The sequence below is a fragment of the Pongo abelii genome, chromosome 1 (assembly GCF_028885655.2).
Source record: "Pongo abelii isolate AG06213 chromosome 1, NHGRI_mPonAbe1-v2.0_pri, whole genome shotgun sequence".
Lineage (NCBI taxonomy): Eukaryota > Metazoa > Chordata > Mammalia > Primates > Hominidae > Pongo > Pongo abelii.
The window spans coordinates 137,904,137-138,048,315 of NC_071985.2; the positions used below are offsets into that span (position 1 = coordinate 137,904,137).

General features: G+C 40.8%; 1 protein-coding gene across 1 annotated transcript; it reads left to right on the forward strand.

Moving 5' to 3' along the window:
• The first annotated feature begins 580 nt into the window (after positions 1-580).
• ALG14 (ALG14 UDP-N-acetylglucosaminyltransferase subunit) lies at positions 581-96,325 on the forward strand. The gene is made up of 4 exons (XM_002810613.6): positions 581-1,054; positions 9,090-9,241; positions 50,695-50,826; positions 95,120-96,325. The coding sequence occupies exons 1-4, from the start codon at positions 919-921 to the stop codon at positions 95,348-95,350; spliced, it is 651 nt and encodes a 216-aa protein (XP_002810659.4). The 5' UTR covers positions 581-918; the 3' UTR covers positions 95,351-96,325.
• The last annotated feature ends 47,854 nt before the right edge of the window (positions 96,326-144,179 follow it).

Below are 144,179 nucleotides of genomic sequence, written 5' to 3' on the forward strand. Positions count from 1 at the left end.
ATAAGCAAAATTGGGATTGAAGGGGGTGTTGGCAGATCATCATTTTGGCTGAGGACATGAGAAACACACTGGAAATGCTTTGTGATAAAATTAACTGAATATTAATTGTAGGACTGTGCCTTGTCTATCCTGCTACCTAGAGCCACGGAGCTTTGCAATCCTCTTAGGAGTGTGGCTTACCTTTAGGTGGTCACCCTCAACTACTCTGGTCACACTGAGAGCTGTGAAAACCTCGAGAAAAGTTAAAAACATACCTGTTGGGAGACAGGGGGTTTGGATGAGGGCCCTAAATTCGATGTTTAAGCCTAGGGTCCTTACTGGCGAACACTTTCAGTAATGTCTGTGTGCAACAGAAACATTTCTCTTGGCATTAAAAAAAAAAAAAGAAAGAAAGAAAGGATGTATTCCCTTAGCTTCAGGTGGCATTCACGAAGTTGATAGAGCCAGAACATCTCCTAACTGGGGAGTTTCGGGACCTTTAGAGCGCAGAGACTGCCTGACCTCGTCGTGGGCGTAAATCAAGCTTCCCCAGCGCTTAACTTTACGATTTTCAGCTTATGCTTGGCTGCAGCTGCGCAGAATCCGCGCAGAAGCAAGGGTTCCGCTGACAAACGTGAACGTAGAGAACGTAGAAGCCTTTTAACGCTAATATGCAGTTTCCCTGTATGGCTGTTGTGCATTATTAATCTAGGTATTGCGTATTTAGTTTAGGAGACACGAATGCTACATGATAAATGAGGTAAAATAGATTGTCAGCGGGACCCCAGCTTCTCCCTCCGCCCTCCACTCCTCCCAGCTCAGGAAAGCCCAACCCACCAGGAGGTGCGTCCTCCGCGTTTGAGTCGCTTCGGCACCCGTAGTTGTGAACTTTGACAGCGGCTGGTCCCCGGAAGTTGGACGCATGCGCCGTTTCTCTGCATGGTGTGTGTTCTTATTCTAGCTGCGGCAGCAGGAGCTGTGGCGGTTTTCCTAATCCTGCGAGTATGGGTAGTGCTTCGTTCCAGGGACGTTACGCCCCGGGAGTCTCTCAGTATCTTGGTAGTGGCTGGGTCCGGTAAGTATCGAGGAGGCGACTGTCGGACTTGGGTTGGTCACTACAAACCCCAGAGTGCACCGCGACGCTCTTCCCTGGTACCCTTAGCGCTTCTTGGAGTGTTGCATGCAGAGATTTGTAGTTTCTCTGCCTTGCCGGAACCGGGCAGTCCAGCCAGGGTAAGGGCTGGTTTGATGACGCGGCCCAGAGGTTTTTTTATGACAAGTAATTTACACTTGTCTGTAATTAAGACTCTCTGTAGCGTATATTTTTCAAACAATTAGTGACCAGAGAACGTAGAAGCCATTTGATGCAAACATGCAGTTTCCCCGTATGGCTGTTGTGCATTATTTATCTAGGTATTGCGTATTTAGTTTAGGAAACACGAATGCTACATGACAAATGAGGCAAAATGAATTGTCACATTTATAAATATACAAAGTCCAAGAGGATAAAAACAATGATCTACGGGCTGTAGAACAATACACACGGGGTGGCAGAGTGTGAGCAACACACTGACCTGTCAGGTAATACAATCTAAATCCACCAACTGTGTAGGTGCTTACAATTTTAAATAGACATATTTGACAGGGACAGACAGACACACACACACACACACACACAATGTAAACATTTGGATATGGCAAGAGATTGCATCCAGATAGAACATATATAGTATGAGTAAATGTACTAAGTTTATGTTCAAGTATAACGCATTACTTTATTCACTTAATCTGTTTTGAGCTGTTAGAAAGACCAAACACTAAACTAACCTCTGGAAATAACAAAACTGACTAACATTACTTGCTACGGAGTGCTGACTCCGTGCTAAGTCCTGTGAGAGATGCAAAGATACAGCAGTGAATGAAATAGAAAATACAAAAAAACTAACAGAAAATAAATCAAAATGAGTATTTGCCACAATGCGATAAATGCTATAATCTTGTAATAATTGTGTAAGAAGTACAAATTGCTATGGCAGTCTTCAGGAAGGGCACTACTTTATCAGGTCTTAAAAAACAGGCAGCTTCGTGGAAGAAATGATGCTAAACTGAAACTTGAAAGATGACCCAGAATTAGTCAGTTGAGGGACAGCTAGGGTTTTGAGGGCTGGGAGGATGTGAAAAGAAGGTGATAGCACTTGGAATGGCCGGAGTTGAGAGAACACTACCATGTAGAGTTCAATGTAGAGAGGTAAACTGAGTCTAGATTGTAAAGAGTATTTAAAATCTTGATTTTTTTCTTTTTTATACAGAATCTCACGCTGTTGTCCAGGCTGGAGGGCAGTGGCGCAATCTCAGCTCACTGCAACTCCGCCTCCCAGGTTCAAGCCATTCTCCTACCTCAGCCTCCTGAGTAGCTAGGATTACAGGCGCACCACCACACTCAGCTAATTTTTGTATTTTTAGTAGAGACAGTGTTTCACCATGTTGATCAGGCTGGTCTTGAACTTCTGACCTCAAGTGATCCTCCTGCCTCAGCCTCCCAAAGTGCTGGGGTTGCAGACGTGAGCCACCACCCCTGGCCTAAAATCCTGCTTTATAAAGCAATTGCTGCTACTCCACTGTTGATATCATGTAGGGGTTAAGACCACGGGCCTCTAGGTTGTCATAACACCACACATGAATCACATCTCTGCCACTTACTCCTTGGGGATCTTAGGCAATTAGTTAACCTCACTGAACCTTCTGTTTCTACATGGGTTGAGAGAGGACAGGAGAGGTTAAATATGATCATATTTAAAGTGTTTAGGCCGGGCATGGTGGTTCACACCTGTAATCTCAGCAATTTGGGAGGCCAATACAGGCGGATTGCTTGACCTCAGGAGTTGGAGACCAGCCTGGGCAACATAGTGAAACCCTGTCTCTACATTAAAATAAATAAATAAATTAGGTGGATGTGGTGGCATGCACCTATAGTCCCAGCTATTTGGGAGGCTGAGGTAGGAGGATCACTTGAGCCTGGGAGGTGGAGGTTGCAGTGAGCTGAGATTGCGCCACTGCACTCCAGCCTGGTTGACAGAGTGAGACCCTGTCTCAAAATGAAATAAAATAAAATGATATAATCAAAAGCTTAAATTAAAAAATAAAGTGTTTAGTAAAGTGCTTGACATATAGTGTCAACCTAAAATAATCAAAGGGCTCAATATCCAGTTAGAAGAGTTTATTCAAGCACAAAGCGTGAGAGTGGGTGTCTGGGGAGCAAACCTATACCAAAGAATGGTAATCAGTGCTCCCCATGTGGGGAAGAATGAGGATAGTTTGTATAAGCAAGAACAGAGGTGCTGAACAAAATTACAACATTTTCCATACAAAGGCTAACATACAGATATAAGATTTGGTTGGCTACTGTAAGGGCCAAGGGGAAACTTCCCTTTTGCCCTCTGAAGTTTCACTGAAAATCACTGACGAGGCAGAAATAATAGGAGAAAAGGCATACAAATTTATGAAGCATATATGAAAGCGTTCTGAATGAAGACCCAAAGATACAAGGGAAATGGTCTGTTTTTATGCTTAGGTTCAACAAAGTACGGACAGCCATGTAGAATTATGCTGGACAAAATGGTATAATTTAATGCTAATAGACAGTAGGGAAGCCCAGCAAGGCCTGTCTGTCTAGATTTTTCTTGTTCTCTCTGAGCATGCATTCCTTTCCTTCTGGATATGGGGTAGGACCCTCTCTGGAATGGGTGTCTTATGACCTACCGTCAAACAAGGTAGATCAGATAATTTTTTAAAATTTAATTAATTAATTTTTAAAATAGAGATGGTGTCTTGCTATGTGTGCCAGACTGGTCTTGAACTCCTGGCCTCAAGCAATTCTCCTGCCTTCCAAAGTGCTGGGATTAAAGGTGTGAGCCACCTTGCCCAGCTCCCCAGCTCAGATAATTTCTTTATGGCCAGTTTTTACACAGAAAGGTGGAGTAAAATTAGAGTAGTATTTTTAGGTTTAATGACCAGCTTTTGGGAGAAGGAGTTCTTGGTTTCTGTGACCCGCCCTGGGGAAGAGAGATTCTAGTTTCTATGGCAAGCCTCAGGGGAATATGGGACTGAGAGACAGAGGACAAGAGAAGACCAGAGAAAAATTTTTACTTCTAAGGCCTTCATTTTGGGATATTATTTTCTAAGTCCCAACACTACTATTGATTACACACTAAGGGATTTGTTTAACATTCTGGTATAAGGAGGTAACAATCACAAAGGCCTTTATCTCCAATGTCATTTAGTCTAGGTTTGAATAAAGACTAGGGAGTCTGGTTAATGTATAACATCTCAACACAAAGGTCAGGAAGCAACAGACATATACCAAAGAGAAAAAGCCATGTTACATGAGTCAGTTTCCAGGGTTAGCTTTTCCCCTTGGCGTAATAAATTTGGAAGGTCTTGACATTTTCTTTTCTTTTTACATAAGCATTTAATAAATGGTTACTATTATTAGTCTTGGTGGCAAAAGGAGCTTTTGAAGTTTTGTTTTGGTTTTTGTTTTTAAGACAGACTCTTGTTATGTACCCAGGCTTGCCTCTAAATCCTGGGATCAAGCGGTTCTGAGACAGCCTCCCGAGTAGCTGGCACCACAGGCACGTGCCGCCGCACATGGCTTATCTTTTTCAGTGGAGAGTCACCCACTTCAGTCTGAGCGTTCACAAAGATTATTCAGCCTGCATTGTCAAAAGAATGTCTTGACAAAGACTGAAGTAGAGAAACAAATAGGAGCCTTTTGAATATTTCAGATAACAGATAAAAATGGCCTGACTGGAGGGATAGATGTGGGGCTGGAGAAAAGCAATCGCATTCAGATGAAATTGGAAGATTTTAGGAGTTAAATCCACAACTGTGGATTGAAAGTAGAGGATGTGGGAGGGAAAGACTGAAGGGTGATTTCCAGGTTTCTGACTTGAACAAATGGATGGATGTTAGAACCATTCACTTGATAGTGTTACATTTGGTGGACTAGAAACCAAAATTAAGGTTGATAATTCATCTGACAAATGGTGCCTTCATTCAAATTATTGAGGGTAGGAAGGTATCAAGGTCCTGAAAGAACCATGCCAATTAAAGGAAGACTTGTAATCAAATAAGCAGTTTAATAGTTCATGCCCAAAATTTTGGAGGAGGAAGAAGACATTTTCAATGTTTACCTTGAAGACCAAGCAACATTTACTCTTTAGATATCATAAAATATTATTAGTAGGCCAGGCACTGTGGCTCACGCTTGTAATCCCAGCAATTTGGGAGGCTGAGGTAGGTGGATCACCTGAGGTCAGGAGTTCAAGACCAGCCTGGCCAACATGGCAAAACCCCATCTCTACTAAGAAATACAAAAAAATTAGCGAGGCGTGGTGGCGGGTGCCTGTAATCCCAGCTACTCAGGAGGCTGAGGCAGGAGAATCGCTTGAACCCAGGAGGCAGAGGTTGCAGTGAGCCGAGATCGCGCCACTGCCCTCCAGCCTGGGCAACAGAGCAAGACTCCACCTCAAAAAAATAAAAAATTATTAGTAGATCACTTCTGTTCAGAGAACATTTGCCAAAACTACTTTTCTTTGAAACACAATACAGCCTTCTTAGGCAAATGTTAGGTTTAATATCAAACTTTCATTCATTCTTTCATTCAATAGGATGGCCTGCTGTTTCTAGGAATAGGAGATACAGCAGTAACAAACACAAATCCCTGCCTTCATAGTATGGTGCTTGCCTTCTAGTGAGGCATGGATAGAGGGAGATAAAAAGCAAAACAAATAAATAGACTACATAGTAAGTTATGCAGTGATAAACACTATGATTTGGGGAAGGGGCATTGCTTTTTATGAAGTTTGTCAGGGAAAGCCTTCTTAGGGAGATGACAGCCAACAGCAAGGAGGCTAGAGTGATTAGAGTAGGCTGAGTAAGCAGGGAGGAACAGGAGATGAACTCCAAGAGGGAACATAGTTGAGGTCAGAGTATAAGAAGCCTTTTATTCCATATGAGACATGAAGCCACTGGAGGATTTTGAGCAGAAGTAAATAATTTGATCAACTCGAACAGGGTCACTTGGGATGTTATGTTGCGATAGACTGAAGGGGAAGTGGGTCAGGGAACATATCAGGAAACTGTTCATAATCCATGTAAGAGGTGATAGTGGCCTGGAGAAGGGGGGTAGCAAAAGAAATGGTGAGAAATGATTGGATGCTGGATATATTTTAAGGTAGAACTTAGAGAATCTTATTCTCAAAAAAATGTATCTTAATAAAAGAATAAAATGGAAGCCAGGTGCGGTGGCTAATGCCTGTAATCCCAGCACTTTGGGAGGCTGAGGTGGGTGGATCACCTGAGGTCGGGAGTTTGAGACCAGCCCGACCAACATGGAGAAACCCTGTCTCTACTAAAAATAGAAAAAATTAGCTGGGCGTGGTGGGGCATGCCTGTAATCCCAGCTACTTGGGAGGCTGAGGCAGGAGAATTGCTTGAACCTGGTAGGCGGAGGTTGCAGTGAGCCGAGATCACGCCATCGCACTCCAGCCTGGGCGACAAGAGAGAAACTCCATCTCAAAAAAAAAAGAGTAAAATGGAAGACAAAATCCATCATTTTAATGACTTTATTCAGTAACAAGTTTAAATTTTCAGTTAATATACTGTCAAGCTAAATAAGAGAGAGAGATTCCCCAAAGATAATAAGTGTATTCAAGAGTAAGCACTGTAGTGTGGAACACACATGCCGAGTAAACTATGGGCACATTCAAAGAGGCAAGGGAAGACAGCGATTTTTAAAGCTAAAATGGGGAGGGTTACATAAGTTGTTTTGAAACAATTATCCTTGCTTACAGGGATCAATAATAAGGGTGGCATCAGTCCAAGGTTAGACAGGCAGCTGCTGGGCAGATGTCCTTGCAGAAGTATTTTTTTTGCATAAGGTTGCAGTGGCCTTTATACAAGGTTGTGGTTTTGGTATAGTCTTTTGTAACGGTTCTTGTTTTCAGGCGATTGAGCATTAAGAACCCTTCCTTCATGGCCTTTCCCAGCTCCATTTTGTCACAAGTGACTCTATTTTTATCCTGACAACTTTCACAGTATTCATTGAGGGTTTCCTTAAAAAAAAAGAGGAAAAAAAAGACTATTAAGGCAGGTATAATGAAGTTTTAATTGTAGTGGAAGATGTTGTGGATATTAGGTTTTATCCTTAATTATTCCAGCTGTGAAAACAAATACCTACTTGTAGTACCACCACTTGTTTTTTTTTTTCTTTTTTGAGACAGAGTATCGCTCTGTTGCCCAGGCTGGAGTGCAGTCTCAAGTGATTCTCCTGCCTCAGCCTCCTGAGTAGCTGGGATTACAGGCGTGAGCCACCACACCTGGCCTAACTTTTTTGTTTTTTTTTCGAGACTAAACCAAAGATACTAAAATGAGTATAAACCAGATGTGTAAATTATATGCCTCAGTCAAGAAGATGGGTGACAGGTTATAAAGCTAATGTATGATTTTAATTCCTGAAATTCACACTAAATCTATGCCAAATTTGTTTCTATATATAATTCCTTCTGGAATCCAGAACGAAATCCTTTCCTTTCTACTATTAAAAAAAAAAAATGTGGGCCTGGCATGGTGGCTCACGCCTGTAATCCCAGTACTTTGAGAGGCCGGGTGGGTGGATCACCTGAGGTCAGGAGTTCAAGACCAGTCTGACTAACATGGTGAAACTCTGTCTCTACTAAAAATACAAAAATTAGCCAGGCGTGCTAGCGCACGCATGTAATTGCAACTACTCGGGAGGCTGAGGCAGGAAAGTTGCCTGAACCTGGGAGGTGGAGGTTGCAGTGAGCCAGGATCACACCATTGTATTCCAGCCTGGGCAACAAGCGTGAAACTCCACCTAGGGGGAGGTGAGGGGGTGGAGGGAATTTGTGTTGGGGGGAAACTCATGTTTAATTTATCTTTGTTTGTGTTCTTGTATCACTATATACTCTTTTTTACAGCAATAAGGGAGGTGGGGTGGAGGACGCCTTGTAGGTAGGGGGAGCAGCATGACCAGAGGCAAGGAGTGAGTAACAATCAGATGAATGCAGAGAATGTTAAAGACATCAACCTGACTGAGGCACAGAGCTTGTGAAACGAGACTGAAATAGGTGTGATAGGGCTCCTTGATAAGGAGTTTGACTGTTTTGCTTAAATGGTTTATGGATAGGTAGATATTCTATTGTTGTTTTCATGAACAATGTTTTCATTGTCTCAATGAACATAGTTGATTTTTAAATTTATGCTTTCGAAATTAATGTATCAAAATTTTGGAGATTATATGACTTCAGAAACTGAACATTACTCATTTGGTGAAGCTGATAAATATTTGAGGACCTGCAGTGTGCTGAGACCTCTGATAGGAGCTGGGGTTACAGTGGTGAACAAAAAATGTTTCTTAGGAAGGCCCAAGCTCTGCTGGTCAGCGCTTATGCCCCCTTCACCTTACTTCTCTACATAGAACCTTCAGTGACTGGCTTCCCTTTTCCCATCCTGCTTTCGTGACCTTATTTCACCTGTACTCTTCTTCCCAGTATTCCTACCACTCTTTGAACACATGTTTCAGATCTTGTCATCTCATGCCCTAACAATCCCCATCTCCACCCAGTGGCCTCCCTACTCCTATCTCTCCATGATCTTCACCTTTCGCGTCATCTCAGCCTTTTCCGGGGTTCTTCCTTATTCTTAAGACATTGATTTTTCATAACCGTTTGCTTACCCTTCACATTTTAGTTTTTCTTGCTGTCTTGCATCTTCTTTGTCTTCATATATGTGTCTTGCCCCTTTCTCACCAGTCTTATAAGAGCTATGTCTTATACTGTTTTGTGCCTTCCTTAGTACCTACTGCTAGTGCTGATTTTATTTTTATACGTGTATTATCTGCTTTTGATATAAAAGTTGTATTTATACAAGGGCATAGATTTATTGTTTTCAAATGTTCCTTGTGTCTTCTGAGAAATATGCAATTACAGTGCCCCCCCAACCTGAAACCGTAATATTGGTATAACATGGTCAAATGGATGTGTCCATTGCGGGTTTCTTAATCTTAGGACTTCTGATATTTTTTCCAGGTGGGCATACCACCGAGATCCTGAGGCTGCTTGGGAGCTTGTCCAATGCCTACTCACCTAGACATTATGTCATTGCTGACACTGATGAAATGAGTGCCAATAAAATAAATTCTTTTGAGCTAGATCGAGCTGATAAAGACCCTAGTAACATGGTAAGTGACAATTTCTATTTCTAAGAAAATTACAAGTTGTACATTAATTGTCTCCAGAAATAATCTCATGGCACTTCAGTGCCCTACCCACAATGGCAGTCAAATGTTTGCTGGTGATGAAATACATTTCCTTTGCTACCAAAAGATATGAATTTCTATAAAATAAATCTTCAAATTAAAAAATGGTTGCTTAGCACATCAAAAAGTTTATCCACCATGATCAAGTTGGCTTCATACCCGGGATGCAAGGTTGATTCAACATATGCAAATCAATAAATGTAATTCATCACATAAACAGAACTAAAGACAAAAACCACATAATTATCTCAATAGACACAGAAAAGGCCTTTGATAAAATTCAACATCCTTTCATGTTAAAAACTGTCAATAAACTAGGTATTGAAGGAACGTACCTCAAAATAATAAGAGCCATATATGACAAACCCAGAGCCAATATCATACTGAATGGACAAAAGCTGGAAGCATTCCCCTTGAAAACCGGCATGAGACAAAGATGCCCTCTCTCACCACTCCTATTCAACATAGTATTGGAAGTTCTGGCCAGGGCAATCAGGAAAGAGAAAGAAATGAAGTGTATTCAGATAGGGAGAGAGGAAGTCAAATTATCCTTGTTTGCAGGTGACATGATCCTATATCTAGAAAATCCCATTGTCTCAGCCCAAAAACTTCTTAAGCTGATAAGCAACTTTAGCCAAGTCTCAGGAAACAAAATCAATGTGCAGAATCACTAGCATTCCTATACACCAACAATAGGCAAGCCGAAACCCAAATCATGAATGAACTCCTATTCACAATCACTACAAAAAGAATAAAATACCTAGGAATATAGCTAACAAGGGAAGTGAAGGACCTCTTCAAGGAGAGCTACAAACCACTGCTCAGTGAAATCAGAGAGGACACAAACAAATGGAAATACATTCCATGCTCATGGATAGGAAGAATCAATATTGTGAAAATGGCTATACTGCCCAAAGTAATTTATAGATTCAATGCTATTCCCATTAAACCACCATTTACATTCTTCACAGAATTATAAGAAACTATTTTAAAATTCATATGGAACCAAAAAGGAGCCCAAATAGCCAAGACAATCCTAAGCAAAAAGAACAAAGCTTGAGGCATCATGCTACCTGACTTCAAACTATACTACAAGGCTACAGTAACCAAAACAGCGTGATACTTATACAAAAACAGATACAGACCAATGGAACAGAATAGAGAACTCAGAAATAAGACCACACATTTACAACCATCTGATCTACAAACCTGATAAAAACGAGCAATGGGGAAAGAATTTTCTATTTTGCAAGGAGTTGAACTGGCTAGTCATATGCAGAAAATTGAAACTGGATTCCTTCCTTACACTTTATACAGAAACTAACTCAAGGTGGATTAAAGACATAAATGTAAAACCCAAAATTATAAAAACCCTAGAAGAAAATCTAAGCAGTAGTATTCAGGACACAGGCATGGGCAAAGATTTTATGATGAAAATGCCAAAAGCAATTGCAACAAAAGTAAAAATTGAAAAATGGGATCTAATTAAACTAAAGAGCTTGTGCACAGCAAAAGAAGCTCATCAGAGTGAACAGACAACCTACAGGATTGGAGAAAATTTTTGCAATATGTCCATCTGACAAAGGTCTAATATACAGAGTCTACAAGGAACTTAAATTTACAAGAAAAAAACTGTTATTAAAAAGTGGGCAAAGGACATGAACAGACACTTCTCAAAAGAAGACATTCATGCAGCCAACAAACATATGAAAGAAAGCTCAACATCACTGATGATTAGAGAAATGCAAATCAAAACCACAATGAGATACCATCTCACACCACTCAGAATGGTGATTATTAAAAAGTCCAGAAACAACAGATGTTGGTGAGGTTGTGGAGAAAAAGGAATGCTTTTACACTATTGGTGTGAATGTAAATTAGTTCAACCATTGTGGAAGATAGTGTGGCGATTCCTCAGAAATCTAGAGGCAGAAATACCACTTGACCTAGCAATCCCATTACTGGGTATACACCCAAAGGAATGTAAATCATTCTGTTGTAAAGATACATGCACACATATGTTCACTGCAGCACTATTCACGATAGCAAAGACATGGAATCAACCCAAATGCCCATCAATGATAGAATGGATAAAGAAAATGTGGTACATATACACTATGGAATACTATGCAGCAATAAAAAGGAACAAGATCATATCCTTTGCAGGGGCATGGATGGAGCCAGAAGCCGTTATCCTCAGCAAACTAATACAGGAACAGAAAACTAAATACCGCATGTTTTCACTTGTAAGTAGGAGCTGAATGATGAGACTACATGGATACATATGGGGGAACAACACACACTGGGGCCTGTTGAAGGGAGGGGTTGGGGGAGGTAGAGCATCAGGAAGAATAGTTAATGGATGCTGGGCTTAATACCTAGGTAATGGATTAATTTGTGCAGCAAACCACCATGGCACATGTTTACCTATGTAATAAACCTGCACATCCTGCGCACGTACCCTGGAACTTAAAAGTTGAAGGAAAAAAAATGGTTGCTTAATTTTTTGCATATTTTTATTCTTTTAAATAGAGAAAGCGGTTTTTCATTGAATTCCAGTAGTGAAAATTATTTTATTTATACTTACATACACAAAGTATCCAGTTCATGTGCTTATTGGCTCTTCATTAAAGCTCTCTATCAATGTGTTACGTTTATTGATAATTTATCTGTCACTGCTGTTTCTTCTCCAAATCATATTTGTGTCTGCCTTTGAAATTATTAGTACTTCTTTACCCCTGGTTGCTCACTTCATTTTAGCGTTTTAGTCACTGTTTAGAGATTTTTTTTTTTTTAAGTGAAACTACTTCTTTATTAAGGAAGGAAACTGTTCCTTGTGTAGAGTGAGTGCCTTTATCCATCCCTCTCTCTGGGAACGGCCCAGCTGCAGGGCTGCTTTGGATAGTTCAGGGGTGGACAGCTGGCCTAATTCAGACCAATCGAAGTCTTTCTCTGAGCTTTTTGAGCTTGGAGACCTAGAGAATGGAATCAGTCTGTCTTCAGGCAAGCTCTGTAAATGATAAAGCTTGAAAGCTGCTGACAGTCATGTTTTCACTTAGAAGATAAAGGTAGTCTATAGATAGAAGAATGAAGATAATGTACAGGAAGAGAGGAGAAGCCAGTATCTGGAGCTGCCTTCAGTGAGTCAAGAGGTCCTGCTATAGCTGTGTTGGTCCTGGGTTGGTGGTTCTTTTCTTGGGAAATCAGGATCCACTCCTAGAACCCTACCCCACTCCCTTTGTTCCCACCTTTGTCACACACACACACACACACACACTCTTAAGCCTGTTTGAATTAACTTTTGGTCATTTGTAAACATTATCCCCAACTAACATACTACTAAAATATATTCTCAAAAATCCACGTCAAACAAGATCGGGATATAAATCTGCTGGCTATCATTCAGCTATAGCAAAATGTGTGGTACTTTTTTTCCTCTGTGGAAATAAGCCAAAATGATTTCGTTTTTGTTTTAGGAATCAGTACTGTATTAGTTTCTTAGGGTTGCTGTAACAAAACTGGGTTTTTGCCACCCGTAAACTGGGTGGCTTAAAACAATAGAAATGTATTTTCTCATAGTTCTGCAGGGTAGAAGTCTGAAATCAAGGTGTCATGGGGCCATACTCCCTCTGGAGGTTCTGAAGAAGAATCCTTCCTTGCTTCCTCCTGGCTTCTAGTGGTTGCCAGCAATGTTTGGCCTTCCTTAGCTTGCAGCTACGTCACTCTAATCTTGGCTTCCACCATCATATGACCTTTTCTGTATCTCTGTCTTCACATGCCTTTTTTATGAGGATACCGGTTGGATTTAGGACCAACTCTAATTCAGAAGGACCTCTTCTTAACTTGATCATACTGCAGTGATCTTATTTCTAAATAAGGTCACATTCGTAGATTCCAGGTGGACATGCATTTTAGGGGGACAGTAGTTCACTGAATGTAAATATTTACATTGAACTATTTTAGGAAAGTCTCTCTCTTTTCTTTTTTTTTTTTTGAGATAGAATCTTGGAATCTAGCTCTGTTACCCAGGCTGGAGTGCATTCTCACAATCTCGGCTCACTGCAACCTCCGTCTCCCAGGTTCAAGTGATTCTCCTGCCTCAGCCTCCTGAGAGTAGCTGGGACTACAGGCATGTGCCACCACGCCTGGCTAATTTTTGTATTTTAGTAGAGCCAGGGTTTCACCATGTTGGCCAGGCTGGTCTCGAAATCCTGATCTCAAGTGATCTTCCCACCTTGGCCTCCCAAGTGCTGGGATTACAGGCATGAGCCACCGCACCCGGCCAGGAAAGTCTCTTTGACATATAATGCAAAACAACAACCTTTCCCTTTTAGAAAGTGTGAAAGTCTAGAAATAGCAGGTGATTTTTTTAAGTGTAAAAGGAGAAAATAGAGACTATTGAGTATACTAGTAAGTGTTCCTTTCGTTATTGTGAGACAGATAATAGTATCCTCATTTTACAAATGAGAAAAATTGAGCCTCAAAGGTGTAAATAACTCAACCAGAGTCCTGCCAAATATGTGTCACATACCTAGACGTCTCCTCCAATGCCTTTGCTTCTCCTACATAACTACCCTGCTGCTTTTGTGTATTATTTTCCAATTCAAAAGACTTAGTAGGAGAATAGTGCCCTGGAAATTCTCATCTAAGACATCGGAGACTAAAAATGTCATTTAATCTCTTATCTTAGGGTGTATTTGAGAAATGGTAGAGAATTTGGAGAAAATGATGATGACTTTTCACATAAGAATAATCTGAAAAGTCTAGTTTACCAGTGGTATAGAGCACTTAAAAATGCACAAAGAGCAAAATAATCACAAATTGTTACTGTGTTTTTCAGCATAAGGAGCAGGTATCTTTGGTTTGACCCAACTACTAGTGTGCAGGTTGTTTCTGAAGTTGCATCTAATTTGGAGGCTCTATTTTTAATTTAGCATATGTATTAAATATTTCCCTCTTGGTCTGTCACCATATGTATTGTTTATTTACTGAATGATTTCATGGTTTAGTGAAACATTTGGAAGATTGTTATATACCATGCATCACAACACTTAGAACCAAGTAAGTTGGGTTTGCTTCACATTAATAAGAAAGCCAAATATTTTGGATTTTTATTTTTATTTATTTATTTGTTTTTTTTTTTTTTTAAACGGAGTCTCACTTTGTCATCCAGGCTGGAGTGCAGTGGTGTGATCTCGGCTCACTGTAGCCTCCGCCTCCCAGGTTCAAGCGATTCTCCTGCCTCAGCCTCCTGAGTAGCTGGGAGAACAGGCGCCTGCTATCATGCCTGGCTAATTTTTTTTTTTTTTAGTAGATACAGGGTTTCGCCATGTTACCCAGGATGGTCTCGATCTCCTGACCTTGTGATCTGCCCGCCTCAGCCTCCCAAAGTGCTGGGATTACAGGCGTGAGCCACTGTGCCCAGCCAGATTTTGTATTTTTATAGTGCCATTATTTTGTATTTTCGAAGTGCAATGTAGGACTGAGCATCTCTGTTCAACTTCGTTTTACTAACACTTGCCTACTGGGGAAATGCAGCCACTGTTAGAGAGAAAATTCTACTCCATTCCTAAAAGAGCCTCTACTCATGAATCTGAAGCTGGGAAGAGCTCTGCAGAGATGCAGATGAGCTGTTGAGGAAGATAGCGTGAACATTTTGCAGATGAGCTGTTGAGGAAGATAGCGTGAACATTTCTGCTGGCCACCACTGGGTACCACAGTGTGTGTGTGTGTGTGTGTGTGTGTGTGTGTGTGTGTGTGAACATTTTGCAGATGAGCTGTTGAGGAAGATAGCGTGAACATTTCTGCTGGCCACCACTGGGTACCACAGTGTGTGTGTGTGTGTGTGTGCGTGTGTGCGTGTGCGTGTGTGCGCGTGCGTGTGTGCGCGTGCGCGCGCGCTGGCCACCACTGGGTACCACCCTGTGTGTGTGTGTGTGTGTGTGTGTATAGGAGGGTGGTGAGGGACAGAAAGAGATCGAGATAGACACCAAAGAGGCAGAGATAGACACCTTCCTGCCAAGCCTTACTAAGGTTGGGGGGTTTCCCTACTGGTCTTTTTCTACACTTCAGCTCAGCCATCTTTTGTACCTTCCATGGAGCTCACCAGACTAGGAAAAGGTGGGGTCTTGCTGAAGAAATCAATAGTGATCAATACATTTGCTGGAAGAGCCCATATTAGCCAAGTATAATTAACAATCTAGACCTGCACTGTCCAGTATAGTAGCCACTAGCCATATGTGGCTACCTGTATTTCAATTTAAATTAATTAAAACTAAGTAAAATTTAAAATTTGGTCCCTCGGTTGCACTAGCCTCATTTCTAATGCTCAGTAGCCACATGTGGCTAGTAGCTACCATTTTGGATCATATAGAATAGAACATTTTTATCATTGCAGAAAGTTCTATCAGATGACACTAATCTAGACTTTCATTTATAATAAGCTGAAAACAAAATATGATTAGATATTGTGAAGATAATTAACAGATTCAAAACAAAGGGCCCCTCCCAAAAGTTAACATAGAAACAAAATAACTTTTTAGCTCCTGGGTGATCACAAGAAACTTAAAAAGAGGAAGAAAAAAAGAAAATAACTTTTAAAATTTCATATTGTCACTGAAATTCAAGGAGATATTCCAAATAAACAAGAATAATCTGTTTTTTTATTTTTCTTTTTTTTTTTCGAGACAGAGTCTCGCCCTGTCACCCAGGTTAGAGTGCAATGATATGATCTCAGCTCACTGCAACCTCCACTGCCCGGGTTCAAACGATTCTCCTGCCTCAGTCACCCTAGTAGCTTGGACTACAGGTGCCTGCCACCACGCCGAACTAATTTTTGTATTTTTAGTAGAGACGGGGTTTCACCATGTTGGCCAGGCTGGTCTCGAACTCCTGACCTTGTGATCCACTCACCTCAGCCTCTCAAAGTGCTGGGATTACAGGCATGAGCCACTGCGCCCGGCCAAGAATAATCTTTTTTATAAGGGAAGCAATGTTAAAACAAGAAAGATTCCTTGGAAATTAAAACAAAGTGCTTATCAAAATTAAAAGTTCTGAGTCAGTAATTATCAGGTTAAATATAGCCAAAAACCTTATTCGTAAATTGAAAGTCAGGCTAAAGGAATTCTCCAGGCAATAAGGCAAATATGAGGAAAAAGAATCATGAAATGTCGAGAATGAGAGGAAAGAAAATAAAATTTAAAAAACTCTAGAATAGATTTTCATTAGCTTTCTCCTAGCTCAAGTATCACTTTTTAATTAAATATCATCATAACATCAACAGTTATATAGTCTTAACTTACCACTGTTGCTTATATACCATGTCTTCTGATTTCATTTTGTTTTCTATTTGGCTCAAGTGTTTCCTTCAGTATTTTTTTTTTTTTAAGAAAGGTTATATGGACAGTATATTTCCAGAGTCTTTTCAGCTCTGAAAGTATCTATCTTTTTTTTTTTTAAGAATGAATCTCACTCTGTTGTCCAGGCTGGAGTGCAGTGGCACTATCTCGGCTCACCACAACCTCCACTTCCTGGGTTCAGGTGATTCTCCTGACTCAGACTCCCGAGTAGTCAGGATTACAGACATGTGCCATGATGCCCAGCTAATTTTTTTGGTATTATTAGTAAAGATGGGATTTTGCCATGTTGGCCACGCTGGTCTCAAACTTCTGACCTCAAGTGATCTGACCGCCTCGGCCTCCCAAAATGCTGGGATTACAGGCATGAGCCACTACGCCGGCTATCATCTCTGAAAATATCTTTTTTTTTTTTTTTTTTCGGATGAAGCCTCACTTTTTTGCCAGGCAGGAGTGCAGTGGCGTGATCTTGGCTCATGGCAACTTCCAGTTCCCTGGTTCAAGTGATTCTCCTGCCTCAGCCTCCCAAATGGCTGGGATTACAGGCATGCGTCACCATGCCCAGCTAATTTTTGTATTTTTAGTAGAGACGGTGTTTCACCATGTTGGCCAGGATGGTCTCCATGTCCTGACCTAATGATCTGCCCACCTTGGCCTCCCAAAGTGCTGGGATTACAGGGGTGATCCCACCGTGCCTGGCCTGAAGATATCTTTGTTGTGACATAATATCCTTACAGTTGTTTGGCTTGATGTATAATACTAATTGTAATTCCACAATTTTTTCCTCTCAGAGTGTGTAAATACTATTCCATTCTCTTCCAGCAGTCAGAGTTCCAGAAAAGATGTTTGATCCTAGTTTGATTCTTTTTCCTTAGAATTCTGAATTTTAATCAGGCCATGTCTACATGTCTGTTTTCTTATTAATTCTTTCTTGAATTCAGTGGACTGTTATGATCTTTCTTCAATTTAGGACCATTTTCTTCTCTTTTTTCTACTTGTCTATTCTGTAAACTAATCCTTTTTCATATTATATATAGGTCATATGTATATATCTACACACACACACACACACACACAGATGGTCATCTAAGGAGAAATGACCATCTGTGTGTGCATGTGTGTGCATGTATTTTCATGACCTTGCACGGATGCCAAAATCCACAGATGCTCAAGTCCCTTTTATAAGATGATGTAGTATTTGCACATTGCTCATCCTCCCATATACTTTAAATAACCTTCAGATTATTTATAATACATAATACAGTGTAAATACTATGTAAATAGTTGTTATACTGTATTATTTAGGAAATAATGACAAGGGGAAAAAGGCCTGTACATGTCCAGTACAGATACAGTTATCCATTTTTTTCCCCAAATATTTTCGATCCATGGTTGATTGAATCCATGGATGCAGAACCCATAGATCTGGAGGACTAACTGTGTGTGCATGTGCATATATATATTTCTTGGAAGGTTACATGGACAATATATTTCCATATCCATACAACAGAGTTGTGTGCGTGTGTATGTGTATGTATATATATATTTATTTATATTTATATATTTATTTATATATATATAAAACTGTATCCATTTTCTTCCTGCTTATTCTTTCACTGTTTTATATGAAGAGAAGTTTTAGATTTTTTTTTTTTTTTTTGAGCCAGAGTCTTGCTCTGTTGCCCAGGCTGGAGTGTAGTGACCTGATCTCGGCTCACTGCAACCTCCATCTCCTGGGTTCAAGCAATCCTCCAGCCTTAGCCTCCTAGTAGCTGGGACTACAGGTGCGCGCCACCATGCCCAGCTAATTTTTGTATTTTTAGTAGAGTTGGGGTTTCACTATGTTGGCCAGGCTGGTCTCGAACTCCTGACCTCGTGATCTGCCCGCCTTGGCTTCCCAAAGTGCTGGGATTACAGGCGTGAACCACCACGCTCGGCCAGAAGTTTTAGATTTTAATGTTTATATTTTCCTTTAGGAATCCAAATTTATATTTTCCCTTAGAACTTAAAGGTCATAGAGTTATACTCAAGTGTTATTTTCTAGAAGTTTTAATATTTTTCTTTTCTTTTTTTGAGACAATTTCTCACTCTGTCACCCAGGCTGGAGTGCAGTGGCGTGATCACAGCTCACTGCAGCCTCTATCTTCCCAGCTGAGGCAATCCTCCCACCTCAGCCTTCCAAGTTGCTGGGACTATGGGAGCGCACCACCACACCTGGCTAATTTTTGTATTTTTTGTAGAGACAGAATTTCTCCACATTGCCCAAGCTGGTCTTGAACTCCTGGACTCAAGCAATCTGCCCACCTTGGCCTCCCAAAGTGCTAGGATTACAAACATGAGCCACCGTGCCTGGCCACATTTTGCTTTTCACACTTGTCTTTGATTCATCTGGAATTGATTTTTTTCTGTATAATGTTTGAAAGAGATCTAATTTCCATGTGGCAAAACAGGGGCCCAGCCCAGCACCATTTATTCAACAGTCCATTTCTGCAGTGCCACCACTGATACGTGAAGTTTTTGTGTATGTATAGTCTGTATCTTAGCTCTCTATTGTTTTTTTTCCTGCTTCTAATATATAGCTGTTCAGCCTAGCTCTCTATTCTGTTAACTGGTTTGTTTGTCTATCCCTCACCCAGTACCAAATTCCCTTAGCTTTATCCTTCAGAAGTGTTTTTTTGTTTTTTTTTTTTTTGAGACAGAGTCTCACTCTGTAGCCCAGGCTGGAGTGCAGTGGCGCATCTCCGCTCACTGCAACTCCGCCTCCCGGGTTCACGCCATTCTCCTGCCTCAGCCTCCCGAGTAGCTGGGACTATAGGCTCTGGCCACCACGCCAGGCTAATTTTATTTTTATTTTTATTTTTTATTTTTAGTAGAGACGGGGTTTCACCATGTTAACCAGGATGGTCTCGATCTGCTGACCTCGTGATCCACCCACCTGGGCCTCCCACAGGTGTGAGCCACTGCACCCGGCCGAAGTGTTTTAATTTTTCTTCTTTCTTACATAGGGTTTTAAATTAGTTTTGACAAGTTCACAAAAGAATCTTTTTGATATCTTTATTTGCATTAAATTGAATATATCAGTTTGGGGAGAACTTATATCTATATGATGATGTCTTCCTATCCAGAAACTTCATCTCTCTCTCTCTCTTCATTGTTTAGATCTCCTTAATGCTTTTCAGTAACATTTCTAATTGTCTTTATAAGAGTCTTGCATATCTTTGGTGTGTTTATTTCTAAGTATCTTGTATTGTTTTGTTACTTTTGGAAGTAATGTATCTAAAAAAGTAATGTATCTAAAAGTGACATTTTCCGTGTTGGTGGTATGTAGAAATACACTTGATTTTTGTATAGTAATCTTAGAAGAACTACTTGCTACATTCTAATTAAAGCTGATAATTTGCTATGAATCTTTGTTATCAGTGAAGATAATCTAATCATCTGCAAATAGTGATAGTTCTAATTCTTTCTAATCCTTACACCTTTTGTTTTTCTCATTTTATTTTGTCAGAATTTCCCGAACAGTAACAAATAGAGAATAATGTAGTGGACATCCTTGTATTCTTTCTGATTTTAAAAATGTGCCAAGAGTTTTACCTTAAATCATACTTGGTTGTTGATTTTTATCAAATGTCTTTTCTGCATGTGAGATAATATGGTTGTTCCCATTTTATTTGTTTATATGGCCAAGTACGTGGTATGAACTATTCTTGAATTCCTGGAATAAACTCAGTTTGTTTATGGTGTGCTGTATTTTAATACATTGCTAGATTTGGTTTGCAAACATATTGTTTTGGATTTTTAAATGTATGTTCGTGTGTGAGATTGTACTTTTCCTTTCTCCTGCTTTTCTTTGGTATTGGTATCAAGGTTACAGTACTCTCATCAAATGAGCTGTGGAGTATAGACAACTTTTTATTCTCAGGAGGAATTTGTGTAAGCATGGAATTGATTATTTTTAAGTTTTGCAGAACTTGTCTAAGACAAAACCACCTGGGCCTGATGTGTTCTTTTTGTAATGGTTATAGGACTCTTCAAGCTTTGTGTTTCTTTTTAAATCAGTGTTGTTAAGACATTTTTCTAGGAATGTGTCCATTTTATGTAAATTTGCGAATGTATTGACATAAATATTTTCATAATTGTATTAGTCTTTCTTGCATTGCTATAAAGAAATACCCAAGACTGGGTAATTTAAAAAGAAGAGAGGTTTAATTGGCTCACAGTTCTGCAAGCTATACAAGAAGCATAGCAGCTTTTGCTTCTTGGGAGGCCTCAGGAAGCTTACAATCATGGCAGAAGGCAAAGGAGAAGCCAGCACTTCACATGGGCAGAGCAGGAGGAAGGGGTGGAGCGAAGTGCTACATACTTTTAAACAAACAGATCCTCTGAGAACTCACTCACTATGCTGTACCAAGGAGATCATGACCAACCATTCATGAGAACTCTACCCCCATGATCCAGTCATCTCCCACCAGGCCCCTCCTTCAACACTGAGGATTACAATTCGACATGAGATTTGGTGGGGACACAGATCTAAACCCTAGCAATAATATTCTCTTATTTTGTAATTTGTGCTGTAGCTGTAGTTGTGCCCTTTTCCATTCCTAGTTTTGCTTGTTTGAAGCCAGACATTTGTCAGTTTTAATATTCTTTTTTTTGTTGTTTGAGACAAGGTCTCGCTCTGTCACCCAGGCTGGAGTGCCATGGTGCGATCACAGCTCACTGCAGCCTTGACTTGCGGGGCTCCAGTGATCTTACCCCCTCAGCCTCCCAAGTATCTGGGACCACAGGCACATGCCCCATGCCTGGTTAACTTGTATTTTTGGAAGAGATGGGGTTTCACCATATTGCCCAGGCTGGAATTTTAATATTCTTTTCTATGTTGAGCTTTTTGATTTCTCTGTTGTATCTTATTTTCTATTTAATTTCTCCTTCTATTTTTATAACCTTATTGCTTCTGATTTTATGTTTATACTGTTGTTCTCTTTCCAATGTTTTAAGTTGTATCTTTGTCTCATTAATTTTCAGCCCTTATTCAAATACAAGTATGACTATGAATTGCTCATTAGGTAACATTTTACAGCATCTCAAAAATTTTGATATGTAACACTTTTATTATTGTTAATTTCTAGGTACCACAAAATTCTCATTATGAATTTTTCTTTGACCCTTTAATTATTTCAAATTTTAAAAAACTCTAAATACAATTTTTTAAACTGATTTATTATTTTGTTCCAGGATAGTCAGAAAATTGGCCTGTATAGGGCCCAGTTTTTTTTAATTATTGAGATTTTTTTCATGGCCTTGAAATTTACTTAATGTTGTTGCACGTGGTCAGTTGTTACATGTGTCAGTGAGAAAAATGTGTATTCTCTAACGGTCTGTTACATACGACAGTTGAATGAAGCTTTTTAATTGTATTGTTCAAATCTACTGTGACCTTGACAACACTTTTGTATGTTTGACTTAGCTGTTACTGAAAGAGATATGATGAAATTTCCCTTTGTGATGGTAGGTTTAATTTCTTCTTGTAGTTGTGTCAATTTTGTTTAGTGTATCTTGAGACTATTTTATTACATGCATTTAAGTTTAAAATTGTTACATGCTACTGGTCAGTTGAACTTTTTGTGATTACAGTATTTAATGACTTATTTTATCCTTAAAATGCTTTTTCTTAAAGTATATATTTTTTCTGATGTCAGTATATCTAACTTTCTGTTCTTATACTAGATACCTTTATGTGCTTTTGTTTTTTGGATGTGTTGTCTGTAAGTAACATGTAGCTGGACTTTTTGTAAAACTCTAATCTGACATTGTGGGCAGAGAATGTGTTCTTGTAAAAGAAGTTCCTTGGTATTTGTTGAGACTTACTTTGTAGCCTAGTATGTTTGAGTTTGAGTACATTTTCTGTGCTTAAAGAGAAATTATATTCCCCATTGTTTGTTGTAGAGTTCTGTGTATGTCCATAATGTTTACTGCATTGTTCAAGTCATCTTCTATATCTTTATAAATTGTTTTGACTTCTTGATCTATTCAGTAAGAGAGAGGCATGGGCTGAGTGCTGTGGCTCATACCTGTAATCCTAACACTGTGGGAGGCCAAGGCAGGAGGATTGCTTGAACCCAGGAGTTTGAGGTTACAGTGAGCTATGATCATGCCACTGCACCCAAGCCTGGGTGACAGAGTGAGACTCCATCTCTAAAAACAAACAAACAAACAAACAAAAATCCCAAAAAACAGAGACAGGTATGTAAAAATTGTGATTGTGAATTGGTCTTTTTTCTTTGTATTTGTTGGCTTTCTGTACATATTTTTGCGTTCTAGTTCAAATTTGATTCTACATAGTGAATTATTTTTAATCATTATGAAGCTCAAATTTGATTCTACATAGTGAATTATTTTTAATCATTATGAAGTGACCCATTTTATCCCTAATAATGCTTTTTTTTAAAAAAAATTCTATTTTATCTAATGTTAACATAGAAATACCAGCTTCCTTTTTGTTAGTGTTTGCATGGTATATATTTTCCCACCTCTTTATTTTCACTTTTTCGTGTGTGTTATTGCATTTTTTATGTGTCTTTTATAAATGACATATAGCAGAATTTTAAAAATTCAAAACTGAGAATTGTCTTCTAACTAGCATGTTTGGTACATATACATTTGTTGTGATTACTAATGCATTAGATTTCTTTCTCCTATTTTATTTTGTCCTTTTTACTTAGACCTTTTTCTTGGAATCTTTTTGGTTTTCCTCCTTGGGCTGCTTTCTGTTTGTGTTAATGAAAATGTCTTTATTCCCCCCTTTTCCTTTCATTTGGAAATGGAAAATATTCTATTCTCTTAGACATTACTCTTTTTTTTTTTTTTTTTGACATGCAGTCTTGCTCTGGTGCCCAAGCAGGAGTGCAGTGGTGCTATCTTGGCTCAGTACAACCTGTGTCTCCCGGGTTCAGCCGATTCTCCTGCTTCAGCCTCTGAGTAGCTGAGATTACAGACATGTGCCACCACACCTGAGTCATTTTTGTATATTTAGTAGAGACAGGTCTCATCATGTTGCCCAGGCTGGTCTCGAACTCCTGACCTCAAATGATCCACCTGCCTCAGCCTCCCAAAGTGGTAGGATTACAGGTGTGAGCCACTGCGCCCGGCCCGTTACACATTATTCTTAAATTGTTAACATGAGTAACTAGTTAAAGGAAAAAACATAATATCTCCATCCTCCTCCTGAAAAACAAAGCTTTTATTTTTATTTTATTTTTTTCTTATTCTTGCTGTCATCTTAAACAAGGCGTTTAGAATGTTTTAACTGTGAGCACTCCTTCTCCTCTTACATATTATTGTGTAGTATTTTGGTTCTAATTTGTGTTTATACCACCTAAATTAGTTATCATTATTATTGCTTTATGCAGTTGTGCTTATTTAGATGTATATTTATATAGCATTTTCTTTCTTACCCTTGCTTCTTGTATCCTACTTGTTTTTTGGGATTCAATGTCTTTCTTTCAGAAGTATGTATTTCATTAGTTCCTTCATGGAAGTTCTGCACATGATGACTTTTCATGTTTTTGTTTGTTTACCTGAAAACGTGTCTTGATTTTGTCCTTCCTTTGATTAGAATTCTAGTTTTCCTTCATGACAAAGTTTAGCATTCACAAACTTATTTAACAAATATTTATCGAATACCTACTAAGTGTTAGGAATACAGTAGTGAATAAAACAGAAAAATCTCTGCCCTTATGGAGCCTACATTCTAGTGGCGGGATAATAAACCAGATAATTAGGTAAAATTTATAATGTGTTAGTGAAAACTTTTAAGAGGAATAAAGCAAGGCAAGGGAATAGGAAGATTCAGAGGGTTAAAGGGAGGTTGTAATTTTTTCCTGGTAGTGACCAGGAAAGGTGGTGTTCAGACGAAGACCTGAAGGAGGTAAGATGTTAAGCCATCTGGGGAAAGAGAATTCTGGAAGAGGAAGCAGTAACTGCAAAGAAGGCCCCGAGGTGGGGCCGTGCCTGGCATGTTTGTAAAATAGCGAGAGGGTCCGTGTAGCCAAAGTGAAGGAAGCAGGTGAGTAGGATCTGAGGTCACAGAGGTTAAGGTAAGGATGTTAGGCTTGGGTCTTTTAAGACCTTGTTGTTCATTTTTTGGCTTGGATGGCTTTTTCCAGTGAGTGAAATGGGGAGGCATTGGGAGGCTTTAGGTAGAGGAGGGACATGATCTGACAGGATCACTTTAGTCGCTGACTAAACTGAAGGGGAGAAGGGCAAAAGCAGGGAGAGGGGTTTAGAGGCTATTGCAGTGCTCCAAATGAGAGATCAGCATGGCTTAGACTGGGAGTGGATGTGGGAGAAGGAAGTCAGATTCTCAATATATTTTGAAGTCAGAGCTGATAGGATTTGCTGGCAGATAAGATGTAGGGTGTGAGAGAATGAGGAGGAGTGGAAGATGGCACCCAGGTTTTTGGCCTGAGCCACTGAAAGAATGGAGTTGCCACTTACACAGGGAAGGTTAGAGGGGTCATCAGGAGGGGTAATTGTGGGTTATCTGTAAACATATAAGAGAAGATGTAGATAATACAATGGGATCTGTGAGTCTGAGGTTCAGAAGGGAAGTCTGGTCTATAATATAGATTTTGGAGTCTTCTGTGTATAGGTGATGGTATGTAAAACAAGAAACTAGGTAAGATTACCCAGGGAGTAGGCCGGGCACAGTGGCTGATGCCTGTAATCCCAACTACTAAGGAGGCTGAGGCAGGAGAATTGCTTGAACCCGGGAGGCGGAGGTTGCAGGAAGTGGAGATCATGCCACTGCACTTCAGCCTGGGTGACAGAGCGAGACCCCGTCTCAAAAAAAAAAAAAAAAAAAGAAAAAAAAATTACCCAGGGATTGATTGATAGAAAATAGAAGAAGACTAAGAACTGGGCCTTAGGGCCTTCTATTAATAAATTTCAGATATAGGGGAGCTGTTATTGTCTTGGAAATATCAGCTATCAATTTGTTTCTTTGTAGGCTTTTCTCCTCCCCATCCTTTAGAGGCCCTGAAATACCAGCCCTTAGGTGTCTGGAATAATTATGTCATCCTCCTCAAACCTTCATGTCACGGGCTGTCTGTTCCCTTTTCATTTTCTTCTTGTTTGTGGCAATTAGGGACTTCCGTTTCCTTCTCTCTGGTTCAGATAAAATTGTATTTTTGTTATATTTCTGACAGCATTTAAAACTGTTTATAGAAGGAGGGTTATAAAGCTAGTTTATATTGCTATTCTATCAGAACCAAAGTCAATTCATTTTCTAATGAAAGTCAGAGTTTTGAGGTACCCTTGGTGTGGATGCCTATTCTGCACCATTTGTGTAAATAGCACCCCTCCCTCCCCCAATTTTCCTCACTTTTTAAATAATGTATTATAATTGTGGAAGTTGCAATTTCCTGGCTATAGAAAACACTCCTGTGGTTACAGGCCTTCAACTATCTCTCTATAATTTAATTTTTTTCGGACTTCTTAAGTGAACCAGAAAATCTGGATCATTTTAAAGCATTAATAGTAACTGCACTTTGTGCTTTGGCAGATCTCATCCATATCGCTTGGAACGCTTCAGGAATAAAAGGGCATCGATTCACACTTGGTTCTGTTGAGAAGCCAAAATCCACATTTTCAACACAGGCTTGCTCTTCCAAAAACACAAAGAGCCTCCCAGAAATCAGAAGATGCAAATTAGAAATGTTAATCACTTATAGTTATATAAGTAACAGGAAATTTCTGTCATTTGGTTAATAACTTATTCTGATATGGAATTATCCAATAAATTTCTAAATGTTTTTGCTAGTTTGTAGAAAAAAATTTTATTTTTATTTTATTTTATTTTTTTGGGACAGGATCTCTCTTTGTCACCCAGGCTGGAGTGCAGTGGCTCAATCATGGCTCACTGCAGCCTCCACCTCCTGGGTTCAAGTGACCCTCCTGCCTCAGCCCCCCAAGTAGCTGGGACTATAGACATGCACCACCACACTGGGCTAATTTTTGATATTTTGTAGTAACAGGGTCTCATTATGTTGCCCAGGCTGGTCTCAAGCTCTTGAGCTCAAATGATCTGCCTGCTTCAGCCTCCCAGAAGTGCTGGAATTACAGGCATGAGCCAGCCACAGTGCCTGGCCCTAATTTTTTATTTTCTAATAATTTTTTTTTGAGGCAGGGTCTCACTCTGTCACCCAGATTGGAGTGCAGTGGGGCGATCTCGACTCACTGCAACCTCTGGCTCCTAAGCTCAAGCAATCCTCCCACCTCAGCCTCCTGAGTAGCTGGGACTACAGGCGCACACCACCCACACCAGGGTAATTTCTTGTATTTTTGGTAGAGACGGGGTTTTGCTATGTGGCCCAGACTGGTCACGAACTCCTGAACTCAAGCAATCTGCCCATTTTCACCTCCCAACGTGCTGGGATTACAGGTGTGAGCCACTGTGCTTGCCCCCATATTTTTAAAATGTTTATTTATTTATCTTTTTGTAATTATAAGCTTTCGTAGCCCTCACGCAAGAAAAAAATTAATGTTGGTATTTACCTATTTATGCTAGATATTAATATACAGCAGATTTTAAGCTAAATTTTAAATTAGTATAATTTTATTAATTGAATGTTAGAGGTGGCCTACATTTCTTGCACAAATTCTTCGTTCAAATTTCTTCTGATTCTTCTGCATCAGTGTATTTTTTAGTGGTATATAATATTTTAGGTGCATAATTCACCTTATTTATAATTACACAAGAGTAAAGGTAAATAATACTCCTGGTTTAATAACTTTTTAACTCTACTCTTCAGCCTGTCTTTCTCTGAGTAGTTTAAGTAGCTTTTTAATAAGAATCAGGCTTCCCTTGACTAACAACTGAAATTAGAAAGGCAAAGAGTAGAGAGCTAAGAAAAAAAAAAAGGATATTTGACTGTGAAATTACTTATATGAAAAAAAAAATACCTTGAAAAGCCTACTAAAGAAAAAGTAATTTCCACTGGGATTAGTTCTAAAGTAAAGAGTAGTAAAGTAATATCTTCCAGCAAAAATTGGAGAGTAACCTTTCCAAATAGAGCCAATTACCAGAGCCCTATGAAGGTAAATGAAAACTCAAAACCAGAGCGTTCTTCCTGGAGAGCAATAGGTCATGTTTCAGCAGGGACATCCACCCCTCCAAGGCGTGGAAGGAAATGAGGCTCAGGGCATTGCAGTATGGATTTTGGTTCATTTTTTTATTTGCTTCTGAATCAGCTTTTTTTCTTAACTGCCTCCCTTGGCAACCAACTATTACTCCTTGTAACTTCTGTTACAGCATGAGTTGGCCCCTTTTCACATTACTGAAGAAAAAAGCTTGGTGACATATGAATAAAACATTTTTTAACCTGCATTTAAAAAAATATAGAGTTTTTCATATATAAAACAACAATAGAAGTTGCTGAAAATTGATTTGAAGGGTTAAAAATCAGAGCCAACTTTCAGGCCACTTAATTAGATTTCCCACTACTCTGTAAGTAGGCTTATGTTTTCCCAATAAACGTTATTTATTTGCTAATTCAATCAAAAAATACAAAATGAGTGCTGATTCTGTACAAGACACTGTGTTTAGTGGAAATTTTAGCAAATCTTTATTGAATGTGCCCCATAATTAACTGTGGCAGGACTGTGAGTGGTTATTTTTCTGTTGCTTTGCTCTTTTCTATTCATTCCAAATTTTATTTATTGTGTATGTTTTCTCTTAAAGAGTCAGGATCTTGCTGTGTTGCCCAGGCAGGAATATAGTGGTACGATCATAGCTCACTGCAACCTTGAACTCCTGGGCTCAAGTGATTCTCCTGCCTCAGCTTCCCAAGTAGCTAGAACTATAGGAATGCACCACCACACCTGGCTAACTTTTTTATTTTTTGTAGAGATGGGGTCTTGCTATGTTGCCCAGGCTGGTCTTGAACTCCTGGTCTCAAGCAATTCTCCTACCTGAGCTTCCCGAAGCCCTGGGATTATAGGCGTGAATCACCATGCCTGGCCTGTTGGTTTCTTAATTTTAAAACTTTGGACAATACAGAAATATGCAAAGTAGGCCAGGCACTGTGGCTCACACCTGTAATCTCAGCACTTTGGGAGGCCAAGGCAGGCAGATCACCTGAGTTCAGGAGTTCAAAACCAGCCTGGCCAACATGGTGAAACCCCGTCTCTACCAAAAATACAAAAATTAGCTGGGCGTGGTGGTGGGCGCCTGTAATCCCAGTTACTTGGGAGGCTGAGGCCGGGAGAATCACTTGAACCAGGAGGCAGAGGTTGCAGTGAGCTGAGATCACGCCACTGCACTCCAACCTGGGTGACAAGAGCGAAACTCCATCTAAAAAAAAAAAAAAAGAAATATACACAGTAAAAAGTGAAAGTTTCCTGTCACTATCTCAGTTCCACTCTCTAGAAATAACCGCTGTACCAGTTTGAGTTATATCCTGCCAGTGCTTTTTTCCCCCTTCTGTTACATTTATACATATAACAAAATATTATGAATTATATATACACACATACATATAACCCTAGAGACAGTGTTGGGTGTTTTTTGGAAGGAGCAGGTTATGGCTAGTTTATAAATTACATCCTATATGTTGTCTGCAACTTTTTAAAAAAATTTAATTCTGTACCTTGATAACTTTCCATGTTGGTTCATACAGGTATGTCGTTATGTTATGTTATGTTATGTTATGTTATGTTATGTTATGTTATGTTATGTTATTTTTGTGAGACAGGGTTTCACTGTGTGGCCCAGGCTGGAGTGCAGTGCAGCAATCTCAGGTTGCCCAGGCTGGTCTCGAACTTCTGGGCTCAAGCTATCCACCCACCTCAGCCTCCCAAAGTGCTGAGATTACAGGCGTAAGCCACTGCGCCTAGACTGCTTTTTACTTTAAAATGATTGTAAACTATAGTATTGATTTACCATTTCCTGTCATTTTCAGTTTTTCACTAAATGCTATAGTATTATTTTATTCTGTAAGTTATTTTAAAAAGTACATTTTATACACATTCTGCAAGCATTTTTATAACTTTCCAATTTTACTACAATAAATATGGGAAATAAAGAAGCCCAAATTAAATAACTTGCTGACATTAAAGGGCTTGTCAGCCCTTGCCCACTCTAGCATTCTGCTAGATCAGCGGTCCTCAACCTTTTTGGCACCAGGGACCAGGTTCATGGAAGACGGTTTTTCCACAGATGGTGGAGGATGGTTTCAGGATGAAACTGTTTCACCTCAGATCATCAGGCATTAGTTAGATTCTCTTAAGGAGTGCACAACCTAGATCCCTTGCATGCACAGTTCACAATAGGGTTCGCACTTCTAAGAGAATCTGATGCTGCTGCTGATCTGATAGGAAGCAGAGCTCAGGTGGTAATACTGGCTCACCTGCCACTCACCTGCTGCCGTGCAGCTCGGTTCCTAACAGGCCACAGACTGGTACTGATTCACAGCCTGGTGGTTGGAGACTCCTGTGCTAGATTGTTGATTGAATTCCTATTTTGAAGTACATCTAGAAGTTAGGAGTATAAATATATGGTGTAGAAACCAATGTAATAGATACTCCAAACTATTTTTGTTGTGGCCACTATGCCCTCTATTCATATTTTTCAATAATTTACTCAAGCCAGCTATACTGAGTATACTGAGTATATACTAATAGAATTAGTATAATAATATAATACTAATTAGTATACTAATATAATACTGATTCTATTAGTATACTATTCTATTAGTATACCATTCTATTAGTATATTAATTCTATTAGTATGCCATTCTATTAGTATACTAATTCTATTAGAATATAGTATACTAATAATTCTATTAGTATATAGTATACTAATAATTCTGTTAGTGTATCATATACTAATAATTCTGTTAGTGTATCGTATACTAATAATTCTGTTAGTGTATCGTGTACTAATAATTCTGTTAGTGTATCGTGTACTAATAATTCTGTTAGTGGATCGTGTACGAATAATTCTGTTAGTGGATCGTGTACGAATAATTCTGTTAGTGGATCGTGTACGAATAATTCTGTTAGTGGATCGTGTACGAATAATTCTGTTAGTGGATCGTGTACGAATAATTCTGTTAGTGGATCGTGTACGAATAATTCTGTTGGTGGATCGTGTACGAATAATTCTGTTGGTGGATCGTGTACGAATAATTCTGTTGGTGGATCGTGTACGAATAATTCTGTTGGTGGATCGTGTACGAATAATTCTGTTGGTGGATCGTGTACGAATAATTCTGTTGGTGGATCGTGTACGAATAATTCTGTTGGTGGATCGTGTACGAATAATTCTGTTGGTGGATCGTGTACGAATAATTCTGTTGGTGGATCGTGTACGAATAATTCTGTTGGTGGATCGTGTACGAATAATTCTGTTGGTGGATCGTGTACGAATAATTCTGTTGGTGGATCGTGTACGAATAATTCTGTTGGTGGATCGTGTACGAATAATTCTGTTGGTGGATCGTGTACGAATAATTCTGTTGGTGGATCGTGTACGAATAATTCTGTTGGTGGATCGTGTACGAATAATTCTGTTGGTGGATCGTGTACGAATAATTCTGTTGGTGGATCGTGTACGAATAATTCTGTTGGTGGATCGTGTACGAATAATTCTGTTGGTGGATCGTGTACGAATAATTCTGTTGGTGGATCGTGTACGAATAATTCTGTTGGTGGATCGTGTACGAATAATTCTGTTGGTGGATCGTGTACGAATAATTCTGTTGGTGGATCGTGTACGAATAATTCTGTTGGTGGATCGTGTACGAATAATTCTGTTGGTGGATCGTGTACGAATAATTCTGTTGGTGGATCGTGTACGAATAATTCTGTTGGTGGATCGTGTACGAATAATTCTGTTGGTGGATCGTGTACGAATAATTCTGTTGGTGGATCGTGTACGAATAATTCTGTTGGTGGATCGTGTACGAATAATTCTGTTGGTGGATCGTGTACGAATAATTCTGTTGGTGGATCGTGTACGAATAATTCTGTTGGTGGATCGTGTACGAATAATTCTGTTGGTGGATCGTGTACGAATAATTCTGTTGGTGGATCGTGTACGAATAATTCTGTTGGTGGATCGTGTACGAATAATTCTGTTGGTGGATCGTGTACGAATAATTCTGTTGGTGGATCGTGTACGAATAATTCTGTTGGTGGATCGTGTACGAATAATTCTGTTGGTGGATCGTGTACGAATAATTCTGTTGGTGGATCGTGTACGAATAATTCTGTTGGTGGATCGTGTACGAATAATTCTGTTGGTGGATCGTGTACGAATAATTCTGTTGGTGGATCGTGTACGAATAATTCTGTTAGTGGATAGTATCCTAATAATTCTGTTAGTGGATAGTATACTAATAATTCTGTTAGTGGATAGTATACTAATTCTATTAGTATGCCATTCTATTAGTATACTAATTCTATTAGTATGCCATTCTATTAGTATACCATTCTATTAGTATACTAATTCTATTAGTATGCCATTCTATTAGTATACTATTATACTAATTCTATTAATATACTAATACAGTATGCCAATACTATACAATTAGTATACTAATACAGTGTATACATTGCAATTCATTTGCAATGTATATGCAAACTCTACACATGCTACTGATTTGGACGCTAGTCTTCTTTAAATCACATTGATATCCCTGGCTGTCCACATTTAGCTTCCTAAAACACTGCTTTGCACAAATAACCCATTATTCTAACATTGTCAATGGTTTCCTTAATATGAAAAAGTATACTTGGAGCCGAAAGCCAATGTCCATTACATTCTTTCTCTCTAAAATCAGAACCAAAAGAAGAGTATCTGCCATTAGTCATACTGTGTTTTGTTTTGGCCCTCCATCTAAGATGAAATAAGAGGTATAAACATTGAAAAAGAAGAAATAAAGTAATATATTCTATAAATAATTATATCTAGAAACAAAATCAACAAAAGACTATCAAGTAATACAAGTTCAAAAAAGTATCAGATTCAAGCCAAATATGCAAAACTCAATCACTTCCTTATATGCTAGCTTTAACTGTTAGAAAAATAATGAAGAAAGAGACCTAAGATATTAAACACTGGGAAAGGAGCTTGAATAAAAGGAAATGATCAATATGGGCCCAATAGTGAAATCTTATCGAGACATTAAATATGGTAAAAATAAATACAGAAGCGTGTTCCTGATGTTTAAAAACTTAACAAAGATTTTCAATTTTCCCAAATTTATAATGCAGTAGGTGTCAGAATCCTAATGCTTTTTTTAAAAAAAAAATACTTTGTTTATTCAGCAATAAATATTTGCTTTCCATTTGCCAGGCAATATTATAGATAGTTGGGATACACGAGTGAACAAAAAACACAAAAAAATGTCTGCCATCATGGAGCTCACTCCACTTGACCTGGATGAGAAGACAGTAATACCAGACATAGTGAAGAAGAAAATTGTAAAGTCTGTTAGAAGGTGATCAGTGCTGTGGGGGCAGATTGCACAGGGATGGGGAACTGGGAATTTTGATAGGGTGGAAAAGTTGTGATTGCTCTTAGGACCTTGAAGGTGATGGGGACTCCTGAGAGAAGAGTGTTTCAAGCAGAGGGAAAAGTCTCTGGAAAAGCCACAGAGAGGAATATTCCTGGATGTTGGTGCAATAGCAGGTAATCCTGGTCCCTGGAGGAGAGTGAGTGGAAGGAGAGACACTGAAGAGGAGATGGGAGGAGCGGGCAAAGACCAGATAATATAGGGCCTTGTAAGCCCTTTTAAAAACTTCCTCTCTTAATCTGAGGAAAATAGAGACCTGTTGGAAAGTTTTGCTTGGAGGAGTGACACAATCATTCTGTTTTACACAGGTCACTTGTGTGGCTGTGTTACAAATACACCAAAAGCGAAACCAAGGAAACCAGTTAGGAGGTTGTTGCAGAAATCCCAGCAAGAGATAATGTGGCTTGCATCAGGAGGGCCAGGAGTAAGGGAAAATAGTTGGATTCTGGATGTTTTTGAAAGTGGAGTTAACAGAATTTCATGGCAGAACACAGAGGAATCAAACATGACTTCAAAGCTGTTCTGAGCAATTTTAAGAATGGGATTGCCATCACCAACCCTGGGATGTCTGAAAGGGGAGCATCCCGATCTCCAAGGGTCTTTAAAGTGTTGCCTAGAGGAACCTGGAAACTCCCTGGGATTCAAAGGGACTTCCCAGGACCACTTTGCACAGATTCAAAACCGTTTCCTAAACTCTACACGCTTGTGCACTCTCTCTCCTTCCTTCCCTGTCTCCCTTCCTCCCTCATTCCCTTCTCCCTCTCCTTCCTCTCCTCTCTCTTCAACCGTCTCTTTCTCTCTCCTCTCTCCCCCTCCTTGCTCCTTCTCCTTTCCTTCTACTTCTCTTCCTTCTCCTCTCTACCTTCCTCCTTCCTCTCCTTCCCCTAAAAGGTCCTTGAAGCTTCAGAAATGGACCAGGCGGGCCCCTCCAAGTGTTGAAGGACTTATATTTTCTTTCCTCTGCAATGTCACTCCCTCATCCTGCCACCAGGTGGCAGTGCACTGCTGATCATTTAGCTGCTGACCTGCACTATTTCTCAGTAGAGGCGGTAGAGAGCTGAACATAGAGCCTGCAGTCGGCCTTTTAATGCCTCATTCTTTAATATGAAGTAGGGCTTCTCATCCTCGTCACTATTGACATTTTGGGACAGACAAATCTTCATTGTAGGGGAATGTCCTGTGTGATACAGGATGTTAGCAGCATCCCTGGCCTTTATCCACCAGATGCCAAGAGTGCTCCCCCAACCCCCACCACCAGTTATGGCAACCCAAAATGTCTCCAGACCTCATAACGTGTGTATGGGGGGCCTCCCCTCCCATCGCCCTTGAGAATCAGTGGTTGAATCAACGTCCACAGACTATCAGACATTTGAGGAAAGCCTCTAAAGAGAAAATAACAATGAAAGGAACTAGAGAAAAGGGCATTTCAGTGGCAGTGGGGAGTTTAAACGAAAACAATTATGTTCGAAGAAATGAGAGGGCATTATTTCCTTAAAACAAGAGTGAGACCTATTTTTTAGAAAACTAAGAACAAAAAAAAAACCCTTGGCTATTAAAATTTTGATTGCAGCAATAAAAATTCAATGAAAGATTGGAAGATCACATTGAAGAACTCAAGAAAAAGATTAAAAGCATAAGGAAAACGTAAAAAACAATAGAGAAAGGCAAGAAAATTAGACAACCAAACTGGATGTTGGAGGTCCATTATCCAGAAGGAACAAGGAAATGGGAAAATTTCAAAATGAAACAAAATTATGACCCAGAGAAATTTCCAAAACAGAAGGACTCGACTTTTAAAATAAAAGGACTATCCTGAGTCCAGTGAAACTGTAGTCACAAGATACGTCATCTGCAGTTTCAGAACTAACGATGAAGAGAAGATACCAAAAACTTCCAGAAAGAACAAGAAAAGGAATCACATTTGAGGTCCAAATGGCTTTCAGAAGTACAGTGGAGCAGTGTCTCAAATGGATTCCTCATGTACCCTCCCACAGAGGGTGTGCCCCACCAAAACAAGGGGCACCCAAAAGGGAGACTCAGTTCCAGGGATCTGGGCCTCAGTCCAGGAGAGAAGGGAAGGGAATTCTCAGGACAGCAGTGAAGGGAGTTCCAGTGTGAAGACTTCATAGGTGGTCCTAGAGAACAGACAGTTGGGAACAGAACAAAGTGACAGAGAACTCCAGAAGACATGGTGCCAAGAAAGTAACGGGAATGATAAATAACCCGAAGAGTCTGACCAAACTAAGAAGACCAGAAGAACTTTAAAACTGTGTATATGTGTATGTGTGTGTGTGTGTGTGTGTGTGTGAGTTTAAATCAAAGTTAAGCAAAGGACAATGAGTGCTTTGAATGCAGAGGAGGGAGGGATCTCTGTGAGCTAGAGTGTTAGGTGGAGTGGGGGCTTCTTCAAAAGAGTAGGGAGATATTGGTTGATTTTTGGTTTTGTCTTTGAATATTTGTCTGTATTTTCTAAAGTTACAATTAGAAAACAGCTATTTTTTAGAAACAAAACTAAGAAGAGATACAAGCCCCAGTGGGAGTAAAAACCTACTAATATGAAATATTTATTTTTTTATAAATATCTAAATAAATATTTTCTACAGAAATAATCCAAACACATACCACAAGCACCAATATTTTGAGGCTCATATCCTTTTATTTTGGAAATACAAAAATTTTGCTGCTAGTTTAATAAATAGGGATTCTTTTGGTTTGCATTCTTTTTTTGGTTTTGCATTTTCTGTTTATATAAGAATCAGTGGCAGTTTGGTGGTTGCAGGATTTATCAACCAGCTCTTCTAAAATTAACATGACATTCTTCCACTGAACACCACCTACTGTTTTCCACAAGGTGGGGTGCTAACTTCACACAGTGGACTGAGACTGTGTACAGCTTGCTGAGATGTCTACATTGAGTGTATTTGTTGTTACTTTCCACAGTTCCTAAGCAGTTCTTTTTTCCCTTTCTTTTTTTTTCTTTTTTTTTTTTTAAAGAGGCGGGGTCTCACTGTCTGCCCAGGCTGGGGTGCAGTGGTGCAATCATAGCTCACTGCGTCTTTGAATTCCTGGGCTTAAGCGGTCCTTCTGCCTCAGCCTCCCAAGTAACTGGGACTACAGGTAAGGCCCATCACACCCAGCTAATTTTTTAATTTTTGTTTTTGTAAAGATGGGGTCTTGCTGTGTTGCCTACGCTAGTCTCCTTCTGCCTTGGCCTCCCAATCAGTTCTGAAAGAAATGTTTGTGACTGTATAGTTTAAACTGTGGGGTTTTGTTTCAGTTTGTCAACTGTAATGTATATTACAACTGGTGGTTTAACATAGTTATGGTTTTGAGTGTGTATAATGTATATGTGCACTTTTCCTCATTCATATGGACCTTAACTTATTGAATTATAGGTAAAGGTAAAAAAAAATCTCTAATTTGAAAGGAGGCCAGTCTAAATGAGCAAAATATTTGAATAAGAAAATATTTGTAATTTACTGCAAATAGAGATTCTGATGTGGCCATTTCAGTGAATAGATTCTTATTTTTGAAATAGTATATCAGGTAGATCGGTAGATGTATACATGCTTTTAAAATATTTTAAACAGCTTAATCTCTTAAATTCCTCCCCAAATCTCAATTATTCCTTCCTCTATCTCTAGACCTAAAGCCAGTCAAGTTAAACTTTCTTTAAATCATGTTCTGAACAGATGAAATTAAAATAGCTGTGAATAACATAGTGCAGTTATTTCAACCTTGTGGTAATTTAACCAATTTCCCAGTGCCAGTTAAATTTGTATTGTATGGGATTCTTACAACATGAAGAGCAGTAACATTTTATAATATAGTACTGTTGTTTCTCCATTTTAAAGCAATTTATGGCATTCTAATCACCAATGTTTGGATTTAAAAACATAAATAGCCCAATTTAAAAAAAAAATCTATACCATTGAGTACAAACATACAATTTATTTTGTGCTGTTATGAAATCAGGACGTGGCCTGTTTTGGAATTCCCTATGTCGTTCCTTTTGCACAAATGGAGGCTGTTAGATCCTTCCAGCCTTTAGGCCCAAGGAAATAATTCTGGTAGCTGCAGTCACACCACGGACAGCATAATTCTAAGCTCTGCATGTGGCCAGGCTGTGACTGGAGATGTACTTACAGTTTTAGTCAGGTTTGACCAAGCAGGTGAGCATGGCAAGGAGGTAAAAGGGAAAAAATGGATGCCGAGGGATGCTCCCTTGTCCTTCAAGTACCTGGTAGATGCTCACTTTATGGTGCTTATGAAGTGTCATGAAGCAACATATGAGTAAGGGAGCTGTGGGTCCTGCTAATAACCAGCTCTGTCACCTTGCGTGAATCAACCCCTCTGGGCCTTAGTCTTCTACTGTGAAATAAGGAGGCCTGGCTGAGATTAGGAATCTTATTTATTTATTTATTTATTTATTTTGAGACAGGGTCTCACTCTGTCACCCAGGCTGGAGTGCAGTGGTTCAATCTTGGCTCACTACAACGTCTGCCTCCCAGGCTTAAGCGATCCACCCACCTCAGCCTCCCCAGTAGTTGGGACCACAGGCACAAGCCGCCACACCTGGCTAATTTTGTATTTTTTGTAGAGACAGGGTTTTGCTGTGTTGCCCAGCCTGGTCTTGAACTCCTGAGCTCAAGTGATCCTCCCACCTCGGCCTCCCAAAGTGTTGAGATTACAGGCGTGAGTCACTGCACCCGGCAGAGATCTCACACCTGGCTTTCAAGTCTGACTTGTCAACGTCAAGCGAGGCTTCTGCTCCAGGCCATGCTTCTCCAGGGCCTGTCAGCATCAGTCCAGCATCCAGATTCCTGAATACTATCTTTCTAGATTCTCAGTTGTCTTCCTCCGTCCACTTGCCTGCTAGGTCTACCCATTGCTTCAGTTATAGTACAAACTCTTGTCTGTCCCATTTCAACCTAAAATACCTGTGTATGTTTTCTAATATTGATATATTTTATACTTAAAGAGTATTTTACCAACTCAAAATTATGCTCCAAACAAGACCACAGTGAATCATGATGTGCTCTCAGCCTGTTTCCCCTCTTGCTATTCTCTCCCTAGGTCATGACAGTACCATTCACCCTAGGTAAAAACCTGAGAGTTATCCCAGACTCTCCAGCGTCCTAAATCTCCCTTCTCACTGCTTGTCATCTCCATTCCTCTACCTTAGTGCTGCCGCTGGCCGTCAGGCCTTCCGCATCATTCTCCTGATGTATTTCAGTGATCTCCCCAATGATTGCCCTTCTCTAGTCGTGCCCTCTCCCCTTCTGTCCATTCTCTTTATAATTGCTGGACTGGTATTTCTTGAATGCATTTCTGCTCCCATTATTCCGCTCCAACTCCATTTTCTGTTGTTCTCTATGTTGCTTCTTACGTATCAAAATACAGTTCCCCAGATATTCCATGCTATTTCATGCCTCTCAGCCCTGAACACGCTGCTTCCTCTGGCAGGAAGACCCTTCACCAACCACACCCCCACGACTATACTTAGAAAATATTATATCCTGCACAAGTTAGATCAGGAATCTCTTCTTGAAGCCTGATTTACCTTATCAAAGAATAATGTTTGGCTGAGCATGGTGGCTCACGCTTGTAATCCCAACAATTTGGGAGGCCAAGGTGGGAAGATCATTTGAACCCAGGAATTCCAGACCAGCCTGGGCAACATAGGAAGACCCTGTCTTTAGAAAAAGTTTTTTTAAAATCAGCAAGATGTGATGGGGCATGCCTGTAGTCCTGGCTACCCAGAAGGCCAAGGTGGCAGAATCGCTTGAGCCCAGGAGGTCAAGGATGCACTGAGTCATGATCATGCCACTGCTCTCCAGCCTGGGCAAGAGAGGGAGACCCTGTCTCAAAAAACAAAACAAACAAACAAACAAAAAAAACAGAAAAACAAAACAAACAAAAACTTATAGTTTATCACTTCTTTTTTTTTGAGGTGAAGTTTTGTTCTTGTTGCCCAGGCTGGAGTTCAATGGTGTGATCTTGGCTCACTGCAACCTCCACCTCCCAGGTTCAAACAATTATTTTGCCTCAGCCTCCCAAGTAGCTGGGATTACAAGTGCCCATGACCACCCCTGGCTAATTTGTTTTTTGGGGTTTTTGTTTGTTTGTTTGTTGTTGTTTTTGAGATGGAGTCTCACTCTGTTGCCAGGCTGGAGTGCAGTGTCGCAATCTTGGCCCACCACAACTTCCTCCTCCTGCGTTTAAGCAATTCTTCTGCCTCAGCCTCCCAAGTAGCTGGGTCTACAGGCACGTGCCACCACGCCCAGCTAATTTTTGTATTTTTAGTAGAGACGAGGTTTTACTATGTTGGCCAGGATGGTCTCGAACTCCTGACCTCAGGTGATCCACACACTTCGGCCTCCCAAAGTGCTGGGATTACAGGCATTACAGGAGTAAGCCACCGCGCCTGGCCATTTTTGTATTTTTAGTAGAGACAGGGTTTCACCATGTTGGCCAAGCTGGTTTCAAACTCCTGACCTTCAGGTGATCCACGTGTCTTGGCCTCCCAAATTGCTGGGATTACAGTGTGAACCACTGCACCTGGTCCAGTTTATTACTTCTTACTTGGTGCTAACATTATATTTAATAATTGTTTCATATTATAGTTATCCCTTTGATTGCAATTATCAGTTTTCCTGTGCTGTCCTGATAGACTGTAGTGAGTTCCTTGTGAATGTCTTATTCACCTTTGTGTCCCTAGCCCAGTTCCTGTCATCTGGCAGGCTCTTGTTGAAAGTTTAATGAAGGAACAAGTGAATTAATTCATGCTTAAAGAGTACAGCTCTGAAATTCAACGTCGTAAACAATTGTTTCATACATAATTTTAATATATATATTTTATTTTAAGAAAAGGAATGCAATTTTCATACCATTTTAAGGACAGAGGAAGGGTGGTTCAACTTCAAGTGACATAAACCTACACTTAAAATTGGCTTGAACAATAAAGGGAATTTGTCAACTTACAAAACAGGAAAAATTCAGTCTTATTTCTGACGAGACTTGGTCCGGTTGCCCAGGGATATCACTACAGCAAGAGTTGTTGTCTGTCTGCTCTGTCTTCTGCAGTGGCAGCTCCCCTGGGCTCCCCACAGTGCTGCCTCCAGCAGCTCCAAGCTCTCTCATTAGGGTAACAAAAACCTGTAGCACCTCCTGGTCTCATGTCTCTTCCTCTTCATGAGGAAAAAGAGGATCTCTTATAGCATATAGAAGAGAGAGCCCCAGCAAATGTCTCCTGCCTGATGGTAGGACCTCCTCCAGTGGGGTTATACTCCAGTAGGACCCCACCTCCAGTGGGGTTATACTCCCATCTGATCAGCTAATCACTGTAGCCAGGAATGATTCTTCCATGTTACTTCAGCCATTCCAGGCCTACTCTTAGAGGTTGGGTTAGGGGTGAAGGGGACAGGTGGCAAATACCACCAAACCGTCTGGCTGAGAATATGAGAGGAATGAGTTACCCAAAGGAAAATTGTGGTATTGTCAAAAGAAGGAGTCAATAAAGGCTGAGAGAGAATAAATGTGCATTTATAAGAGGCTTTAAAAATCTTTTGAGCTGGAATCTCATAATTTTTTCAGAAACAAACTACTTTGTTTTTCCCTGAAGTCTCAGACCACCAGGCAAGGAGAAGCTTCTGGAGGTAAAGTGAGGAGTGGTTTCAGGCCCTGGGGCAGAGCTGGAGTGCAGCCTCGTTTCTCTTTGACAAGCCAGTCTTGAGCCAGGTGTGGGATCATGGTGGCTAGTTAACGATCCCTGATCTCAGCCAGCCCTCCCTGCTTCACAGTGGGACACTGAGGTCCAGAGAGCTTGATTCACGCAAAGTAACTGGTTATCAGCAGGACCCATCCTGGGACTGTATTAGTCTGTTCTCATGCTGCTATAAAGAACTGCCCGAGACTGGGTAATTTATAAAGAAAAGAGGCTTGGGCCGGGCGCAGTGGCTCACGCCTGTAATCCCAGCACTTTGGGAGGTTGAGGCGGGCAGATCACCTGAAATCAGGAGTTTGAGATCATCCTGGCCAACATGGTGACACCCCATCTCTATTTTTAAAATAAAAGTACCTAGAAGCTAAAAAAAAAAAAAAAAAAAATACAAAAATTAGCCAGGTGTGGTGGCACATGCCCGTAATCCCAACTACTCGAGAGGCTGAGGCCGGAGAATTGCTTGAACCTGGGTTGTGGAGGTTGCAGTGAGCCGAGATCGCACCACTGCACCCCAACCTGGGCGAAAGAGTGAGACTCCATCTCAAAAAAAAAAAAAAAAAAGAGGTTTAATTGACTCACAGTTCTGCATGGCTGGGGAGGCCTCAGGAAACTTACAATCATGGAGGAAGGCACCTCTTCACAGGGTGACAGGAGAGAGGATGAGTGCCCAGCAAAGGGGGAAGCCCCTTGTAAAACCATCAGAACTCATGAGAACTAACTCACTATCACAGGGGAACTGCCCCCATGATTCAGTTATCTCCACCTGGTCCCTCCCACGACACATGGGGGTTATGGGAACTGCAATTCAAGATGAGACTTGGGTGGGGACACAACCAAACTATATCAGGGTCCCACAGCACCCTCACTCATATGACACTTCATGGCACTTCATCAGCACCATAAAGTAAGTATCTACCAAGTACTTGAAGGACATATAAAAAAAAAATTTGTGGTAAATTATGGTCATCTTGATTTCATAATGATTAGTTGAACCATCTAACGTACAGTTAAAAATATACATTGCATTATTTTTAAATAGTTATGAAAGAAAGCTGAAACCATTTTTGGTTGAATGAAATTTTACCATTTTAACTTTGTCTTGTTTCTAGGATTTTTCAGTCGTGTGGCATTCACTAAATAATAAATGTATTGTATGTTTCAGTGTGTGGTAACAACAAAGAATGACTTCATCAACCACTTGATCTCCTCTGTTGTGGTTTATGATGCCATCTGGATTCTTTGGTGGAATTATTTCCATCTAAATCACTATAAACTCCTATTTAGTTTTCACAAATCTAAAGCCAGATATGTTTGTGGTTTTTAACAGTGATGTAATTCTGGAACATACTTTGAAAGTTACAAGTTGTCATATACTGTTAGTATTTAACTCAGTGTTTCATATACTATCAGACACTAGAAGCCTGAACAAAATCCATTTCTCTGTTTTTTCACTCTTCAGCATCCTAGTCTTCTTGTCTCTCTTGCCACCATACATTTGATTATACATCAGTCAAGCTCATATAGGGAGCGTTGGAAGGCCCTGTGGGCATACAGAGTACTATGGGACATGGCCCTGCTCTATAGGAATTAGGAAGCTGAGATGGAAAGGTTGTTTCACTGTTTCACTGAAATATGTCTTTTTCTATATGATAGAGAATAAGAAAGAATCTTACTTCTTTGGCCAGTTGTGTGAAAGAGACTGGATTATGTTGAAGACAGGTAAATTTTGCAGGATATACCCATTGAACTGCAAAGAAAGAAAGAAGAGAGAAAGAGACAAAGCAGAAGGAAAGAGAGAGAGAAGAAAAAAAAAAAAACTAAAACATCCTTTCTAGAAACATATAACCCAGTTGACTGCCAGGTAGGAGCAATAGCAAGATGGCAGAACTTGCCATAAGGGCCTTGAGGCCTAAAGTTCAACAGAAAAGTCTGAAAATTTCTGAGGTCCTGTTGTGTTCGTATTCTGATTTTTCCCCTAAAAGGCTTAGGGAATGTGTGTGGCGGGGGGAGCGGGGGGGCGGTCACTGGTAACAGTGGTAGGTGGGTTTCGTAAGCCAAGCCTACAGTGCAAAACAGGGCACAGAGGGCAAAGAGAGGAGGAAGCAGGGAGCTTAGTTCCCATAGAGGCAGGGAAAGGGACAACAAACTCTATGGGTTTGAGAGTGGGTGATTTGAAAATCAAGAAAGAAAAAGGAAATGGATCAGGATGGGTAGTTGGCTATACATAAGAGTAGCAGGAGGCAGGGAGTAAACTTCGTGGTTCAGCTCCTTATATGTTGGGGAAGGCAGCTCCTCAGCAGTGAGGCACAGAGATCCAAGCAAGGTCTAGAGAAGGAGGTGAGTCAGCAGCATATTTCAGAACACGTGGAAGACCTGGGTTCAGGTCCTGGTGCTGTCACTTTAGGAAAGTCCAGATTCCTCATCTGCAAAGTGAGAAAGTTGCAATAGTATGTCTCTTAAAACCCTGAGATGTCATGAGGTTAAGAGCCAGCATCTTCCCCATCACCATCCAGCATATGCCATGGACTAGACTTCTAGAAATTATAATGATAGTCATTTGTCTGTTCAGCAAGTTATTTACTGAGTACCCATGATGTGCAAAACATCAGGCAGTGGGATTGTAGCAGTGAGCAAAGTGAAATCCTTTTCTCTCATGGAGCTTGCATCCCAGGAAGAGGGGCAGACCGCATACAATCACATATACACATAAATGAACAAGTTAATTGGAGGTAGTGGTAATTGTTGTGAAGATGGTATAACAAGACAGTGTGGTGGAAAGAGACCACATATTTGGGGAAGAACTGTCTCCTCTCTGAGTGAGTAATGTTTAGATGAGAACTGATGTGCAGGAAGGAGCTAGCTGTGAGACAGTCTGGGGGCAAATCAAACTTGTTAGAATGAGCAGACAAGGCCCTCAGGAAGGAGTGAGTCTGACACATTCAAAGAACAGACAGAAGACCAGTGTGGCTCAAGTGAATGAACAAGGAGGAATTAGAGATGTGAGCCAGCACCGGATTACATGGGACCTTGGGAGCAACTGTAAGGCATTTGGACTTGGTGCAGTGGAAAGCCTTTGTGGGATTTTAAGCAGGAGAGTGAAAGGATCTGCTTTACATTATAAACAGATGGGTCTGGCAATTCTATAAAGAATGGATTGTAGGGGAGCAAGAGGAGAAGCAAAGAGACTAGTTAAGAGGCTGTTGAAGTAGTCAAGGTGAGAGATGGTAATGACTTGAATCGTGGGGAGTAGCCGAGACACGTGGAATAAGTGGTTAGCTATGGAATGTGTGTAGAAGTTTTGGAAGAAGGAAACATGGGGGCAGCCTCCTCTTTCCTTTCTGTCCCTGGCAACCTCATAGATCTTCATATCTAGAAGGAAGTGTATGATAGATTTTACTGTTGATTTGTTGATTTCTACCTTGGGAATAGAGAAGGAGTAGCCCGTTGTGGTGGCAAATATGATAGTTCAGTTTTAAGTCACTCTAGAAAGGCCTAGTGGATAGAGGAATACATATATATATATATATGTATGTATTTCTCAGTCCCAGTAGGATGGATTGAGGTCCAGTTTAGTAGCCTACAGTGTCCCTCAAAGGAAGAACTGCTTTCCTTGGTCTGTAGGAATCCAGGAAAAGACCGGCCCTGCTGGGGTTATGTGGCCACTCCTGAACCAAATGGTAGTTCTGGGAGTGGGAGGTAGGGGTGGTAAAATGATGGAGCAGGCATCTTTTATGTCTTGCATTCCATTATAGGATGTGAAGCTGGGTCAAGAACAGTTCCCTTAGGGCAAAGGTACAAACTAACAAAAACAACATCTATAAAGATGCCTTCATTTGGATTTCTCCAGATGCCAGAACCCCTAGGTAATTCCTGGCCAAAGGTCATAGCAGGCCTGAATTGTAGCTGTCTGAACCTCTGTCTCATTCTCTTGCCTTCAAAGGAACTTTTAAGACCAGAATATAAGCCTTGTATTGATTATTTTTCATTGACTTCTTTATATAGTTGATTATTTTCTAAAACTATGTAAAATAATAAAAACTCTGTTAAGATTTTGCCACAGCCTGGCTCTCAGTGTTTCCTTTAAATGACACAGGACATCAAGGAACCCAGCACCCAATTTCTGTGTCAAGTATAGGTAATCTGAGGGCACTGTCCCTGTCAGGATGGCCTGGGTTCCCATCTGTTTCACTGCATGGCAGCATAGCAGGTATCATAGAAAAACAGTGGGGCAGAGAGTTTTTGAAGCAGTGTTAGATGCGGAAGGGGATGCCTTGCTGCTCTAATGGGCAGGCTCCTTTCCCCTTTGTGTGCATACCTCGAAGCCTCAGCACACTCCTCTCTCATGGTCCTACTTTCTGGAAAGAGGACCCACAGAGGCTTTTCACCTAGAACATGTTAGGGAAGGGGGGCATTTGTCTTTGGTTCCTTTGTCTCCCTCCTTCCTGTTTCCCCAACCTTTGGGGCTTGGTGCCTTCTAGCTTTGGCTGTTTATAAATCCACAATTCCCTGCACTACCCCAGCCTTTCTCCTCTAGCTTCATAAATTCCATTCAGTTCAACCCATTTAAGGAGTGGCCCTTGCAAATAAGGCTTTAAGTATGCACTCTCAAATTACCCCCCTTGTGTCCTTTCTATATTCTAAATACATCTCAGCTAGGTGACAGGAAGATGGAATTGATTTATATTACTGTGTAATGACATATTGAATTATTTATTCAGTAAATACTGTTTTTTTTTTGTTTGTTTGTTTTTTTACTACAAACTATAACCAAGTACTCTTACAAGCACTGAGATTGCAGTAATCAAAGTTCCTGGCCTGGGGTCAGACGCAGTGGCTCATGCCTGTAATCCCAGCACTTTGGGAGGCTGAGGTGGGCAGATCACCCCAGGTCCGGAGTTGGAGACCAGCGTGACCAACATGGTGAAACCCCGTCTCTACTAAAAATGCAAAAATTAGCCGGGTGTAGTGGTGCGTGTCTGTAATCCCAGCTACTCGGGAGGCTGAGGCAGGAGAGTCTCTTGAACCCAGAAGATGGAGGTTGCAGTGAGCTGAGATCATGCCACTGCCCTCCAGCCTGGGTGACAAGAGCTAAACTCCGTCTAAAAAATAAGTTCCTGGCCTCCTTGTGTAAGTTATGTTCTAATGGAGGAGACAGCAATACGTAAATAAATAAGTATATAATATGCCAGTATAGTAGATGCTATTTTAAAGCACACAGAAAGTTTGGTGATGGGGGAGAGAAGAATATGTGTACGTGGGGGTGGGGGGAGGGGAGGATGGGGATATTTTAGAAAGGCTAGTCAGGAAAGATATATCTGAGGAGAACTGATATGCTACAATGGTCGGGGGATGTGTAGGTGGAGACTTGGATTTATAGAGCAATCTTTTTAGTAGGATTTTCAGTTACCTGAACTTACAATCAAAAAATAATGTGAGAAAGATTGGATAGGATTTGGAAGTGGAGGCTTCTCTAGTTTAGAGCTATAAGCCAGAGAGTGGCACCAGATGGACTCTCCTGTCCCGTGCCAGTCATTGTTAATGTCACGGTTAGGACTTCCAGCTTGGCTTTCTTTCCAGCCACCACTTCAACTTTCATCCCTGACTTTGATGCAGATTCTCCCATCATATTGACTCTTCAGGCTGTACTGAACAAGTATCTTGCCCTCTGACTTGGAAGAGGTTCCTCATTGCCCTACCCTGTGGATAAGCATGTGCTTTATCATTTAAATTGATACTTCTGAGAGCAGATGGAGCACTATCAATAATTATGCTGAGATAACAGGTGTAGGCTGAGATCATCCTCTGAAGTCTAGATGATTAGTCACTGTAGGCATGTGGTCATTGGGTGAGCTAGCTCCAGCACACAAATGGAACCAAGACTCCCCTCCCAGCTAAACTTCTGGTCTGGAGACTGGGAGGGTTGGCTCCTTGTATGGTACATCCACAAGTAAAAAGAGAGGTCATCAAACTTTAGTTACTCGTCTTGTTGCCTTACCTTCAGGCCTGATTTTATCTATTTTATATCTTGGAGGTCCCTGAGTTCTCACCCCAGAACATGCTTGCACTAGTTTCTATTCTTCTGAAAATGGACTGAGACTTCCTAAATCCATTTTCTTAGCTGCTTCAGGCTGCTGCCAGGGATGAGTTGTAGACTTTCTTCCACGTCCTGGTCTAGGAAAGCTATCTCCAGCCCCAGATGCTCTTGCATAGGCTTTACCAGGCCTGGATGTTTACATCCTTGGAGCCAAGATGTAATCAGGGGAGCCAGAATCAAACTGATCATCCTTCCGGTCCTGGTGACACTGTCTGGATATAATCTAGAAATGTTGTTCATTGCTGCTGCTTTGTAAAGTTGTATGCTCACAGCCTTAAAAAAATTAAAGGAACATGATAAACATCCATGCTTTTTTAAATAAAATATTATAGATATTGAGATTAGGCCACACAATTTGGTGGAAGTAACAGCCAAAAAAACTTCTATGACGGAATTCTACTAAATTATTTTTATCACAATAATAACAATGACATGACATCTTACTGGATTCAAATGTAGTTTGTAGTATAGGTCCACAGTCCCTTAGTCTGAAATCCTAAAGAGCTCTGAAAACTGGAAAAAAAAAAATCCAGTTTGTCACAAGCTTATTTAATGGCAAAACCTGATTTGAATCAGCATGAAGCTTATAGTCTTTATTTATCCTATTTAGTGTGAATATTCATGTATTGTTGCAGAAATATTAATATGTTTTATTTCTTTCCCAAACTTCAAAAAAGGATATAATATGTGGTATATATTATATAATATGTGGTATATAAACCATATTACCTATCCAAACACTTCTGACCCAAAAGGTTTCTGAGAAGGGATTTTGACTCTACAGTACTGCTTGGCCTGTTACTTGTTTTTCAATTAGTAATCTCCACAAATTAGATGAGCATAAACCTCAAACAATTTGCTATTGCTTCTGAGTGGTTTATAGTTTGGGAACTACTCAGTATTAGTTTCTAGTTCAATATTTAGTACCTTAGCTTTTGGAAGGAAAAACATTGATTTGGTAAAAGATTGATAAATGCATAAAAATAGTGGATACATGTTGAGCCCAGATCTCCCATTCTACACTGGTATACCATGGAGAGATGAGAAAATATTCTTTGCCATCATATGAAGAAGCAGAGTGGTCACACATTTCCATTTTCACTTTGTGCTGAGTCTGTAAGAACTGCACTCATGTTCTCTTGGAGCATAATAGAAGCCTCCAAACACAATTTCACACCTTTTTCTGAGTGCAAGAATGTAGTTATATGCTTTTCACTGGTTTAGAAAAAGGCTTTTCTATTCTTCTTTTCTCAAGGAACATATTGTTTCTCAAGGCCAAGGGAAAAGGAAGAATGTATTAATTATTCTGTTCTTTTCTTTCTGACTTAACTATGTGGTAGCCAGTCTCCAAGAAAGCCCTCAATGATTCTCACTTCCTGGTGTTCACATTCCAGTGTAGCCCCTTCCATATCAAATAGGGTTGACCTGTGTAACTAATATCAAAATATCAGAAATATCAGAAATATCAAAATGTGACTTCTGAGGTCAGGTCATAAAAGACATTACAATTTCTGCCTTGCCTCCTCTTGGAGCACTTACTTTTAAGAGGCTAGCTGTTGTGTAATGAGAACACTTGATTAAGGAGCCCTATGGAAAGATCCATTTGGCAAGGAACTAAGGACACCAACCAGCAATCAGCACTAAATGGCCAGCCATATGAGTGAGCCACCTTGGAAGTGGATTCTCCTGCCCCAGTCAAACCTTCTGATGACTACAACCCCAGCCACCCACTTGATTTCAAGTTCAGGAGTCACTGCAAGCCACAATAACCCAACTAAGCCACTCTTGGTTCCTGACCCACAGAAACTGTGAAAAACAGAATATACTTGTTGTTTTAAGCTGATAAATTTGGAGGTAATTTGTTACACAGAAAGAGGTAACCAATATACCTGGAACTTTGATTCAAGGAAAATATGTTGGTTTCTCTTGATTATGAAAATATCACTTTCTTGTTGCAAATTTTAAACATATTCAAAGTTATTCTGACCTGAAAAATGAAAATATCCTGTAATATCATCTTCTCTGTAATTTGTGGCATGTAGTTCCAGTTCCAGATTTTTTTCTTTTTCTTTTTTTTTGAGGCAGACTCTTGGTCTATTGCCCAAGCTGGGGTGCAGTGGCATGATCTCTGATCATGGCAAACTCTGCCTCCAATGTTCAAGCGATTCTCCTACCTCAGCCTCCCATATAGCTGAGACTACAGGCACCCAACTAATTTTTGTATTTTTTGTAGAGAATGGGGTTTCACCATGTTAGCCAGGCTGGTCTCGAACTCGTGACCTCAGAAGATCCACCTGCCTGGGTCTCCCAGAGTACTCGCATTACAGGCGTGAGCCACTGTGCCCAGCCCAGTTCCAGATTTTTTTTAATGAAAATACTAATGCATGGCCGAGTATAGTGACTCAACCCTATAATTCTAGCACTTTGGGAGGCCAAGGTGGGTAGATCACTTGAGCCCAGAAGTTCAAGACCAGACTGGGCAACATGGCGAGAGCCTGTCTATACAAAAAAATTAGCTGGACATGGTGGCCCACACCTGTGGTCCCAGCTACTGGAGGCTGAGGTGGGAAGATCTGGGTGTGGTGGCATGTGCCTGTGGTTCCAGCTACTTGGGAGTCTGAGGTGGGTGGGAGTATCACCTGAGCCCAGGGAGGTCAAGGCTGCAGTGAGCTGTGATTGCACCGTGCACTCCAGCCTGAGCAACAGAGTGAGACCTTGTCTCAAAAAAACCCAAACTAACAATACTAATGTGTGTATGTATGCATGTGAGTATTTTGTTAATTGATGCTGCATTATATTAAACATGCTATCTTCCAACTTGCATGATTCACTTAATGTGTCTTGGGATATCTTCCATACGAGTTCATATAGTTCTATGTCATTTGTTAATATATCTCCATATATTTTACTGTATGCACTTCTCCATTCCCTACTGGAGACTATTTGGTCTAGTTTCAGTTTCCACAAACACAAACAATGATACAGTGGGGTAATCTGTGGGATATATTTCCAGAAGCAGAAATGCTGGATCAAAGGAAGACACATTTAAAGTTCTGATAGATATTTCCAGATTGCCCTCCCAAAAAGTTGTACCCATGTATTTACCCAGGGAATGTAAATGTCTATTTCCCCATACTCTCAACAACATTGGTTATCCACTGTCATTGCCAATCAGGTAGGTGAAAATGACTTGTTTTCTGTTGTGCTTGTTAGCCATCTTTTTACATGTTTATCATTATTTGTATTTCTTCTGTTTGGAGTTATCTGTCTGTCTTTGCCCATCTTAATACTAGGTTACTTGTCTTACATATTGACTGGTAAAAACTCTTTGTATATCAGCAGGTTAAATTCTTTGCCTGAAACATAGTTTATAGAAACTTCCCCCAACTTATTTTTCAAACTGACTTTAACATTTTTTGAATCATAGGAACTTTTTTGTCATATGTGGTCCCACCTGATGTGTTATATAAAACATGAGATAGGCATTACAACTCTAATTTAAAAGTGGTTAGAATGAAAATTTAAAATAAGAAAGCATTTCTGTTTCTACAGCTGTTAATTGTTACGATGTTTAACTTTGATATCAGTGACTCAGTTGATTTGGATTCCTTCTATTTCCGTCTAGTATACCAAATACTACATTCACCGAATTCCAAGAAGCCGGGAGGTTCAGCAGTCCTGGCCCTCCACTGTTTTCACCACCTTGCACTCCATGTGGCTCTCCTTTCCCCTGATTCACCAGGTGAAGCCAGATTTGGTAAGTAAGACCATCACTAAGGAGAGGGAAGGTAACTCCCTGTAGATCTTTCGTTAGTAACAGGACATACTGTTTTCTTAAACAGCTACCATTTATTAGTGTGCCAGGTAGTATGCAAGACCCTGAACTGGCTGGTGCCTTGATCTTGGACTTCCGAGGCTCCAGAACTGTAAGAAATAAATATCAGTTATTTATAAGCCATCCAGTTTATCGTATCTCATTATAGCACCTGAAATAGACTAAGATATTATCCTTGGATTTTTTGTGACTTTTATCACAAAGTGCTCTTTCTCCTGCCTCAGCCTCCTGAGTAGCTGGGACTACAGGTGTGTGCCACCATGCCTTGCTAATTTTTGTATTTTTAAGAGAGATGGGGTTTCACCATGTTTTCCAGGCTGGTCTTGAACTCCTAACCTCAAGTAATCTGCCTGCCTCGGCCTCCCAAAGTGCTGGGATTACAGGCATGAGCCACTGCGCCTGGCCTGTGACCAGTAATGTTTGATGTTATCGTTGTAATTGTTTGGGGACACTGTGAATCGTGCTTACATAAGACAGTGAATTTAATCAATAAATGTATGTGTTCTGGCTGCTCCAACAGCCTGCTGTCCTCTCTCTCTCTTTTTCTCTGTCTCTCTCACACACACACACACACACACACACACACATTCCTTGGGCTTCCCTGTCTATGAGACACAACAGTATTGAAATTAGGCCAATTAATAACCCTGCAGTGGCCTCTCAGTGTTCAAGTGAAAGGTAGTATTTCTTATGTTTCACATTTTAAATCACAAGCTAGAAATGATTAAGCTTAGTGAGGAAGGCATTTGCAACAGGCAGTTAGCCAAATTGTGAATGCAAAGGAAAAGTTCTTGAAGGAAATTAAAAGTGCTACTCCAGGCTGGGTGCAGTGGCTCACACCTGTAATCCCAGCCCTTTGGGAGGCTGAGCCAGGTGGATCCCAAGGTCAGGAGATCAAGGCCATCCTGGCTAACACGGTGAAACTCTGTCTCTACTAAAAATACAAAAGATTTGCCAGGCATGGTGGCGGGTGCCTGTAGTCCCAGCTACTCGGGAGGCTGAGGCAGGAGAATGGTGTGAACCCGGGAGGCAGAGCTTGCAGTGAGCCGAGATTGCACCACTGCACTCCAGCCTGGGCAACAGAGCGAGACTCCATCTCAAAAAAAAAAGTGCTACTCCCGTGAACACACTGGTTTCATGATAAGTACATGACATAGCCTCATTGCTGATATGGAGAAGGTTTGAGTGGTCTGGATAGAATATCAAACCAGCCACATTCCCTTAAGCCAAAAGCTGATTCAGGACAAGGTCCTAATTCTCTTTAATTCTGTAAAGACTGAGAGAGGTGAGGAAGCTGCAGAAGAAAAGTTTGAAGGTAGCAAAGGTTGGTTGAGACTTAAGGAGAGAAGCCATCCCCATAGCATAAAAGTGCAAGGTGAAGCAGCAGGTACTGATGTAGAAGCTGCAGCAGTTTATCCAGAAAATCTAGTTAAGATAATTGATTAAGGTGGCTACACTAATCAACATATTTTCCGTATAGACAAAACTGCCTTATATTCGACAATGTCATTCAGGACTCTCATGGCTAGAGAGGAGAAGTCAATACCTGGCTTCAAAGCTTCAAGGGACAGGCTGACTCTGTGTAGCTGTTGACTTTAAGTTGAAGCCAGTGCTCATTTACCATTCTGAAAATCCTCAGGCCCTTAAGAAGTATGCTAAATCTATTCTGCCTGTGCTCTATAAGTGGAACAACAAAGCCTAGATGACAGCACATCTGTTTACAGGATAGTTTGCTGAATATTTTAAACCCACTGTTGAGACCTACTACTCAAGAAACAAAGCTTCCTTTCAAAATATTACTGCTCTTGATATATTGGGCTGGATGTTTTTATTTAAAAAAAATACAAAATATACTGCTCATTGACAATGCACCTAATTACCCAAGAGCTCTGATGGAGGTATACAAGGAGATTAATATCTTTATGCCTGCTAACACAGCATCTATTCTGTAGCCCATAAATCAAGGCATAATTTTGACTTGCAAGTTTTATTATTTAAGAAAACATTTGTAAGGCTATAGCTGCCATAGATAGTGATTCCTCTGATGGATCTGGACAAAGTCAATTGAAAACCTTCTGGAAAAGATTCACCATTCTAGATGCCATTAAGAACATTCTTGATTTGTGGGAAGATGTCCAGAAACAGGAGTTTGGGAGAAGTATATTCCAGCCCTCCTGCATGACTTTGAGAGGTTCAGGACTCAAGTGGAAGAAGTAATTGCAGAGGTGATGGAAGTAGCAACAGAGCTAGAATTAGAAGTAGAGCCTGAAGATGTGACTGAATTCCTAAAATCTCTTGATGAAACTGGACCGGGACCGTACTCTGTGACAGGATTTATGCTGTGCATTCGAGGTATAAAAGTAAACACAGCTCTACCCCTAAGTGGACTGAGGTGATCTGTGAAAATGGCTCGCTATTCACTTGACCCAGAAAAATCCCACAAAAGTCATGCAAACCAAGAAGTTCAAGTCTTCATGTTCACTTTAAGAACATCCACAAAGTTGCCCATGCCAGAGAGACCTAAGTCACCAAGATGTTATGTAACTCCAATTTTCTTTAGACATGTATCAGATTCTGCCAATATTAGCTAACTTGCTCAATTAAAAAGTTATCTAGTATTTTAAAAAATATCTTTAATGCAGCAGGTACTAAAAGGGATGAATAAAACAGCTCTTCAGGAAGCTTATACTTTGGCTTCAGGGAAAATGGAGTAAAGAAACAACAGGTAGACTTGAAATACAGATTAATTCAGTTAAAAATAGAGACCCTATTCAAAAGGTCGGGCACAGTGGCTCATGCCTGTAATCCCAGCACTTTGGGAGGCTGAGGCAGACAGATCACGAGGTCAGGAGATCAAGACCATCCTGGCTAACAAGGTGAAACCCCATCTCTACTAAAAATACAAAAAAATTAGCCGGATCGAATGAGTAGGCTGATCTCATATTCTCTTGAAAATATACTCCCAAAGAGGAATTAGTTTGTTTCAAGGAGAAGAATAGAAAAGTTAATTTGTGAGATTGCTGATTATTAAAGTAACAGGACTGCTTATCTTGGGGGCAAAAGATCTATAAAGTTCTTGAGGGTAAAGGCCAAGTATTTTTGCGTTTTCCATGGTCCTTTCTAGAAAAGCTTCCACATATTTGAGGAATGACTTAAAAATAAATGAATGAATACTGGATAAAGTGAGTCATCACAAAAACAAAGACACCCACTCCCTACACTGGTGCTCTTCTCAGGCTTTATTAAGTCTGAAAAACCAGAAGGGTTTCCAAAGTCTGCAGTGTTTGATTACTGGCTTCATTCCACCCTGGCCGTTACCAAATGAAATACTCAAGGAAAGAGCTCTGCATACAAAAATGAAACCTAATTCAATTTTTAATCAAGTAAAAAATAAATTTCAGATTCTCCATATTAACAAATTGAAAGGAAATGGACCATTTCAGCCTAATACTCTGCCTCTTTGCCTGAAGCTGGTTTAATTCACCATGACAAATTTAGATGTACTTATTACATCTACACTCACTCACGCTTTGTATGAAAGAAGGCCATTATTTTATGTAGTCATTTTTTTCCATGTTTCATACCCAGTTTGAGCTGTGAAATGTCTTAAGTTCATAGCAGTAGAAAGTTGATGGCTGGGTGCAGAGGCTCACACCTGTAATTCCAGCACTTTGGGAGGCCAAAGCAGGCAGATCACTTGAAGTCAGGAGTTGGAGACCAGGCTAGCCAACATGGTGAAACCCTGTCTCTACTAAAAATACAAAAATTAGCCAAGCATGATGGTGGGCGCCTGTAATCCCAGCTACTCAGGAGGCTGAGGCAGGAGAATTGCTTGATCCCAGGAGGCAGAGGTTACAGTGAGCTGAGATCACTGCACCCCAGCCTGGCGGATAGAGTAAGACTCTGTCTCAAAAAAAAAGTTGATTACACGGATGGTGGGTTATTATCTATAAGTAGGATACTGTGATTTTTTTTTTTTTTTGATTAGGTATTTTCTGTGGTGAGCCACAAACTAGGTGGCACCAAGATTATCACTGTTTGTATAGTATATAAAATTTTTATTGGCCTACTAATTAACATGTGTTTGAAATATTAAGAAGAGGCAGTTAACTCTTGTTAATTGTTGACATGCCAGAACCCTTATGGGAACTTTTTCTCCTTAACTGGTGTTAGTTTGATTCTCTTTGTATTATGACTTTCATCTGGTATTATATTTGGTGGTGATCAAAAAACTTTATAACATGTTGAAAGGAAACTTGGCTAGACAAAGAAAAGGTCAGCTGTCCCAAGATGCTTATCTGTCAATGGAATTAAGTGAGAGTAAGGTTTTCCAAGCCAAGTCAAATGAGAAACAATTAGACCACACTTGTCTACTGCTTCATGTTTTCCAAGATTAATGAAATCATAATTGGGAGCCATTTGTTTAGGTTTCCTCAGTTCCTGCTCCTCTGTTGCCCAGTCCTCTATAATGTGTTAAAATAATGCCAGTGTTACCCCTTCCCACTGTGTGTTTCCTCTCCATATATGCGCTGTAAATTTGGCAGCCTCCTTAAAGATACAGAAGGACTGGCCCTGCACTGTACGTGCATTTAGCAAGTCTGCTGATGGTCAGAGTCCACTGCGAGAAGTGGTTTGATGTGAAAATCCCAAATATCTGGTTTCTTGTGACTGACAAACTGCTTTTCCCAGCTGCGTGGTGAAATTACCAGCTGTGCCACTGACACATTGGCTGAGTGACAACCTGTAGCTGCTTCCACCCATAAATGAGGTATTTAGTTTAAATGTTATAGCTTCTGTTTCACATTGAGTGAGTTTAGAACAACATCTGTGTCAAAATTAGGCTGCATATTAGCAGTTAGATTGCTTTGAGTTGTTTTGATTCGTCTCCATTTTGGGGGACTCTCAGCAGCTTGAAAATGATTTTTCTTTCTAAGTCGATGCTTTTTCCACTTGGCAAACATTACGTTTTTCCTGTCTGCAGAAACCAGCGTGGCTTTGCCTGTGATTTTTGCTCTCTTGTTTTGCTTTGCCTGCATCACTCTTGAGTTGTCACTGTTCCAGCCCATCACAGGCTCATTTTGGATCTGAGGCTGGTGGGGACTCTTCCTTTCAAGGTGAAAGCCAATGTGTTTTCCCAAGGATAGCTGTGAGGTCACAGTTACAACAAAAATGAAAGTTGAATGAAAAGGAATTCAGTTGTGAGAGGATAAGAAAAAGGAAAACATGAGGAAAACAAAACTGTTTTCGAAGAAGGGACTGGTGGTCACAGGCAGTGAGCTCCAGAGACCTGGCCTTATAGACGAGGGTAATGGGAGGTGCTGGTGACGAGGTGAGAACAGAGGGTGGGGTGAAGAGAAGGGAAGCCTTTGAAATGACCTTAGACGCATGAGTAATTCCTAGAACCAGTCCCATCTTCACAGACTTTCAGTGCTTATTTTAAAGGATCATGTGAAGCAGGAGCTCTGTTTGTATAGCACTTGAAAATCAAGAAAGTGATGTTTCTGTTTAGAATCTTTAAAATCTCTCTTTGACCTGAGGAAAAAATAAAAGAAGGGGGGCACAGACAGCACCTATAATTGAATATGTAATGGAGAGCCTCAGAAGGGCTGCTGCTCTCCAAGTTAAGTGGGATCATTAAAGTTTTAGAGTTTGTGTAACTAGAGTCAGTAGGGAAGCGTCATGGGAAGTTTTAAAAATTTGAATACAGACTGTGAAGTCCTTGAGGAACAGTGAGGTGTATTACTCATCTTGGCAGTGCTAGCACCTGTTCTAGAGCGTGGGGCATGTAGGAGTTCAATAAATTTTGAAAGAGTAAATCTGGGTAGGAGAGAGATTAGGAAAGGAGAAGTCAGAGAAGCTATTAAAACCTGATAATGACCATTTACAGCTTTTAGGTGGGCTGGAAAAAATAGAATAGGAAAAAAACATTGCATAACTGCTCCTTGGTTAACTTTTGCTCCCTCTGAATTAATCGCTGAATTTGTCTAAGGATTTTTTTGATAACATGTTTCTGAAGTGTTAAATATTCTCTTTATCAAAGCACCATAAGAAAATGGCGAAAGTTTCTCATTCACCTTAACCAGAGTACACTTGCCTTATTTCTTTAATTGAAGTGAAATTCACATAACATAAAATTAGCCGTTTTACAGTGTACAATTCAGTGGCATTTAGTACATTCACCATGCTGTGCAACCACCACATACCTATACAGCACTGAGTTCCAAAACATTTTCATCAGCAGTTGCTTTACTTTAATTTCTTGGTGTGGTAGAACCACTTAGAGCTTTGTGGGTTTTTTTCTTTTTTCTTTTTTTTGAGACAGAGTTTCGCTCTTGTTGCCCAGGCTGGAGTGCAGTGGCATGATCTTGGCTCACTGCGACCTCTGCATCCTGGGTTCAAGCAATTCTCCTGCCTCAGCCTCCCGAGTAGCTGGGATTACAGGCATGCGCCACCACGCCCGGCTAATTTGTATTTTTAGTAGAGATGGGGTTTCTTCATGGTGGTCAGGCTGGTCTCAAACTCCTGACCTCAAGTGATCCACTCGCCTTGGCCTCCCAAAGTGCTGGGATTACAGGAGTGAGCCACTGTGCCTGACCACCACTCAGGGTTTTTTACTTCATTTGGGGGAGAAAAAAAAAGATTAAAACACAGACAGTGTTTTCTAACAGCCTCTGGAGATCAAAGGCCATCTCTCCTTCCTGGTCTTTATAATTCCTTGTTTACCCTGCCCAGAAGTCATTGAGTAGATGTGTCTTTTTCAGTTAGAATTTACTCTTTGATACTTTGCAATTTAATGACTTATTTTTCTCCTCGTATAATTTTTTATCTTTTTTTTCCCTTTTTTTTTTGAGACTTAGTCTCGCTCTGCCGCCCAGGCTGGAGTGCAGTGATGTGATCTCGGCTCACTGCAACCTCCGCCTCCTGAGTTCAAGTGATTCTCCTGCCTCAGCCTCCCGAGTAGCTGGGATTACAGATGCGTGACACCCCACCCGGCTAAGTTTTGTATTTTTAGTAGAGATGGGGTTTCGCCATGTTGGCCAGGCTGCTCTTGAACTCCTGACCTCAGGTGATCCACCCGCCTCAGGCTCCCAAAGTGCTGGGATTATAGGCATGAGCCACCGCACCCGGCCATGTATCATGGATTTCTTTTTCTGATGTAAAACATATATGAAGTTAAATCAGCTGTAGAAAGCTTATCACTGGGATTACAGGCATGCACCACTATGTCCGGCTAATTTTGTATTTTCAGTAGAGACAGGGTTTCTCCATGTTGGTCAGGCTGGTCTCAAACTCCCGACATCAGGTGATCCACCCACCTCGGCCTCCCAAAGTGCTGGGATTACAAGCGTGAGCCACTGCGCCCGGCCAGGTTATCACTTCTTTACCTGTTAGCATGCAATTTGAAATTCCACTTATACCAGGACAGCATTTTACAGCAGATACAAGCCAAGCTGCTTCTCACCTTCAGTGGTGCCTTTTCCACATAGTCAAAAGGGTTAACTGATTTTCCCTAAGATACATGGGCAAATAATTATTAAAGTGTTCTTCAAAAGGACCTTACAACCAAGAATGAGGATAAGTGAAATGAGTAAACACCTTACAAATTTCAAATACTATTATGGCTTACTGCAAAAGCTATGTTAACATTATTGGGTGAGGAATGTAAAAGATCCAATCAGAAACAGGTTAGAGAGCTTGAACTTTGTATTATGCATGCTTAAAAATAGCAAGAAGGTCCCTGCTGATAAGACCTTCAAATTATAGAAAGAACATATTGTGACTGATAATTTTTTAAGAAATGTGAATACCAGATTTGTAAGTTTCACGTGTTTGCAATGTCAAAACTTCCATATTCTGCCATAAAAAATGAAATCCTGCAGTGGAATCAGCTGTAGAATTGCAAAGGGCAGCAAATTCCATTTGTTAGCAGAATACCATTTTGCATTCTTGGTCTTCCTGAATTCACATTTAAGCCACTTATACAAATCTTTGACACAAGCAATTTTTAAAATATGTTTATGGCTGACAGTTTGTGAAAACAGGTTTGCTTTTGTGGGCTAATCACTTTTCTCTAAAGACAGGTGTCACATGTTTAAATCAGTTGTGTCTACATCTTAAAGTTCCAGATGTTATTTTTCACAAGATTTGCTTACACAGTACAGTATTTTGTAGATAAGCCTTGTTAGTGGAGGCAGTGCCTGGATTCAGGGAACTTGGTCTGTTGCTGTTTAATTATTCCTAAGCCAATTTGCCTGTTTCAGTTTTTCAAGGAGCCATGATTCATCTCTGTGAAGTCACACAAGGAGAGAAAAATTCCCCGCTGGTCACTTCTATGAAAGAACAGAATTGGAAGGGGCTGGAGGTTGGGAGAAGGTAGGGGGTGAATTTCCTGCTCCCTGTGGAAACCAGGTGCAGCTTATGTAAGGCAAACTTTCATTCTTAAGGTCATAAAAGAATTCCCCATAGTTACCCTTCCTTCCTTCCTTCCTTCCTTCCTTCCTTCCTTCCTTCCTTCCGTCCTTCCTTCCCTCCTTCCTTCCATGCTTCCTTCCCTCCTTCCATCCGTCCCTTTTTTCTTTTTTCTTTTTTTCTACTAATTGAGACAGAATCTTGCTCTGTCACCCAGGCTGGAGTGCATTGACATGAGCTCGGCTTACTGCAACATCTGCCTCCCGGTTTCAAGCTATTCTCCTGCCTCAACCTCCCGAGTAGCCGGGATTACAGGAGTGTGCCACCACACTCAGCTAATTTTTTTATTTTCAGTAGAGGCGGGGTTTCACCATGTTGGCCAGGCTGGTCTGAAACTCCTGACCTCAAGTGATCTGCCCGCCTCAGCCTCCCAAAGTGCTGGGATTACAGGTCTGAACCACTGCGCCTGGCCACCTCATATTTTCTTTATAGGTTTCATTGAAAATTCATCCTGAATATTTGCTTCCCATTTGATTTCCTATAATTTCCAATCTACTTTTCTCTCTGGTTTGCATCCATTTTACCTCAGTTGTGATACACAAGAAAAAATAACATCCTACGAATCAGGAGGTTTTGGCTTTACTCTCATCTTTGTCAGTAGTTAGGTGTGGTGACTCAAAGCTTATCAGTTAGCTTCTCTGAGTTAGCTTCTCCTTCCTATCAAATAGGAGTAATGAGAAGCTCCAACAGAAGGATCACAGCTGGCAGATCCACTTGCTTTTAACCAAGCCACTCCCTCTGCTGGGAAAGTGATTCCCTGCTATTCAAAACCACTTACTGCTGCTCACCTCCTGCCAGGACATATGATCCTTGGAGCTCCTGTGCCTCATTGGGTTTTAGATATTGTAGATCTCAAAAATATATATATTTGCTTGAATTATGATGTCGATGTGGCTGTTAGAGTCATTCTGGGGTTCCCCAGGGTTTCCTTCGGGAGCACCTATCACCCATACACATCCCAAGGGGCCTTCAAGAAGGTGATTGCCCTTCTATAGCCCTGCCTGATACATGGCCCTCCTCTCTCTTCTGTCTCCTTCCATGCTTTAACTGTTCTCTTTCTTCCTCTCATCTGCACCTCTACCCTCCATTGGGATTGTGTTGAAGCCCCTGTTTCATCTTATCCTTGACATTCTCTCCTACCTGTTTTCATCACAAAGACCCTAGAGGTTGGCCTGTTTACCTGCACTCCTTTCCAACTGCCCCGATCAGATTATACCGCAGGAATTCTTCCCCTAGGTCTCCTTTAGGTCTACTGGGAAATGAATTTTAATTTTCACCAGTTTTGCCATTTTTTTTTCCTAGCACAGTGACTCTTCATTTTAAGGGCTTTTCCTGCAGTTGACTGTAGGAAGCAGATAGGTGTTAAAAACAGTTAAGCATTGCAGGAATTAGATGTGTAGGAACTTAGGGATTAGTGATGGACTTTAGTCAGATGTGAATTGGACAAGGTCTTTCTCAATGCCTTTTGTCTGCTCCAATTAGCTCCTTTTTATTTCTAACACCAGCACTCATCAGGGCCTCCTGCCTTCTCTTTTTTATCAGCCAGTTCTGAAGCAAACTGATGATCCTTGGGCCATAGCAGACACACACATCTTGTCTGATTCATGTAGTTGGTCAGTATTTGGACCACATATTTGGTGAAGGTATTTCACACCACACTACACACACACACACACGCACGCACATGCACACAACCTTTTGTGAAATTGCAAGGGCTGGTGACTGCAGGATGGATATTAAGCAGCCCTAAGTAGTGACTACCTGTCTGGGCTATCCTCTCTGTAGTCCCTTACCTCTGGTGGTTTCATTTTTGTAGGTTCCCTGACTGGATTGTCTTTGTGTCCAGCCTTCAAGCCTTTTTCTGAGTATCTGAGTGGGCAGTAGTGGTGCTGAGGGGTGGCTTGGGGGCCCGATAGATGTTCTTGGGGACTAAATGCATGCCATGTAAATGAAGGCAGTGGGCTTACTGCACACAGTTGTGAGATAAACCTGCTGTCACTGAACCTTCTTCTTTAAAGTCCTAGAGCTGCCATTGCTGTTGTGGCAGAATAGTTCATATTTATCAGATTTAGATATTGGCAGATTTCTAAATTTATATTTATATCTTGGTGGGTTTCTAAATATAAAAATCAGCATGTGTCCACATATTCCCCTTCCTCTTTTTATTAGAGCAGTCGTATTAGTCAATGGTCATTCTCTGATGGAGAAGACATTTGTACACTTAGAATTACAAACTTATACAGATGATACCTTACCAACAATTTAATTCTATACCCTATTTTTAAAGTTCAGATAATAGAACCAAAAGAAGGGAGTGCCTTGTCCAAAATCTTAGAACTAATAGGAAAGCATGAATAAAAAAACAGTTCTTGTCACTCCCAGCTCCAGGTTCAGCTCTCTGACCGCACAACAAATGAGACATCATAGACTTTTCTCTCGAAGGGTATCAGGTGCTCTCTACATGGATAGAGAAAATGGGCTTGGGCAACATGCATACCAGGGTTTAAAATCTAGGTCTGCCATTCTACTATTTGGACAAATTTAGGTGAGCTGTTTATTCTCCATAAACTTCCTTTTCCTCATCTGTAGAACAGGGACCATGATATCTACTTCATAGTCTTGTGTGAACATTCATGCATAAGAAGCCCCCATGGTAGGTTCCTGGATCTTTCTCCTCTTTTGTCATTAAGTTAAATATTCTCTTCCAGAAATCAAGAGGCTAATAAGGAGTTAATAAATGTTTTAAAACTTAGACCACGGAATGTCTACACAATGCCCAGTTTCGATGCTATGGTATTCTGACTGTTTTCATGTTGATTTTCATGCCACAGTGAGCCTCTTCAGGCATGAAAACAACCAGGGATTATTTGCTTCTCTCTTCTTTGTTTTCCAGCCCTCTTATGGTTTCATCACAGACTCCATTGCTTCCAAAAATGGTGTGTCAGGATTTACTAATGAATTTCAGCTTTGTCCTGCTGGACCACCATTCAAGGACATCCTTCCAAACCTGGCCCTCTCAAGAAGGGTTCATCCACATGCACCTGATTTACAAACAACCTTAGTTCCCCAGTTTGGTTCCTCATTTTCTCAAGGCTTCTTCTGAGGCTTTTTGTCTTGCACCATTACTCCATCCAGATCTTGCCCTCCTGTGAACTCCTCTTGAACTTAGAGCTTAGCATTTAATTGTTCTCTAGTCATTTAACTTCTGCTGAATTTTCTCCCTCCCCAAATTAGATTGTGAGTACTTTAAGAGCCAAAAACCAAGCTTTCTGGCTTTATTATTATCCCTGTGGAGCTTAGCAGTGTGTCAGGTGCTTGGAGAGGTCTTTGATTAATAACTGAATAGTAAGGAACTGGAACACGCTAGTTCTACCAGATGGAAATTAGCAGCACCCAGTCCCAGCTCCCTGCAGATCTCCATCTCTCTCGGTTAAATATCTCATCCTCAGCTAACACCCTCTGATCCCTCCTGGATCCCACTGAGAGGTGAACGGCGTTCACAAGCCCCTTGAACTGCTTCCTGGCTCACCTTTATTACCCTGACTTGCTCCCAACCCACTATCAGTTGTGTTCTGCCCTCTTTGTTATCACAGAAGGAGGACTTAGGCCTCCCCTGTTGTGAGTGCCGTGGCAAGTTTAAAACTGTATAGCGCTCTCTTCAGATTGCAAAGGGTTAGGAATCATAACGAAGCCTTAGGAACTCGAGTCTTTTTCTGCTGCCATTCCATCAACATGCTCACTTAATTCTTAAAGAAAATGCTATTCATTGAATTACTTCTTATTTTTTAAGATAGCCTGAAACTATTAATATGGTGCAAGACTTTCTGATGTCATTGCTCTGGGATCATAAAACGTACTTGTCAAAGCTATTCTTTGAAGTTATTTAGCCATAATTTTGTTATTTTATAAGCTTTTTATTTACAAATAAAAATTATTTATAAATCAATTTGTAAATAATTGTAATTATAAGTTTACATGTAATTTTAACTGTAGATAATTCAAAAAATTATTTACAAATTTGTTTTTATTTTGCATTGAGTAACTGCTGTGAGCTGAGACTAGAGCTAGGCACCATGGGAAATGGAGATGGCAATTTGTGCTCAGAAGAGTTTGTAATCTAGAATCCAGCCATGGCCCCAAGTCTGAGGCTAAGAAGGAAGGATGATCTGGACTGGGAACAGAATTGACCTGCCTCAGGGTTCCAGACTGAAGCATCAATGTGATTTTTTAGAGGTGTTTTAAATCACAGGCCCTCTTTTGGAGGTGAGAACAGGTTAATTAGCCACTATTCCATTATTCCAGGCTGCACAAACTACATAGTAAAGATTATGGCCTGAGGCTTCAGGATGTCCAACAGAATAGTTCTGGAAGTCAGGGGAAGCAAACACTCTTCAAAGGGCCCAGAACAAATAGCCCTTTAGGTCAGTTCTTAAATCAATAACAGATCAGTCACCAGAGGAGGAAGTCTGTTTCACAGCCAAACAGTGAACAATGCTGTACTGAAACCCTAAGCTCCCACAGTCTCTGGGGAGTAATTAGAACTTGTTCAGTAATCAGCTAATTTGTATTTCTGAGAATGATTCTAAATAAAAAATAAAAGTTGGGTAAAGGGTAAACTGTAGACCATTGCTTCATAATGGAATTGCATAGTTCAAGTGGGAAATCATAAATTTGGAAATGCTGGAAGGGGTTTTTTTTTTTTTTTTAAGAAAAAAGTGATTTAAAGGCAATGCTAATGAAATAAAAATAACCCATGACTAAAAATATATGCTGAAGCATTTTATCTCACTGGGACCTGAGGACAGTAAAATATCCAAGCTGGAGTCTAGTCTACTAGACTAGTCTAGTTTTCTCACTAGGCCTATAAATTAATTTTGAGACTCTGAAGTAATTGTTTGACCTCTTTTTGTCTGCAGAGTCAGTACAGATTTGGGGTGCTGTTTGTTTTAGTTGTTGGCAAAACATTGTAGATATCCAGATCCTGGTTGCTGTATTTTTATTATAAAGAACAGGAAACTTGGCCAGGCATGTTGGCTCACGCCTGTAATCCCAACACTTTGGGAGGCTAAGGAGGGTGGGTCACAAGGTCAGGAGTTTGAGACCAGCCTGGCCAATATGGTGAAACCCCATCTCTACTAAAAATACGAAAAATTAGCCGGGCGTGGTGGTTGGCACCTGTAGTCCCAGCTACTCGGGAGGCTGAGGCAGGAGAATCACTTGAACCCGGGAGGCAGAGGTTGCAGTGAGCCAAGATTGCACCACTGCACTCCAGCCTGGGTGACAGAGCAAGACTCTGTCTCAAAAAAATAAAAAATAAATAAAAACAAGAGCAGGAAACTTATTTCCATCAAAAGAGATGGAGGGCTAGGATAAGTGAATAAACAATAGCTTATGGTTAATTTCAAATACAGCTTGTTACCCGGCACTAGAAAAATGAGACAATTCTATATTTAATTATATATAGCAACTCTAACATTTGTGATGAGAGGAAAAGATTCTTCTGGGTTTTTTTTTATTGTTTCTTTCTTTCATTTTTTTTTTTTTTTTTAATTGAGACAGTGTCACTGTGGCACAATCTTGGCTCACTGCAACCTCTGCCTCACAGGTTCAAGCAATTCTCCTGCCTCGGCCTCCTGAGTAGCTGGGATTATAGGTGCCTGCCCACCACACCCAGCTAACTTTTTTTGTATTATTAGTAGAGAAGGGGTTTCATCTTGTTGGCTAGGCTGGTCTTGAACTCCCAACCTCAGGTGATTCGCCCTCATCGGCCTCCCAAAGTGCTGTGATTACAGGCATGAGCCACCGTGCCTGGCCTGTTTTTCATTGTTTCAACAGGACAAATACAAGAAAGACTTGACTAGTATCTCATTAGATTATACTTTTCCTGTGATATCAGTCTTGAACTTATAATTTCTTTCCAGCTTCAAGAGTCTCTAATTCACTGATTCTAACATGACATACTAGGAAATTCTATCAAAGCAGGGCTCCTGGAACAGGCCCTGTTGACCATGGACCACAGATGTTCTCAAGGAGAAACCCACATATGGGGATAGGGTATATGACTAAACTGCCTGTTTGAGATACACAGCTTTTGTGACTACCAAATCTGGCATTTGTGTTTCTCAGTAGCAGATGTGAAGAATGAGTTATTACTTAATGAGCAGCAAAATCTCATTGGACTCCACTGCAATAGCACAGTAGCTCACTCTAATAAGACGAAACAACTGTAAAATAGTTTGTGTGAGTTCAGTTCTGAGTCTACTTCTGACCCAGTTGGATGGTATTATTTCCCTAACCTAGAGATTTCAGGTTACTGTGACATCCACCAAAAGATCCAAATCATATTTAGTAGAAGTTCATATGATGAAATGAGAATTAAACTAAATTTGGTTAAATGTTTTAAGTTTTACTTTTGTATTAGTCTGTTTTCATGCTGCCAATAAAGACATATCTGAGACTGGGTAATTTATAAAGAAAAAGAGGTTTAATGGACTCACAGTTCCATGTAGCTGGGGAGGCCTCTTAATCGTGGTAGAAGGCAAAAGGCACGTTTTACATGGCAGCAGACAAGAGAGAATGAGAGTCAAGCCAAAGGGGAAACCCCTTATAAAATCATCAGATCTTGTGAGACTTACTACCGTGAGAACAGTGTGGGGGAAACCACCCCCTTGATTCAATTATCTCCCACTGGGTCCCTCCCACAACACATGGGAATTATAGGAGCTACAATTCAAGATGAGATTTGGGTGGGGACATAGCCAAGCCATATCAACTTTTCATCACTTTAAGTCATTAAAAATACAGATTAAAACACTTAGTCACATATAGTTTTTAGATTCCAATAATAAAGAATAATGAATCTTAATCCTGTTCTATATGGAAGTCTCTGCAGGCTGCTAGAACACAGTACCGTAAACTGGGTGCTTATTAACAATAGAAATTTATTTTTCGGCTGGGCACGGTGGCTCACACCTGTAATCCCAGCACTTTGGGAGGCCAAGGCAGGCAGATCACAAGGTCAGGAGATCGAGACCACGGTGAAACCCCATCTCTACTAAAAATACAGGAAAAATTAGCCAGGCGCTGTGGTGGGTGCCTGTAGTCCCAGCTACTCGGGAGGCTGAGGCAGGAGAATGGCGTGAACCCAGGAGGCGGAGCTTGCAGTGAGCCGAGATCACACCACTACACTCCAGCCTGGGCGACAGAGCGAGACTCTGTCTCAAAAAAAAAAAAGAAAGAAATTTATTTCTCGCAGTCCTGGAGGCTGGGAAGTCCACGGTTAAGGCGTCATCCCATTTGGTGTCTGGTGAGAGTCCACTCTCTGGTTCACAGACAGTGGTCTTCTCACTGTACTCTTAAATGGTAGAAGGGATGAGGGAACATTCTAGGGTCTCTTTTATAAGGCACTAATCCTATTCCATGAGGGTCCCACCCTTATGACCTAATCATCTCCCAAAAGCCCATCTGCTAATATCATCACCGTGGAGGTGAGGATTTCAAGGATGAATTTTTGGAGGTCACAGATATTCAGTCCATAGCAGGAAGTAATTGGGATCTTCAGGTTTCTAGGCTAATCTAGATGCCTTCCTATTTATCATTCTTTTCTTGAGTTGACTTTCTGATTATAGCGAGGCCAGGTCAACACACAGTATTCTAAATATATGGTCAGGATGGTTTCTTCTGACTTTATTCAATATCTTTATTTATGTAATGAAGAACTTTGGTTGGTCTTATTTCTGCTATGCTCTGTTAGAATTGGAATTTTATCTTCCAAATCTTTAGAGCTTTTTACTAAATATGGAATGATATTCTGGCTTTTTTTCCTCTTCTAGTCAAGAACTATCTTTTCTTTGTAGAATTTAGGAATGGCAAAAGGAACTAATTCATTTTTGTGGTATTTTCTAAATCCATAATACACAAATGAGTAGGCACATGGCTGATAGAAATATCAGTATACAATAGCTTATAGCTTCTTTCTTTTTTAATACAAAATATAAAGGGCATTTTCACCATCAAAAATTTCCTGAATTCACCTATAACCAATTTCTACAATCTCTTTTGCCATTTAGGCCAAAGTGAGATTTTATCTTTATCGTTGATAGACAACTTCATTGTGTCTATATCAATGATAAAGATGGCTGAATTTCAGCTTTATACTTTAGTGAGTGGAATATATTGGATTTTATACTACAAAACAGACTAAGATACTTGGGAGCAGAGAATGGAGGTGGTTGAGGACAAATCTAGGCTGAGTCCTATGTTTCTGACTTGGGCAAATGAGTCAAACTTCAGCTGCGTTTGGAAGTAGGGATGTCCATTGGATGTACTGTCAGAACTCAGAGAGCAATCTGGGCTATAAACATTGATTTGGCAATAGTTGAAGAGGAAAATTATTTGAGAAGCTATAAATGTTAGGAGGAGCTTTCTTATGTAAAGTTTGTTCCAGAAGATAAAGTTGAAAGGTTTGGGAGGATGGATCTAGGAGGAAGAAACACAGGACCAGTATGACAATGAGGGGACGTGAGAGAATTTTTTATTAGAGGCACTAACTATAAAAAGTCTAATATTTTTTCCTATGTGAATGTTGGAGGCTGATTCATGGATCCTACTTAAAACCCCAAATTTATCATTGCTATCTGTAATTATTTGGGTTAATAATTTCAAATGCCTATTAAAGTCTAGAAACTATAATTCCTTTTAGCTTTTTATTTTGAAATCATGTTAAACTTACACAAAAGTTGCAAAAATAGTAGAGAATTCTTGTGTGCCTTTTACTCAGCTCCCACTAATGTTAACATATTATATAATCATAGGTACAGTTATCAAAGCCAAGATATTAATGCTGGTATAATACTATTAACTAAATTACAGACTTTATTTAGATTTTACCAGTCTTTCCACCATTGTTCTTTTTCTGTTCCACATCCAATCCAGAATCCACATTATATTTAGTTGTTAGATCTCCTTAGTCTCCTCCAACCTGTGACAGTTCCTCAGTCTTGCCTTATCTTTCATGACTGTTACATGTTTGATGAATACTGATCAATTATTTTGCATACAGAGAACACAATTGTATGATCAAATAGTGGGATTTATTCTTTCTCTATTTCTGAATGGAACTTTGGGTTTTCTAAAGAGTGTATTTTGTGTTTGTCAAAACCCTGGTGACTGGTCAAAATCCATTTCAGCACAACACAATTATTGTGACTTCTTTGTGTTGCTTGGAAATTCCTCCTTCCTTCACTACAAGGAAATGATATATTCTCTGCTCTACTTACTATAGTAATCGCTCCGTCTTTAATAATGATAAGTGAAATAGGGAGTGAAGAGTAAAAATTTTCACAATGTATAGTTCCTAAATTAATAAATTTTTGTCTTGTAAGTCATTTTAAAAAACCTTTTGCAAATTCCTCAGAAAATAAAACATGATTATAAATAAAATATATAATATTTTATAAATATAAAAATAAATTACCATATGATCCAGCAAATTTACTCCCAGGCATATACTCAAAAGAACTGAAAGCAGAGACTCAAACAGATACTTGTGCACCAGTATTCATAGCAGCATTATTCACAACAGTCAAAAGGTAGAAACAAGTGTCCATCAACAGATGTGGAGAAACAAAATGCAGTATATATACACAATGGAATATTAATCAGCCATAAAAAATGCAATTCTCATACATGCCACAACATGGATGAACCCTGAAAACATCATGGTAAATGAAATAAGCCAGCACAAAAGGACTAATATTGTCTGAGTCCACTTATTTGAGGTAGCCAGAATAGACAAATTCACAGAGACAGAAAGCAAAATGGACGTTACCAGGGGCTGAAGAAGGGGGGAAATGGGAAATTATTGGTTAAGGGATACATGGTATCTGTTTGTAATCATAAAAATGTTCTAGAAATGGATAGTGGTGATATTTACACAACCTTGTAAATGTGCTTACCATCACTGAATTGTACATGTAGAAAGTGGTTAAGAGGGTAAATTTTATATATATTTTACCACAATTTTTAAAAATCCTTATACAACCATAGCTCTCCTGCTACCCACTTACTGGATCATTTAAATCCAATATATAGGGTTTTTTTCATTCTACAGATTACATTTTTTCTGAAAAACCTATTTTTCTAAATAGTATTATCATACTAAAGCTAACCTTATAAAAATTGTATTTCATCTAACAGAAATTTGAAAAAGTTTCATCTTAAATTTATTTGAATAATTTAATTTCTGATACTTGTATTTGATTAGTTATGAAAGTCAGTAATAGAAACATAAGCTTATTCTCACTAGAGGTTTATTTTATCCTGTTGGCTTGGATTTTGTGATAAGTGTTCACATAAAATTTAGCCTCTGAATAAATCAACCTGCAGCATGTACCACCCACATTCATCAATGCTCCTGATTGTATGCCTCACATTCTCTAGAAGTAGGAAGCACTACAGATACCTGCTTACTGTAGGGAAGCTAGGAGTTAGGGACTTGTATCTCCATGAGCCCCTAGACTCATGACACCATTTGTTAGCTTGTTCTGTTTCATGACTGACAGCTCCACCAGAATAACATGGAATGGGAAAGAAGCAAATCTCAGAAGAAAGGAATACTGAGAAAAACAAAAATAGATGTCTAGCATACCAGATCATTTTATTAGTTAATTCCACTAATGTTTGTTGAGCACCTCTTATGTGCTTGGCACTATTCTAAGGGTGAGGGATACATCAGCTAACAAAACAGACAAATATGCCTGCTCTCATTTAGTTTACCTTGGAACTGGTCTGTTCAGCTGTAAAGGCATGTTGAAACTTGGGCAGCTAGCAGATATAACATAAAGTGCTTAGACTTCCATGGCTAACCTGTCTCCCACTTCTTGAAGTCATTGCATTCAAGGAGGATAGCAAGCTAGTATTCATGTCAGATTGGCTTCCTTTTGCAGAGGTCTGCTATAGTTTCCGTAAGTTCAAACCAGTGGGTGGTATTGCTGTGGTTTATGGGGCCCCTAGCATCTAGAATGAGATAAACTGGTACTGTTTTAGCTTGTGTAGACAACATGTTGGCAATAGCCAGTCAAGTTGCTGCAGGATTTCAGTCTCAGACCAAAACAGGATGAAAAATCAAGGGCCTTGATGGAACTTTGCATTTTGGGGCTAAAGCCGAGGTTCACTAGACATGCAGGAATGCAGAGGTTTTCCAGATACATACCAGATTCAAGCTTAAGGCAGAAATACTAATTCCATTTTATAGACCAAGCCCCTGGAAAGGGTGGTGTTCCTGCCAGTCTTGGTTAGATGACTTGGGACATGGGCAGGGCACAGTCTGTTAGGAGAAAAATGTCTTCAGATGGGAAATGACCATAGGATGCTGGTAGATGGACGCTATCAGCAAATAAAAATAATTGTTAGTATTTGTTAGCCAGACCTAAATTTTTTCATTTATACCTCACAACAAAAACGAACAAAGGGGGAAAACTACTCTTTGAGATCAGAAGTCTACTTGCAAGTATTAAAAATTCATATAGAACTTGCTCAAACAAAAAAGAAAATTTTTTGATACTGGCAATACGGTGATTGTTAAGACAGACCGTCCCCACCCCCCTCCTCTGTTCTGATCTCACTGCCTATAGAGAGGGATACCATTTTTGCCTTTTGGAAATATTAGGAAATACAGTTATATATTTCAACTCTGGGAGCCACATTCAGTTCTAGGCATCACACTTTTAAAGGGCCATTGACAAATTGCAGCATGTTCAAAGGAAAATGATCCAGATGGTAAGGAAATATGAAACCGAGTGATATAAGAAACAGTTGGAGGAAGTGGGGAGATTTAGCCTAAAGAAGAGGAGGAGATTAACCAGAAAGTATTACAGAGACCACAGTTTTCAGATTCCAGAAGAGACACCACAGAGGTTAGGGATTCATCATGCTCTGCCCATTGGAGCCTCCCAGAACAAAGGCCTTTGTCGGGAAGATACGGGTAGAGCATGGAAAAGAAATTGATAACAAAGCCATGCCAGAATGACTGGGCCTCACTGGAGGCGGGTTCTAAGGTGGATACTAAGCCCCACATTTCTGGAGTTATTCTAACGGAGGATATCAGTCAGCACCTGCTCATTTCATACTTCCTCCATGAGTCTTCCCAGATCTCCCATGGCCAATAATCTCTCTTCCTGGTTCTCCCTTTTACTTTTTACCTCTCTGAAGTGCTTCCATGGATTCTTTTGTATTCAATTCAATTTATATATGTCCATCTCTCACTAGTCATTCTCAAACCTATTGTAATCCTTTTTATATCATGCCCTTTCCTATCCTGAAATGAAAGTCATAGTTAATGGAACCTACCTATATATAATTCCAAAAGTGCAATAAAATGCTCTAATTTTAATAAAAAGGAAAAATAAAAGGAAAGGAATTTGTAATCAAATTACGTGTTTTTCAATATGTACATACCCAGGCATGACCAACCAGGAGGCGTAATCAAGTGCATAGATTCTCAATATAGAATTACCATGAGTAGGACAGGTATAATTCAGACCGATCCGGGTTCATCGTATTGATAACTCAAAACCTGTGAGCAGCTTTGCTGCCCATGATATAATTTTTTAAAATGGTGAACAGCTTTTGTAAAGTTCCAGACAAACCAAGTACAGTCTTCCCTCAGTTTCCATGGAGGTTCTATTTAGGACAATTCAGTATAAAACCTGCAAAAAATAATTTGCCTTTCTATATAAAACAATTAGGTTTTAGGCTCAAACAGCTCTAAACAGATTTTCACTATGTAGATGTCCAATGGGACATTTGAAAGTCAAGAGGGATGTAAGACAGTCCCAAGTTGCAGAATGTCTATATCCCTGGCACCTGTCCAATAAGTGCAAATAGCACCCCTTAGTCACCATAACAAACAGAAATCCCCCTATAAGCTCCCCTTATCTACTGCTCCATGAAGAACCAGACTATACAGTGAACTTTAGGAGAACGGGGTCCAGTTTTGTTCCTCTTTTAATTTTCTTTTTCCTTGATACAAGAGATACTCAATGTTTCTTCAAGTAAAGAATGCAGTAAAGAGGATGCTTAACTGCTTCTCAAGTATCTCAAACTCAGTTTTTCCAAATTGAACTAAGATACCATCTTTCTGATCCTTGTCCCCACTCCCAATCTGTCTTACCTCCTTAATTTTGAGGCCTAAATGATATAACATTATACAAATCCAGCAACTATGGATTCTTCTCTCTCACTGCCTGTGACCAGTAGGTCATAGACCATTTCGTTTCTGGCTTAGAAACATGTCCTGACTCTGGCCTCCTCCATTACCTTGCTCCTGCCTCCCTTTTCATGTTCACCTGGCTGTTGTAACTGCCTTGTGTCTCTGCTTCCAGGCTCCCCATCTTCAAATACACACTGAACTCTGAACATTCCATGGATGTGTCAAGCCCTCTAAATTTTGGTACATGCAGTTCCTTATTTCTAGAGTAACCATTGCCTTTTTCGCCTGAAAGACTTACCCTCATGCATCAAGACCTGGCTTCAATGTCTTTTCCTCTGTGAGGTCTTCCAAGATCAGAATTACTCTGTGTGTCTCTCTCTTCATATTCTTATTGTGGCATTGCTTGAGTTAAACTGTATTTGTTCACATCTCTGTGGTCACTGCTTGATGGAGAGTTCCTGCCAACATGGTGAAACCCAATCTCCACTAAAAAACAAAAATTAGCCAGGCATGATGGCATGCACCTATAATCCCAGCTACTCAGGAGGCTGAGGCAGGAGAATTGCTTGAACACATGAGGTGGAGGTTGCAGTGAGTCGAGATCATGCTACTGCACTCCAGCCTGGGCAACAGAGTGAGATTCTGTCTCAAAAAAAAAAAAAAAAAAGTGGGGGGTTGCCAGGCCCGGTGGCTCATGCCTGTAATCCCAGCGCTTTGGGAGGCTGAGCAGGTAGATCACGAGGTCAGGAGATCGAGACCATCCTGGCTAATGTGGTGAAACCCCATCTCTACTAAAAATACAAAAAAAAATTAGCCGAGCGTGGTGGCGGGCGCCTGTAGTCCCAGCTACTTGGGAGGCTGAGGCAGGAGAATGGCGTGAACCCAGGAGGCAGAGCTTTCAGTGAGCCGAGATTGCGCCACTGCACTCTAGCCTGGGCAATAGAGCGAGACTCTGGGCCAGGCACGGTGGCTCACACCTGTAATCCCAGCATTTTGGGAGACCAAAGCGGGCAGATCACCTGAGATCAGGAGTTCGAGACCATCCTGGCCAAAATGGCAAAACTTTGTCTCTGCTAAAAATACAAAAATTAGCCAGGCATGGTGGCAGGCACCTGTACTCCCAGCTACTGGGGAGGCTGAGTCATGAGAATCACGTGAAGCCAGGAGGCAGAGGTTGCAGTGAGCCAAGATCGTGTCACTGCACTCCATCCTGGGGGACAGAGCGAGACGCTGTCTCAAAAAAAAAAAAAAAAAAAAGTTAATTACCCATGCTTTGGAGTCAGCGGCTGGAGTTTCAGTTCTACATAATTTAGTAGTCCTCTGGTCTTGGGCAAAGTCCTTAATCTTTCAAAGCCCCAGGTTTCTTATCTGTAAAATGAGGATAATCGTGGCCACCTCATAAAGATATTGGGAATTGAATACAATGCTTACAAGATGTTTAAAACAAAGTTTGAAATATCCATTATCACTGGCTTTGTATCTATCCAACACCTCATAGTAAGCATAATAGAAAAGATACTTACTAGCTGACTTTGAATGAAAGGACTGCTGATATCAAATTCTGAGGTTTTGTGATTGAATCAAAAAATGGATGTTATATTTAGAAATTATAGCTAATTTTGTCATAAATAAATTTATCCATGGAAAATAATCTTAAAAGAAAACAAAAGTGCTATATTTTCCTCTCTAACTTTTTTGGTCCATTAAAAGGCATTCAGGTTGGGCATGGTGGCACATCCCTATAATCCCAACACTTTGAGGGGCCGAGGCAGGAGGATTGTATGAGGCCAAGAGTTCAAGACCACCCTAGGCAACATAGCAAGACCCCATCTCTACAAAATATTTAAAAATTTTTTAAAAATTAGCCAGGCATGATGACACACACTGTAGTCCCAGCTACTCAGGAGGTGGAGGCAGGAGGCTAACTTGACCCCAGGAGGTCAAGGCTGTGGTGAGTCATTATGGTGCAGTAAAGCAAGACCCTGTCTCAAAAAAAAAGAAAAAAGAAAAAAGAACGAGGGCATTCATTCTAGAACAATAATATAAAAACTCTTAAACTTTTAAAGTCCACAACCACTGTGCAATATTATGTGCCTGCAAACCCCTGTGTTTTGGACTTTGACTTGTATCTTCCAAAACATGAAGTGTGAGGAATGTCACCCTTCTCTTATTAATCTGGGATGGTGAAGGACAGTGAGCACCTCTGGTATTGTTGCACTGAGCTCAGTAACTGCCCTGCAGTTCATTCACTTTCAATTGAAAATAAATATGTTTATTCAGCCTATGGACCACTTGTTTCTTTGCTTTAAGTGCTGTTTGCAATATAAAACTGAATCCTAAATTTTAAAACTTCCATATTTAATACTCTGCTAAATGTTTAAAGCCTGACATTTAATCTCCGTGAACTGGAACGCTCTGATTTCACTGTTTTCAGCTAGTAAATGTCACTCTCAGCATTGTTGCTTTCACTCACACTTAAGCGCTTTCATCTGCAGTGGGTGCAGTGTGTCAGAGAATTCTTTGTTTGCCACTTTAGTAAGGGGAAAAAAGACTAAGCTGGGCCTTGAAACAGAGTGAAAAACACTTCGTGGAAGGCAAAGATGACCCTGTTTTTATATGGAGTTTTGTGAACACACAATCTTGAGTTCTACCAGATACTCTTAAAAAGCAATTACAGAGTCCTGCTGAGCTCATATGTGCTTGCCAGCCAAACAGTGGGAGTGGGGAAGGAGCAGTAGATACTATCGTTGCTTTAATTCACTTTTGCCTGCAGGAGGAATCTTGTCATCTACTGGCTCCCCAAACTATTTTCAAATGGGATATTTTATTTCTGAGTTTCTGAAGGCTACTGGCACATAGGCCAGCTCTCACTTTTCATCATTTTGACATGAAATGGAAAATCCGTTTGTGGCTACTTTCATAGCATGTGATTTACTCCTGTTCTTTTATCTGTCTCCCCTTTATATTTTTTGTTTGGACATATTTTTCTCTTCAGCCTTTTGCTGTCCTGGCGTTTTTATGTTCATCCTCCTTCCCCTGCCTTCTCCCCATCCCCAACCCGCTCAGCCTCCTTCCCCTGGTCCTCAGTCCCTTGCCCCGCCCTCTTGTGCTCATCCAACTTCAGGCGAGGCTGCCTGCCTTTCTCCTCCCTGATCTGTTCCATGATGCTGCTGGGGCCGCTTGCGCTACTTCTCCCCACCTTCCAGGTTCCCCCCCAGGTACTTACAGGGCTTTATCAATATTGGCCCATGAGATAGCTGACAACAAGCAGTCATTGCTGAACTCATCCCTCATCACTGTTGTAGAAAAATAGATTATCAGCAACATTCTTAGGCATACCTGTGTCTTAAGGTACTTTGTGCCTGCAACAACCAGTGTTTCCAGTTTCCTGGCAACCGTATTGAAGCATGAATTTAAGCCTGGAAATAGAACGTCGTATGAGAAGCACCAAAGTGGAAGTTTAGAAAGTCATGCTTTTCTGTCAGACACAGATTCAGGTCTCTACTCTATAGCTTATTAGCTATGTGGCCTTGGACAAATTCATTCATTCATTTAATTGAATGCCTATATTTATGCCTTGTATTTGGCTTTTAGGAAGCCAGTTAATAGCCCTCTGTCTTCTCCACTTATATTCATAACCAGTTGAGAAATAAGACATAGAAATGGCTGGGTTTGGTGGCTCACACCTATAATCCCAGCACTTTGGGAGGCCAAGGCAGGTGGATCACTTGAGGTCAGGAGTTCGAGATCAGCCAAGCCAACATGGTGAAACCCCATCTCTACTAAAAATACAAAAATTAGCCAGACGTGGTGGTGCACACACGTGGTGGCGCACCCCTGTAATCCCAGCTACTCGGGAGGCTGAGATACGAGAATTGCTCGAGCCCGGGAGGCAGAGGTTGCAGTGAGTGGAGATGGCACCACTGTACTCCAGCCTGTGCTACAGAGTGAGACTCTGTCTTTAAAATTAAAAATTAAAAAAAGAAGCCATAGAAATCAAATTATTCGCTTTATCAACAATAAAAGCCATGTTGGAAGATGCTGCTTATGTATGCAGCCACCCTAGGTTTACTAATACTTCTCTCCTAAATTAGACGGCAGGCCTGCCTCTGTTTTTCTGTATCCAGCACACCAGTCGGGGTGTAGAGCATGGTCACATGTTGACAACAGACAAGCTGAAAAGAATTTAAAAAGTGAAAAAGCCCATGGGGGCTGGCTGAGCATCCTCAATCTGTCCTCCTAAACTCACTGATCAGGCAAGCTGCTCTTTCTCTTTAGGGAAGGGTAGAGTGAGAAGGCTGAAAAGAAGAGACTGTACTCTTCCCACCTGGGACCTGGAAATTCCCTTCCCTCCAGGGAAACAGGAGGGTTGAGTATTACCCCCTAACCTTAAGCATTGTATTTCACCAGTGATTACCATGGTAAGCAAAATAAATATTGCAAGCCTATTTTCTCACCTTAAAATATGGATAATCATAGCTACCTCCTATTGTGGCTGTGGAGACTAAAATGAAATTACAAATTCTTTACAAAGAATATGAGTGTGTGTTAACTGCCATTTTTTGATCAGGCGCAGCCTGAGGTGGAATTGGTCATTCGGTAGGTATATGTCTTTGTGCCCTCTCTTCTTCTTTCTGAACCTTCAATTTGGTGATTTGCTCCTTCTTCATTACTTTTTTTTTTTTTTTTAGTGTGGCATATTGGTCCTAAAGCTTTTGATTTCCAGTAAGCATAGGTTGAATTAACTCACACTGGCCAAATCTTTGCTAATCCTGGTTTATGTATTACAGAATTCATGAATTTGAACAAAGAAAGCATTTGGAAAAATTAAGTCTGCTTTAGAACTGTGCAACTGGTTGTACCTAAATGATCACCAAATACATGGCTACCAAAAGGAAATATATTTCCTTTTTTTTTTTTTTTTTTTTTTTTTTTTAAGGAGAGGGTCTTACTCTGTTATGTAGGCTGGAGTATAGTGCCATGAACACAGCTCACTGCAACTTCTGCCTCTCAGGCCCAAGTAATCCTCCTGCTTCAGCCTCCTGAGTGTAGCTGAGACCACGGGTACAGGCCACCCAGCTGATTTTCTTTTTTTATTTTTTATAGAGACAGGATCTCACCCTGTTGCCTAGGCTGATCTTGAACTCCTGGGCTCAAGTGATCTTCCCACCTTGCCCTCCCAAAGTGCTGGGGATACGAGCATGAGCCACTGCGCCTGGCCAGAAATATATTTCTTGATTCCTCACATTTATTGTTGTTTTAGTAACTGGAACAATGTTATGCAGCTTCTCTATTACCATAGGAAATAATTCAGGTGAGCCTTCAAACCACAATAATGAAGAATAACAGTATAGGTAGTGAGTTTTAGGAAGGAACTTTTAATCCAGGATATTTGGACTTCATTTTGAAGGCAGGAAGAAGCCATTGACGATAAGTGATGGCATGACTAGATTTGCATTTTAGGAAAAAGGCATGTAGCAGCACTGTAAAGAGTGAAATGGAGCAGGAGGGGATGGGGCTGGGAATGCGGGTGGGAGGGTTGGGGGAACCAGATGGGAGGAGAGATGACCTGCGCCAGGCAGGGATGGTAGAGATCAAGAGCAAGGCCCAGATGTGAGAGGCTTTCTGAGTAAAATTAGCAGGATTTGGGCGAGAAAAGGAAAAGAGAGAAATGTATCATAGTAGGAGAGCTGTTTCCTAAAGTTAAAATAATAAGATTGTAAATGGCAGTGCTGCCAGAGGTCCTTTCCCAGCAGGATAAGAAGAGGGTTTCCATGAGGAATCCAGCGTGGGAAAGGCAGCTGGAGCCAAAGGAGAGATGGACTTGGCCAGTAAGAGAACTGGACCAGTCCCTCAGGAGGGAGCTGGAGAGGGAATCCCCTGGCAGGTTAAAACTGCAAGGAATGGGATAACACAGAGATTTGCCTTTCGCTGACTGAACACAGAGTGAGAGAGGAGGGAAAAGGAAGAGTGGAAAAGGAATAAGTTGGTGTGTTGGGGACATTTGGGGGCTGCATGCTTTCAAGAATGACAGGATGTTATAGATACTCCTGCCTCATAATTACATCTAACCATTCAGATAAGCACTTGAAGCCTCATTTCAGGTTTTCCAAAAAAAAAAAAAAAAAAAAAAAATGGGTCTAATGAAAATATTTAATTGGATACTTAGCTAGAGGACTTTTTTTTTTTTTTTTTTTTTTTAACTTTGTGGACTATATCTTTTTTGGTGGGGGTGGAGGGATTTAAATTGCATTTTTCTTTTGCCTTAAATTGCCTGAATGGAGGGAATTTGACCACTGGGACAAGCTCTCTCTTTGTAGTCTGCATTTTATAAGGATGTTTCATAGTTTTTAAAGACTCTCAGGACTGGAGCATGGAGTTTTTAACTAATGACATGTTTCAAAAGTTTTTGTTCATATTTGTACAGGTATTGTATAAAACCCAGGCATTCCAGCCTGGGTGACAAGAGTAAAACTCCATCTCAAAAAAATAAAAATAAAAATAAAGTGTTAACAGATAATTAGGGAACTAACTTCTAGTCCTTTAGATAGAACTCCACCCAGGGATACTTGCCTTCTAAGAGATGACTCCGAATGCCTAACTATCACATGGAAGGGCATTCTGGCTGAGTTCTCCAATATCTGGCAATTCTCTCTGCTATTGGAAACCTCAGGCTCACTGAAAAGCCCCTCCCAGATGGGTTCAGCAGGGCTGCTTGCCCCTAAAGTGGTATTGAGCAGGATGAGATCTTGCCAGAGGTGCTGGCAAGATTTTGTGATGTTAAACTTGCCAGCACCTCTAGACACCTAACAATGTATGAGTAATTTCTGCAGGCTTCCCATGAGATTTTTTTGGGTGTACCTGCTTTGTGCGAAGCATGCGATAGGGGCTGAATACAATACCATTTCTTGATTGTAAGCTCTCTGATGGCTTACTCATCTTCCCAAGCCCAACTGCCAGGTAAAATGCCAGTACCACTATAATACCTTATACGTATTTAATCCTCACAGTAACCCCATGCGTTAGTTACCTGCCATATCTATCCTCATTTTGTGAATAAGAAAACTGAGGCATTAGAAAGAAAATTGGCTTACCCAAAGTCTGAAGGCCAAGTGGCAGGCAGGATTCAAACCCAGATAGCCTGAGACTACAGCATCTGTACTTTATTGTTATACTGTGCTGCCCTTCTGCTCAGGTTGTAACTATTTAATTCATAAATATATTTTTTAATAAAGTCATATAGTTGAGACAACACACAGTGATAAGTTGGTGGTAGTTATTAGAATTTTAACATGGATTTTAGCACACTTGCTTATAATTAACATCGCATTTAAAGTTAGTGTCCCTCCATCCAGTTTTCTTTCATACCTTCCCATTGCCAGCACTTCCCCCAACCAAAGGGAGCCTGGTTTTGTTTTCAGACCCAGCTCTCTGTTTCAAAGACTTACACCATAGTGGGCCGGCAGGGAAGGCTGAATGGGGTTAGACAGCCAGTGGAGGTGGGAGTCAGGAACAACAATGGACAACTGGCATAGAAGTCTGCATGGTGCTTACTCTCCCTGGAAACGCTCCGTCAGACTCAGGAAGTGCAGTTTAATCCTGGTTAAGATAATTCCATTTTTATGCCCTAGAATGGACTGTCTACATTCTCCAACAGAATTTTATTTTAAATCTTACCCTGAGAAGCCCTACCAGTAAATAACTTGGTGTGCATTACTTTCCCTGTTAGTTGAACTGCACAAAATAGGGGTTTATTCTGCCACCGCCACCTCTTTTCCCCTTAAAAGGCTCTTCAATGAGAACCTGAGAACCTGTTGCCCCAACAGGAGATGCCTGGACTGTGGCCCAGCCATTCCCTCAGTGGGATTTGGAGGAGGAGAGAAGACTGTAATGCAGTCAAAAGAGCCACTGTCGATCTTGAAAGAACATCAACCATACAGATGCCACGAAGATTCTCCTCCCCACTTCAGTTACAAGACACACCTTTTGGTATTTATTGTGAGGCAGTCCTGTAGGGAGAACCTAAAAATAAAAAAAGCAGGAAATATAAGACGTGCTATGATCTAAGTGCTTTGCAGATCTTACTTCACTTAATCCTCGCTATAACCCCATAAAGGAAGCACTACTCAAATCCACATATTACAGATGAAGCAACTGAAGTACAGAGAGGTGAAATGATTCCCCCAGGGTCACACAGGCAGGAAGTGGTAGAGCCAGGATGCAATCCCAGGCAGTCAGGCTCCAGAGCCCATGTTTTCACAGCTATCCCTTCCTTGGACCATCAATGCCTCAAATACCCCATCTTGTTTGCAATTAGGCAGAAACTGTTTCAATAAACAGGGGCTTCATATTTGAATTAGAAGACTCAGAGGTTTAATATTCTCACCATAGTGGTTGAGAATCTCTTCCTTAACAAGATTTGGCTTTTAGTCAGGCAAGTTGTCTCCCAGATCAACTGCTGGATTAAAACTTGCTGCCCCTGCCCTTAAGACTACTCTGGGAGAGGGTCCACTCTGGTGCTACTGACAGACTGAGCCCCACCAATGAGGCCCTACTTATTGTGCCCTCACCTCCCCAAAGACCCAGGTTGTAATGCGAAGCACCTGCAGCAAACCGTTTCTCACATGCCCTTTTAGCAGGGATGGAATGGGACACCTTGGCAGGCAAGATGACTTTAAGTGGCAGGGGATATGGTGCCTTGCCACCCGCCACCTCCCTATTAATGTCTTTCTGTCTTTCCACTTTTGGGTGTCTTCCTTATATCCTGTCCATATTCTCTGGATGCTCTCAACTACCCTTTTTTAAAGTGTTAACAGCTTGGCGCGGTGGCTTACACCTATAATACCAGCACTTTGGAATGCCAAGGCGGGTGGATCACCTGAGGTCAGGAGTTCGAGACCAGCCTGGCCAACAACGGTGAAACCCTGTCTCTACTAAAAATACAAAAATGAGCTGGGCATGGTAGTGGGCACCTATAATCCCAGCTACTCAAGAGGCTGAGGCAGGAGAATCGTTTGAACATGGGAGGTGGAGGTTGCAGTGAGCCGAGATTGTGCCACTGCATTCCAGCCTGGGTGACAAGAGTAAAACTCCATCTGAAAAAAATAAAGTGTTAACAGATAATTAGGGAACTAACTTCTAGTCCTTTAGATAGAACTCCACCCAGGGATACTTGCCTTCTAAGAGATGACTCCGAATGCCTAACCATCACATGGAAGGGCATTCTGGCTGAGTTCTCCAATATCTGGCAATTCTCTCTGCTATTGGAAACCTCAGGCTCACTGAAAAGCCCTTCCCAGATGGGTTCAGCAGGGCTGCTTGCCCCTAAAGTGGTATTGAGCAGGATGAGAGAGAATGGCCTTTGATGGATCACCAGTGCCCACATCTCCTTCTTCCCACTGCTTTTCCTCTTTAACACACACAGACCCCTTCTGCCTGATTGAATGAAAGTGGGGTTACCATGCCTGAACATAGCCAGCCCTGTTCCTACAGTGTAGAGCAGAGGTCCCCAGTCTCCAGTGTGCACCAGAATCACCTGGGAGCTTGTTTAAAATGTATATTCCTGGTGCCTAGACCCAGGGATTCTGATTTAGAAAGAATCTACATTTCTGTTAAGTACCCCAGGATGAATGTGACGTGAAAGTGTGAGAAACACTAGCATAGAGTCACTCCTCTACTTGCTTTCAGTGGGATCCTCTCTGAATAGAACTGGGATAAACTCATTGCTTTCCTGAAGTCCTACCAATGCTCTTGTCTTTTGCATGTGCAGTAGGAAAGCGTCATTAGAGCAGCCAAGCAGTCTTAACGTAACTCAGCTAAACTTGAAGTCAGTTTTTAAAACCCTCCAAAAACCTCCTAATTTGAACAAAGCAGTGTCGTTCAGCTTCTGTAAGTTACTGATGGGTGAGGTGCATCACTGCTAGGATTTTGGGAAATGTGTAATGGACAATTAAAGGAAACAACCTTTGAAAGCCTGAATGCACTGACAGTGAAGGACATTTTCATTGGAGGACCTTGACTGCTTAGTCAATGTGTGGAATCCAAACTTGGCTCCAAAATATATACATTTTTTGAGACAGAATCTCATTCTGTCGCCCAGGCTGGAGTGCAATGGCGTGATCTCAGCTCACTGCATCCTCTGTCCCCCCAGGTTCAAGCAGTTGTCCTGCCTCAGCCTCCTGAGTAGCTGGGATTACAGGCACGTGCCACCGTGCTCAGCTAATTTTTGTATTTTTAGTAGAGACGGAGTTTTACTGTGTTGGCCAGGCTGGTCTCGAACTCCTGACCTCAAGTGATCTGCCTGCCTCGGCCTCCCAAAGTGCTGGGATTACAGGTCTGAGCCACTGCACCTGGCCCAAAATACCACGTTCTTTAAGCACGCCAAGAGTACAGCAACTTTAGGATCTCAACTGTCATATTCTACCTCCTTGCCTCTGTTTCATTATCTTTGAATACATGAATGTGTCTGCCTCTTTCTGTATATCTGTATCTCTCTCTCTCACACGTAAACACACACATGCGCAGAATCTCATAGAGAAGGGTTCTTACATATCCTTTGACTCGGAATTAATGAATCAGATCATCTTCTATAAAAATTCTTAAGCTTATTTTTTATACTGCAAAAATAGTATGCACATAAAATAAGGAACACTGTTGACCAGTTTTCAGTTCAGCAAGACAGAAATTTAATACGTAGGTACGTGTACAAAAATTGAGGAAGTGTCACAGGAAAAATATCACTTACCTACTTAAGAGAGTGCCGTGACTGAAGTCAGGAGTTATATAATCACTTTGAATTCAAGCCAGTTCTTCCTGTTTAGGACAGATACTCCCTTTTCTTGTGAAAATGTTAACCATTTCACCATTTTCTCTGCTGAAAACCTTTCCTAATCCATCTTACTGTAACAATAGCATGTTATAGTCTGCTACTGATATCTCTATTAAAGCTATATAAAATGTTAATAACAATTGCCAGAATTTAACCTTTAATTAAATTCCCTGTGTCGTAACCTTTCTTAGAACCCTCTTGCCTTAAACCCACTTCTAACAAAAGCTGGACCTAGTTGGCAGGCCTCAGCCAGGCCAGTATGGTAGAGAGGAGAATGCTGGCCTAATCTTCAAAAAGCTTGGGTTTGGGTCTCAGCTATGTCACTAGCTAACTGTATGATCTCACATAGACCAGTTAATTTCTCTGTACCATTGCTTCCTTGTCTAAAACAGGAGGACAGAACATCTACCTCTCAGAGCTATTCTAAGGTTTAAATGAGGTAATTTTGCAAAATGCCACATGTAGACTCTATACCTACCAAGTGGCAGTTTCCCAGTAAATGTCAATGTGTTTCCCTTCCTCCTCAAGCTGAAGGAAAGGGATTGACCTAAATTACTCCCTGAGGCTTCATCTACCTCTAGCTGTCTGTGCTTTTGAGAAGCCACTTACTTCAGGGTGTGGAGAAAACAAAAGGAAAAAATACTGGGTTAGTAGGGTTTAAAGCCCTCTGTGAAAACATTTCAGAGAGTTGAAAACACAATGAAAACAAAAAAAGATCAAGAAGCCAGGAAATCATCACCTTGGTCCAGAGAACAGGAAAACTGAAAGATTCGGTTTCCTCAACTGAAAGTAGGAGCAGCCAGGAAGGTTGGGAAAACAATGTTTGGTTAGCCTGATAACGATCTGTAGTGATGATGCTAAGCAGGCATGGCCTGACCATTCCAACCAAAAAAAGTTTAGGTCTTTATTTATGTATTTGTTTTTCGTGATGGAACATCAGCGTAAGAAAATGAAATACCAACCCAGTGTGGCATTGACAACCTCTGAGCTCTTTTGTCTTCCCTGCAGTTAGTTACAGTCGGGGAAGCAGCCGTCAATATGCATGGAGCATGCACACCATGTAGCACCTTGGGTCTGTAGGATGCTACTGAAAAGCACTGAAACCAAAGCTGGGCATCCCTAAGTTGTAGAGGGGATATTGGAGCCTGATGTCTGGATGTCTGCACTGCTTATCGCTTACCCCAAACCCCAAAAATCAGCATGCTCGCAAGTAGGCTGCGAAGTCTAGTACAAGGGCAAAATTGACAACTCTTGTTTTGAAATGGACAAGCTCAGGCTTATTCATCGTGTCATCAGACTTGTTCACCGTGTTATGGCTACAGACCTTCAAGGCCATTTGGCCATGGGCTGAGAAGTATACTGCAGGGTCACTGCAGATCCCGAGTAGGGGAAGCTCAGGAATCCTTTAGGCATCCACCATTGGTGGAAGTCCAGAAAATACTGCCCTTGGTAATCAGGCTTCTTCTATCTTTATACATTCATAAATACATAAAAATTATAAATATCTTTATATATTATATAAATGTATATAAATATGTAAAGATATAGACATAATTATTTATATTTAATATCTTTATATATTTAAACATAAGTATTTAAATGTCTATATAAATATATAAATATATATAAATATAAGATATTTAAAATATATTTATATATTTATATAAAGATAGAAGGAGCCTGATATATATATTAATATATAAATATATTATAATATATATTTATATAAAAAGATAGAAGCCTGACTACCAAGAGCACTATTTTCTGTGACCCTTCCTCAATTTTTGCCCTGCCCAATCTACTCCAAGTGATATATATGACTGGAAGACAAAGAGACCAAAGTGGATGGCTGGGTCACTGTTATCCGGTATCCCCTGAAGGGTAGGCTAAGTCATGCCAGGTCAATGCTATGCCTGTGACAGAGTAACAGGACTTGAGGACAAGATTAGCACAGCCCACATAGTCTATGTGTTTCATAAGGCTCTGGCCTTTGTTCCACACAGTACTCTGAAAGTTTGAAAAATGCCACAAGTATACTACTTTATTCTTTGATGGATAATAATAGCTACCATTTATTGACACATTACCATGGAGCGAGCACTGTGTTAAATGCTTTACATGTGTTATCTTATTTAATCTCCCCAGCAGATACCGTTTCCCCTGTGTTACATTTGCTTCTGGTTTGGTTAGCATTCCCCATCCCTAACATTCTCCACTTCACCACTACCAATTCCCAAGAAAAGAATATGTTAGAACTGACTCTCCACCTCCCACTAAGAACTGGCAGGACCAATTCTGTCTTGCTCTGTGTCTTTGTTTAGGTTATTCACTACAAGAAGTTCAGAACCCTGAGATACAGTTTGACCCTGGCATAACATTTCTATTTAGCTATAATCTGTCTCAAGCTCCCCCTCCTGTTCAACCCCCAAACCCTTCCATTGGCCTTCAGTAACTTAGAGTCAGTCCACAAAATCTTCATTCATCATCCTCTTTACTGCCTCTTGCTCTTATCAGTATCTGATTCTGCCCAGAATACCCTACCAATTCATCAGATACTTGCTTGTAAGTAAGTCACCTCCTCAGGAAAGTCTTTGTCTTCTGTATCACCCCATTTCCTTATCCTGCTTTTCAGTCAACGACAGACAAACAATAGTGACCCCGTAAGATTATAATGGAGCTGAACAATTCTGATCACCTGGTGACCTCATAGTTGTCCTAATGCAGCACTGGTAAACAAGCCTACTGCACCGCCAGTCAGGTAAAGGCATGGCACATATAATTATGTACAGTGCATAATACTTGATAATAAATAGCTATATTACTGGTTTATTTACTATACTATACTTTTTATCATTATTTTATAGTGTACTCTTCCTACTTATTTAAAAAAAAAAAGATTAACTGTAAAACGACTTCAGGCAGGTCCTTCAGGAGGTATTCCAGAAGAAGGCATTGTTCTCATAGGAGATGACAGCTCCATGCGTGTTAGTGGCCCTGAAGACCTTTCAGTGGGACAAGATGTGGAGGTGGAAGACAGTAATATTGATGATTCTGATGCTGTGTAGGCCTAGGGTAATGTGTGCGTCTGTGTCTTAGTTTTTAACGAAAAGGCTTAAAAGTTAAAAAAAAAAAAAGGATATAAAAAATCTTTTTGTTCAACTGTACAATGTGTGTTTTAACTAAATATTTCTACAAAAGTCAAAGTTTTTTCAAAAATTTTAAAGTTTATAAAGTAAAAGTTACAGTAAGCTAAAGTTAATTTATTATTGAAGAAAGAACAAAAATTTTTTAATAAACTTGTGTAGCCTAAGTGTACAGTGTTCATAAATTCTACCATAGTGTACAGGAATGTCCTGGGCCTTCACACTCACTCACCACTCACTGACTCACCTAGAGCAACTTCCATTCCTACAAGCTCCATTCATGATAAGTCCCCTATACAGGTGTCCCATTTTCTGTCTTTCATACAGTATTTTTACTGTACTTTCTCTATGTTTAGATGTGTTTAGAGCTACAAATATTTAACCATGTGTTACAGTTGCCTACAGTATTCAGTATAGTAGCATGCTATGCAGGTTTGTGGTCTAGGAGAAGTAGTAGGCTATACAATTTAGCGTAGGTATAACATCCAGATTTTTATAAGTATACCCTGTGATGTGCACACACAGTGAAATCACCTAATAATGCATTTCTCAGAAAGTATGCCCACTGTTAAGCAACACATGACTATATTTCTGTTATTTTCTGCCTACCCACTGGAGTGTAAACCTTACAAGGGCAAGGATTTTGTTCACTAATAAATCCCTAATGCTCAGAACAGTACCTGTGATATTATCTTTGCTCAATAAAATATTTGTTGAATGAATGAATTCATGACAGGGTAAACTGAGGCAGAGCATGGGTAAGTAAACTGTCCCAGGTCACACTGCTGTTAAGCAGCCAACCAGGGTCTGCATGATTGCAAAGCCTTGGTGCATAAGCAGCATGTTATTCAGCCTCTTGATGGATTATGTCAATGCACAACGAGCAGGAATATTCTGACCAGACCAGAATAATCGATAGAGCGAGTTAGAGGGAACTTATCAATTGGGCAAGATCCTATAGAACCAAAGTTTACTGTTCTTCTCAGTTGTTTATTTGATTAAATTGGAAAGTTTTTTTGAGTTGTCACCAAGCAAAATGCAAGTAACTAATATTTGAGGATGAGCCAATAAATTCAGTATCCTTAAAACATTAGTGCATTAGCCTAAATGAAAACAACTTATAACTTGCTTACCTTTTTGGTATGGTTTAAAAGAAGATGAAAGCTATTCTGGGTAAAGAGAAATCGGCAAGTGGCTAGATGACTGTAGTACGTTCACGCAGTGGCACAGTTATGCCTATGTAGAAACATGGAATGGACATAGCTGTATATGTGGAAAAGTATACCCCAAAATGCTGTATACATAATGATGACATCTCTGAAAATTCTGTTATCAGTAGAATTGTAAGGGACCTTCGGTTCATAGATAGTCAGTGATTTGAGGGTTTAGAATTTAATTGGTGATTTAATATTGGTCTTGATATTTTGATGTCTCTGTTTAACTGTTACTCCTCAGATGATTAAATAAACATAAAAAGGAAGAAATACAATGTACCATCATGTGAGCCAAGCAAATACGTCATCCCCATCTGCTGCACATCCTTTTCCTTCCTGCTGTCCACCTCCACTGATCGCTGACGTTCAGCACTGCCTTTCCCAGGCTTCAGCCCCGCCTTCCTGTCCCCTGACTGTAACCTCTGCATGTTATATACCACCTGACTCCAACTGCATTTTCTTCTTTACTCCCTTGATTACTCTCAGATTCTTCTCTTTCTAGTTGCCTGAGGCTTTTGTCCCACTGCTTTTGCCCTCCTATCTGAGATAACTCCTTTTGCTTATCCTTTCCGTACCCTGGAGCACTCTCCCAGCCTCTTTTTGCTGTGCAGTCGCCATCCATGTTTTGCCCAGTCTGACTCCTATGCCCATGGTCCAGTGCTTTTAGCCCTGCCTGAGAACATCCTGTGACTGCTCCGATGTGATCTAGCCCCTCTCTGTCTCTACATTTGCTGCTCTCAAATCTTTGTTCCTCCCATCTAGTTAAGGTTCTTGATAGCAAACTATAGAAATCTACTCTGGCTGATTGAAACAGAAAAAGGATTTGGTGAAGGCTATTGAGAACTCTTGGAATTACCAGCAATGTCAATTAAGCAGGCTTAGAAAATATAGAGGGACAAAGTGGGAACGGAGCAGCCAGAACCGTGAATGAAATTCTGCGGCCACAGAGCTGGTTTCAGGAGACGCTGCTGCTACTATTGCTGGACAGCGGACACTGCAGCTGGCACCACTGGCACTGGATGCTGGACCCCTGCCAGCAGCACCTTTGCTACCAGGACAGAGTCTCCTCCAGCCCTGCCTCTCTGTACCACTAGCTCCTGGTCAGATCTAGGCAGAAATAGCTGGGCAAGTCACTGGCCCATCTACCAGCTGTAAGGAGGCCTAGAAAGGAGTATCTCACTTCTGCTGTGAGAAAGGGGTTCTGCCTGCAACCACAGCTCATACACTGGGAAATTGCTTAAACAAATTCTAGACAGGAACAAAACAAAGAAAAAAAAAGACCACATGGTCCATTCCTGATCCATAAGAATTGTTGTATTAAACTTTCCACAACTTCCTTAAATCCTGAAAGCTACTTCTTCTAACCTCTCACTCAGCAAGAACTCTGGAATATAGTTTAATGCAAAATTAAACTTTAGGGATCACAGATTTATACACAAAGATGTTCATAACAGTATGATTTAGAATAACGAAAAAGGAGTCAGCCTAAATTACCAACAATAACCATTTCCATTAACAAGAGAATGGTTAAATGAGTTATGAGATCTCCATAGGATTAAATATATGCAGTCATTAAAAGCCATGAGTTTTTAAAAAGTATTTTAAAAACAAATATAACTAAAATTAACTTTACTAATATTATGTATAAGCTCTCACAATTGCAAATGTGCATATATGAACATATATTAGAGTATAAATATATACAAAGACATAAGTTAGAAGAGAATACACCAAAATGTTAAGATTGGTGAGATTAAAAGGATTGTGTTCTTTTTTGTGCTTCTCTGTATTTTTCACACTGAGATGAAAAGTTAATATTTAAAAGAGGGCAAACTTCCTATGCCACTATTTTTATCTTTTATCATATTCTCAGTACAACTTTTCTCAAACCAACCTCATGAACCAAATACTCTGAATACTTACTATTTTCTCCTGGTATTGAAAGAACTCCCCCTTTTCTCTGTGGTCATTTCCTCCTTCACTATCAGTTTGTTCTCACTGATCTTTATGTTCACATGTAGATCATTCATTCCATTCTGTAAACCCTTTCCCCAGCCCTGCTTGGCCCATCCAGCTGACACCTGAGCTCCCCTCTCCCACAGCATGCTTACTTTTCCCCTGCCCTGTATTTTGGTCCAATGACTCACTGAAACAGCCATCTCTGAGGTTTCCGTTACTCTTCTGTTGACCAAATCTGAAGATCTTTTCTCTGTCTCTATCTTTGTAGCTCTGCTACCTGCAAGAAATGGTATTGATCATTTCATCATCTTTGACACACTTTTGGGGATAGGCAAGGGACCTTGTGGTTTTCTTCTTATTTGTCTAACCATTCTTAAAGCATTTTCCTGACTTTGCTTCCTGTTCAGCTTTACAGCCAAGCTTCTTCTCTTTATCTATTGACAATTCCTACATGTCAGTGTTTTCTCCCTTCCTCATTTCCCCATTTACCTGTCTACATAATGGAGCCAATACCCTATAAACAGAAGCATTAATTTTGACAGAACCCTTGACCTCCATGTAGGCTACCTACCCGAGCCAGCCCAGCTTTGACAGTGGGCTGCAGTTCTCTACCTTCATCCATGGCCCCAGGAGCTCAATAAAGCTTTCCCTGCAGCTGTGTTCCTACAGTTCATGACCTTTCTCCAGCCTTCACCTCCATCAGCAAGAGGCTATCAGAAAGTCTGGGTTTGGGCCAGTGCCTTAGAGTTGGACTCTGCTTCTCTGTCCAATCTCTTAAAATTGAAGCCTTAATTGGACTCTTCAGCTGCCTTTCAGTCTCACCTTCACATGCTCTCTCGGGTCACCCTCAACTCCGTGATCTCTGACCTACAAACCAACCCAGGATGCCAAAGTTCTTAGCCCATATTTGGCGGGGGTTTTTTTTCTGGGTCAGGAGTCAAATTCAGACTATTCAAGTTAAATACATCTTTTCTATTTATTTACTTATTTTTCTTATCCATGAGTTTCCTGAAAATATGTCTTTTCATACATGCAGAATGTTATGTTTCAGCCAATGGGACTTGACCTGTGGTGACCCAAATCTATAGAACAACAATCCTGTTGAAACTGCTCTTGATCCTTGATCTGGCTCATCTACACTCATGACCTTGTATTTATATCAGTCTTGTCCTCTTTCCGTTTTCTAAACCCATAACATATTATTTTTAGTATGTTAGACTTCCTGCTCTTAGAGAAGTTTATTTATTGATTTGTTAATCATCCAACAGACACATATTGAACCCCTACTGGTTGGTGCTGCACATGGTCAGAGGCCAGTCAGGGAGTTGAACAAAACAAAGGGCTGTGTCACTTAGTATGCTTCTTATTGCCAGTGACAGAAATCCTGATTCAAATGATTTAAGCAGAAATAGAATGTATTTCCTCACCTACCTGGCAAGTCTAGGGACAGATCTGGTTTCCTTCAGGCACAGCTGGATTCATGGATCGTAATGCTGCCTTTGGGACCTGGCCTGTCTTCATCTCTCGGCTCTGCTCTGCTTTGTGGTGGCTTCATTCTCAAGCTCTCTACATGGTGGCAAAATGGATGTCAATAGCACCAAGGCTACATCCTCCTCGGTTCCAGAACAGTAGAAAATGTGCGGCTTTCTCAGCAGCTCCAGCAAGTGTTCTGCTAAGTCTTGTGGTTTCTGACTGGACTGTGTGCTCTTCCCTGAACCAGTGACTTTCACCGGGAGAATTCGATGCTCTGATTGGTCAGACTGGAGTCATACATCCTGTCTTTATAGCTGGGTGTGGGGTCAGGTCTACACAAGCACTTAAATTGAGAGCGAAGGATACAGTGGTTCGTTCCCCTGAGGAAAAGGTGATGGATGTACGATGGTTAAAAAAAAAAAAAAAAAAAAAAGGGCCAGGCGCAGTGACTCATGCCTGTAATCCCAGCACTTTGGGAGGCCAAGGCAGGAGGATCACGAGGTCAAGAGATCGAGACCATCCTGGCCAACATGGTGAAACCCCGTCTCTACTAAAAATACAAAAATTAGATGGGTGTGGTGACATGTACCTGTAATTCCAGCTACTCGGGAGGCTGAGGCAGGAGAATCACTTGAACCAGGGAGTCAGAGGTTGCAGTGAGCCGAGATTGTGCTACTGCACTACAGCCTGGCAACAGAGCAAGACTCTGTCTCAAAAAAAAGAAAAAAAAAAAAAAAAAGCTGTCAGTCAACCACGTAAGTGTATGGTTAGAATTACAGATGGTCAAGTTTGGCAAAGGAAACATTTGAGTCAATATAGGGTAAGCAAAGACCCACTCCTTCTATACTCCCTTGCTTCTTCCTTTCTTTCTTCCTTTCAGCAAAATTTAGTGAATGGCTGCTTTGTTCTAGGTGCAGAGTACACACTGTCCTAGAAGTGGACTCTGCCCATAAGGAGCTTACATAGTAGTGAGGAAGAGAGATGGCCAGGGTGCTGGTGTGAGACACATTCACTGATAATTTATATTTTGAGAAATGGAAGTATGAAGAGTATTTCTGTGTTTTTTAAAATTAAAAAGACAGTTCTAATCATTATATCATTTAACATCTTAGACTGTCTCAGTGAGTTCTGCTTTGTTCAATGCTTGGAATAAGTCTCTCTGGTATGCTTCTTTGAATAATGAAGACTCCATAATCCACTTTTATTTTTTTGCCTAGGCTGCTGCAAAAAGAGGTAAAACCTTTGTGTAATTAAAAGTAGCTTTCCTTAGATTAGGTTTCCTTTGAGATTAGTTTGCGTTTTTTTTTCAGTCCTTGATTTATGGGTTTGTGGTTTTATTGTACCAGGGACTTTTGTAGTTAGGTGCTTCCAAATATACAGATGCAAGAGAGATAAACAAAATGCCTTTAATTTACACTTTTACCTTAACAGTCTCTACTTCTGACCTGTGGCAGGTTGTTAATGCATCTCCCACTAATGCCAGTCATTTCCCTTCCCATATGCAGACATCTCTAGCTGTGTATACATAGTTTGTATATAGAGAGTTGACTAGATGTTGAAATGAACACATGTGGATTTGTACATTTTTTTAAAGAGGAACAAATGTGAAATTCTTTCTGTGACATTCAAGATCCAGCAATCCTTACATTATTTTTTAGCTGTAGTTTTTATTTTGTTCTGTATTATTGAAACAAAGACTAAGAAAAGCAACACAAATAATCTGAGGATTAGGGAGTGCATTAATAGAGTGTTTGTCAACTGGAGACATTTGGCAGTGATTGGAGTCATTCTTGGTTGTCTTGATTACTGGAATCTTGTGGGTAGAGGCCAGAGATGCTGTGAAGCATGCTAAGTAAGATGCACAAGACAGGCCCCCAAAACTAAAATATCCAGTCCAAAATATTAGTAGTGCCTGGCAATAATTGGATTTTTGGAATTCTAAACATTGAAAAGATTCAGAGCAAGTTTGTAATTTAGGTTTAAGACAAAGATAGAGGAAAATTATAGAGTTATAGAACCCTGAAAGACATTTAGTCTGGCCTACCCATTTTCTAGTAAGGTAACTGCTAGAAATAAAAAAAAAAAAAGTGACCTGAAGCAACATAACTCCTTCACCTCCTAAACATGTGATCAAGCAACTTGCCCAACTTCTGTGTGCCTGCCTTTTCTCCTCTGCAAAAAGGGATGATACAACTTGCTTGTGCTCACTTTGGCAGCACATATACTAAAATTGGAATGATACAGAGTTATTAAAAACAAAAAAAAAAAGAAAAACAAAAAAGAGAACTTATCTCAAATTATGATTGCGGTGATGATTAATTAAAATGTAATACATGTAAAATGTTTAGTACAGTACTTGGCCATAGTGTGTTGTGAATAAATAGCAGTGGTGAGGGCCGAGGTGGTGATTGTTCTTTATGCTGTTGCCCAGAATCACAGAGCTGGTTTGCAGTTTGTTTAACCTTGTTCCCCTGACTGTCAGTTCCATTTTCTATTACACTGCCTTGGGGGACTATGAAGAAGGGTTATAGGGGCAACTTAATGGAGATTAAAGACCAGTCTGGACAGCAGCTTAGTAGCTGGTAATTCAAGGGAAAGTCTGAACACAAATTCTCCATAAAAGACAGAAAGGGGATTTGTAGATGGTAGGTAGAGAGCTTTGAGGAAGACATAAGGAAGATTGGTCTCATCTAAAACAGACTCTTTGCAAAGCTCTGTGAATGGTGTTCCAGGTGGTCACACCTCCTGGTGGAGCCTAGACCAGGTGACCTTTTTCAAACCCTACAGCCCTGACCATGTTCACGTGGAGGCAAGATGGCTCTCTTTCTGTTGGGGAGAGTCCTTGAAATGCTGGGGTGGTATAAACAATATAGACAGTACATATGGGAACCTTTCCAACTCTAAGATTCTCTGGTGCTAAGTTTTGTGGACCTTAGGCTGGTAAGATCATGTGACATAGAGCATGCCCAATAGATATGTGTAGACAATCACAAACCTCTTGTTTTATGGTTTGTGGAATAAAGTGCTTTATTAGGTTTTACTAATTCAGTCAAAATGAGCATATGATTAAGATGTTGTGTAAAACGTTTTTTCCTCTGAAAACAGTAATATCTTACCAACAATTCTCTGAAATAGGTTTTCTCTTATTTTCTTCAATGGCTTATAAAAATTCGGCTGGGCTCGGTGGCTCATGCCTGTAATCCCAGCACTTTGGGAGGCCGAAGTGGGTGGATCATGAAGTCAGGAGATCGAGACCATCCTGGCTAACATGGTGAAACCCCATCTCTACTAAAAATACAAAAAAAAAATTAGCCGGGCATGGTGGCGGGCGCCTGTAGTCCCAGCTACTCAGGAGGCTGAGGCAGGAGAATCGCTTGAACCCAGGAGGCAGAGGTTGCAGTGAGCCGAGATCACGCCACTGCACTCCAGCCTGGACAACAGAGCGAGACTTCATCTCAAAAAAAAAAAAAAAAAAAAAAACTTCATAGTCAATTAAAGACATTTTCTCCCAAATCAAGAATAAGTTGGTACATAAAAGAAAACAGTGAATCTCAGTTGATTTTGTTTTCTATATTTTTGTGTGACATTCAAGGTCCACAAAGCAGTCAGAGAAGAGCAACACATGCCTGTCCAATGAGTGCTGACTGAGCACCAGGAACTGTGCTAGAAGTTAGAAGTTAAGTGATTTGCCCTGAGTCACACAGTTGGTAAGCAAGAGAGCCAAGACAACACAGCTCTGCCTGGCTCCAAAGTGCATGGGCTTAAACATGTGCTGTTTGCTGCATCCTGGTTCTTGACAGAGAAGGACTTATTAGAATCATAAGCAGATCCCCTCTGAGATCAGACTGTTCTTAATGCAAAATGCCTCCCTTAGATTATTATTCTGTATTTTCATTTGACCTTCAACTTTTTCTTTCAGGTGTTGTGTAACGGACCAGGAACATGCGTTCCTATCTGTGTATCTGCCCTTCTCCTTGGGATACTAGGAATAAAGAAAGTGATCATTGTCTACGTTGAAAGCATCTGCCGTGTAGAAACGTTATCCATGTCCGGAAAGATTCTGTTTCATCTCTCAGATTACTTCATTGTTCAGTGGCCGGCTCTGAAAGAAAAGTATCCCAAATCTGTGTACCTTGGGCGAATTGTTTGACAAATGGCAACTGACTTCTTTAGAATTTTGCAGTTAACAGTAGTATGTACTCAAATTGGGGGGAAAAAACCCCTACATGTTTCTTGTAAAGGCATCTGACAGTCCTGAGAATTATTGATGGTAAGGAATAAAAAATGTACAGATGACTCAGTGAAGAAACTGAAGCTGAGGCTTCTCTTATGAAACAAACGTTGATAAACGTAACTACTAAATGTTTATGCCTCTGTAAACCAAATTTCTTTTCTAGATAAAAATATGTGTTACTACCTGCAAATTTTCTTCTGGCTGTTTTAGTAGTAATTTTTTTACAGAACTAAATATAGAATTTGTGTGATTAGTAATATTTCCTGTCCTACAGCTTTTTTTTTTTTTTTTTTTTTTTTGTAAAGTATTCTGCATTGTAAAAGAAGAGAAAAAAAAAAGTATTTCTGAGTTTTGGTTCAGATACAAAAGGCTTTATTTCCTGTATGGAAACAGTGATGTCCCCAGTGAATCCTTTCAGCATAAAGGAAGCAGTTATATTAAATTGGCTTCATGACAATTTGCACTCCACAAGCCTCCAGAACCTTGGGCATAAACCAGTATCATTTTTTGTACTTCAGTCTTGCTTTTTGAGTAGTTGGCCTTAATACAGAGTATCTTTTAAAATCTCTTGTTTAGGCTGGCATGGTGGCTCACACCTGTAATCCCAGCACCTTGGGAGGCTGAGGCAGGCGGATCACTGGAGGTCAGGAGTTTGACACCAGCCTGACCAACATGGTGAAACCTTGTCTCTACTAAAAATACAAAAATTAGTCAGGCGTGGTGGCACATGCCTGTAATCCCAGCTACTCAGGAGGCTGAGGCAGGATAATCACTTGAACCTAGGAGGTGGAGGCTGCAGTGAGCCGACATTGCACCATGGCACTCCAGCCTGGGTGACAAGAGTGCAACTTCGTCTCAAAAAAAAAAAAAAAAACAACAAACGAAACTCAATGATGTAGGGACTGCTATTATTCCCATATTACAGATGACTTGTCCAAGATCACGACTAGTAAGTAGCAAAGCCACAATTCAAGTTCAGGTAAGCCTGACTTCTTAGTGGGGCCAGTTTCACGGGTGTGTGGCCTGTGCAGTCACATAGAGTTCTGCACTGAAGAGGGCCCCCACACTTGGTTTAATGTTCTGCTGTGACTCTCTTGAACTTCTGAATAGTTTTTTAAACAATGAACTTATATTTTAGACCCTCTAAATTCTGTCGCTGGTCCTGCTTGAGACTGTGTTTCTAGTGGTGCCATGTCTACTATAATAGAAGTACAATGGTTAGTGCAGTGCCTGGCCCAGGAGCTCCTCAAAAACAGGAATTCCATTTCCTTCCCTCTAACCTCTGCTGCTTTAACAAAGCAGCCAAAAAAAAAAAAAGAAAAAAAAAAAAAAACAGAAAAGAGAAGATCCTCTCCTGTAGTATATGTAGGTTTTTCCCTCTTAAATCTTTTGCTTTATAAGTATGATATAAATCTAATAAATAGTGATTAGTGAAGTGATTGAATTTTTGTGAAAAGAGACATGATTATCCACGATCATGTAAAATTAAAACCCTGAGGCTGATCCAGCCTTTTTTCTTCTTTTTTTCTAAAAAAACAAAAACAAAAAAGCAAAATAAAAACAAAAACCGCCTTCTCTGAATCATGTAACAGGCGCATCTGTCAGCTGGACATCTTCCTAGGTTTTTGGCTGGAGAAATGTGTAGCCGAAGATGTCTCAGAATGGTGAGAACGCTTTGCTGTCTGGATTTAGTGGGCCTGGAGCAGCCAAATGATAGTTCATTGTGCTGTGATTTTAATCCTCAAATCTCAGTCACTGGTTGCTTCCCTGGAGTATCAGAGCATATCAGTATCGTTCAACCAGGGGCTGAGGTGAAATAAGCCTTGACTGTTCTAGAGAGAAAGTGATTTTTTCAGGGACAACAGCATCTGCATTTCATTGCTGTTTAAGGCTTTCTCTGCTCTGTACTTTGTTCCCTGAGTGGCACTAGGTAAATGAATGGTAAGGGAAAGTGAACTGCATTTAGTGAATGCCTCTCTGTGCCGTGGGGCAGCTTCCCTGGGCCCCCACAGATAATCCTGCTGCAGAGGCTTCCGTCAGGTCAGAGCTTACAAAGATCAGACCAGAGAGAATTGTAGAAATGATGCTATAATTTTTTCCAGAAACATATGTCCCAGATGTTTTGCAGAGCCTTAACTTAAGACAGTGGTTAGCCTGGAATGTCAGAGAAAGAATGTGTATGTGTTATATCACCAAAAGTTTAGAAATATTATATCTTTCATAGGTTCAGGCTGCTGTGCACTCATTCAGAGCCAGGCTGAGGCATGTGTTATTGCATCTTCCTGATCATTCAGATTACTTGGTAAACAAGTGCGTGCTCTGCTGTGTATTACTGTTATGGCTAATTTGAGTCCTCAAGGTCCCATTAGCAGAGGAGGGCTGGTGGCACAATTTCCCTGCTGTGCATTTCTGTGACATTCAGAAATACAGTGCTTTAGTCTCAACTCAAACTGAAGAAGATGAGTAGCTAGCTTGTCCCTTCCAATTTCTCTTAGAACACTCTGAATGCAACTTTTACTGTAGGAGACTGTTCACGAAAAATTAATTGAATCAGTCTTCAAATGAGAGGCAGGGAAACCACACATCCTGCCCACACCTACTTCCCTGGAAGATTTCTATCTACAGTTCAGCTATCCTAAAAGGTCTCAGCAGCTTGCCAGGTCAGAACGTCTAACTGTTTCAAAAAGGATGCCCAAAAATCGTGACAGGAAACTTTAGCCTGGAACGAAGAGTGCTATGAAACCTTGTCAACAAGAGGAGTGGTGTACAATTGTGAGTTGAATAGCAAGATGTCCTTGCTAGGAAGGAGATGACCCAAGCTTCTCCTTATAAAAGCAACTTGGAACACATTATTTTACCTTTCAAAGATACATGGTAAGTTAAAATTGAGAAACGTACCCCCCTTTACTATACAGTTCCTTGGGTTGAATGAGTGCTTTATTTTTTTCTGAAAAGCCCCATCCCCCAAAAGGCATTTGATAGCAATGTATTAAGCACCTTTTACCAATGATAAGAACATCATCATAAGTGTTAAACAAAATTGTCCTTCTCCCTACAGGTCAGCGTTTGAGCCTCACGGGGTTTCTTCCCATGATTTCAGCCCTGACGCACAATGAGCAGACACCCAAATCTTGTCCGCCTTCAACATTCTTTTGTTAGGGCCCATCCCTCTAGCACTCTAAAAACAAATCATCTACAATTGTGTTCTTGCTGCCCACTCATTTTAAACATGAATTTGACATAGCTCCTCCTTTTCCCACTGGAGTAGTTAACTAATGCTAGCCCACTAGCTTCTATCATGTCCCTCAAGCAACAAACTTTGGAATCATTTTTGCTTTTTCACTCTTTCCTTACCCAATTATAATTGGTTGCCTTTTTTGTTTCATTATCCCCAGAATTTTCTCTTGTCTTCCTCTTCTCTCCTTGAAATTACTTTTACTGTCCCTCTCCTTTGTCATCACCTATTGATTCTGCCTTTGACTTAGTTCATATCTACCCTTTCCTTTTCAGTCCCATGGTTACAACCTAAGCCAGCTCTTCAACAAAAATTTCTTGCTTGATGAGCACATTTTATTGAGGAACTGAGGAAACACCTGTGGAAGGAACAAATGAATGATTTTGTTAATTATGTTTGTCTTCAGAGACTTCACCTCATGCTAGTTTTGTATCCTTGTTTCACTTTTTTCTTTCTTTTCTTTTTTTTTTTTTTTTTGAGACAGTCCCGCTCCATCGCCCAGGCTGGAATGCAGTGGTGCAGTCTCACCTCACTGGCTCACTGCAACCTCTGCCTCCTGGCTTCAAGCGCTTCTCGTGCCTCAGCCTCCCGAGTAGCTGGGATTACAGGCATGCACCACCACACCCTGCTAATTTTTGTATTTTTAGTAGAGACGGGGTTTTACCATGTTGGCCAGGCTGATCTTGAACTCCCAACCTCAGGTGATCCACCCACCTTGGCCTCCCAAAGTGCTGGGATTACAGATGTAAGCCACACATCCGGCCCTTGTTCCACTTTTTATAATATTTACACCACAGAGAGGTTAAGTAATTTATTAAAGATTATAGAACTAGAAAGTGACAAAGCTTAGATTTGAACCAAGGCATTCTAGCTCCAGCCAGGCTTACCTTAATAGCTATGTTAGGTTTTTTTTAAAAAAGAGAAAAGAAAAAATGTTCTCGAAAGGAAATAAATGAGGTAACAGGGTACTATGACGGAGTAGAAGGTAGTTGGTGTTCTAGATAGGGAAATCAGGAAAGGCCTTTCTAAGAAAGTGGTATTTTACCTGAGTTCCAAAGGATAATGCCTTAAATATTTGTGCTCCTTCTACTTCACTTCCAACTTAGATTTTGCCTCACCCACAAAGTCTTTGTCTTCATTTAGATTGAGCAAATTCTCTAAATAACTCTGTGACATAGCCACCCGTACCAAAGGTTAGTGCTGAGTTACATACCATCGAATTGCAGTCCTTGTACTTAGAAACATCTGTGGAAGGAACAATGAATGCTATTGCTGATTATTTATGTTTGTCTTCAGGGACTGGACCTCTTTCTAGTTTTGTATCCTTGTTCCACTTTTGATAGTATTTACACCACAGCTCTGTACAAAACATAGGCACTAATTAAATACATAAATTATTTGGCCAGGCATGGTGGCTTACACCTGTAATCCCAGCACTTTGGGAGGCCAAGGTGGGTGTATCACGAGGTCAGGAGTTCAAGACCAGCCTGGCCAAGATGGTGAAACCCCATCTCTACTAAAAATACAAAAAAATTGCCGGTGTGGTGGCGGGCGCCTGTGATTCCAGCTACTCGGGAGGCTGAGGCAGAGAATTGCTTGAACCCGAGAGGCAGAGGGTGCAGTGAACTGAGATGGCACCACTGCACTCCAGCCTGGGGGACAGAGCGAGACTCCACCTCAAAAAAAAAAAAAAAAAAAAAAAAATTATAGCTTCAGACTTGTCTAGGCTCACTTCAGTTATATTTTATCTAGACCAGTGCTTCACGAACTTTTTGATCTCAGGACCTCATTATACTAAAAAATTATTGAAAACTGGCTGGAAACAGTGTTTCACACTTGTAATCCCAGCACTTTGGGAGGCCAAGGAGGATGGATCACCTGAGCCCAGGAGTTTGAGATCAGCCTGGGCAACACAGTAAAACCCCATGTCTACAAAAAAAAAATACAAAAATTAGCCAGGCATGGTGATGCACACCTATAGTTCCAGCTACTTGGGAGGCTGAGGTGGTAGGATCACTTGAGCCTGGGAGGCGGAGGTTGCAGTGAGCCAAGATCATGGGACTCCAGCCTGGGTGGCAGAGTGTGACCCTGTCTCAAAAAAAAAAAAAAAAAAAAAGAAAATCCCAATGAGCTTTTGTTTGTGTGAGCTATATTTGTCAATATTTACCATTGTAGAAATTAGAGAAAAATTTTAAACACAAGAATATAAAAGGACATAGTCCATTGGCTGTCAGAACAATATCATCACATATCTTGTAGCATCTGGAAAACTATACCATCATGAGAATGACAAGGAAAAGGCAAATAACATCTTAATATTACTATGAAAATAGTTTTGACCTCATAAACCCCTAAAAACGCCTTGAAGACTTCCCCGGCACCTTGGACCACATTTTAAGAACTGCTGCTTTACATAATGTCACATCAATGAATTCATCTCCTCTTTTTTTTTTTTTTTTTAATAGAGACAGGGTTTCACTATGTTGTCCAGACTGGTCTCAAACTCCTGGTCTCAATCCTCCTATCTTGGCCTTCCAAAGTGCTGGAATCACAGGCATGCGGCACTGCGCCTGGCCTATCTCCTCTTTAGTTAGTCAGTGATCTGTGTATTAGTTTTATTGCTGTGTAAAAAATTGCTACACATATATTAGCTTAAAACAATACATTATCTCACAGTTCTGTAGGTTAGAAATCCAGGCAAAGAAGGTTTTCTACTCAAGATCTCAAAAGGCTGAAATCAAAATGATGGCCAAGGCCGAGTTCTGATCTGCAACTCTGAATCCTCTTTCAGATACATTCAGATGCTTGTTGGCAGAATTCAGTTCCTTGCAGTTGTAGGATTTGTGGTGGCCTGCTTCTTATCTTTTAAGGACTCACATGACTGAGTCAGTATAATCTCCCTTTTGATTAATTCAAGGTCAACTGATTAGGACCATAATTACGTCCCTTTTGCCATGTTAATGTAACATAATCAGAGGAATGACATGTCATGATATTCACAGATCCCACCCATACTTACGGATAGCAGATTATCCAAGGCAGGTAAATCGGGGTGGAATATTAGGGGGCATCTTTTTTTTTTTCTTTAAGATGGAGTCTCACTCTGTCACCCAGGCTGGAGTGCTGTGGTGCAATCTCAGCTCACTGCAACTTCCACCTCCCTGGTTCAAGTGATTCCCGTCCCTCAGCCGCCTCTGTAGTTGGGATTTCAGGAGTGCACCACCAGCCCGGCTAACTTTTGTGTTTTTAGTAGAGATGGGGTTTCACCATGTTGGCCAGGCTGGTCTCGAACTCCTGGGCTCAAGTGATCCACCCACCTCGGCTTCCCAAAGTGCTGCAATTACAGGCGTCAGCCACCATGCCCAGTCTGGGGGCCATCTGAGACTTCTGCCAACCACAATCAGCCAGATGTTTTTTGTTTTGTTTTGAAAAAAATAATAATAACCTTTCACTTGGGCCACCAAACTCCTACCTTAGTATCCAAGTTCTCTAAATTTTTTTTTTTAATATGGGAAATCCACATCTCCCAAACTCTATCCCTTTTCTAGCAAGTTACTTGACCTTTCTGTAAAATAAGCATCATGTACCTGCGTTAGAGTTGTAGTGAGCACTAAACATTCAGATGATGTATATACTGTGTTTAGCACAGAGCCTGCTAAATAGTAAGCCCTCAGTCAACATTTGTCTCCATCAGTGGTAGCTCCCCTGGTGTGTTAAGGAGGCTCTTCTTTCTTTTTTTTTTTTTTTTTTTGAGACGGAGTCTCGCTCTGTCGCCCAGGCTGGAGTGCAGTGGCGCGATCTCGGCTCACTGCAAGCTCCGCCTCCCGGATTCACGCCATTCTCCTGCCTCAGCTTCCCGAGTAGCTGGGATTACAGGCGCCCGCCACCACGCCCGGCTAATTTTGTGTGTGTGTGTGTGTATTTTTAGTACAGACAGGGTTTCACCGTGCTAGCCAGGATGGTCTCGATCTCCTTACCTTGTGATCCGCCCGCCTCCGCCTCCCAAAGTGCTGGGATTACAGGCGTGAGCCACCGCGCCTGGCCAGGAGGCTCTTTTTAAACTAAGCGCAGCAACCCCCTAGGGTGGTTATAGTCCAAGAAAACCCAGAAAATACATGCTGCCAAGGATTTGGAGAAATTGGAGCCCTCCTACATTGCTGGTAGGAATGTAGAATGGTGCAGCAGCTGTGGAAAACAGTTCAGCAGTTTCACAAAAATCAAACACAGAGTTATCACATGACCCAGCAATTCTACCCATAGGTATATACCCTGGAGAATTAAAAACATATATTTACACAAAAACTTACATGTTCACAGCAGCGTTATTCATAATAACCCAAAAGTAGGAACAACCCAAATGCTCAACTAATGAACAGATAAACAAAATATGGTATATCCATATAGTGGAATATTACCCGAACCCACAAAGGAATGAAGAAGTACTAATACATGCTACAGTGTGGATGAACCTTGTAAACAGTATGCTCAGTTACAGAAGCCAGCCACAAAAGATAACAAATGCATGATTCTATTCATATGAAATGTCCAGAGTAGGCAAATCCATAGACAGAAAAGTAGCTTAGTGGTTTCCAGGGGCAGTGAGAAGTGGAAATGGAGGGCAACTCCTAATGGGTATGAGGCTTCTTTTGGAGGTGATGAAAATGTTCTGGAATTGGACAGCGGTGATGGTTGTACATCTCTGTGACTATACTAAAAGCCACTGAATTGTATACTGGGTGAATTTTATGGTATCTGTAGACATTCCAGTTGACAATCACATCTTAGTATAGACTTTGAGTCATCTCACTCGAGGCACTAGACATGCAAAAGGAGAAGTCTCCAGATTATTCCAGCCCTGCCATTTGAGTCACTCCAGCCTTTCTGGTCTTCCCAGCTGAGGCTCAGACACCTTGGAGGAGAGAAAAGCTCTCCCTTCTGTGCCCTGTGATTTGCTGATCCACGGAGTTCATAGGCATGATTAAGTGGTAGTAGTTTTGCACCACGAAGTTTTGGAGTAATTTGTCACAAAGCAATAGGTAATTAGAAAAATAACCTTTCAGAAGGAGACAGTTTCTCCAAAGCTTGGGTACTTTAGCTTAATATTAAAAGAAGAAGAAATTTCTTGCCCCCCAGGCAAAAGGCAAAAGATGTATTTCTACACCATGGATAGGAAAATGATTTTTTTTCTCCTTTCTCCTTGGCCTGCATGCAGCAGTGAAAAAGAAACCAATGGATTCTTTTAAATCTTTAACCATATGCAGATGAATAAGCACATGGTTGGACTTGATTCCTAATCTCTTTTCCTTTCCTGTATAACTGAGATTTTTTTTCCGCTCTAATAAACTTGAGCATTTAAACAGAAGTCATGTGTTACATATATGACGATTAGCAGCAAGAATGTAGAAAAGGAGATAGCGGCTGAGCACGAAGCCTTAATTAATACCCAAGCCATTCAACTGAAAATAAGAACAATGTTTCTGGCAAGGAGATGTAAAAAAAAATTCTGTCCAATTTGAAATCATTTTTTTCTCTCTCAATCTTTTTAGGATAATGATTTAAAATTCAATAACTGTAAAGAGAACTTTTTTTTTTTTTTTTGAGATGGAGTCTTGCTCTGTCACCCAGGCTGGAGTGCAGTGGCACGATCTCAGCTCACTGCAACCACCTCCTCCTGGGTTCAAGTGAATCTCCTGCCTCAGCCTCCTGAGTAGCTGGGATTACAGGTACCTGCCACTGCGCCTGGCTAATTTTTGTATTTTTAGTAGAGACAGGATTTCACCATCTTGGCCAGGCTGGTCTCGAACTCCTGACCTCATGATCCACCCACCTCGGCCTCCCAAAGTGCTGGGATGACACCGCACCCAGCCCAAGAGAAGTTTTTTAAGTTTTCAGTTGAGCTCCAGTGATTGAAGTGCAGAAATCTTTGTATGACATCAAGAAGGCCCACCCTCCCCATGTCTGGGTCCCCACTGGACTGCCAACCCCCAGAACGTACACACTGAGAGTAGGAAGGGAATACAGCCCAAGGAAAGCCAAGCAGCCACAGGAGGAATGGAGTCTGGGGACAGTCTCTTCCCGCCTCTCAAAAAAAGGGAAAAGAAGTTTCATTCTTCAAAGAAAAGGGAGAAAAACAAGACTTTTATGGAAATACCATATACAGAGTTGGCAGAAATTCAGCAAGGAATAAAAAGTATCCAAAATGTTCCCTTATTCAGTTCCAGTCTGGCAGACAAATTAAAAGAGGTTCAATTTTCAAACCGATTTGCCCTGAATTATCTGGACCTAAAACCATGCAAGGCATCTAAAAAGACTCGTGGTTTGGTCCATTGACAGCCCAGTTTGAACAAGCGGAGTCTAAAGCAGCCAGATGGAAAAAGTTTAAAATGTTTTCATCAAAATCTTATAAAAAAGAAAGTATTTGTGGATGAAATGATAAGAGGCCTGAGATTTGATTGAAAATCCATTGCCAGAGTGGGGCAGGAAAGAGAGTTTATAGATAAAACAGGATTAGCCATGCATGTGGAAGCTAACTGTGCAGTGGGTACATGGAGATTCATAAATAAGCCCATTATATTCCCTCTATTTCATATATGTTTCAGCATTTCCATAATTAAAAGCTCTAGAAATATGTATCATGTAAGAAATTTTCAGATGCTAAAAAGCCAAAGAATGTATTGATTAGAGATAAATGAAACAAACTAGGTTTTTAAATGAGAACAAGAAAGGACACTTAAAAATTACTTTTATTTCATGCTTAACTCATGAAAAAAAAAAATGGGCCGGGCACGGTGGCTCACGCCTGTAATCCTAGGACTTTGGGAGGCCGAGGTGGATGGATCACGAGGTCAAGAGATCAAGACCATCCTGGCCAACAAAGTGAAACCCCGTCTGCTAAAAATACAAAAATTAGATGGGTGTGGTGGCACACGCCTGTAGTCCGAGCTACTCGGGAGGCTGAGGCAGGAGAATCGCTTGAACCTGGGAGGCGGAGGTTGAAGTGAGCCAAGATTGTGCCACTGCACTCCAGACTGGCGACGGGAGACTCCGTCTCAAAAAAAAAAAAAAGAGAAAAGGATCAGTCTGCAAATCTGAACCTGAATAGGTTTCTCTGACTTGAAATAGTCTATGTTGGGCCTTTCAATACACTGTTACCTAGTTTGAAATGTCACCATAATCTTTATTCACCTAAGGGCTGTGCTCCTCATTGTTTGGTAAATATTTGAGGTGTTCCAACATCAATTTGACAAGACCTTTACAGGAGACTTAAGGGCACTGACTCCTATTGAGGGATCCCTTTCTCCAAGGGCACACTCCCCGCTCCGTGTCAGAAGTGCTGTGTGTGCACTGACTTATTTAATCCTCAGACCCAAGCAACTGAGGCCCACACTTTAAAGACACATACTTGCCACTTTCCTCCCTATGGGGATGGAAGGGCCACACCTTTCTAGACCAAACTCTGGCTGCCCAGGTCCCCAAAATTCCCTGCCTCAGTGGCCCGAGCCTGCTTCTAGGATTTGCATGGGCCTCTTGCCCCATGGAATGCAGGTGAACTGTGCCCCTGGGCTGAGAGATGGCACGGGTGGTTTTCAGTGGGGAATGGAGTGGCAGGAGTTAGGACCTGCAAGCTGAGGTGTGGAGGGCAGGATGCAGCCAGATGGAAAGAGAAGTGAGGGGGGCTGTGGCAGAGGTTTTTGTGTATACTCTTGCCAGAGGTCCTGGAAATGTTAGGGGTGGACCTAATGAGGTAAATATTAAAATTACCACCTTTTCTGGAGAAAATAAAACTGAGAAAGCTTGAGTAATTTGCTTAGGGTCGCACAACTGGCTAGTGGCAGAGCCAGGGCTTAGCCTGTCATTCTTGTGATTCCATGACTCTTCCCTTTCATGCTCCACACAACAAAATCCACAGAATCTGCAGGTACCTGAGTCTCTCATGAGACACAGAGACAGTCCTGAAAAGCTCTTCCATCAGATAAGTTGCTTTTCTACTCCGTACTACATTATCGGTGCCAACTCAGAAGGTGGCAGACACAAGTGGTGGCAAAGCCTCATCCAGAAAAAATTACCATGGGAAGTTGAATCAACAGAAAAATATTTGATACAAGAGTATGACAGTTAATCCTAGGATTTCACTTTTTGTTCTGAACTTCTGACCTACAGCTGCTAGTCCAACCACGGAACATCTAAAAGATACTTTAATTAGATTTTAACCCTGTCGAGCGAGCATTTGGCCAATCAAATAAGTAGGTCCTTGTTTATTTCCTTTAAACTCTAAAGCCAGGAAATTACTTTCGATATGTTAAGACCCCTGCCTTCCCTCCAAGGACATCCTGAGACATAGAAATAAAATCTAGCCAAACATATTTTCAATTACTATTCATAAGGAAACACCTATCACATTATAGGTAATTTGAAAAAGAAAATTTATGGAAAAAACTGTTAAAATATTACAATATTTTTTAGAAGGCATAATTTGATGTACTTAAAACCAAGTAGTCACTTTTTGATGTTTTGGATACTAACCGCAAATATCTAAAGTTAACAGTAATAATAATAGTGAGTGCACAATGCTGAGTCTTTTACATGTCATTAATTCACTAAATCCTCACAGCAGCCATAGAGAGTAGTTAGCATTAGGTTGGTGCAAAAGTAATTGTGGTTTTTGCCATACTTTTAATGGCAACCTCTCTGGGCCCTGTTTGTTCCTCTGGATACAATACAGATGTCATCAGGCTTCCTGGGCCCCATGTCTGCCCTGGAGGTCAGTTGCCTGCATTGTCACATGCCAAAATCCCCTAAGTATGATTCCAAAGGCTTTGAATAGCAGTGTTGGTTTTTACTGAAGATTCGGAGGGTGTGGGGGAGGTTGGGTTGTATCATGTATCACCAGCAAAACATCCTTAAAGATTTCTTGAAATACTTTTCCCCCCAAATTCCCTTTTCCTCTACCAGCTGCCCAAATTCTCTTTCTCTCTTCCTTTCCCCTTTACAAAGATACTTTTTTCCCTTTCCTTTCTCCAGTCACACTCAAGATTTCTCCCTATTCCAAGTCTATTTTCATTCAACAAATATATATGTACATATGTGTATATATATGTTAACGTGTGTGTATATATATGTGTGTGTGTGTATATATATATATATATATATATTTGTTATCCAGCCTGGGTGACAGGAAACCCTGTCAAAAATATTTGTGTATTTAGATATATATATATTTGAATATTATATTAACATATTTAATATATTAGAGATATATATTGAATATATATATATATTCAAATATTTGTTGAATGAAGCCACTGCACCTGGCTTCATTCAACAAATATTTTTGGCCGGGGCATGGCACTGGTAGCTCATACCTGTAATCTTAACACTTTGGGAGGCCGAGGCTGGAGGATCACTTGAATCCAGAAGTTTGAGACCAGCCTGGGCAACATAGCAAGACCCTATCTCTAAAAAAAAAATTCTTTTTAATCTAAAAAGATAAAAAATTAATTTTAAAAAACCAAATATTTTTAATGTATCTACCATTTCCTAGGAATATTCTTGGTGCTGGCAGATACAACAATCAATGGACTTTACAATCCATCCCTTTCTTATGTAGAGGAATCGAACTTTGTCTCATGTCTTAAATTTGCATGCAGCCAAAGGCAGGCTGTAGGGGAAATGCAGGGGATTTAAATTACTAATAAATTTTTTTTAGTGTTCTATAGAGAGAGATGAGTACTTTTTTGCTCTCAAAGGGCCTCTCAGCTCTATTTTTAAAAATAATTGTATGATTTTATAAAGTTTAATTCATAGCAATGTCTCCTTCCAAGACACTGATAATCATTATAATAAGCATTTATTGCGTACTCACAGTGCCTCTTAGCATTGTATTAATTGCCTTACATTTAATCCTCACAATCCAGTAAACTATAGGTACTAGTTCCTTTTTCTCTATAAAACTGACATTTAGAGATGCTCTGTGATTTGCCTCAAGTCAAACAGCTGCCAGGCGGCAGATCCAACATTAAGACCTAGTCCTGCCTAACTTTGGATGCTGTGCTTTTTAGCCCGTGTGCTCACTGCACCGCCCTGTCCCTCCTGTCAGCCCTTACCCAAAAGTGTCGTATCTCTGGACAGGGAATATTGACAAAGTATTAGAATAGATTTTCCTGTACCATTTTTGCCATATCTTCTGAAGATTTTTGCCCTCTGCTAAAGTACAATTGGAATCAGTTTTTGAACAAATCATGTTTCCACCAACCAACATCTATGGTGCACCTGGCACTATAACAATGCTGTTGATTCATTATGAACCTTAAGAAATTATCTGTGGCAGGGGACCGTGGCTCACGCCTGTAATCTCAGCACTTTGGGAGTCGGAGGCAGAGGATCACTTGAGGCCAGGAGTTCAAGACCAGCCTAGGCAACATAGCAAGACCCCATCTTTACAAGAAAAATTTTTAAAATTAGCTGAGTGTAGTGGGATGCGCCTGTAGTCCCACCTACGCAGGGCAGGCTGAGGCAGGAGCATCCCTTTAGCCCAGGAGGTCGAGGTTACAGTGAGCTATGATTGCACCACTGCACTCCAGCTTGGGTGACAGAGCGAGATTCTGTCCCAAAAAAGGAAAGAAAAGAAAAAAGAAATTAAAATTATTAAGATTGAGGTAATAGAAACCCAACTTAAATTAAAAAATAATTTTTATTCAGATAAACAAAGTCTAGGTCTCAACCCAATTTCAAAGCCTGATAGATTCAAGAGCTCAAATAATAACTGTCAGGGCCCTATTTTGGCCTCCTCCTTTTTCCTGGCCCTGCTCTTCTCTTCCTGTCTTCATTCTGTATGCAGGCATTCTCTAGCTGGCAAGCAAAACAATCACCAGAAGCCTCAGGTTCACATCTCCCAACTCAGCAACCCCAAAGGACAGAGAATGAATGCCTCTCTCTTGATACTCATTTATCAATAGCAAGGAAGCCTTTGATTAGCTCTGCCCAAGTCCCCATGAACCAATCATTATGACCAGGGAGGGCTGGGACTGTGATTGATAGCCCCATCAATGCCGTATGGGGTAGGGGAGAAATTACCCAAAGAACCCAAAAGAGAAGAATAGGAAAGTGGGTGGGAGAAGCCAAATGAATAGATGCAACCATCTACCACCTGGTCTCTGCCATCAAAGAACTTTCAATTTAGTTGAGGACATGGATACATGAACCAAAAGATAATGTGAAGAAGCATACACTTGCCCAGTGGTTGGCACCCTGCAATGCAGAAGACCCGACCTTCACTACTCCACGGAAGCCTTCTGAAGATCGCCCCCAGTGTAGGCCTTCTAGCTCCCTGCAGTTCTTGTTTGTCTTCCTTCTCATCCCCACGCCACCACTGGCACCAGTTTCCTGTGAGCGTTTCTTAATGTCAACCCCAGTAATGGTGGCGGGAACAAGAGAGAGGCCCAGCAGACAAAATGGTAAAGCTGGGAGATTCCCACTTGCATGGCAGCAAATGATCTTTTCATCAGAGCAAGCAGAGTAAACAGGAGCTGGCCATTTGGTGAAACACGTAGCGTAAGACCCAAGAAAGGAATAAGGAAAGAGCCAAGAGGAAAGTAGAAAAAATGTAATTTCTACTATTAAAAAAATTAATTCTGAAATGAAACTATTTTTTGCTGGACATGTAGAGTAATAGTACAGCGTTTCTTTAATGGAAAAAGCTGCATTCATTATGCTTAGAGAAGTCACTTCTCTGCCTCTCAACATGCTTTAAAGTCATGGGCTTAATAAAGCCACTCCAGACTCCTAATTGGAGTCTCCTTTCTTTTGCTTTAGTTTTCTTTTTATGTATTTCATGTTGCAAATCGTTACTACAGCCTCCTGTCAGTTATAATTTTTTTAAACAAAGTCTTCTTAAAAGACTGCCTTTGTCTGTAAACCAGTGAGAACTCCTAGAGGGATTTATAAAGAACCAGGAAAAGTTTTCTATTTCTGTCCTAAAAACAGTGGAGTAAGTGGCAACATGTCTTTGGGGAGCTGCCCATACATTCTTCGTATCAACATTGGCTAGAGTGATCTGATTTGAGCAACAGAAGTCATTGAATTCTTACAAGCATTAGTGATTTTTGTGGAGGCTCTAACTTGGTATCAATCTTGACAATTGTGATGTAGAATGTCACGGTTTTTATGAATTTGTTGTTTCCTCTATTGTCTCGTCACATAATTAAAGTATCCAAGGGCTACCACATGAGTCCTTGTTTTGTTAGGGACTTTTCTATTGGAAAGAAAGAAAGAGTCCTGACTTATATAAGAATGCTGAATGTACAGATTTAAGTATAAGGCAATGCATGTTAAAAGGTATATTCCAGTTCTGAAAAGGAAACGAGTCAGTTACAATGGAAGGATTTCCTTACTTTTTTCTGCTACTGTTCTGGAGAGGGGCACAGTGGTCTCAAACCCAGATATGTTTAACCAAACCTGTTAACATGATATTTTTCATAAATTTACTGGATTGTAAATAGGAGTTAATTTACTCTCTACCCAAATTATATATTAAGTATTTTGGAATACTAAGGGTCTGGCTTATACCATTGTTTGCTGTATAATATAGTCAGTAATCATATATCCAACATTTTTGGATCTTGTTTTCCCCAACTTCTAAGCCAGGGATTCTTAAACTGGAGTCCATGGAAATGGCTATGACTTTGGGTATTTATGTATATCTATGTATTTTCTGGAAGACAAGCTATAGATTTCATTAGATTCTCTGTATACCTTCCCCTCTCCCCCTGCAGAAAGATACTAAAAGATTCTGAGGCTTTTTAGAGAGGGGCTCTTCCAAAAATGAAGAGTATAAAACTGTCTCTGGTGGCCAGGTGCGGTGGCTCACGCCTGTAATCCCAGCACTTTGGGAGGCCGAGGCAGGCGGATCACAAGGTCAGGAAACTGAGACCATCCTGGCTAACATGGTGAAACCCCGTCTCTACTAAAAATACAAAAAAAAAGAAAATTAGCGGGGTGTGGTGGCACGTGCCTGTAGTCTCAGCTACTCAGGAGGCTGAGGCAGGAGAATAGCTTGAACCCGGGAGGCAGAGGTTGCAGTGAGCTGAGATTACGCCACTGCATTCCAGCCTGGGCGACAGAGCGAGACTCCGTCTCAAAAGTAAAAAATAAAACAAAACAAAACAAAAACCTGTCTCTGAGGACAGCAGAATGCCAGAAAAAAAGATAGAAAACAAGACAGTAGCTTTTTTTTTTTTTAAGAAAATGATTTTTTTTAAACAGAAATCTGCCTTGAATTTTTTTCTCTCCTGGCCATTGTTAATTGTTATTTAGTATTCTTCACTGTGAATTACTTTGTGGATGACTGTAAATTACTAGATTCTATTTTAACTAAAGGAGCCAACACAGCAAATTTATGTTCTGTTATAAATTAAGTAATGTGATGACATATGCTTAGTGGTTAGACTGACATGCAAAATAAATCAGATATAATCATGTGAATGTAAGTTTGAGATACAAAATAGCCATTATGGGGTTGAAACAAAAGACAGAACCATAGGAGTAGGAGTTTGCCAAAGCACAAATAAGCTAATTCTGCTTGCAGTCAGCAAAAGAAAAATAATTTAAATTGGATATTTTTCTTCTTCTTTGAGTACCATCAAGAGAAGTTAATAACTCAGATGTGAGGCCGGGTGCGGTGGCTCACACCTGTAATCCCAGCACTTTGGGAAGCCGAGGCAGGCAGATCACCTGAGGCCAGGAGTTCGAAACCAGCCTAGCCAACATGGCAGAACCCCGTCTCTACTAAAAATACAAAAATTAGCTGGGCATTGTGGTGTGTGCCTGTGATCCCAGTTACTCAGGAGGCTGAGGCAGGAGAATCGCTTGAACCCAGGAGGTGGAAGTTGCAGTGAGGCAAGATCACGCCACTGCACTCCAACCTGGGCAACAGGCCAGGCCATCTCAAAAAAAAAAAAAAAAAAAACCTCAGATGTGAAAACACAGAATTTAGAGATAGAAGGTCTATAAGTGGACACGCTCACTTATATTTTTAGCAGATGAGAACACAGGACCAAAGGTACTCCAAGACACAGGTGGCTGGTCACAAAAGCCCTAACTAAAACTAAAGCATTCTAGCTCCTAGGCTGACTTTCCACTCCACTGCATTTTACCTAAAGCACTAAAGAGAGAACAACTGACTTTTGAATTATCATGCAGATCTATTAAAGAATACACAGGCCGAGCATGGTAGCATCTGAAATCCCAGCATTTTGAGAGACTGAAGTGAGAGGATCACTTGAGGCCAGGAATTCAAAACCACCCTGGATGACACAGTGAGACCCTATCTCTACAAAAAATTTTAAATATAGCCAGGAGTGGTGGTGTGCACCTGTAGTTTCAGCTACCCTGGAGCCTGAGGAGGGAAGATAGCCTGAGCCCAGGAGTTCAAGGCTGCAGTGAGCTATGATCATGCCACTGCACTCCAGCCTGGGCAATAGAATGAGACCCTGTCTAAAAAAAAAAAAAAAACTACACAATTAAAGCATATTCACAGTACCTGAAACTCAGATAACAGCTTGACTACCATGAGAGCCAGAGATACTGCCTATCAATGAATAAATGATAACAAGAACACAAACTAAGGCTAAATTTTGTCATTCTGGTTTTTAGAGCAGAAGCTAATTTTTTAAATTGACTTTATTAAAATCATTTTCTTCACTTAAATTTATACTTACCCCGTGGAGGAGATAAAATTAAGGAAATGAAGAACTCTGACTTTGTTGAACATGGGTTTCTATACATTTGAATTTTCTCCCTGATCAGGTTATTATCTGTTATTTTTTTCTTTTTTCTTTTTTTTTGAAATGGAGTCTCCCTCTGTTGCCCAGGCTGGAGTGCAATGGCAAGGTCTCAGCTCACTGCAAACTCCACCTCCCAGGTTCAAGTGATTCTCCTGCCTCAGCCTCCCAAGTAGTTGAGATCACAGGTGTGCACCACCACGCCTGGCTAATTTTTGTATTTTTAGTAGAGACTGGGTTTCATCATGTTGGTCAGGCTGGTCTCGAACTCCTAACCACATGATCTGCCCAGCCTCAGCCTCCCAAAGTGCTGGGATTACAGGCGTTAGCCACCGCGTCCAGCCTCATCTGTTATTTGCATAATTTTGATTAAAAAAAAAAAAGACTCTTACACCTTGAGATTTTTGTTTGATGTGCTGTGCTTCTCATCTACAAGTTTGATACTAGCAGTGGACTATTTTCTACACTTAGCTTATCAATAGAATTCAAAAGAAAAGAAAAATGACATAATTTTATTTGTGGAGAAACTCAGTCTTATTTCCTTTCTTGTGTGATTCTCCAAAAATGGAGACCAGAAATTTGGTTAAAATAGAACTTATAACTGGAATAAATTTTGGCATCTTTGGGGCCAACCCACAACTAAGAGGGAAGCCAACTCTGGAGGCTAAGAAAGTGCCAGGGTTAATTGCAGCTAGTAAACATGGATGGCAGGGCTTAAATCCCTGCCTCCATTCTCCCATTTATCCTCCCATTACCCATGGTGATTGCATTACTGCAGTCAAGGGCATAAGTCATCCAATTTTACTTCCCATTGGTTTTCTATAGCTCCCATTGGGCTGTCCCATAGGGAAGTCATTTGTTATGAGACAGAGTCTTGCTCTGTCACCTAGGCTGGAGTGCCTAGGCATGATCACGGCTCACTGCAGCCTCTGCCTCCAGGGCTCCAAGCCTAAAAACTTTTTTAAATGTCATTTTTGGCTGGGCTCGGTGGCTCATGCCTGTAATCCCAGCACTTTGGGGGGCCGAGGCGGGTGGATCACCTGAGATCAGGAGTTCGAGACCAGCTTGGCCAACATGGTGAAACCCTGTCTCTACTAAAAATACAAAAATTAGCTGGGCGTGGTGGCGCTTACCTGTAATCACAGCTACTTGGGAGGCTGAGGCAGGAGAATTGTTTGAACCTGGGAGGCGGAGGTTTCAGTGAGCCTAGGTCGCACCATTGCACTCCAGCCAGGGCGACAGAGCAAGACTCCATCTCAAATAAATAAATAAAATAAAATAAATGTTATTTTCCATACGTCAGGTATGTTTTGTTCTACTCTTAAGGGGAAAAAAACAACCTATGTAAACTAAAATTCAGTAACCCAGTAATTCATCAAGTTTCTCTGTTATCTTAGAGGCACTATAGCAGAATGGTTTAATACCTGGACCCTGGGGTCAGGCTGCCTGGGTTCAAATTCTATCTTGCTTTTTACCTGGGCAGGTCACTGCACTTCACTGTGCCTCAGTTGTTTCATTTGTAAGGTGAGGATTATAGTTGTAATGTCTTTATAGGGTTGTTTTGAAGATGAAGTGAGTTAATAGATGTAAAGCACATAGTAACACTCAGTAAACACTCAATAAAAAGCTTTATTAACCTTAATATGTTTCTTCACAGCCCTTGTAAAACCCTAGCCACTCTTTTGCAGTAAGGCATTTTCAAAAAGTACCATCGATCTGGGGTTATCTCTGTGTTCTTTTTCTGGAGGATCCTGAGTGCGGGCTGCGTCAACATCACGTCATTAATGTCTTCTGCTCCCTGCACTGCGGTCAAAGGCTTTTCAACATAGCCTTGGATCCCCTGGGTTTGCTGCAGTTCAGTGCACCTCGAAGCATGATAACAGGAACTGAAATGGCAGAAACTGAAAGCAAAATAAAATTCAGCCAGGAAACACTTAGCTGTTTTTCCCTTTGCACTGCATGGGGAAAAAAAAAAAAAAAAAAAAAAGAGGAGGAGATAAATCGAAAACCTATAAAGTCCAGCATGTATTTCAGGGTTGTTTTAATTTTCTAAATATAAGTACAGTCTTCATTCCTCCCTCCAGCCAATATCTATTGAGTGTTTCCAGCAAATATCTATTGAGTGGTGTACCCTGATTCCCCATAGACATCTGGTGGCCACCTATCCTGGATTTTCTAGAACAATCCTAACTTTAAATGTTTTTGGTGTCTTTTCATGAAAATACATTTAAAAGGCAGTGGAAAAAAGACTTTCTCAGGCCCCATGGCCAGAGTTTTGTTCCATATTTACTTTCAGCTGTGTTTCTGTTTGCCCCAAGGTCAGGAGCTGCCCAGTTAAAAAAAAAAAAAAAAAAATCTCCAAGTCCTGAAGGTACTGCAGGAGCCAGGATAGGGAAATTACTAGCTGGTATTCTCTGTTTCTCCTGTGGAAAAAGAGTTTTAAGGGTTAAAATTTTCATCTATAACCGTGGTTGTTTCTTTGGGGCTGGCAATACTGAAAACTGACTTTTTGTATTATATATTCTTATAATGTTTGGTTTTTTTACACTTTTTAATGAGATGCATTACTGTGATAAGCAGAAAAGAAAATAAAAGTTTTTTAAACTACTGACTTACTTCCACAAATAAAATAGACATTCTCTTTTTTAGCAACCCAATAATAAGGGGTAGTGAAAAACGATATGCTCCCTGAAGACAGGGACCGTCTGCTTTTCTCATCTTAGCATTCCCACAGAGGAGCGCTGAATAAATATCCATCAAAGGAATGAACAAAGGCCTCCTTCATATTCCTTAAATCATCTTTACTTTCCGGAAAGGAACATGGTAGCTCACCTTAACCATGCCAAAAAACATATACTTTATATAAGTTCAGATTTACACACAAAGTATTATTTACTTGATGAAGGGATTTACCAGATTCCTTTCTACAGCAAAATCTCCTCAGTCGATTTAAAGTGTGACTTGATTTGCTTCATTTTTCTTATGAGATAGTGGAATAAATGGAGACAACTTCGGTAAACCAAGAGCCCGGAGTGTGAACCCTGCCTCAGCCTCCAGAGTAGCTGAGATCACAAGCATGCGCCACCACGCCCAGCTAATTTTTTTTTTTTTTAACCTCTGACCTGTCGTGTGTCCTTGGGCAGGTTTTTTTGTTTGCTATTTTTTTCACCTCTCTGTGTCTTAGTTATCTCCACTCTAAATGAGAATAATTGGAAGGGTTACAGGTACCATATTAAAGCCCCTGGGACAGTGCTAGGAGCATAGATATAACTGGCAGCTGATATTCTTATTGTTGTTTATTAAACCTTTTCAAAGCATCCAATGCATGAATTGAAGTGTAATTGCAATGATAACCACAGGTCCCAAAATGTATCATGGAGGCTAAAACCTGATTGGTTTAAAAAAAAAATCAAGCTTTTTATGCTTCATCCCAGATAAGTGATTTAAATGCTTAGACTCACATTGTTTCATGCTTGGAGTTCTGAGAGCACAAGGGGCCTCCTTTACTTCCTTGTTTATGTGACAAGAGGGGAAATCTCATCATCCTCCAGCCTCACCAGGCTAACTTTTTGAGGTTCAGCTTGAAAAAAAAAGAAGAAAAGTAGCAGTTATATTTGGGAGCAAGGACTGGTGAGCTTGGTTACTGGGATTGAAGCCTAGCCTAGAGGAATTACTGAAGGTTGAACCCAACAGAAGTACCTAAACCTCAGTCTAAAGTTTTCAATCCAGGCCAGGCATGGTGGCTCACTCCTGTAATCCCAGCACTTTGTGAAGCCAAGGAAGGCAGATCGCTTGAGCCCAGGAGTTTGAGACCATATGGCCAACATGGTGAAATCCTGTCTCTACTAAAAAAAAAAAAAAAATACAAAAATTAGCCAGGCGTGGTGGCACACGCCTGTGATCCCAGTTATTCTGGAGGCTGAGGCAGGAGAATCGTTTGAGCCCGGGAGGCAGAGGTTGCAGTGAGCCAAGATGGTGTCACTGCACTCCAGCCTGGGTGACAGAGTGAGACTCTGTCTGAAATAAACAAATAAATAAACAAACAAACATTTCAATCTGATAAATAAACCAAGAGCTGCACTATATAGTGAAAGTAGGATGTCTCTTCCTGACCCCATCTCTCCTCTTTGAGGTATGAGAGAGGCCTGAGGGGCTTGCAGGCCACAGAGCTGAAGGCTAGGATATCCCTCCAACATGGTCAAACAGGAAGAATCCAACTCCCACTAGCTTCAAGAACAAGTGATGGGGATAAAAAGGGAGAAGCAGGAAGTGGGCAACAGACAACTGTATTTTTTCTAGTTACACATGCAGCAACCAAGCTATGTCCACGTGGTGGGCTTCCCCGTCTCCGGGTGCGTTCACTCTGGCACCTTGCTAAGATTCTTTGCAAGTCAACAAGTCAACAGGCTTCCTCCTCATGCCATGTCTGCTCTGGCCTCCTTCTAGAATCAGGGAGGGACTCTCAGGAAGTAGACTGGGCCCACAGGCCCCTGGGCTGCCGGACACTCCCACTCTCCCCCACAAATGAGAAGATCTCCCTATCCCCTCTTGTCCCTGTCCCACGTCCCCTCAGTAGTGATTATGTAATTCCATTACAATTCAGAGGAAAAAGGGATTTTTAAAAAGAGATCAGAGAGACAGATTGGGCTTCAGGGTAAGGGATCTATAAAACCAGCCCCTTCTACGGGCCATAGACAGTGTTCAGATATCCTAGACAAGGAAAGTCCAAGAGGAACACAGAGGGTTAAATTCCTCCTGGACTTGGGCAGGCGCAGTGGCTCACACCTGTAATCCCCGCACTGAGGCGGGAGGATTACCTGAGCCCAGGAGTTTGAGACCAGCCTGAACAACATAGAGAGACCCCATGGATACAAATAATTTTAAAAATTAGCTGGATGTGGTGGTGTGTGCCTGTGGTCCCAGCTACTCGGGAGGCGGAGGCAGGAGGATCGCCTAGCCCGGGAGGTCCAGGCTGCAGTGAGTGGTGACTGCACCACTGCACACCAACCTGGGCAACACAGTGACTCAAAAAATTAAAAAATAAATAAATAAAAGCAGAATAGCATTATCCTTTAAGCATACACACTCTCACACACACAAAGTTAGTGTACGTGGATATTATATTTTGAGTTTATTGAGATGTATGAGACCACAACTTGTGCTTTTTCGAGTTCTTTACAATTCTTGATGTAATGCTATATAGCACTATATAGTAGATGCTCAATTGATATTTGTGAATAAATGCCTGTGAAATAGAGTCCTGGCCGGGCATGGTAGCTCAAGCCTGTAATCCCAGCACTTTGGGAGACTGAGGAGGCTAGATCACCTGAGGTCAGTTGTTCGAGACCAGCCTGACCAACATGGTGAAACCCTGTCTATACTAAAAATACAAAAATTAGCCGGGCGTGGTAGCAGGCACCTGTAATCCCAGCTACTCAGGAGGCTGAGGCAGGAGAATCACTTGAACCTGTGAGGCGGAGGTTGCAGTGAGCTGAAATTGTGCCATTGCACTCTAGCCTGGGTGACAGAGCAAGACTCCATCTTAAAAAAAAAAAAAAAAAACAGAAAAGAAAAGAAATAAAGAGTTCTAGAGTGGAAAGGGTGGGCTTCATAAAGAGGGCAGTAAGTTCCCTAGATTATTACAGGGCATTGATCAGAATGCTGGTTGTAGCAAACTTTTTAGTTTTATTGTTAGAGCCAAGAAATAATACTAATTCCCCTCCACTTCTTATAAAACATGGCAAGGGGCAGAGGAGATGTTTAGCTTTTGAGTGCCCATTTTTGCTGCCAAAGGTAAGGAAGTTAATTTTACTAGTTGTTCCCTAAGGTACTGGTTTATATCCGTCCTCTTTTCAGTCCTGTTGTTCTACCCTGCTTATAAACTTCATCATAAGAATCAAGACATGAGAGGCACAACAGTGAACACAACAGAAGTCAGGCGACCTCACTCTAAAGGGCACTCAACTACAAGAATAACCCATCATTTATTTCTGTTGAAAATGGAAACATGGGGCAGGCTCCTTGGTGGTAATCTTTGCTGTGCCTGATTCTGATTCTAGGCAGAGACAGAAATTGTTTAATAAAACCCAGGTGACCATATCCTTTCCTATGCAGACATAATGGATTACAATGTCATGATTATGCTCTGTTCTCCAGGGCTTTTGCAAACAAGTCATTATATCGTGATAGAAAGTTTGAGGTATTCAATATACCTTGAAAATAATGTGTCTTTCTTTACCAGGGTAGGAACAGCCTCTAAGTGAAGACAAAGTAGTGAGAAATATGACATTTCTGCATGGGTTGGCTACTAGTCGCAACACATCTTGGTGTAAATAAAGGAAGTGTTAGCTGCTTGGGATGGTTAATTGGCTGGGCCACAGTGCCCAGATAGTGGTGAAACATTATTCTGGATGTTTTTGTCATGGTGCTTTTGAATTAGATTAGTATTTAAATCCGTCAACTTTGAGTAAAGCAGGTTGCCCTCCATGATGTGGGTGGGTCTCATCTAATCAGCGGAAGGGGTGAATAGAACAAAAGTCTCACCTCCACTTAGCAAAAGGAAATTCTACTAGCACATGGCCTTTGGACTTGAACTGTATATCAGCCCTTCCTGGGTCTTCAGCCTGCTGGCCTACCTTGCAAATTTTTGTTTGTTTGTTTGATTGTTGAGACAGAATCTCACTCTGTCATCCAGGCTGAAGTCCAGTGGCATGATCACAGCTGCCTTGATCTCCTGGGATCAAGTGATCCTCCTGCCTCAGCCTCTTGAGTAATTGGGACTACAGGCACATGCCACCATGCCTGGCTAATTACCTTGCAGATTTTGAACTTGCCAGCCTTCGTAATTGTATGAGCCAATCCCTTACAATAAATCTCAATGATCTCTTTCTATACATATACATAACCTATTGGTCCTATCTGTCTGGAGAACCCTGACTAATACACTGCTGTAGCAAATAATCCTCCACATTTCAGTGGCTGAACACAAAGAATTTATGTCTCTCTCAAAGAGCAGCCCAAAGCCAGAGTCCCCTGTTGGGGGGAGTTTTTCCACCATGCAGTAATTCAGACACGCAAGCTTCTTTCACCCATGATCCATTATCCTCCAGGCCCTCTGCATCCTCTATGTCCAGCTGGCAGAAAGGAAAGTGAAAATAGAGAAGGCAAATCTGCGTCTTAACCATGGTGGCCCGGATGTGGCCTCCACCATTCCCACTCACTTTCCTTTGCTGAGAATGAATCACATGACTCCATGTAGAGGAATGGTGGGGCTGGGGAAGATGGTCCTTGACTGCGGAGCCACTTCCCAACAAATTTCTGCTACAGAAAAGGGAGCAAGCATTTGGTAGCCACCAATCTTCTTGGTGAACACTCGCTGTCTTATGTGTGTTTTTAAGAATTATTCCACTGCAACTCTAATCTCTTTGGTGTTTTCTCTGACAAGAGTCCCCATCCAATTTGTTTCCTTCTAACATGGCACAGAGCATATTCTGTGAATTTCCTGAGTGACTGGCCTCACGTCATTAGACCTTTCACAGATTTGAAATCTAGCAAGGAAAATAAGGTTAACAAAAATAAAAAGGTTAAATAATAGTAGAAGACCAGCACAGTGGCTCATGTCTCTACTCACAGCAATTTAGGAGGCCAAGGTGGGAGAATTGCTTGAGCTCAGGGGTTCAAGACCAGACTGGGCAACAAAGCGAGACCCTGTCTCTACACAACATTAGCCAGGTGTGGTGGAGCACATCTGGAACCCCAGCTATTCAGGTGGCTGAGACAAGAGGATGGCCTGAGCCAGGAGGTTGAGGCTGCAGTGAGCCAAGGTTGCACCACTGCACTCCAGCCTGAGCAACAGAGAGAGACTCTGTCTCAAAAAAACAAAACAAAACAGTAGAAGGCAGTATATTATTACATGTGCAGAGAACAGGACAGATGGTAAGTACAATGTGTGTTCAGAAGAGGGAAGGTGGCCGGGCACTGTGGCTCATGCCTGTAATCCCAGCACTTTGGGAGGCCAAGGTGGGCAGATCACTTGAGGTCAGGAGTTCGAGACCAGCCTGGCCAACATGTTGAAACCCTGTCTCTACTAAAAATACAAAAACTAGCCAAGCATGGTTGTGCACGCCTGTAGTCTCAGCTACTCAGGAGGCTGAGGCACGAGAATCACTTGAACCCAGGAGGCAGAGGTTGCAGTGAGCTGAGATCGTGCCACTGCACTCCAGCCTGGGAAACAAAGCGAGACTCCTTCTCAAAAAAATAAAAAAAAAGAGAAAGAGAGGTTCTGTAATCAGATGAAGTAAAGGTGTGTAGTTCACTAGAATCTTCATTTTTTTTTGTGCTAGGTTTTCCATTTTTCCCAAAAAGATTTTAAGTTCCTCACTAACCAGAAAAATATTTGAGTATCTATTTGTTGGCTGGATTATCTCTTACTAATAGCTTACTCACATCTCCCTATATCGCCTATGCTGGTACAGAGCATAGAGTAAACACTGGCCTCTCTCTAATTCTACTTCAGAAATATCTCGTGTCCATTTCTCCATATGCACTCCCCATCCCTAGCCTATGTACAATGCCCTCTTCCTTCTTGCCTGCCCTACTGAAATGTACTTCCTACTGGGAGTACATTCCTATTTCTAATCTCTGACCTTTTTAACTCATATCCACAAATCACCAGAGTTATCATCCTAAAACACAGGTCAGATTGGGACAGACCTTGACAGAGAACAAATTCCATAGGCCTTCATATGCTAGTGTGCTAGTTTGTTTTATGCTCATAAATTCCTCCCATCCCAGTTTGTATGCTCCTTTGCAGTGTGACCTTGCTGCTTCTCCCTTGGAGGAGTTGGAGTTCATTTTTCCACCCCCTTGGATCTGGGCTGGACTTGTGACTTGTTTTGACAAATACAATGCAGCAGACATGACCTAAGCGTCCTGAAGCTTAGGCCTAACAGGCCTGGCAGCTTCTGCCTTTGTTCATTTGGAAAGCTGCCCTGAGACTCCAATGCAAGGAAGGCAGTCTGGCCTAGTGGAAGACGAGAGGCCACATGGAGACGAACTGAGGCTCTCTAGCCAGCAACCATTCCCCAACATCAACTGTCAGACGTGTGAGGGAGGCCCTCTTAGGCCTTCCAGCCCAGCTGTCACTAACTTATGCAGACACATGAAGGAGCCCAGGGGAAACCAACAGAGGAATACCCAGGCAACCCATGGCATCATGAGAAATAATAAATCATTCTAAGCCACTAAGTTTTAGGGTAGTTTTTAATTTGTATTTGTATTTATTTATTTATTTATTTATTTATTTGAGACAGGGTCCCACTCTGTTGCCCAGACTAGTGTGCAGTGGCATGATCTCGGCTCACTGCAACCTTCGCCTCCCAGGCTCAAGTGAATTTCCTGCCTCAGCCTCCTGAGTAGTTGGGATTACAGGTGTGTGCCACTACCGCCCAGCTACTTTTCGTATTTTTAGTAGAGATGGGGTTTCACCATGTTGGCCAGGCTGGTTTTGAACTCCTGACCTCAAATGATCCACCCACCTTGGCCTCCCAAAGTGTTGGGATTACAGGCGTGAGCCACAGCGCCTGGCCTAGGGTAGTTTTTTATACAGCAATGGATAACTGAAACAGGTAGACTCAATAGGATTGGTCTGAAGATGAGGGAGAAGATGTCTAGAGTGTCTCCTATAAGCTGAGGTTTAAGGAAATAGGCAATGAGTGTCGATCAGAATGTAAGCACTGAGAACATATGGGATATTCCAGTAGAGATGTCCAGTAGGTAAGTGAATACATGGCTCTGGGGCTGTCTGGCTTGGGCCATCAGTTTCAGTAATAGGGAGTGGATTAAATCACCCAGGACCACCCAGTAAGTGAGAGGAGGCGGAAGTCAAAGGTCAAAAGACAAAACCTTGGGGAGCGCTAACATTTAAGACTGGGCAAAGGAAGGAAAGCCAGCAGCACAGGAGACTGTTTTGCAACACAAGTAAAAGTGGATAGACTATGTTTATGAGCTTTACTTTTGTTCTTTACTTTTTTCTGGCCAGTCAAAAAAGGAAAAAGAAAAAAAAAAAGGCAGTGGAAGAAGCAAAGAAGATACCTGGGATAGGAACGTAAGGAAGTCCCAAGGACCTAATTAGTCATTTTCCGGATGCAAACAAGTCCTGGAAATGCAGGGGGTCAGTGCTTTCCAAGGCCCTGGGGAATGCTTAGCCAAGAAACATAGCAATCTATGCAGAAAAGGCAACTAACCAGCCTTGCTATGCACACTCCTCTTTCACCAGGATAGAGATCTGAGGGGGACCCAAACAAATTCAGAGAAAACTAGACAAACTACCCACTCTAGTCAACAGCAGAAGAGACAGAGATATGTGCAGAGACAGCCATAGAAAGGCGCAAGTCAAAATATGCCAGAACACAGACAACACAGTGAGGACAGAAATAAAGATACATGGCGAGGTATGCCTCTTGACTGTCCTATCTCTTCTTCACCTTCATATCTTTCTCAGACACATCAGTGTAGCTTTATGGACTCCTGTCCTGTGGGAAACTAGATGATTACATTTATATTTCAGGATATAAGTGTATAATTACACTTATGCCAGAGTCAGAAACTCCCCATCCAAAAACTGTAACAGTTTAAATTAACAGAGCTGCTGATGCTGTTTACAATATGCAGGGAGAAAGAAAGACAGAGAGTGGGGGAGAGAGAGAGAGAGAGGGAGTGTGTGTGTGTGTGTGTGTGTGTGTGTGTGTGTGGTGATCATTGCATATCCGCAAAAGAAACTCAGCTATCTTGGACCTAGTCCCCTAATTTTATAAGTTTTTGGATATTTTTTGACACTAAGACTGCAGCATTGTTTACAACTCTCTGTCTCTTAACTGAGGATTCAATTTAACAGACATACTGAGCAGCCACGTGGTGTAAGGTTCTATAAGGCACACACAGATGTAGGCAGTAATGTTCTGGTAAACCAGCATTCCACAGAAAGAGACTTGATTTACAGCATTTGCTTATGTTTTTGTGGTAAAAGTATTCCCACCATGGCTGATTTCAAGCTACCAGTGGTTTAATAACTGAGGCTCATTAAAATCTTGAATATTTAGCATCCCTAGGTCTAACATTTAAGAATGAAGAAATCTGGCCAGACGTGGTGGCTCACGCCTGTAATCCCAGCACTTTGGGAGGTCAAGGCGTGCAGATCACAAGGTCAGGAGATCGAGACCATCCTGGCTAACACGGTGAAACCCTGTCTCTACTAAAAATACAAAAAATTAGCTGGGCTTGGTGGCAGGCGCCTGTAGTCCCAGCTACTTGGGAGGCTGAGGCAGGAGAATGGTGTGAACCCGGGAGGCGGAGCTTGCAGTGAGCTGAGATTGCACCACTGCACTCCACTCTGGGCGACAGAGCGAGATTCCATCTCAAAAAAAAAAAAAAAAAAAAAAAAAGGGAAATCTGAGGTACCCAAGACAACAGCCAGCACCGTCAGCTCTGTACATGAAACCATGTTGGTCCTTCCAGCCCAGCTGGCCCTCAGCCAAAGTATGTCCAGGGGACACCAGCACCATAATCTCCCAGCCAAATCAAGGAATCATGAGAAATGGTTGTTGTTTTAAACTACTGCATTTTGGGATGATTTGTTACACAGCAATAGTTAACTGATACACACATAGTAGAGACTGCCTGAGGGAGGGTCACTTTCTAGAGAAGCAGGAGCCTTTTTTGGCCTTCTTCTCTGTTAAGTTCCCAGGCCTAGTCACAAGCTATCTGAGAAATTTCTATCCTTCTGTGTGTTACATCAAGACTTCCTAGACACCTGGTACTAAATACAACCACTGGCAGCTCTTATGCTCTTGCCCCTTTGAATGTGCTGCCAGTCCAACTTTTAATCAGACTGGGGGCTGAACAAAGGAAATATAATATTTACAGGCAGTTGTTTTAGGAAATTTTGTTTTCTTGAAAATTAGGCATGATGATTTCATCAAATGAAAGAAATAGGAAACACTGTAAGCGAGACTACCTAAGGCAGACAGAACATTTAGCAACGTCTTCCTCATCTGTTTCATTATCTCGTCTGGATACTGACATTTCTTATCTGTCCCGCCATCAGAATTAGACTCGGAATGTCTCTAATTGATTTGTTAAATATTGACTTGATATAGTAGCAAGGAGCCAGGGTCCATTTTTTTCCCACGACACTCCATTCCTAAAGTTAGTATTTTGTGCAGGTGATACCCTCTCTTTATGAACACTTTTGCAGAGCAAACCCCAGTTGGACTCCTCTAGGGGATTTTCCTACTAAAGATTTCAAAAGATAAGATCTACCTCTTTGGCCTGTGTACCTTTATCATGTGTGAAATACTGGTGATTTCAAAGTATCAGGGACCAGGGCAACGACAAAAAAAAAAAAAAACTCTTCAAAACATCCATTTCCTAGAGAAAAGCTAGAAAATAATTATTACAAAAGCCAAGACAGTGTTTTCTCCTGGGAGGAGACAGAGGGCTAATGGGGGTGAGGTGCCATGAGGGAGAAGCCTTCAGGTCATGTTCTAATTCTTACCCAGGTAGTGGGTCACATGGTATTTGGACTATATTAATATTTTTAAGCATCTGTGCAATTTTATGCTCTTTGTGAATGAAGGCTTTATTTCACATTAAGAAAAAATAACCAATTTAAAAGTAATGCATTCTGCATTCTGATTTCTTATTGTATGAGCTGGGAGCTCGTTAGAAATGAAGACTCTTGAGCCCACCCCAGGCCTACTGAACCGCTGATCCCCAAGTGGTTTGTCTGGACATTGAAGATTGAGCAGCACTGACCAAGATTAAAAGACAAGTCACTAGTTCCAAGATATTGGAAAAGTCACATTATCCTTATGCCTATGTCACATCTGTAAAATGGGCGTAATAATGCAGATCTGGCCTCCTTTCCAGGCTGCTGTGAAGAGGATGTGAGATCATACATGTGAGAGCACTTTGAAAAAAACCAATAAAGCATCGTATACATTAGGTCTTATTATTACCTTGGGATAGCGTCCTGAAAGAATCAATTGCAAAGAAGAAATCAGTTATCATTATTTTCTTACTTTATACTTTCTGCCTCTGCTTTCCTGGCAGCTTCGTGCTTCTCAATTCTGCTCTGTCAAAACTTGCTTTCCTCCCTGCCTTAAGGGTATTACCAGTTTCACAACAGATGCAAGGTCAGCCATGCCCTTTGCAAGGTCTCTGGAGCGGATTACATCTTTCAAAAGGCACTGGAGTCCCCAGTTTAACTTTCTGACAAATCAAATCCACATGTTTGGCTAAGCCTGTTATATGACAACAGCGTCTGGTCTCACCTGGGCTGAAGCTGAGCTCCAGCAGGAACTGGGAACACCAGGCAGGCATCAGATGCTTTCAATTGTTCATGGCTCTTGGCTTTAATTTATTTTAATTTTTTTGAAGTTTAAAAAAATTTTATTTTATGTGCAGAGAGCTAGCAGTGGTTTCTTTTGTTGAGCAGCTGTCTTGGATAATCCATTCAGGGAAGATCACTTAGTCGAACCTGATGAAGTCTATAATCCCTTCCATTCTGATGGAAACACGGGTGGCAAATATTGAGGTTATATTCCCAGATCAAACCTACTGGTTTGACCAGACACAGCAAGAGCAAGAACCCTGGCCAAATTTTCTAGGGTAGTTCCAGCAGAGCTGCTGATGACACATCTCTGAAAAGAGGGCAGTAATTCTGTGCTCTGCACATTGTAAGGCCTCAAAAAAATTGTTGGTGATGAATATGTGCATTATTTCAAATATGACATTCAATCTTCTCAACTTCAAAAGATAAAAAACAAAACAAACAAACAAACCAGGTCCAAATGGACAGGTAACCAAAGCACTTATTGGTGAGGCTTGCATAGGTTTTCTTTCATTAGGGTCCTTCTACTGAGTTTCAGGAGTTGACATGATGTTGATATTTTAAGGATGCGGTACTTAAATGCTAGACATTCAGATGTTGTGCTTCATTATTCATTCATCTGAACGCATATTGGAAGGCCAGTCTGCACCAGGTTATATACCTTGTTGTATTTGTGTTCTGTCCATACAATATGGGGAGATATAGGGGTGTGTGTGTGTGTGTGTGTGTATGTGTTGTGAATGTGTAATTGTTTTTGATGACCATATTAAAAAAAGAAAAAAGAAAAGAAAGAGAAGAAAGGGAAGGTGTGTGGTGAAACTGTTGAGAACTTCCCCAGTGCCTATTCCAGAGTTAGGCCCTCCTGGTCCAATCCCAGCACTACAAATTATTAGTTGTGAGACTTTGGGCAATTTACTTAAATCATTCAGCTGGATCTAAATGTTCTCATCTGTACAACTGTGACAAAAACAGGACCCATTTACTGTAAATATTGAAAGATTTAAACCATGTGCCTGGCATGTGATAAGGGCTCCATAAATGTTAATTTCATGATGAAGAAAGGGACTAGACATCAGCTTCGGGGGCAAAAAGAACCCCATCAAACTTGTAAATGTCACTATCATGATTATTGACACTCTGTTGATGATGTTGTGCAGAAAATAATTAATATAGCAGGCCCGAACTACTGCCTGTGTAAAGGCCGGCTTGCAAGGTTGGCCCTTGGCTGGTATGTGGGAGAGAACTGAGATTTTGCGAGGGTTCCCACCATTAACTGATAAAAGTGGTTTATTGTGCCAGACTGTGCAAACAATGTGGTTTGTACTGAACACCTGCTTTCTTCTGGGAAGCCGGATTTTCCATATGTGCCAGGTTGGGGCTGCCTACATGACCAGGCTCCAGTAAAAACCTGGGGCACCGAGTCTCTAACGAGCTCCCTTGGTTGGCAACATTTCACACCTGTTTTCACATACAGAACTTGCTGCTGTGGGGTTAATTTATGCTTTGTGATTTTACTGACAGAGGAGCCTTAGAAGCTTGTGCCTGGTTTTCCGCAGACTTCACCCCAGATGCCTTTTCTCTTTGCTGATTGTGCTTGTTATCTTTTTGCTGGAATAAATCATAGCCATTAGTGTTACATGATAGTAGGCTGAGTCCTGTGAGTCCTCTTAGTGACTCATTGAACCTGGGGATGGGCTGAACTAGTTATCTCTGAAGGAAACATATTTGTTTGGGAAAGAGTGGTATCGCAGCATCACCTAATTTAATATCGGTAAACAAACATATCATTTTCAAAAAACGACTCAGAAACATAGGATCTGAAAAAATGTTCTTAAATGAGTAAAGGATAAAAACGCTCCAAGCAGCATTGTGTCTTCAGTGACCCTTCTCTAAAATTATAAAAATGTTAAGAGTCTTTAGCGCTGTAAAAATTATACACTGTAGGCTGCCCACGGTGGCTCACACCTGTAATCCCAATGCTTTGGGAGGCCAAGGCGGGCGGATCACCTAAGGTTGAGAGTTCGAGACCAGCCTGACCAACATGGAGAAAACCCGTCTCTACTAAAAATACAAAATTAGCCGGGCATGGTGGCACATGCCTGTAATCCCAGGTACTTGGGAGGCTGAGGCAGGAGAATCGCTTGACCCCAGGAGGCGGATGTTGCAGTGAGCTGAGATTGCACCATTGCACTCCAGCCTGGGCAACAAGAGTGAAACTCGTCTCAAAAAAATAAATAAATAAAATAAAATTATACACTATAATGTATAGAGCAGGGGTGTCCAATCTTTTGGCTTCTTTGGGCCATATTGGAAGAAGGATTGTCTTGGGCCACACATAAAATACACTAACACTAATGACATAAGATGAGAAAAGAAAAAAAAAGACCCAAGCATAAATCTCATAATGTTTTATGAAACTTTACAAATATGTGTGGGGCCACATTCAAAGCCATCCTAGGCTGCATGCAGCCCGCAGGCTGCGGGTTGGACAAACTTGGTATAAAGCAGAAGGTAGCAATATGGTAATTTACAATTTTTCGGTCATTGTACACTAAAAGCTCCCTGGCTCCCACTCCTACTCCACATACCTCCCTTTCTACCCCGTTCCCTCCCCAATAGTCTTGATTTCCTTCCCAGTATCTGTGAAGCTAATTTTGGTATTCACTAACAAATTCTGTGTGGTTTGAGAGTCAAATGTGAATGTATCACATATAGATGTTTCTAGACTATTCTTTCAGCAACAGTTTGAAATATACTTATTCAGCAAGAACTAACTGAATACCTTCTACATGCCAGGCTGACATGTAAAATTATTTGGTTTAACATGAACCCTGCAGTTTTTATTATGATACCACAGAATGCAGCTTAAAAGCCCTTGTTAGGCAGCAAACCTCTCAAAACCCTGTGCTTTATTTTCTGTCAAAGATGATCAACAAAAGCATGTATTTGGGTAGTGTTGTGCTGGCCTTTGTATCAAATGAACTAGTCGAGCATTATTTTTTATCCCTTTGACAGAATGCAGATTTCCCATTTAAAAAGCAAATCTTTCAGGCTGGGCTCAGTGGCTCATGCCTGTAATCCCTGCACTTTGGGAGGCCGAGGTGGGCGGATCATGAGGTCAGGAGATCGAGACCATCCTGGCTAACATGGTGAAACCCTGTCTCTACTAAAAATACAAAAAAGAAGTCGGGCGTGGTGGCGGGCGCCTGTAGTCCCCGTTACTTGGGAGGCTGAGGCAGGAGAATGGCATGAACCTGGGAGGCAGAGCTTGCAGTGAGCCAAGATTGTGCCACTGCACTCCAACCTGGGCAACAGAGCGAGCCTCCGTCTAGAAAAAAAAAAAGCAAATCTTTCATTTTATAAAGATTTTTTTTTTTTTGAGACAGAGTCTTGCTCTGTCACCCAGGCACAGTGGTGCAATCTCAGCTCACTGCAACCCCCGCCTCTTGGTTTCAAGCAATTCTCCCTGCCTCAGTCTCCTGAGTAGCTGGGATTACAGGTGCACACCACCACGCCTGGCTAATTTTTGTATTTTTGGTAGAGACGGGGTTTTGCCATGTTGGCCAGGCTGGTCTTGAACTCCTGAGTTCAGGTGATCTGCCTGCCTTGGCCTCCCAAAGTGCTGGGATTACAGGCGTGAGCCACCATGCCCGGCCAAAAAGATTTAATAAAATTATACTTCTTTCCAGCTGGTTAAATTTAAAACACTGGAAAAAAAAGTTTCATGCAAGACTGTTCTCCAAGTCTGGGCTAGAGCAGTTTCATTTGAGAGTGAGCTGATTGCATTGGTATTTAACTCACAGCCACAAGCATTTGTCCCCAGAGGGGAGAGAAACAGGCCCTTGTAGCCCTCCTGATTTGCCTGACAGTGCCATGAAGATTGCTGCTGTATTATTGCTGCTGGCCCTTCCCTTAGTGCTGACAGATTTCAGGGAAGAGCTGTGCCAAAACTGTTAGTACTTTCCTCTTCAGTTCTCAAATTAAGACATTCCTTGATCTCCTCATGACTCCACCTTCTCTGTTTTTTTGAGGGAATTCGGAGGCCTACATTCTATAACTGGCAAAAAATGATGGAGACAGATAGCAAATGCATCCAGCTGCAAAAGGAAGCAATACATTAAGTCAAATCAGTATTTATTTACTGAGCATTGGTGCTACCTAAACCCTGGGTTGGGAATAAAAAAGTAAAATGTGACCCTTGCCCTCCAGAAGCATATAATGAGTTTGTATTAGACAAGATGTTTTGGTTTCAGGGAACTGAAGGCCACTTGGGCTGGCTTATGCAAAGCCAGGAATTTATTATACACAAGGGAAGGAAAGCTTCTGCGTCTCAATGAGGGATAGAACCCAAGAACTGGATGCTAACAGGAACCAGTGTTGCTCTCCTTGTCTCTTGGAGGCCCCAAGTCTCTCACAGCTGCTTTTATTCTGAGCCTCAACTTCGTGCTCACTTCCTGGAGATCAGTTTTATCTGTGGAGATGAGCAGAGGCTGTTTGTTGTACCTGTGATGTCACTCTTCCCCTTTTTCTCTGAAAAGAGAGTTTTAGCTGAACACTTAGCCACTCAGCTGACAGATGCATTTCCAAGCTTCCCTTGCTGTTAATTGTAGGCATTTACTAGGCTCTAGCCAATGCAATATGGGCAGAAATGATATGTACAACTTCCAGGTTACACTCTTAAATAGAAAGGAATGGGCGCCTCCTTTCCTCTTTTTCCCTCCTTGCTGCCTGGATGTGAATAAGATGGCAGAAGTTGAAGTAATTGTCTTTAACCTAGCAACAGAATTACAGGTGGAGAATGGCAGAGCAACAAGGTGAAAGGAGCCTGGGTCCCCAACTCCATGGAGCTAATGTGATTATTAGCCTCAGACTCTTATATAAGAGGGAAACACAGATCTCACTTGAGCTAGTATTATATTGGGATTTTATTGAGGAAGCCAGAACCTGTAACCTAACTTTTAAACCTGCTTTCTCTGTTTTTCTACATATAAGATTGCTTCTAAATTTATAAGACCTCAGTTTAAGTGACCAAACAAGAAATTCAACTTCAAATACCCAGGTAAGAGGATCAACTGGGGCATCTTCAGACTTCTAATCAGCTAAACTTAGAGGGGAGGGTAAAAGAATACAAGCCTAGCTAAGGGGGCTACTGTGGGTGGGGGTAAAGTTGGGGGGTCATTTTCAGTGGAGGGTCATCTACTTTATTGACCATGCTTCTATATTGAGACGCACCATTCTTAGAGGTATTTGTATAATTATTTTAGAAGGAAATTATGTATAATGTGTAAAAGCCAAGCCTATGCATTAAATGGAATAGTGAGTGAAAAGGAAATTTCAGAAATTGGAAGGGAAACTGACATCTCTCTGTCAATTAATAAAGTCTCCTGTGAGTGTGAAGATAGACTGGCTGGCTAGGTGGTGACCTTGTTTTCCCACACAGATCTTCCAAAGCTGCTTGGTCTGTCAGAGAAGATGACAGTCACAAATAAAGAAGAAAGGCTCTTTAGTATTCGGAGCTGTGTTTTCCTGCTAGATCCGCAAAACAGACATAATTAGTATGTTTATATGAGATCTGTTTAGTAGCTAGGAGAGAGTTTGAGATAAAAGGAAGGTGTCTTAGTCACCTTCCTGCTTTAACAAAATAACATAGACTGAGTGCTTATAAACAACAGAAATTTATTTCTCACAGTTCTAGAGGCTGAAAGTTCAAGCTTAAGATGGTTGGGTTCTGGTGAGAACCCTCTTTCTGGCTCGCAGACTGATGACTTATTTTTGTATCCTCACATGGAGTAGAGAGAGCAAGCTAGCTCTCTGATCTCTTCTTATAAGGGCACTAACCCCATTCATCAATGATGGCTCCATACTCATGACCTAATAAGGTCCCACCTCCAAATACCACCATACTGGGGATTAGATTTCAACATATGAATTTCAGGAGGACACAAAAATTTAGTCTGTCACATTCCGCCCATGGTCCTGAAAACTTATGTCCTTCTCAAACGCAAAATACAGTTGGTAATTCCATTCCAACAGCTCCCCAGCCCTACCACCAATTTTTAACTTATTCTGGCATCAACTCCAAAATCTAAAGTCTGAAGTCTCATTGAAGTATTATCTAAATCAGATATGGGTAAGACTCCACATACAATTCATACTGAGGCAAATTTCCTCTCCAGCTGTGAACTTATAAAACCAAACAAGTTATGTACTTCCAAAATACAACGGTGGAACAAGCATAGGGTAGATATTCCTATTTGAAGAGATAAAAATAGGGAAGAAGGAAGGCGTGACGGGTCCCAAATAAGCCCAAATCTAGCAAGGCAAACTCCATGGGTTCTTAAGTCTCCTAGCTCTGCACTCTGCCCTCCAGGCCTGCTGGAGAAACGGTCCTGCCTTTGGGACCCCCTGTGTGGCAGTCTCACCTTCCACACCCACTAAGGCTGCAGTCCCTATCCTGTGGCTCTGACAGGCAGGGGTCCTGCCCCCAAGGGTCTTGCTGGGTTGGAGTCAAGCCTGCACAGCTTTGAGTGAGGATCATCTGACCTGTTGAAAACAAGGCAACAGCTCCTCATTTCAAAACTAAGGAGGCAGCCCTGATGATCTGTGAATCGCTTTCACGGTCATTCTTCCCTTGTCTTGGAGAATAGTGCACATTTGCAGCCAAATAGCTCTAAGGTACTGTCCTGCAAAATCCAAGACTTCTGACATCCTTCCTTCATTCCTTCCCTCTCCTTCCCCTTCAAGTTAAACTGTCAGTTTATCTGTGGGGAGCTGATTAAATTCATGGTTCACACCTAATTTCCTTATTGAATGGTTTCTTGGCCACACACCCTGAGTGTCCTCTTCCAAACGTGCTTTTCATATTTTTTTTGCAATACAGATAGGTTGAGGATTTTTCAGAAAATTATGTTCTAGTTCCTTTTGCTTAAAAATTCCATCTTTAAGTCATTCTCTCTTCTCACATTTTACTGTTAGCAGTTAGGAGGAACCAAGCCACTTCTTCAACATTTTACTTAGATGCCTCTTCAGCTAAATGTCCACTTTATCACTCACAAATTCTACCTTCCACAAAACACTAGAACATGAACACAATTCAGCCAAATTCTTTGCCATTTTATAATGAGGATCATCTTTTGGCCACTGTCTGCTAATGTGTTCCTCATTTCTATCTGAAACCTCATCAAAATGGCCTTTATCATTCTTATTTCTACCAACATTCTGTCCATGATTACTTATATATTCTCTAAGAAGATAAAAGCTTCCTCTAGAGCTCTTCTTTTACTATTTTGAGCCTTCACCAGAATTGACTTTAAACATCCCATCGTGACAATCTCAGCTTCTTCTAGCATGCACTTTGAAACTTCTAATTCCAAAGCTGCTTTGACATTTTTAGGTATTTGTTACAGGAGCACTCTACTTCTCAGTACCAATTTCTGTCTTAGTTAGCATGGACATCACTAACAAATTACCATAGACTGAGAAGCTCATACAGCAAACATCTACTTCTCATAGTTCTGGAGGCTGGGCAGTCCAAGATCAAGGACTGGCAGATCCAGTGTCTGATGAAGGTTTTTTTTCCCTCGTTGCAGACTGCCAACTTCTTGTCGTATCCTCTTATGGAGTAAAGAAGGCAGGCTAGCTCTCTTACCTCTTCTTATAAGGCACTAATCCCATACACAGGGCACCATCTGTGTGACCTAATCACCCCCCAAAGACCCCTCTTCCCAATACCATCACCTTCGGTTTTAAATTTCAATGAGGATTTTGAGGGGACACAAACATTCAGACCATAACAGAAGGAATGTTAGACTGAAGACCGGCACTTCTGGGGTATTGGCGGGATAATTCCCAGTAAATGAGAGTAGCGAAGGATGCTTTTCTTGATGGGAGCAGGGGGTTCTTTGAGCTCATCCTTGTCTCTCTTCCCCTATTCTCCCTTGCAGCCAGTAACTAGAGTGTAATAGTTCAGTGAATGGACCCCGGAGCCCCTCTGACTAACCTGGGCAGGTCACCCTCTCTGGGCCACAGTTTCTTCATTTTTATCTATAGAAGGGATATAACATTACTCACTTCACAGGGTTATGTTAGATTATAGGGAAATTTGTAAAAAGTGCTGAAAACAGTGCCTGCACAGAGTCATGCTATCATAATTAATTAAGCCTCTAATAATGATTACTATTCTTTCATTAAGCAAATGATTAGTGCCAGGGTCAAGAGACCCAACTGAGATAAGTAACGTGCTCAGAGCTTCATAACTAATAATTGGTGTTGCTGGGTTTGACACAAATGGGTCTGACTCTAAAAAATGAGCTCTGGGGAGAATTCTTGTCAATGTCACCACACACCCTCCCTTTCTTCTTACTTTTTTTCTTTTATTACAGTCATCACAGTAATAAAAGAATTAGTCTTTAAATCTAAGGAGCATACACAGTCAACTGTAATACAGGGCATTAAATTCTATTATATAGATTAAAAACTAAAAGTCATGGGAACCCAGAAGTGTGTATTTACCCAGATGGAGTAGGAGGACAAAGGAAGCTTCCTGGAGAAGATGACTGATGAGCTCGGTGAGAGGGAGCCAGGTAAGACAGTAAGACAGAAAGAGGACCATAGAAAAAAAGGTTTTCTGGATACAGCTGCTTTACTGAATTACTAAAAGCAGGCCACTGACTAGAACATAGAATATGAGAGCCCTTTTGGCCAACCTAGTTGTCAGTGAGACATTCTATGTGAAGAAGACTTTGTACACTTAGATGTTTGGAGTTTATTCTGGAAGCACAGGTATGTTCCATAATAGAAAGGCAAGGCTGATTGTGCAGCTGTCCTTGGGCCCATGTGGTTCTGGTTAAGTAAAAGACCTAAGAACAATCATTTTGACTTTTTCTGAATTAGTTCAGATAATAAAACTCAAGCAAAGAAAATCATAACTTTCAAGGCATGGACTTTGTCTGTCTCGCTGCTGTCTCTTCAGAGTCTAGGACAGAACCTGGTACACAGTAGACACTCAACAGATATTTGTTGAATGACTAAATTGGTTAAAAAGATGTGTGCATTTTAAGAGCAGCACTTGCCAACCTTTGTTCATCCTTTGTGGGCTGATGCGGACTAGAACTGTATTTTTGGCTTACACCTGAAGGAGCCAACAAGTTATTACGTTACATATTAACCAGTCTTTTGGATGGTTGTATAAATGACTCAGCAGTCCTCAGGAGGTAACATTGTAATCTTAACTTATAAATAATAAATGGACACCTGCTTTGTATTCAGAACTCACCTAGGAACCAGTAAGGAACAGATATAAAATATAATCCCTATCCCATGGATTTAAGATACTATGCAGCCAGGTGTGGTGGCTCATGCCTGTAATCCCAGCACTTTGGGAGGCCGAGGCAAAATGATCACTTGAGACCAGGAGTTAGAGAACATCCTGTGTAACATAGCAAGACCCTGTCTCTACAAAAATATAGAGACCTCATCTTTATAAAAATATAAAAATTAGTCGGACACAGTGGTACACACCAGTAGTCCCAGCTACTCAGGAGGCTGAGGCAGGAGAATTGCTTGAACCTGGGAGGTGGAGGTTGCAGTGAGCTGAGATCGCACCACTGCTCTCCAGCCTGGGTGACAGAGCAAGACTCTGTCTCAAAAAAAAAAAAAAAGAAATTAGCTGGGCATGGTGGTACATGCCTGTAGTCCCAGCTACTCGAGAGGCTGAGGAAGGAGGATTGCTAGAGCCCAGAAGTTTGAGGTTACAGTGAGCTCTGATTGAGTCACTGCACCCCAGCCTGAGTAACAGAGCAAGACCCTGTCTCTGAAAAAGAAGAACAAAAGGTGTAAGGCCAGATGCAGTGGCTCATGCCTGTAATCCCAGCACACTGGGAGGCCAAGGCAGGTGGATTGCCTGAACTCAGGAATTTGAGACCAGCCTGGGCAACATGGTGAAACCTCATCTCTACCAAAAATACAAAAAATTAGCCAGGTGTGGTGGCACACACCTGTGGTCCCAGCTACTTGGGAGGCTGAGGTGGGAGAATCACTTGAACCTGGTAGGCAGAGGTTATAGTGAGCTGAGACTGTGCCAAAGCACTCCAACCTGAGTGACAGAGTGAGACCCCATCTCAAAAAAAAAAAAAAAAAAAAAAAAAGAAAAGAAGATTTAAAGATGGGAATAGCACCCATGAAAAAAGAGCGGTTATTACCAAAGTTAATCATGTGATAATAATTAATGGTGGTTTAAGTCATACATGCCAAAATAAGAATGCACAAATAACTGGGGTATAAGATAAATAACTGAGAGTTAGAGTTAGTGCTATGGTTTGAATGTGTCCCCCAAATTTCATGTTGGGAACTCAATTCCCCAATGTATATGTTGATGAAGGTAGGGGCCTTTGGGAGGTAATTTGGATTAAAGTTATTAGGGTGTGGCCTCTATGATGGGACTAGTGGTTTTACAAGAAGAGGAAGAGAAATGTGAGCTGACATGCATGTTCTTGCTCTCTTGCCTTGTGATGCCCTCTGCCATGTTATGACACAGCAAAAAGATTCTCACCAGATGCCAGCACCATGCTCTTGGACTTCTCAGCTTCTAGAACCATGAGCTAACTAAAGTTAGTCTTTCTCTTTTTTTGGAGACAGTGTCTCACGTCATCACCCAGGCTGGAGACTGCAGTGGCACGATCTCGCCTCACTGCAACCTCTGCCTCCTGGGTTCAAGTGATTCTCATGCCTCAGCCTCCTGAGTAGCTGGGATTCTAGGTGTGTACCACCACACCTGGCTACTCTTTTTTTGTATTGTTAATGGAGACAGGGTTTCACCCTGTTGGCCAGACTGATCTTGAACTCCTGATCTCAAGTGATCCGCCTGCCTCGCCCTCCCAAAGTCCTGGGATTACAGGCGTGACCCACTGCTCCCGGGCAGTAAACTTCATCTTTCTGTTGCTATAACGGAATAACACAGACTGGATAAATTATGAAGAAAATACGTGTAGTTAGCTCACAGTTTTTTTTTAAGCAAGTTTAATTTCACCTTGGGAACATATATTTACAAATAATAACATATTATCATTTAAATCCCACACAACCTTATTTTACAAATGAAACAGCTGAAGCTTACAAAGATCATGTAAATAGTCTACCTAAGGTCCACAGCAGACAAACTCAAGGCTGTTTTCTTAACTTCTACCCTGTACTGCCTACTTTATTTCAAAACTTTCATTAAGAATATGTTCCAGAGAACATGAAGTCAGAGAGAAATAAATCATATGTACAATTGATCCATGAACAACATGGGGATTTGGAGTGTGAACCCCCTGTGCAGTTGAAAATCCATGCATCACTTTGGACTCCCCAAAACCTTAACTACTAATAGCCTAGGGTTGACCTGAAGTTCTTAACAATAATGTAGTCAATTAATATATATTCTGTATGTGATATACATTATATACTATATTCTTATAATAAAGAAAGCTAAATAACAGAAAATGTCCTTAAGAAAATTATAAGGAAGAGAAAATATATTTACCATTTATTAAGTGGATGTGGATCATGACAAAGGTCTTCATCTTCATCATCTTCACATTGAGTAGGTTGGGAAGGTGGAAGAAGGGGAGTTGGTCTTGCTGTCTCAAGAGTGGCAGAGGCAGAAGAAAATCCACATGTGTAAGTGGAGGCATGCAGTTAAAAAACCCATGTTGTTCAAGAATCAACTGCATATATAAAACCATTATACTTTCTGAAAATAATTAAGTAGCTAAGTTTCTTGAAGTTTTTTTTTTTCCTGTTTCTTTTTTTCCTTGTCTTAGTCCATTTATGCTACAATAACAAAATATCTGAGACTGGGTAATTTATAAACAATAGGAATTTATTTCTCACAGTTCTGGAGGCTGGGACTCCAAGATCAAGTTGCCAGGGGGCTCAGTATCTATCTGGTGAAGGCTGTTCTCTGCTTCCAAGATGGCAGCTTGTTGCTGTGTTCTTACATGACAGAAAAGCAGAAGAGCAAAAGGGGCTGAACTCTGTGTGAAGCCACTTTTATAAGGGCCTCAATCCTATTCACGAGAGAGAAGCCTTCATGGCCTAATCAGCTCCTAAAGACCCCCACCTCTTAATATGATTGCATTGGAGATTAAGTTTCAACATGAATTTTGGAAGACACATTCAGACCATAGCATTTCTGGTAAGACAACAGTAAAACCAGGCAATTCAAAGGAAAATTTTAACAGCTGAAATTGATTTTTTTTTTGGCATTTGGAATAATGCCTATAAATCACACCCATATCCTCTTCAAGCTGAGAACTGAAAGCGAAAATTGCTCAAATCAGTTTATAAAGCGGTTTCTCTAAAAATATTTTTGAAAGAAAAAAAACTTTTAGGTGAGGCTAAAAAAAAATATATATATATTTTAATTTGTGATCATGATCCAAACTATTTAGAATGCAAAGTTGGAGAAAGAAATGGAAACTAGTATGGGGCCAATTCTAAATTCACAAAAAAGAATGGAAAAATTCTTTCCTATTATGTTGACCACATTCCTTCTCTGAATCATAAAGCTCTCAGTTGAGCAAGTATTATAATCAGTGCTTATTTATCTAGAATGGCTAGAAAATGTGCCCACCTACCTAATTTTATTTTTTAGGTGAGTTATTAGATGCACCATTCAAGAATTTCTATTTCTAAATCACTTCAATATTTAACTAATCTGGTCTTATTTTAACCTATAATTCAGAAAATAAAGACAGATGGGTTTTTCAGGATCACAGATCCTCATTGTTCCTCTTTTCAGGCCAAAATCCTCATAACCTTCAAAACCCTGCTTCATCTGATCTCTGCCTACCCTTCCCACTTCATCCTTCTCCCACTTGCTCAATGCCCCCAGCCACTTATGTTTCTTTCTGTTTCAAGCTGATTCTCTCAATATATTTGCCCTGACGACGCCCTCTGCCAGCAATGCATTTCTCCCTTATCCTTTCAACATTCACATCTCTGCTTGAACATCACCTCCTCCCCAGACACCCTCTCTCAAGCAGCACACACACTCCCCAGCATAGTATCCATTCACTACCTTCACAGTGCTCTTGACTCCCTGAAATAATCTTCCTTATGCTATTGCTTGACTATGGCCTGTAATCCACCCCCTACTAGACCAAAAGCTCCTAAGGAAGGATCTTAACCCTCTCATTTACGATTGTATTCCCAGGGCCTGGAGGAGCCCTGTGCAGGACTGGCTCTCAACAAACAGTTAATGAGTCAATTTCATGAAATAAAGTTCACCAAATGATATACCTCTAAAGATGCTTTAGAGCATGATATGATATTGTTATCAACTTGTTATTTTATATTCATTTATTAGATTGTTAAAAGATATACTTAGGCACATGAAAATGTTACAGAGTTTATTTCGGGAGACAGCAATTCATGAATTGGGCAGTACCAGGCAGCAAGGGGTTCAGCATTCCACCCAGGGAGCATGAGGTGAAACATTTATAAGGTGTTTGTGAAAGCAAGGCCAAAAAAAAAAAAAAAAAAAATTAAGTTAAGGTGAAAAGTCCCTTTGGCCTCATCTAGAAGTTAGTTGGTCATTTCTAATTGGTTAAGTTTGTTTCATTTTAGTGCTTACATTGAGTTGGGTTTTAGTTTGCTTGTGTAGGAACCTGAGGCACTGGTGCTGTCTCAGCAGAATGCTTCCCAATTAATTATTTTAACAAGATAAACATTTATTGAATGATTACTATGTATAAAGTGTGGGGGATACAATGTAGAACAGAATGGTTCCTGCCCTCCTGAAGTGAGTCATCTAATGGGAACTTAAAAAAAAATTATGTTACTTGCGTTTTCTGTTTACTATATTAGTGTATTTATTTATTTATTTATTTATTTATTTATTTATTTATTTATAGAGACAGAGTCTTGCTCTATTGCCCAGGCTGGAGTGAAATGGCATGATCATAGCTCACTGTAACTGTGTGGCTAATTTTTAAATTTTTTGCAGAGATGAGGTCTTGCTATGTTGCCCAGATTGGTCTTGAACTCCTGACCACAAGTGATCCTCCCCCTGGGAACGATTACACTTGGCCAATGCTTTTAATACTATGGAAATAAATGCCTATTTTCCAAGCGTCTTCATTACCAAAAGGTAAACACATTTATTTTAAGGAACAGGTGCTAAGCAACTTTCAGCATAATCTGGAAATACTTTTCTTTGTCAGAACAGTGCTACGTGATGAAATTTAGACCATTAATACACTTTACTCCCACTGCCTCAACTAGTGAAAAGGAATTGCATTTCAATAGGGACGTTTCAGAGTGAACAATGTTTACAAAGGAATTAAACTGCATTAGTATTTTGATACCATCTTAAATTATCTAAGGTTTTTGATAAGCAACAAAGAAGACTGGAATGTGACACTGGAATGTGAGTCATTCTGCATTTCAAAAGATTGCTGAGTTGAGATTCTTGATGTTAACCCTACTTCTTACGAATAAAAGCTTTTAAGCTGTATCCTTATCGAAATCAAGAACACAAATTGTTATAAAGAAGCTAAAACTGATCACCTGTATTTGATAGAGATATTATAAAAGGCAGTGGGGCCTGGAAACTTTTTGATCCTCCTTCCCTTTGATAATAAATAAATGTAGTAGAATCCTATTCCCTAAAAATGTAGGTGAGTACATACACACACAAGAATAATTGCATAAAAGTCTTGTGAAGGTTATGAACTCCAGAAAAAGACAACCCTGACTGGGGCCTCTCCTCTCTTCCAGAATTCCCTTTTGGGACTGCCAAGTCCTGTGGCTGCTGTCAAAACACTGTGTTTTATTGTTAACACCAAATTTAGAGAATCAGCAATGTCTTTGAACCTGAATGACAATAGATAAAATTAGTGAGGTATTCCCAATTGTTTCAAGCAGGAATAAGGCAAGGAGAGAGAAGAAACAACACACACACACACACACACACACACACACACACAGAAAGAGAGAGAGAGAGAGAGAGTGAGAATAAATGAATAGGGGAATGAGGAGAGGAAGGACAGCTATCATGAGAAAGAGAAAGTGGCAGGAGGAGTTTCAGAGGGAGAGGTGGTCTGTCTTCCTTCCCCATGTCCAGAATGAGCACTTCACTCCCTCAGCTCCTGCTAGCCCCTTCCACCCCCAGAACTCTCACCTCTTCAGCTCTCCTGGCCCCTGCCTTTAGAAACTCTATAAATTCGCTTTTGCTTCTCTCAACCCAGCTATCCACTTGTTAAGGACTGCCCCCTTCTCAACTTCCCTCCACTGGTTTCTTTCTTTCTGGTTTTTTGAGACAGGATCTCGCTCCATCGCCCAGGCTGGAGTGCAGTGGCAGGATCACTGCTCAATGCAGCCTTGACATCCTTGGCTCAAGCAATCCTCGGAACTACAGGCACACACCACCATGCCTGGCTAATTTTTGTATTTTTAGTAGAGATGGGGTTTCGCCATGTTGCCCAAGTGGCTCTCAAACTCCTGGGCTCAAGTGATCCACCTGCCTTGGCTTCCCAAAATGCTGGGATTACAGAGATGAGCCACTGCCACCTGGCCTTAAACACGGTTTTCTAAATCTGCTCCCTCCATTTCTTCACTGACTCTTCCCTTCCTTACCCCAAAATGTGATTTCTACTGGAGCTGTGGCCTTGAGGCTTCTCCATGAGAAAGACCATACTGAAAAATAAAAGGCTGTTTTCCTTTCTGCATTTACCTTGTATGTTTGTTCAGCTTTTTCCTTAAAACTTTCTTCTTCCTTGTTTGCTGAGTTCATTTTAGTATTCTTTGTACTTGTCTGTGATTTTACTTGCTCTCTTTTTCTTTTTCTTCAAATTTCTGAGCCACCCCAGAATTTAATTCTTGCTTTTCTGTGTTCTTTACACTTCCTGTCTGAGGAAACTATAGATTATAATGACATAATGTGCCAAGAAAAACATAGGTTCCAGAAGCAGAAAAAAAACCCTAAGCTCTAGTTCTGCTCTTAGTGCTGTGTGACCTTAAACAAGACACTAACCTCTCTAAGCCTCGGTTTCTTCCTCTAAAAAAAAATGAGGACAATAATATTTCCTTCTAATTGTAATTTTGAATATTAAATGGGATAAGATTTGTAAAAATGACTAAGTGCTCGTCATATTATTCATCAGGCAAGCAATTGTTGACCATCCACTTTATGCCAGATTCAATATAAGATCCTAGGGAATGATGCAGTGAAGAAGACATAGTTTCCTGCCCTAAATCTACTCTCAGTCTAGAAAGGGGCATGTAAACAAATAAATTACATGACAGTGTGTCAGCAGCAACAATAGGAACATTTACAAAATAGAAAGGACACACAGAAAAGGGGCCGAATAAATCTCACGGAGGTTTGTGAGACAAGGAAGCCTTCTGGGAAAGGTGATATCTGAATTCAATTTTGAAGGATAAATGTTAACAAACAGAAGCAGAGAAAACAACATATTCAGAGATACCTAAGTGTGAAACAGCATGGCCAATTCAGGGCTGTTTCTAGAATTAAAGCGCAAGGTTGGAAACGACAGAAGACAAGATTGGAGAGGTAGGGAGAGGCCAGATAATAGTCTTGGTAATAATTATGCTAATAACACCCAATGATTGAGAAATTACCCTGTGTCAGGCACTGGGGCATAATTAAGGGCTTTGCATATGTGATTTTTAAAAATCATCATTATAGCAACTCTGTAAGTCAAAGAGCTTGGGCTTGGCTTGTGGCCAAATGAAGAGCCACTAGACATTTAAGTAAGGTAGTTATGATCCCATGCATATTCAGAAAAGCTATTGAGGCATCAGATTTTTAAAAATTGTGGTGAAATACACATCAAAATTATTATCTTAACCATTTTTCAGTGAACAGTTCAGTGGCATTAAGTATATTCACACTGTTGTGCTACCATCACCACCCATCCATCCATAGAACTCTTTTCATCTTCCAAAACTGAAGCTCTGTAGCTATTAAATGGTAACTCCCCACTACCTGGTCTCTTCATCCTCTAGCTGAATCATGTAGTATTTGGAATACTATATAGTATAGTAGAATGGAATCACACCGTATTTATCCTGTTGTGACTGGTTTATTTCAGTTAGCATAATGTTCTCAGTGTTCATCTTTGTTACAGTATATGTCAGAAATTTTTCCTTTTTAAGGAAATAATATTCCATTGCATGTATATACCACTTCTAGTTTTCTCATTCACCCACTGATGGACATAGGTTGCTTCCACATCTTGGTGGACAAAGCTATACAAGCATTTCTTTCAGACCCTGCTTTCAATTAGTTGGGTATATTCCTAGAGGTCTATGGTAATAGTGTTTTTAATTTTTAAAGGA

Excerpts from the sequence above, each read along its gene's own strand:
- ALG14 (XM_002810613.6), top strand. The coding sequence starts at position 919 with ATGGTGTGTGTTCTTATTCTAGCTGCGGCAGCAGGAGCTGTGGCGGTT. Across the intron at positions 9,242-50,694 it reads ATAAAGACCCTAGTAACATG|TATACCAAATACTACATTCA; the intron begins GTAAGTGACAAT and ends ATTTCCGTCTAG. Across the intron at positions 50,827-95,119 it reads ACCAGGTGAAGCCAGATTTG|GTGTTGTGTAACGGACCAGG; the intron begins GTAAGTAAGACC and ends TTTTTCTTTCAG.